The sequence below is a fragment of the Gossypium hirsutum genome, chromosome A10, assembly GCF_007990345.1.
Source record: "Gossypium hirsutum isolate 1008001.06 chromosome A10, Gossypium_hirsutum_v2.1, whole genome shotgun sequence".
Lineage (NCBI taxonomy): Eukaryota > Viridiplantae > Streptophyta > Magnoliopsida > Malvales > Malvaceae > Gossypium > Gossypium hirsutum.
Genome location: NC_053433.1, coordinates 843,712 through 986,980, shown reverse-complemented (window position 1 = coordinate 986,980; position 143,269 = coordinate 843,712). Strand labels below are relative to the sequence as shown.

Genomic DNA, 143,269 nt, shown 5'->3' with positions numbered 1-143,269 from the left:
TTACGAGGAAAACAGGGATGAAGATGGTTTTCTTTACATGACTTACAGTGGAGAAAACACATTTGGTTCCCCTTTACTTTTAGCTTGATTCAATGCAATGCAGAAAGAAGCTTATGTATATATAGCTAAAAGAAAAGGTGTAAATTCTATATGGTGTTTGCTTGAGTAAATGCTTTGCCCTTTACGATGACAGTTATTTTAACTGTCTGAACTTGGAACCTTTGTTTTTCTGTAAATTTAATGTCTGAAACTAACTTTATCACTGATTCCTAATGGTATTTCTATGCTTTTAGTTAAGATATTTTGATTAGTGGAAAATGATGAATCAAGAAATAACATTGTAGCTCAAATTTGAAGATATGATTCTTGAATGAATTGCAAGAGGTTATAAGGTGAGAAGACAAATCAATGGTTATATTAGTTTTAATTCGATTTAGTTATAAAAGGTTAACAATTTGTATTCGAATTGATTTTAATTCATTTTCATTCAAATTTGTTTGAAATGATTGAAATTTGAAATGATTCACTTGAAGAATCGAGTTAAAAGTTTAGACTTTAAATGATTCTACTCAAAGTTTTTGTTGGGATTCCTTACACTCATCTATATACTTAAACGATTGTTATGTGAGAGTTTTAATTTTGATTATTCTAATTTTTGATCTGTTTATACTTTATTAATTTGATAATTATTTGAAAAAGACATCAACTAAACCCTAAAATAACGAACAGCTTAATAATGAAGATCATAGTTAGTCAAAACAATGAACTCTGCTGAATTTTTAACTTTGACCCTTTCTTCCTCTTTTGCTTGTTGGACACTCATGAAAAAAACACCACAGCCTTTGTTTCCAAGAAGGCACCTGAAAGCTACTTCAACAGTCCAGGATCCATGCATCATTTTATATCCACTTTTCCTCTCTCCTTCCTAACCGCCACCCAACACCCTGCTTATATAAGACACCACCAACAATATCATATCCAACAACACAGCAAAATAAAAAACACTGCTCAGTAAACCCTAATCTTTTTTCAATGGCTTTCTTTTCAACCAGTTTCTTCACTTGTTTCTTCTCTGGTTCTAATAAGCTAGCTTCCCAAGGAGAAGACACTCAACCATCATCATCGACCATTATTAAAGCAGGTAGTGATGCTAAACTGAAGGAAGGCAAGGCTAAGAACAACCCTCCTATTCCCTATCGGATCAAAACTTTCCCTGTTATGAAAGCTGTTGGTTGAAGTAGTATAAGTTGGAATCCCTACTTTAAACGCTCATGTCCCGAGACAGATTGGTCTCAAGTCCGATGTTGGAGTTGAAACATATGCTTACATGCATGTCAGCTTCTTTAAGAGCACGTTTTCTCTGTATTTAATCAACTCTTTGTTTTTTATTTTGAGAATTGTATTAATTTGTTTTCATCTTCGACAAGGTTAATAATGTTTGTTCAGGAAATCTACTGTTAGAGTTTAGTGAGTTTAGTGTATTCTTTTGTAAGAAATTTCATTATTATTGATATTTGGAAAAATTATTTTTATCACTCAAATGTGTCGCTATATTTTTTCATTAAGAACGTGTGTTAAGTGCAAATTATAACTTTAGTTAAACCAATGAATATTCGGTTCAATCAATCGTTAATTAGTTACTGATTTAATCGAATCAAATTAACTTTACTTAATTTATTCAATTAAATTAATCATCAAATGAAATGATTCAATTGAAAAAGTATAAAGATTAAGAATCAGGGTGAAGTTAGAAAATTTTTCTGGAGGCGGCATTATGTTATATATTTTGATGAGAGCTAAATACGATTTCACCATTATATTGATTTATATTTTCAAAATTTTTTGAGAGACTAAATCAAGATTTTATTATTTTGGGGAGCTAAACTATAATTTTATCGTGAATTAATTTATAAATTTATAAAATTTACAGGGTCTAAAACAAAAATTTTCAATTTTGGGTGGCCAATGTCCGACCCCTCCCTTTGCCCTGCTAAGAATGAAATTTCAAAATTCAAAAAATATAGATATTAATAATGGTGTAATTAGAAAACACGGATAAAATCTACAAACATATTATATGACTAATAGTAGAGTTTAACCATTTAACTGTTACGGTTTGGGTTAGGATTTAAATTTCAAAATTCAAAAAAGTATAAGGATTAAAATTGACCAAATTAAACTACAATGACTAAATTCACGACTTATGCAGAGTATATTGACCAATAAAAAAATTATCATTTTATTAACACAAGAAAATCAAAACAAAGTAAGATAGCCCTAATGCCATGGACCACGAATCAAAGGACACAGAACATCCAATAAAGCTTAACGATTAAATGGAGCTCAATCGACTCATTTGAACTGGTTCGATTTGTAAAATATATAGAGAAACCTATCTATTTGAAGCGTTGGTGGTCTAATGGAACACTAAATTAGTAAAACTAGAGTTACCATGGTGAATATTGTAAATCCTACAGGATAATATTATATAGAGTTTAAATCGCTTAAGACTCTTATCTTATAAATAGACTTTAGTTTTGATCGTTGATGTAATTTAGACAGTATTGTTAGATTTAGGGGAGTTCAACTTTAAATCGAGGCGTTCTCCCTCATTTGTAAACATTTCATTCAAAGTTCTTATGGCTTTTTTGGTTCTTTCGTTACTTTTCCACTTTGATTTTGCTTCCGCTTTATTTTGATGACTTGAAGAATTTTTTTTGTGAATTCTTACTTTCGAAAGTTAAGTTAACTTCTGCATATTTGAAGCTAAGTTTCTAGCTAAAATTGCGGAGTTTACAAGATTTAAATTTTAGTCGCGTGACACTAAACACAACACAACACAAAACAAATTTTTTAACTTACCCCTCCAAAATTTTATAATTTTATATATGTACACGTCATTGAATTTGAAATGGTTTACATAAGCTGCTAACTTAATTACGAAGATGATAATAGTCAACTATGAGCACTGTGTTGAAATTTCAACTTAACCTTTTCTTTTTCATGCTTGTTCACCACGCATGAAACACCACACACCTTCCTCGAAGACACCAAGAACAACCTGAAAGCTACAACATCAGTCCAGGTTCCACGCATGTCCTTTCCTCTCTAACAACCCAACAGCCTGCTTATATAAAGCGACCAGACCACCAACAAACAACTACTAGTACTTTGTCTCTTGCAAAAGAATCAGTCCTCAAAGTTGTGCAAGCTAACCCTAATTTTTTCATGGCTCTCTTGATTAGTTTATTCAGTTGTTTCTCTGGTTCTCAACTACAGAAGGTTTCACCGTCGTCGATCAAAGCTAACACTGCTAGTAATGCTAAATTGAAGGAAAGCAAAGCTAAGAAAAGCCCACCAATTCCGATGAGTTACTTCCCTATTGGATCGAATTTTTCTCGTTTGTGAATATCAGCTTTTCCAAGGGCACCTTTATCCTATACTCTATGAACCCCCCCCCCCCGCTTTTTATGTCTATTTATTGATTTTTGATTTTTTTCCATTAATAAGCAATTTGTGTTATAATTTGTGTTACTGCCAAGTTATCTTGAAAATAATTGAAATTTCTAAGAAATTGAGATAATTCGTAAAATGAAATTATAATCAATATAATTTTCAAGTTATGTTTATAATTTCTAAGAAATTTCTCATAATTCTTTTAGTTTAATTCTAAATCTATTTATATAAAATATTTAAATAATAAATTTCAATATAATTAAAATGAAATTATAATTAATATTTCAAAAATAAAACAGCCCAAAAGCTTATAAACTCAAGCAGCAAAAACAAAAGGGTAAAAGGCCCAGCTTGCTCTAATATTGTTGTTGGAAAAATCTAAAAAATCTTTGTATTAATTAGAAATTTCACAAAATTTGAAAGGAATATACAGTAATTTTTGCCTTTTTTTTTATTGGGCAAGGCTTTTTCTTGCTATTAACTCTATCTTTTTCGGTTCTTATATATTGGATCGAATGGTAAAGAGTTTGATTCCCTTTTAAATAAAGTCTCTAATTTACGTTTTGTGAATAAAGAAAACAACATCCTAAAGCTTTCTCTCGTTTAAAGATCTAATTTTGTTCGATTCACAATTTAGCCAGAATACAATATGACTATTGAATACCAACAAATTTCAGACAAAATATAATAATTTTCATTGAACTCAAGAGATTTCATTTGAACCAGCAATGTCTGATGATCAAGAAAAATAGAAAAACTAAAAAGTTATCTGAATCGAAGTGTTTGGACTATCTATGTAATATCAGTTAAAAATTTATATTTTTCAAATTGAATTGGATTCTATTTTTTATTTGATTTATAATTAATTTTAATTTTTATGATGTAAAAATAAATGTGTTATATATAACACTGTGAAAATAAGTTTAAAACACTGTATCAAAATATTTTTCAAACACTATATAAGTCATTGATTGTTTTTTTTTATTTGTTTAATATCTTTTATTGATTTTGAAACTTTATCCAAAAATATAAAACAAAAGTTATTTTATTTAAATAAGTTTTTTATATAAATAATATAAAATTATTAGTTAATTACGAATGTGGGTTGGGAGAATATTATTTATAAAAATGAGTTATTTTTAACAGTACTTGTCAATGCTGCCTGACACATTAGAGGCACCACCCTCCCTTTTCATGCAATCATGGCTCAATCATGTGATTTAAAAAAAAAAGAATTTTTTTGTATCGCTACTGTCAAGCGGCACTGGTATGTATTTATCCAAAATGCCAATAAAAATATAGGTATACCGGTGAAAAAAAATAAAATAAAAAATTATTTTTTAATGGTGTTGTTAGGGTGTCAGGTGACACCGGTTAAATAAAAAAAAGTCAGAAAAAAGAAAAAGCTAGGACAAAAAAAAATTTAATGAGTGCCACCGGCATGTTAGGTTGCACCACTGATAAATTTTAAAAAGTTCTTTTAAATGAGTATCGCCGGTGTGTCAGACGTAAGGGTGTTCAAATAGTTAACTGAATTAGTATTAACTGAATTAACCGAACTTTTTAATTCTTTAACTGTTAACTGAACCGAAATTTTTGCAAAAAAATTAATCAAACCGAAATATTTCAATTAATCAATCGATTAACCGAAAATTTTAAGGATGCTATCTATTTTTCTAGTTAATTGAACTATTTTATCTAACAATTATCACTCGTGGTGGCGTATTCCTTTATAAATTAGGTTTTCCAGTAAAACTCTGTTATATTTTTCCAATTGAACTCTTTTAAAAAAATTTGTATACGAGTTTTGAGTTTTATTGTTCTAAGAGTATTTTCTCCTGTACTCTTCATTGATTTACGGAATACTGAAAATTTTTTTATCATGGTATTTCAGTAAATATTTGTGTGACAATTTTTTTTTCATATACGTAACATCCCCAAAAGTACACGTCATTTAATTTGAAATGGTTTACATTGGCTACTAACTTAATTACAAAGATGATAATAGTCAACTATGAGCACTGTGTTGAAATTTCAACTTAACCCTTTCTTTTTCATGCTTGTTACCATGCATGAAACGCCACATACCTTCTTAGTCCTTTCTTCGAACACACCAAAAACAACCTGAAAGCTACAACATCAGTCCAGGTTCCATGCATGTCCTTTCCTCTCTTACAACCCAACAGCCTGCTTATATAAAGAGACCAGACCACCAAGAATATCATGTTCCAACAAACAACTACTACTACTCGGCTCTTGCAAAAGAATCAGTCCTCAAAGTTGTGCAAGCTAACCCTAATTTTTTCATGGCTCTCTTGATCAGTTTCTTCAGTTGTTTCTCTGGTTCTCAAGTAGAGGAGGGTTCACCGTCGTCGATCAAAGCTAACACTGCTAGTAAGGCTAAATTGAAGGAAAGCAAAGCTAAGAAAAGCCCACCAATTCCGATGAGTTACTTCCCTATTGGATCGAATTTTTCCCGTTTGTGAATGTATCTGGTTTTAACATATGCTTTGTGTTGTTGACCTTTGCATTTGCAAGCCAGTCAGCTTCTTCAAGGGCACGTTTATCCTATATTCTATGAATCCCCCCTTTTTATGTTTATTTATTGATTCTTTTTCATTTATTATGGAATTTGGTTGTTGTCAAGTTATGCTGAAAATATTTGAAATTTCTAAGAAATTGAGATAATTCGTAAAAGTGAAAGAATCTTTTTTGGGTAAGGCTTTTTCGTGCTATTAACTTTATCTTCTTCTTTACTTATTTATTGGATCGGATGATAAGGAGTTTGATTTCTTTTAAGTAAAGTATCTAGTGCACGTCTTGTAAATAGAGAAAACAACATCTTAAAGCTTTCCCTTATTTAAAGATCTAATTTTGCTCGATTCCCAATTTAATCAAAATATAATGGTTTCCATTGAATTCAATAGATTTGATTTGAATCAACAATCTCTGATGATCAAGAAAAATTAAGAAACCAAAAACTTATTCGAATCAAAATGTTTGGACCGTCTATGAAATATAAGTTAAAATATTATGGTTTTTCAAATTGAATTGGATTCTATTTTTTGTTTGATTTATAATTAATTTTATTTTTTATTATGTAAAAATAAATATTTTATATTTAAAACTGTGAAAATAACTTCAAAACACTATATCAAAATATTTTTCGAACATAATATTATTTAAGCCATTGGTTGATTGGTTTTTTATTTGCTTAATATTTTAATTGATTTTGAAAATTTATGAAATAATGTTCAAAAACATAAAACAAAACTCATTTTATTAAAATCAGTGGACTTTTTTTATATAAATATATTAATTAATTATGAAAATGGGTTGGAGGAAAATTTACTTACAAAAATTAGTTTTTTTTAATAGTACCTGCTGATACTACCTAACACATCGGTGGCACCACCTTCACTTTTCAGGCAATCGTGGCTTAATCATGTTGTAATAACTCGAATTTTAGTGTTACTGAAACAGTGTATTTTAGGGTCTCTGTTTTTGAAAAATGGATTCGTAAATATTTTTAATAAAAATATTTACGAAGTAAAATGAGTGGTTAATTAAAGTTTAATTAAGTAAATTTAGCTTAATTAAGAGTAATTAGGAAAAATGACTAAATTGAATAAAAGATGAAAGTTGAATTGTAGATTAAAAGAAAATGAAGAGGACCAAAATGGCAATTATGCCATTTTTCCTAAGTGAGGCGGCATAAACCTAAAAATCTGAGATTTTTATGTGTTAAAATATATATTAAATTATTATTTATTATAGTTTTATATTTAATTATTATTGTTATTGTTATTATTATTTAAATTGATATTATATTATAAAATGAATAAAAGTAAGACAAGTGTGTGGTAAAAAAATTTATGTGTACCAATGATATACATACACTTGTAATAGACATATATGTTTGCTTATTATATAAGTATATTATATATTATTATTAAAAGTAAAGTAAATAAAAAAGGAAATAAAGGAAAGAAACAGAGTGAAAAGAAACAGAATGTGGAAACGAAACAGAGAAGAAACAGGGGAGAAAGAAAGAAAGAAAAAGAAAAAGAAAAATTTAGGGTTTCAAGGTTCATAGTTAATTTGGTAAGTCAATTTAGCCCATTTTCTTGTAAATTTTGAGTTTATGGAATCCTAGAGATGAATACTACTTGATTTAAGTGAAAATTTTGAAAGTTGTTAGATTTTTAGATATTATTCTTTTTGAATAAAAAGATGAATTAAGGGCTAAATTGATAGAAATTCAAGTTAGAAATGAAATAAGGATTAAATTGTAAAGTGGTTCATAAGTTTTATGCTTTAAGGACTAAATTGAAAGAATTTCGAAATTATGGTTTTATGATGAAAAATAGATAATTATGTCTAAGTTTGGTTAAAAATTGAATAGAAATGAAGTATGAATTGAGATAGAAAAAGTAAGTGAATCTAGTTAAGATTAAATTGAAATTAAAATAGAAATTGAATAAAAATTGTATTAATTAGATATAAATTAGTAGTGAATTAACGAATATGAATTGTTTTAATTCCCGTAGCTAATGTTGTCTCGAGAAGTTTCGGCTAAGTAAGGAAATAGCAAAGTCGACGAGGAAAAGCTTGGAAAAGCTCAGAAAATTCGGTTTGTATTTCTATAATCCGAACTCAGTCATTATTTGTTATATTTATATACATATGACAATTGTTAGTGTTAAAATTATGATGTTTTACAATTGAAATGGATTGATTTTGGTATGTGATGAATTTATCAAATTTATATTGATTGAAATCATTTTGATTGAATTTATATTGATTGAAATTATAATATATATATATATGATCTATGTAAAAATTTGAATATTGAATGAATGTTATATTGAAAAATTATATTGATTGGAAATATGAGGGAATTGATATGAATATATGAGATTTGTGATAATTGAATATTTGATATTGAAAAGTGAATTGAGTTGTATTTGATTATGAATTAATGTGAATAATTGAAATATATTTGTTGAATTGAATGAAAATGTATGAAATTGTGAAAATGTGTGAAAATACGTGATTATTAGAATGGTATATTGATGAAAGATTTATTAAATTGAAAAAGTGAATCAAATATCCTATTAACAGTATCGGACCAGATTGGATACAAATGGCATGCCATTGGGTTTGTGATGTGATGAGGAGATTTGTAGTTCGGCCGAGAAGATGTTTCTGTTATTATATACTTCGGTTTATCTGAAGAGGCATTTAATGCCTTATGGGTGTGTTTGGGAGGATATGATATACTGGTGTGTTATGGAGGATTTATAATATTCCGGGTGTGTTTGGGTTGGATATTCTGGTGTGTTTGGGAGGAATCCGCGTATCTATCAGAGTCCGAGTCTTGTTAATAGGGGTAAATAAGTGAAAAGATAAGTCGAGTGAATTTGATTGATTGAGCTATTGGAATGAAATGAGAAATTGAATTGAGAATTGAAATTGAGATATGAGATTGAAAACATGAACCAAAAGGTTCATGAAATGAGTGAAGTTCAAATGGATGATGATTGATGTTAGAATGAATTAAAATGGTATATTGTTAAGAAGTAAAGTGTGAAAACAAGTGAATTGTGAATATATTGTATATAATTTATACGGTAAGTAAATGAAAAGAATTGAACAAATATGTTATTGTGTTTGTTATATGACTTGTATAGAATTTTTATGGTAAGTAAATGAATTTTATCTATAAAACAAATAAATGAATACTTATAATTGTTATTGTGATTTTAAGTTTAATTTTTGTATTATTAAGTGTTCGGATTATGGAAATACCACTGAGTATACCATACTCAGCATACGGTTTGTTTCCGTACGCAGGTTTAGTAAAGATAGAACGTTGAATCAGCATCCCAGTTCGATCCCGAATTCATTAAGGTAAAGTGTGTTAATTATTGGTAATGGCATGTACCTAGGATGTCTTATGTGTGTGTCATTTTGAAATTGTAAATGTAAGGATGAAATGATATTGTATGGATTTAGTGAATAATAGTGGTGAATGAATAAATATGGCCTTGGCAGTTTTGGGTTACTGCAGTAGTGTAACTTTTAAAATTCACCATAAATTTTGGAAATTGAATTAAGGGCTGAATAAAATATGAGATTAAAGCCTGATGAGCCTAGTTTCATATAGAGGAAACGGTGCATGAAATTGGATTTTATGTTATGAGATATTTAAATTGTTGTGAGACAGAGTCTGAATGACTTCGAGATCCTCTGTTCTGATTTTAGAAAATCATTAGAAATTATACAAAAATAATTATGAGTTTTAATTTATATAGTTAAAATATTTATCGAGTCTATTTTCAAGAGGGATAGACAGGAACATCATCCGAGTCCTGAATTATGAGATAAATAATTTTTAGTGAAGAGACGTCAGAACTGTTGGACAGCGAAACAGGGGAAACTTTTAGAAATAAACTGTACTAATTGGCTAAACTAAAAATTATGAAAATTTTATGGTAGAAAGGTATATAAGTCTAGTTTTAAGGAAAATTAACGGAACTTAATTTGGAGTTTCATAGCTCCAGATAGAAATATTTTAGTGAATATTGCTCAAGAAGACAGTTTTGAAATGAACATAAGAAAGTAATGGAATTGTGTGTAATTATTTTGTAAACTCCGGTAATGCTCCATAACCCTCTTCCGGAATGGTTTAGGGTTAGGGGTGTTACACATGTGCTTTTTAAAAAAAAAATTTAGTGCTACCATTATGTCAGGTGACATTGGTATATATTTTTCTAAAATAACAGTGAAAATACAAGTATACTAGTGAAAACTTTTTTTAATGGTGTCGCCAGTGTATCAAGCAGCACCGGTGAAATTAAAAAAAAAGAAAAAGAAACTAAGACAAAAAAATATTTTTTAATAAGTGTCGCCAATGTGTCTGATGGCATCACTAATAAATTTAAAAAATATTTTTTAGTGGGTGTTGTTGATGTGTCAAGCGCACCAATACAATTTAAACAAAAAAGGAAACCAAGAAAAAAATTAATCTATTAGTGGTGCTGCCGACATGTTAGGCAACACCAGCGATCCCGTGACGCTATGAGGTGACATCGCCCACTATATACACCCCCTCTTAGGCCAAAAATCTGTTTTTGGTGAAATTTTGGGTTTCTGGTGAAGTTTTTTTGTTTTCTATTGAAAAGAAAAAAGAATTGTGCTTTATACTGCAAAAATCAAGTTCGAGTTTATAAGGTTAATTTGTAATTATATTTTTTTAGTAGGATCTAATATTTTTTAAATAAAAGTTAATTTTTTTTATTTGTTATTTATTTACAGATTTAGTATCAAATATAAATAACTAATTGTAAGGCCCAAATTTTGCCCGGCCCGTTACAACACAAAAAACAAAAAATAATATTAAACCAAAAAATGTCCACAGTCCATTTACAAGCTTTGACCCAAAACCCAAAAAACAAACCCAGTTACATGACCCCATCAGCCCAAAACCAATAACTAAACCATGACCCAAGCCCCAATTTTAACTTAACCCAAATTTACAAGGCCCGATAGGCCCATAATATTAAACCAAGACAAACCCTAAGTCACCCCCCTTCTCCTGCGCCGCAACAGCAACCGGACAGCAGCTCCATGCCTCCGTACGCCCCGTACGCCAGCGCACACCCATACCTGCAGGCAAACAAACAGAGCAGCAGCGAATAGAAACAAAAATATATTGTATATTTTCGATTTATTTTTCTCTCTTTTTTCGGCTATAAAAGCCAAGCTTTTAATTGTTGTAAAGGTTACGAATAGAGGCAATATACAAAAAAAAGCAATCAAAAGCATTCGAATAGAAAAATATTAAAAAGGTGACCTTTTTAGTTCTTCTTCTTCCCCGATTCGGTGATCTTTCTTTCTTGGTTTCTTGCTTTTCTATTTGATGTATAAAAGAAACAACGAAAAAAGGCTTACCTCCGTTTTTGGTTCCCTCGAATCCTCGCTCACTTCATCGCGGTCGGAGTTTTGGGGAGGGGATTCAGAGGCTTCTGAAAGATCCTTTGGACTCACGGTCGGACGGAGCCGGATTAGGCCTTTTGTATGATGACCGTGGATCAAGTATGAAGGTCGGACGGCAGGCGAAAGGACCTAGAGTTCGGCCGAATGAATAGGAGGCTAGGCTTTAGATTTTTTTTTTTTATCGTTTTGATCTGCCTTTGAATGGTATACAACTAGTTTTAGGGTTTTCTTTAACCTGACTTTGTCAAAATCGAAACGGGCCGTTTGGTAGAAAAGGGATCCGCGCGTTGACCCATTTAGAGGCCCGGATCCGCGCCTTTTCACCTTGAAAGGTTAATTTGCGCGCATGGTCCCTTTCTTTGTGGAGCTGTTCGATTGAACCTGGTTTTGATCTCTTTGCTTTTTTTAAAATTTCCCAAGAATTCGCGCATTGCTTCAATTCGGTCCACGCCTAAGCGCCACATTTCGGGACTAGGGACATTTGCGTTTTTAGTCCCTGTTTGTTTGAGTGCATTTGATTATGGTCATTAATTCTGTTTTAATAATTAGATTTATTTATAAATTATTCTTTTGGGTTTCATGTTTATTTCAATTGATTACTTTCTATCCCAGCTTATGTTTTATTTTTAAAATTAATTTGTTATTCATCTTTTAATATATTATCTCGAATTGTTTTATTAATTTTGCATGCTTCTAATTTATCATTTTATACTTTCATTTATTTATAAATGTATATATATATATATATATTTAGTTTTCTTTTACATATATATTTCTACGTTTAAAGACTAGATTTATATTAAATTTTCTTTAAGTACACATTTTCGATTTCATATTATATTTTCTCTTAAATCTTTATGTATATAATTCATTTCTCAAGAACACATATTATTATACATATATATATATTTAGAACCTTTCACGTTTTACATATTATTTAAATCGTCTTTCACTATATGTACGTATTTAAGTTCTAGCCATTTTTCCATATTAATTTAAAATTTGTCCTATCCTTCACTTTTAAATTGTTTTACTAATCTAAGGTTTTCATATATTATTTATTTTAGATACTACTTGTTTTGTGTTGTTACATATTTTCCATTTTAAACTTGATATATCCTTAAAATCATTTTATCATTCATTTAAAAATTTTAATATATTTTTATATATACATATTCATATTTTATCCTCATATTCGGTCCCTTTTTATATATAATTTATAACGAAGTTAATTTAACCCTAGATACATTATCAAAAGTACGCATTCTTTACAAATAACTACTTTTAAATCTATTTATACATATATATGTTTTTTTATAAACACATCGCATGCATTTCTAAAGATTATATTTTATAATATATATATTTTTATTTCTTGAATATCCTATACACTATTTAAATTTTCATATAAACACTTTCTACCCTTTGTATATTCCTCGATTTTAAAAATACTCGTTCTATAATACGTTTTCTATTAATTGCATTTATATATTTAGTTTATCTTTATAAATGGTTTCTAATTGATCAATTCGCCAATGCATATATCATGTTCATCATTATTTTTGTCTTATACCATAGTCTCTTTTAATTACCGTTTTATGTCTTGTATTAATTATATCATGTTAGGCTTTGTATATTATTACGGCATACTATCGTGTGTATTGTTTTGTTTTATTTTTTTTGTAATGTATTGTTATATTATTCATTCATTATTTTGTATTGTTATATTAGTAATTCTCCGTGCATTATTGAAATTGGGTTATACTTTGAGATTAATCATATTTAATTATGTATTTTGTTAGCCGATTAAATAAAATATATTATCTTCATTCATCCATCATTGTATTTTATATATACATATCACCCTATGCTTTTATTTTTGCCTTTGGTTTCCGAAACATCATTTTATAAGTTCTAACTCTTTAAAAATAATTATTCCTTTTTTCAAGTCAAATTAATGTGTTTTAAGCTAGTTTCACAATTTCCTTTAAAACGAAGGCGATATTTGATACTTGGTAATTCGTGGAATCGTGCCCTAACATGTTGGGTTGCAATTCCTCGTTTGCTCAAAGTAATCGAAGGTCCCTTTAGAATTTCACCCACGGTTATTAAAAATCCCTTAAACGAAGGAGATTTGCGATATTTGGCAATTCACGGAATCGTGCCCTAATGTGCTGAGTTGCAATTTCTCGTTTGCTTAAAATAATCAAATATCCCTTCAAAATTTCACTCGTGTCTTCTAAAAATCTGTTAAAACGAAGGCAATATTCGGTGTTCGACAATTTGGGAATCCTGCCCTATCGTGCTGGGTTGTGACTTCTTGTTTGCTCAAAACAATCGAATATTCCTTTAGGTTTTCACTCATGTTTGTTAAAAACCTTTCAAAACGAGGGATGCTCGATGTTTGGCAATTCGGGGAATCGTGCCCTATCGTGCTGGGTTGCAATTTCCTGTTGCTTCCAAATAATCGAACATCCCCTTTGGAATTTCCCTCATGTTTCTTAAAAACTCTAAAAAAAAAATAAGGCAATGCTCGATGTTTAGAAATTCGAAGAACTGTGCCCTACTGTGCTGGGTTTTGATTTTCTCGTTGAACTAAATAATTGGGCACCCTTTTGCGGTTTTCAACATAAAAATTTTGGAAGTCAAAATTCATCACGTTTTCAAGGGCTTAAAGGATCATGTCCTATCGTGCTGGATGTGGTGCTATATTCCTCTTAGGCAAGAGAATTTTGGTGACCAATTCTGATTATTCAAATGTTATCAAAAGAGAATCACATTTCAAAAAACATTTTTTTAATTTTAGACATAAGGACAATATTTAATCGATTTGGTACCAATTTTGGGCGTAATGAGGGTGCTAATCCTTCCTCATACGTAACCGACTCCCGAGCCCGTTTTCTCATATTTTCGTAGACCAGAATCGTTATTTTAGTAAACCAAAAATGTTTTATTAAAATAACCAAATTCTTAGGTGACCCGATCACAACAAAACAAAAGGATCAGTGGCGACTCCATATTTCTGTTTTTCAAAAGTCGATTCCCCTTTTTTATAAAATTATAAAATTTTTAAATCGAATGATGGTTTCGACACTAATTTTTCGTATACATTTATTTCGAGAGAGTAATTTCACAAACAACTATTGGTTGTATATTTGAATCTCGCTAGCAAATAGGAATGAAGTTTAATAAGAATATAAAAGTCGATGATATGAAACAAAAAATTAGTGCAAAAATTGCTCGAGGTTGTGAGAGTAGGATGTCAAGACTATTTTACAAATTTCCAGTTTCATCAAATTCATAGAATTATACCGAGATGAAACTTGTAGATGATAAAGACGTAGAGACAATGTCACAATTTATTGCTTGACTGGGAATGTGAATGTTGAATTAGTTGAGTTGTTTGCTGAGTTAGCGGATGTGAAACCCGTTCAACATGTCACTCCATCAAGTCAACAATATGGAATTCAAGACTCATAGATGAAGGTTTCGAGAGCGTCTATACACGGGTTCCGAAAATCCACACCATTAAAAAATAATTTCTTTTTTTTTCACTGAATACCCGCATTTTGGAATTTATAGTTTAAAAATTTTGAAAAAAATTCCATCAATATACCCGTATTTTCACCTATATTTTCACGTGTATTCTAAAAGAATATATAATTTAAAAATAAAATTAAAAAAATTGTCAAATCTAAATACTAAATAAATGTTATTTTATCTCAACTTAGGTAAAAAAACTGGAAATCAAATTAAAGTATGATAAATAAGCGGAAAAAGTGGGAATTTATGCGTTTTTGAGGCAGCCATGTGCCGACTGTTGGGACTTGCTTGGAACAATCCATTCGCACACGCGGAATTTAAATGGTGGCCGCTGATATAGCATTCGATCTTCGAAGGTCAAACGATGGGTCGTATTATTGGCTCACTACTTTGACCAAATAAATTAACGGCTTAAGGCTTGCTTTTTCATCCATGTGTACATGTAGTCAATGTCCAACCGCGGACCACGTCTAGACTGGGGAATTAATTAAGACCAAAGGTGTATGCCTTGCCGACAATTTGAGTAGTCAATGTTGCCAATTTCATATTTTAGGATAAAAGTAAGATTTTTATTTAAAAAATAAATGGGTTAGTTCTGAATACAAAATAAATTAATTTTTTTATTAAAAATTTTAATTATTTTTCTGCTTAAAATTGATATGACTAATAGAATAATCAGATACTTACACGTGACGTGTCAGGTATGACTTATACTAATGTAAAGACTAAGTTTTAAATAGTAAAAATAGATACAACTAATGTATAATATTGAGATTAGTATTATGGATTGTGATTAATATGTTTTTTTATTTAAATTTGTATTAAAAGTAATTTAAGAACAACATTCACTTTATAAGTTTCTAACTTGGAATTAATAATAATAATAATAATAATAATTCCTTAATAAAGCTCATAATTAGTGAGGAATGAGGACATGTTAGATTTGCTTAGCCTTCAAGCCTTGCTGTTAACCTTTATTCAGTTACTTTTTCTTTTTCTAAATTGAAACAAATAAAGAGAGAAGAAAGCTAAAAAGCTCATAAAGTTTTATATATATAAATAAAGTAAAAGTAAAGGGTTAATTCCATGAAAGATCCTCAAGTTATTATTTGGATTTAAAATAATCTCTAAATGTCAGAACATTTTGATTTTGTCATGAAAGTATTATCATATCAATCTGATTCTGCTACCGGCCTAATGGCTAGTTTATACATTAATTGTCAACTCAAATCTGATGTGAAATATATTTAAGAAATATAAATTAATTTTTAAATACGTTTATATTTATTGCATGGATAATATAAATTTTAACCGACATTTAGCAACCAATTTAACTATTAGAGTGACGGAAAGATTTGATTAATAAAATAATAATTTAAAGAATTAATTAAAAAATTTTAAAATTTATCTATAAATTCAAAAATGTTTAAGGTTGTTTATCCTAAAATAAAAAAGATAAAACCCATCTCTCTAGTTCCTCTTAATTTTGATATTAAGCAAATAGATCCCTCTAAAAAGATTGAAACAATTTAGTCATTGTCAAATCTACTATTTTCTATCAATTGTACATAATGTTGATTACTATAATAACAAATTTAGCCATCAATGTTTATATATTTCGTGTAAATGTTGACATGATATGTATAAATATTAAGGTTAAATTTGTTAAATCAGAATAAAATGGGCGAAATGTGTAAATATTATGAGTTAAATTTGTTTAATCAGGACAAAATTGACAGAATGTGTAAATTTTAAGGCAAAATTTATTATTATACTTATAAAACTATGAGCATTTTACGAAAAAGATTAAAATTACGATTAATTGTCTTAGTTGCTCACTTTCAAAATTAACAAGAATTAAATTGTTTTAATTTTTTGATATAGACTGATTTGCTTAATATCAAAATTAAGAGGGACTAAAGAAGTCTTTTTACCAAGAGAAAAAAGAAGAAGAAAGAAATCAAATAAACTAAAAATTAAGGGACTTTTTAGAAAAATAACTAAAATACTTAAAGATCAAACTCGACGTTACGACCAAAGATTCAACTCCTTTTTATTTCATTGCCTTGCTTCTTCTTCTTCTTCTTTAAGTTCTCAAGCTCACACTGGTTCCATACAAATTCACAATATTTAACTTTCAAACCATTCAATTAAGCAAAAAAGCAAAGAATTTGACCTTTTTTTCTTTTAATTTTGACCCTTTTTCTCTGGATTCGTAAAAAAAAAGGGAATTTTAAAGATGTTTCAGTTATTGTTCTTGGTGATATTCTCCGAGATGGCGGTGATCATGGTATTGTCGTTCAAAACACCGCTAAGGAAGCTGACGCTAATGGTTTTGGATCGGGTGAAACGGGGACGGGGACCGTTGATGGTGAAGACAGTGGCGGCAACGATAGCGGTAGTGATGATATCGAGCGTTTACAGCATGATGATGATCCAGAAGCGATGGATCGATGATGGATCGGCTAATCCGACGGAACAGATCCTTATGGTCAAACACCTTCTCGAAGCTACTCTAATGGGTAAATTAGTCCTTTTCTTCAAAATTTTCGAATCTAAGCTGCTTTTTTCATTGCTGGATTTTTATTTTTATTTTTCACTTTTGTGCGGGAAATTAATTTGAGATTCAAAATTCATGTAGAATCTATTATTAGTGGTAGATTACGGCAGAGTGAAAAAAATTATGCGATAATTATTTTTAAAAGAATTATATAAAAAATAAAATATTAAAAATTATGATCTACGATGCTCATAGTAATAATTTTTTATAAAAATAATGAAAAATGAGTTTTTAATAATTCTGCTACTGAGTTAGGTTTTTGACTAATGGGTGACAGTAACTTAATCTCACAATTAAGGGAAAAGTATAGGTTATTATTAGGGAATCTATAATTTTTGGGGTTTGAATTTGTAATTAGGTCCAATATAATATTTATATTATTTTTTATTTTAATATCTAAATTTGATAATTAGATTCATTTTGATCTTTAAATTTAGAGCTTGTCAAGATTAGTTGATATTACTAGTATTATTGGAACATGATTGGATTACTTCGTAGCCACACCAGTTGGACCACAAACCGGTTGGTCCAAATAAATGGGTTAAACCAATTGAACTGAAAACGGCTCGAAATCAGTAAAAATCGAAAACTGAGTAAGGAACAGTAGTTGAATATGTTGAGCTAGTTTAATAATTTTTTAATAAAAAAATTAATTGATTGACTAATTATTATTGGTTTAGTAGATAAATCGATCAAACTGCTTGAATCAGAAACTAGTGGTCTAATTGGCTTAACCACTAGTTCGGTTATTAGAACATTGTATGTGACACTCTAAGATTGTACCACGTTATTATTTGAAATTTTATATAATTAAAAAAGAAGAAGAAATAACCCTCTTAAATCTTATTAATATTACTTTTTTCAACACCTCAAATTCAAGTTGTTTATGCTATGGGTGGCTAGATTGATGGAATGATCTGATTAATATGATACTGTTACTAATACTTTTAGATTCAATTAGAACATTTTAAAGTTTAGGGTCTAGTTTAGAATATGAGTGAGAGTTCAGGGATGTTGTGTATATATATTTTGGCGATTAGGGACGTTGTAATTGTGATCTTAAGTGTTGGCAAGTATGTTGGTTCCTACTGCACCATTAACTTCTATTTTCATTGTTGGATACCTTATTGCAGGGGGAGTACTATTCCTAGCACTGATGATAGACAGATTGCACCATTATATCCGAGAACTTCGGATTCGAAGGAAGAGCATGGAAGCTATCAAGAAACAGGGTCCTGAGGATGGAAAGTCGGGTGGCTCCGACAAAGTTAAGGCCTTGGAGGGAGAAGTAACTATCCTGCAGGCAAAATTGAAGCAGCTAGAATCCGATCTCGAAACAAAGACAAAAGAAATGGATGCTGCAGAAGCTAATGCAGTTGCTTTAAGGAAACAGTCCGAAGGTTTTCTTCTCGAGTATGATCGGTTACTCGAGGAGAACCAAAACCTTCGGAACCAATTGGAATCTTTGGAACAGAGTCCGTCGCGTTCGGGGAATAAGAAGAATACTTGAGGAAAATGAGGACCTATGGTAAATTTTCTTTTTTTAAGTTTCATTATCATTTTTAATATAGTTATGCAATGGATTTGTGGGTTGCAGCAGTTTAGTTTATATGATTCATGTATGAGTTTTCAAGTTTTTTAAGTGTGGACAGAAAAAAAATACAAAGAGAAAGAGAAAAAAAAAAGTTAGAGAAATTAAGCCTCTTTGTGTATTTTTTTGGGTTGATGTGTATGATTTAAGTAGGAATTAAAATGTTGAATGGATAGTTTTTTTACTTGACATATTGATAAACATTAGTTTTAAGTTTTGGGTTTCATTTAATAAGTGAAAATTAAAATATCCGAAATATCACTTTATTGTTAAATTAATGATGTGGGTAATGATGTGGATTTGAACGCGCTGGAATACATCATCTTTTTATTTATGGAGGTGGGGAGGGGCTATGAGTATTCTTAAGCATTGTATTAAAAAGAGTAGATATGATTAAATTACTTTTTAAGGCTTGAACTTTGTAACTACTTACATATTATGGCATGAATTTTTTTATTTAAGTTAATCTCTAAATTTAGTAATTGTTTCAACATTAGAGTTTGGATATTTTTTGTCCAATTTAGTTCTAATATTTCCTTGGAAAATTTTAAAGTTCAAGTCTTAATATGAGAATAATTGACAAATTCAAGGATTAATTTGGACAAAAAAAAAGTTCAAGCTTCAATGTAAGATTAATTGCCTAGTTCATGTTTCAATATGAGAACAATTATCAAGTTTAGAGTCTAACTTGAATAAAAAAAGTTCAGGCTTTGATATGAGAATTGTTGTCAAGTTCAAGCTCTAAACAATGATTTAGCCCTTAAATAATTGGATTATTGGAAAAAGGATTAAATCACATTTTAGGGTTTAAACTTGGTAATTTTTCTTACATTGTGACTTGAACTTTTTCTAGTACTTGACAATTGTTTTCAAAACTTGAACTTTTTTTGTCCAAATTAATCTTTAAATCTTAATTTGAAAATAATTATTTAAGTTCAAAAATTAACTTAAAAAAAAATTCAAACTCCAAATTGAAAACATTTTTGTAACCAAATTCAAACACTAAATTATGATTTAAAACTCGGAAAAACTCAGAAATGGATAAATTTGTTCCAGCTATCAACCTCTCAGAGTTGGTAGACATTAATTAAACCTACAATTTACAAAGGCTACATTCTACAATACTTGTAATAAAAACAGAGCCTTAACACGGTTTCTACACATAATTTACTTTGAAATGAGACTGCCTGCAAGCCTGTAAATAGCAATCACAACAATAAATGTTTCAAACCTTCTTTCCTACTATCTTTAAAGATGCTGCTCATCGGTTCCAACTTCGAATATGCAAATTAAATGTTCCAAACTGTCAAAAATTAATGTTACTCTCAACTCCTCAATTTCGATATTGAGTATCGAAAGTGAACAATTAAGAATAATTTATCGTAGTATCTATTTCTTTTATCAATTTCTTTTACTTTTGATTAGTATAAATAGTTCTCATTGTTTATATATTTATCAATTATATCCTAATTTTTAAAAACTATATAAATTAAACCATATATTTATTTATTCTATCAATTTGTTCCTAATTTTAAATTTCTTAATATTAGATAATAGTTAAATTTGTTGATTCTTTTTTTTAGAATCAAGACCAAAATGAAAGAATTTGTAAATATTGAAGGTTAAATCTATTCTTATACCAGTTAAAAGTAGGATAAATTGACGGAAAAATAAATATTGTGATTAGTTATCTTTAATTGCTTATTTTAGAAATTGATAAGCACTAAACTATTTCATTTTTTTAGAGGGACCAATTTACTTAATATTAAAATTGAGAGGGACTCTAGAGATATTTTTACCAAAATTAATCGCCAACTACTAAGCATTAAGATCAAAATCAACTTAACTATACTCACAAATTAAAAGTTCCATCTTCGGATATTCATAGATCTCATCATTCTTAACCGCGTCATCAACCACACACAAATAGATCTCATCATTCTTAACCGCGTCATCAACCACACACAAATGAACGCACTCTACATAATGAGAATATCAATAACCGATTGATCTACGTAAAATTAATCGGTATCCTTTCATGTTTAAGGATGTGGGTTTGGATCCATAAAGTTGTATTTTGAATGTGACAAAACTTTGAAGGACTTATGAATCAATAAATATGAATTTAGAATCCCAATAACTACAAGTGGTAAAATTTCATTAAAAGTATATCTATCATTACAGTAATTCAATTTCGTACATAAGATAAAAGTCACATATTTGCATGCCATGAATGAACTTGTTTTACACCTACTCTCAAAATTATTACTAGTTTTTTGCCCACTAATCTCTAAGTCTAAGCCATAATCGTCATTCATGTGAGGTTCATCCACATTATTACTGCTAACCCACGCTTCTTCTTCTAAATTACCATTACTTCTAACAGTTACCCAATTTTCATCACAATCCCAATTAGGCATTTTCAAAGAGAAAACCAGATCGTCTTCAACCAATAGCTGAATCCTTTTCATCAAACACTTGCTGGGAAAACATGGTTTCTTAGAAAGAATCTGATTTGTATCAATTTCTTCCATTGAATCCCATAATTGTCGATTCAATATGCTGGTGGGTGTCTCAGATTGAGACCCATCTCTTCCATTTACTGCAAATTTCGATTCATTCACGAACTCATGAGCTAGAAGTTGAATTACAGACCATCTTTCAAAAGGGTTTCTTTTTAAACACTTGGTTAAGAAATCCTTTGCTTGCTTCGAAATATTATTGGGTATTTCAGGCAGATCAGATGAGAATCCGATTCGGTATAAGGCCGATAATGGGTCATCGACGTCAGGCCATGGGGCTTTTCCGGTGACCATCTCGATAACCGTACACCCAAGCGCCCATATGTCAGCTGGGAACCCTTGTTGTTCCCCACGCGCCACCTCCGGTGCCATGTAAAGAGGCGTACCGGAAACTGACGACGACACTCCATTAACTCGCTTAGCACAACCCAAGTCGGCGATTTTCACACCATCATCGTCAGTGACCAAAATATTCCGGCCCTTGATATCACAATGCACAATCCCATTACCGTGAAGAAACCGGAGACCCAATAAAATCCCGCGAGTGTAAGATCGGACCGTCGCCTCGTCCAGGCCACCACCGTGCTTTTCAATCGCATCCACGACGGTGCCCTTCGGCGCGTATTCCATGAAAAGATTATACAAAACCTTACCATTTTCCGATGAAACATCGCACCCTTTATAAGCTACGACATGGGGACAGCTTAATGTAGACAGAATCCTCTGTTCGCTTTTAAGAGATTCAGCTCGGTAAAGCTCAGAGGACTTAACGGCAAATACATCACCCGAGTAGTTATCAGTAGCGACGAAGACGACGGCGGTGGAGCCACGTCCAATTGTTCTGCCACGTGTCCAGTCCATTTTATAAAAAAAAAAGAAAAAGAAAAAAAAGAAGAAGCTTGAATCTTTGTGAGTTGAATGGTGTGAGTATTTATATGCAAAATCTTTGTGGGTTTAGTTAGGTAAAGGTTTTAGCTTTAATCGCAATAAGAAAAAAAGGTAATTTTTTCCATGGCCAATGGGCGGCCGCCTTTCTCTTCATGTTGTACCGACAATGATCCACGTGGCAAAAGGAGAAGCTTTGGCCGACTGGACGGCGGATTTGCTTACAATGCTTAGCTTATAGCCAGTTAAGCAATGAATCATGTAGCGGCACGTGGTAGGTGAGTTGGCAGAATGGCCTGTAGTTAAAAGTTGGTCTTTGGTGCAAATACAATGGCCACCTCAAGATGTTGGCCCTTGCTTATAGTAGTTACCTACTTTTAGGGTTAATTTCACTAATAGTTCAAGGAATATTGTTCAAATTTAAGATTAGTCCTAAATTTGAAAAATGTTCCAATTAAGTTCTTAAAATCTTAATATTGTACCAATCACGTTCTTCTATTAACTTAATTGTCAATTTAAATGGAACATATTTATAGCACAAAGATTGCATGGACAATTAGAATTTGATGTTTTTTGACTCGTCAGATTTAAGGTATTTATGCAATATATATATTTACAATTTGAGTTACGTGGCTTTAATATGCTTTAAGTCAAATTTGAATTGTCATTTAATAGTTAAGCGAATGATTAGGCTAATAGAATGACCTAATTGATACGATAATAATCCATTAAGAACTCAACTTGAATGCTATAAAATTTAGGATTAATTTAAAATATAGATCATAGTTCGAAGATGTCAATGCAAATAACCCATTACTTGTATTTTATCTAACCTAACCTAATCTAATCCGTACTACAATGGTGGACTATATAAAGTTGTTTACTTAGATGCTTAATTAAAAATGATAAAAATATGTAGACTACTTTAAGAGAAAGTAAACGCTTCCTTATCAATGGTTCATGAATCAAGATATTTTTTATTTTTGCAAGAAATTTAAAAGTATAGTATAAATCACAATTAATACATGATTAATTAGAACTAGAATCAGTTTGATTCAAAGTACAATAAATTAAGAACAGTAACATATTTAAATTAGATATATCTGAACAAAACCTACATACGATTAGACTTAAACTTGAATGCTTAATACTTTAATATCTTAATTTTTTGTCAATACTATCAAAACCCTTACTAGTCATTTTAAATAAATTAAAAATTATGAAGATAGAGAAGATGTTCGGATTGGCAAGGGCCTTGGGTACTCTCCATATAAATTTTATAAAATTATAAGTTGAAATATGTTGAAATTATAATTTCACCTTAAAAATTTATAAAATTTAGTTTGATTTTTCTTAAAAGATAACATAATGATGAATAGCTCTCGAGAAAAATATAACTTAATTTTAACCTCAAAAAAGAATTTCTGATTTCATCCTCAACATTATTACAATCCATTCTAGAAATGGTTAAATGTTTGAACAATGTTCATATACTCAAACAATTGGGTAGTTCTCAAAAAAAAAAAAACACTAAATGCTAATACCCAACACCTAACAACCTAATGACATGGCACTTTGCACCCATGGTAGCTAAATTATTAGATGCGGTGGGTTAGTTGGTTTTATATCTTTCGGATTGTGGGTGAAGTTTTACAAGAGAACCCCAATGCCAAAAAAAGTGAAGGCTTTATTGTGAAAGAAGGCAAAAGGATTGGTGGGGTTGGCATTTAGTTGAGAGAAGGCAAGGCAGTGACCTAATAAAGCTAACCCAACTCATATTCTCCAACCCACCCTTCTTCATTCATAATCCAAATTTTATTTGTTCGGTTACCATCTTTAAATTCTAATTGCTTTAGACTTGTAGACGTGTGAATTGGAGTTAGTTGGGTTAATTTCAAATCAAGTTTATCTAAATTAGGTCGATTCTGAGTTTAACTCATTTCATTCATCTTTAAAAATTTCAAACGTATTTGAAATTATTTTTCTGAATAAATTATTTTTAAATTAAGTTTATTTAGAACAAGTTAATTATGCTCTCAAAAGCATATTGTTTTAGAACGCGACCATATCATACTCTATAAATTTATCAATCTTGAATTCAGATAAAATGGATCTAACTTATTGACTTTTTTTTGTAATAAGATCCACTAGCGTGGGTGCCTTTGTTGGCACCTCAAACGAAGTCCTTTTCAAGTGAAATTCCCAGCTAGAGTGTTGTTTTCTGCATCGTTGGTTACCTTTCGGTTTTTGTCTACATCCGAAGCATTATTGTTTTACTGGCACGTTTTTATTGAACGTGCCAATAATATTTCAAACATACTTGCTCGTTAAGTGTTAGAGAAAGTTTTGCCCATATCTTAATCCAAAATAAACTCATATTAAAGTGTATATGCATCAATTATAATATGCTTAAAGTATAAGCATTGTAACAATAATCCAAAAGTAAGAACTATTTTTAATATTTTAGCTTGACATGTCATTCTATGATTTTTATAATCAAACACGTAGATATAAAGCTTATGAACAAACACGTAGACATATATCTTAAAGGAAAAGCTTATAAATAAATACACGTAGGCATATATCTTAAAGGAAAAGCTTATAAATAAACACGTAGATATCCTAGAAGAAACTACATAGTTACAATGTTCTTTCTAAAAATGTTCTTTCTAAAAAGGCAAAAAGAAAAATCTTTAACTAAAAGTAATATCAACTAAAAACCACTAAAACATATTTACTTTTTCACAGTTTAAAATAAAATAAAAAATACCAAAATTTTTTGTTAGTCACTAAGTTGTTAAACTCATTACTGTGCATCAATCTAAAATTCTCCATCCTACATATTCTACATTTAACTTTTTTTTTTATGAAATTTAATTTTTTAATAAAGCAATTTTAAACCGTCAAACCTCTAGTCAAACTATGTTGTTACATCTAAAGCATATTTTACTAACTGTACAGTACTTTGAAGCTCATCAAAAGAATTTAACAACCTAACCCAAGACTTAAACAGAAACTTATACAAAATTTCAGTAACATTATAATTTCTCAAAATTAAATAATTAAAATAAAAACTTAAAAGTATCAATAAGTGTCAATATAATTTAACCATTAAAGTTAAATAATTACTAGTAATTTAATAACCTTCAATATAATTTACCCAAACAAACCTAAAATAACATACATCCATAATGACCTAAACCCGAATTTGAAACTCAAATCTAAAATAAACCAAAACTTAAATCCAACTTAATTGAAAATATGTTGAATCTAATATAATTCGAATAAATTAATCCGAAATAGGATAACGATTCGAATCTAAAACATGACCAAACCTAAAATGGATCCAAACCTCAAACTAAGTTCAGAAATTCTAAAATATGTATTAATTAACCCACCAAAAATATAACCAGAGGCATTAAGTTTTGCTTCCTCTGCCCCTACCTTGAAGATTGTTCTACGCACTATAAAATGATTAATTAAAAGGCAATAATGAAGAAGAAATAGGTATGGAAACTGATTAATAAGTATCTTTGATCACTGATTATAAAACAAAGTAGCAAATCCAACTTTCAGCCATGGTTAAACATAATAGAGCAACGACGGAAATATTTACAAGCAACACAACACTATCTTTACGTAATGGAGGCTGAGAGAGCTAGTGACTCCATGTTTCCAACCATCTTTATATAAAGTTATACCTAACACAGTAATGGGTGTATATTTGAAGAAAACTGTCACCCCATTCCATGATAAGGTATTTTTATGCCGCCTCGGCAAAGCCAACTCTCTCTTTACCGAAATCGAACACGGTGTGGTAGCGGCCCATGAAAACATCTCCCAAAATCCTGCATCAAATAAAACGTGAACAATTTGGACTAATGTTAAGGAGGATCGAATTAAGTCGAACAAAATCATAATTTGACCATTAGAAAAATTACCAGAGGGGTCCACGAGGAGGAGGAACATCCAAAGCAGTAAAGCCACTGATGCACTGAGCTTGAGGACCTTCACCCACCTTGAGAATATACTGATTGCACCAATAGAGATATAATTAACATCAGTAGGACAAGTTTTCAACTATTGATATAGTACAAACACAAAATGAGGATCGGTTTTACCTCTTCAGGGGAAAGGTCGAAAACTTCGTCACCAATAGTGAAGGAAACAGTTGGCATGGACGATAGACTTCCACATTCAACAGCAGATTCTCCCATCGGACTCGGCATACGGTCACATAGCTGCATAAGTATCAAATTGAAGAAAGAATCAGACATTGGAAGGAATGCACTCACGAATTATTCAGCAAGCATAGAGTCTATTAGGTTACCTGATTGACGTAGTTCAATATGATGTCTTGAGTCTGATTCTGCTTTAATTGGTTCTGCATCCAAACAACAGCCATCTCACAAGCAGGGCACATAGCATTGCCTTGAACTCCGGATGATTTGCCGTTGCCCTCTTCCACCACACTCTCAATGCCCGTGCTATACAAACACATTTGAGCACACCATTAGTTTACCGCTTAAACAAGGTAGCAATACGGTATTAAAGCACAAATGAACAGATAAAGAACTTCAGGGTCTGACCTAACGCCATGAGCTCCATCAAAAGTGCACAATCCAATTTGGGAGCAGATTTTCTGTGGTTGTGTCTGTTGGGAAGTTTACAACAAAAGGATACAAATTAATTGCAACTTTATATTAAAATTAACATTCTGAGTAAAACTAGAATTCACCTCAGCTAAAAGTAGATCGATGATGGTTTGCCCGTACTGTTGAACCACTGCCTTGCACTCCTGACTAACTACTCCAGTGGCACCAATTGCATGGTTTATCATGGTTATCACAGTCTGCACCAAGACAAATAAACGGTTGGGAATCATATCAATAACCAGGTTAACAAGTAAAATAAACAGCAGGAGCTTGATCAGCAGTATGAAAGACTTCCCCTAGTCGATAACATTTATCTTTACACAACATTATTCTATTGCAAAAATAATTTGAAGCCCAGGAAAAAATGACTTGAAACCACCTTGTTTTAATCTGTTAAACAAGAGACTGATCAAAAGATCCAACAATGAAGCATTATGGCTTACCGTTGGTCCTGCGAGCAAAGAAGTTCCAGAATCTGCAATTGCCGCACAGCCGCCAGCACAAAATCCTGAATAACATATGCCCAGGTAAAAATTAGAAAATTTAATGCCAAGAAATGTTGTTGATTGAAAGAAAGTAACTAATGAGCTTCAGGTATTCCTTTATCCCACTTGGCATTGGAAGAAATATACCAGTTGGTTTGTCACCAATAAGAACATCACCCATATCAAACTGTCAAAAAGAAGAGATAATTAAGAAATATGAAAAAGACAACTAAGTACAGATCATTCATCTGCACGTAATAATTTAAGTTTAAAAGGTTAACCTGCCAATATCCCTTTTGTGTTACAGGGACATATGTGTGTTTTCCTTTGTAATGGTCTGGATCAACCCCACCAAACACAATTTCACCACCCACTTCTTCCCCTACGTTCCGGTTAAGCCAAAATGAAAATACTGGTTCCTTGATAAGACCCTGTTTGAGCATGTTGTACCTGTAAAACAAACAAGTGTTCCCAGATAAGCACATACCATTAAGAGAAATCTTAAATAGCCAATAAAATTAGAAAAGAAAAATACCACACTGGGACAGCTTTCCCAACTGAAATCTCCTTAAACCCAAGTCCTAAAATCCCATCAAACTTGGCCGCCAAAAATATAAGACCTGGCTCCTTAGTAGTCTCAATAAATTCCTGATAAAGAAAACAATTACCAGGTTAGCTTTCATGTGCAGATGAAATAGAAGAAGATTAGCTGCACTAACCTGATCTTCCACAACCAAGTTACCAACTTGGACATTGTCATAACTAAAGAAACCAGAAATAGCTCCAGTGCCATACTGAATAGATGCAGGTTTCCCTGCACCAAATATGAAAATACGACTATATTATTTTAGCATCAAGGAGAATAGACGAGCATAATTCAATTTATCAAGTGAGCCTACAAGAAAACTGTAGCAAGAACGTAGTGCAATTTCATTAATACTAGGCCAGAAAAACATGCATAATGTCGTGAGTTGTAGGAACCATCTTCTTACTGAAGTCAAACCTACCAGGAATAGACCAACCAAAGAAACAACCATACATTACACAGCAATTATGATCGACCTAGGTGCATGTACTTAAAGAATATCAGATATCATTACTTTGAAAATAATTATTTCACACATCACCACTCAAATTAATAAAATCAGGAACTTGATATTGTTCGTATGCCCTTAAAATCAAGAAGAACAAGTTTCTAAAACAATTATGAGTGCCGTAAAAAGAGAAGACATACCATTCTTCTTATATGTTTTTGACTCACTTGCCTTGTACTTGGAATGGAAGTAGCATGCAACCTACACCAAAATGAAAGAACATAAATCCTTTGCCCTGAAACATGTCTGCTTCCCCAATTATCAAGGCAAATAGTTTTTTTCCTATACTTCATAGTAAACTTAAATGCAGGGGCTCACCGAAAAATAACACTTAGATGATGGCACCCACAAATTTGAGCTGCCAGTGTCAAATATCACAGTGAACTTTTGTGGTGGAGTTCCTACACCAATCTCACCGTAGTACTGAGCATCCATGTAGTTCTTCAAGGCAACAATATCTGTGTCCTCATGGTCTCCGTGATTATTATGGAGGCCATACTTTTCTTGCATAGATGCTATGAGAGCCTGTTGATCCTCGGACTCAAGCCGGGAAGCAAGTCGGTTGTTTGGATCAAATTTCTTCTTTTTCAGCCCAATTCTAACCAACCCATCGTCGGATGCAGTCATGACAGAAAACAAAATAGACAAGACGAACAATGACAGCACAACCACGTTCATAGACATTCCCATATTAACCTATATAGCCCCATTGAACAATCAGTTGTTAGATAACAAACAGAAAGGCAAAGAATTAGGTATATCACTTATCCACTTATGCACGATGAAGAAACGCTAATATCAACACCCATCTGCCATAACTTCGAACCTGGCAAGTTATAAATTCCAAAAATCCTATAAAAACATCAAAACATCTTAAACATTTTATTGTTTTCAGCTTATATAGTTTCCTGCATACAAAAATTTTAAAATATATATATCTTTTCAATTTTAACCTGCCATATAGCTTGTTAGCACTAAGAAGAAACAAAGTTCAACAACTATATATTTCTTCGAAATTCATACTATATCCTCATCCTCAAGCTAGTTACAACTAAGAAGAAACAAAGTTCAATAACAATATATTTCTTCAAACTCCATACTAGATCCTAATCCTCACGTCAGCTCAACCAATTTGATTCCTCATTTACCGTCAAACAAATAACTAGCTAGTGAAAACAAGTCATCATTTACAGGTTATAGTCACTGAAACTCCATTCAAGCCTTGATTCAACATGATCAACAACAGAAAAAAAAAGTCTCTAGCTAAATTAAACTACAAAGAAGCATGCATCGATAACAAGCAGAGCATCATCTAACAAGATCAAAACCGAGCAACAAAATATCAGCATAAAATACACCAAAAAAGATTTTAAAAAATACGAAAAATTAAAAAGAAAATAAAAATTAAAAAGAAAATGGAGGACCAAGAAAGAACAATGCTCACCGCTTTAGACGAAAACAAACAAGGGAAAGGTAAAGTATGGTGATGTGAGAAAATTAAAAAAAAGAGGAAACAAATATATAGAGAGAATCCCAAGAATGAAACAGAAAGGCACCTTAAAGCTACCTGTCAAATTCCTAGACCCGGTGGGGTCCGACTCAGCAAACCCGATATTTAAGCTAATGATTCTATTGCTCAATCTGAGCCGTTGATCTTTATCGAGGGCTGTCGTTTTAACGGTTAAGATAAACATGGAAGGATAACAAGGCACACGATTTATCTCGTTTCTCGGACCATCTTACTATAACGAGTAAAAGTTAAACAGCTTAAGGCTAAGGGCAATGGTTCCATGCTTTTGATTGTTGGTGTTTTTGAATATCAATGCCTTTAATCTTTGTGAATTGATGGCGATGATGAAGAGATGGACGGTTGTGATGCTTAAATTAATGGAATTTAATTAAGAGGTTAAAACTGAAACGACTACGTGGCTGTAAAAGCCATACTTTTTGGACTCTAATAAGATTTGTTAACATTAACGCACTACTGTTAGTCGTTAAAACGGCGGCGTTTTTCTGTTTTCGGAGTTATGGATTTTGAGCCCTAAGACATAGTGGCTTGGGATATTAAGAGCCCAAAAGGTTTTGAGATTGGACCTTCACAGCCTAGCCTCATTTGGGCTTTTTTTTACCGTAATTTTTGTCTCCTAAATTTGACTGTTAAATTCACTTTACTATATAAATCTTTTTTTTATCCATGTTAGTCTTTGAAATCGAAAACATTTGTTAATTTATCCTTAAACTTAAATTTTATTAATGTGTGATGAAAGCTTAACATATACATACAATTGAGAAAAGCTTATGCAAAATAATGTCAGGAGATGATGTGGTAGAATTTTAGAGTTTTACGTCATCAAACCTTAACAAAATCTAGATTCATGAGCTAAATTGAGAAAAGCTACTAAATTATAAGACTTACATGAATAAAACAAATTTAAATACTAAAATAGACTTAGTCGCCAAGTTTAATAGTCAAGAAGTACATTAACTCTTATTTTTAACCTAATTATTCTCTAAAGTTGTTAAATATCCCTTTCTCCTTTTAGGGGATTTTTCAAATAATATTTCTTAAACCATATCTATATGACTATTTGGTTATATTTGTTGATACAAAGTTTTGAGTAATGGAGGAGGGTGGAGATTCACAAGGTAATGCTAAAAGCTTCAGGATAGTTGGAGGAAGCTTGGATGAGTGGTGTAAGTTAAGGTATTAATATGGTAGAGTAATCATGATCGACGGTGGAGATAAGTTAATCTTTTTATGGGGTTAATACATAAATCTAACTTATGAGAGGTTACTCGAAAAACTCTCAATAGGTGATTGACAAGCACCTACATGCTCATACATAAAAAGCTTTGTTGTCTAAAGGGGATTAGCTAGTTTGGTCCAATGATTACGCCTTTGTTTGGTAGGTTGGTGGACATGTTGCATTTTTTTTTTATAATTATTTGGTGAAGAGATTGTTTCGAGTGAGATGCTTAAATTTGATTTCTTCTTTCTTTCGAGACAAATAGACAAAGCCTTGGAGGTTTGGGGTTTTCTTACCTTGTTAAGTAAGGTCAAGGTTCATTTAATTTGCGTTTCAACCATGTAAAGTTGACAATTGATGTATTCACAATTTATTGTGAAAGAACTCTTTTTCCTTCTCCATTTATGTATATGTACGGATTACACCTATTAATAGATTAGATTATTCTTCCACACTTAAAAATTCGTTTGAAATTTGAAAAAGTTTAAGTAAAATTATTAGGCTAAAAAATGGGATTAGGTAAAAAGACTAAGTCCATTTAAATCATGGGTTGAGCTCAAACTTAAACACTCAATACCCGAACTTGATCCGACCAATTTTTTTTTAAGTTTGTAATACCTTTTATTATGTTATTTTTTATATTATGTAATTTATAATGCACAAAAATTAAATCTGTAGTAGAATTATGTAAGCATTAAAAAATATTAAGATGAATATATATAATTTTAATAAATAAATAAAATATAAATTTATTAAATATTAAATTAAAACAATATAAATATATTTTAAAAATAATATGGGTAGTTTTAAGGTGGACTTTGGTTTACTATTTATAAATTATAAGCGGACTTGAACAAAATTTTATACTCATATATAAAGTCGGGTTAAGCTTGACAAACATATTAATATAATGTTTAGGCCTAACTTAACTCATTAACACTTTTAGTATTGATGTTGTCAACGTATTAATACTTCATTAAGCACCCTTAAAAGCAAATATAAACAATTAAAACTTTTAACAAATAATCAAATTTGTTAATGAATTGTATCACATAACACACTTGTATGACTTTATTTTATTTTTAATTATGATAATGTATTATAATATGATTCACTAGTAATTTTGTATAAAGCTATACATGCAACAAATATAATTATGTGGTTGAGTGGTGGGAAGAAATGATAATAGATTTTTTATTGAAATATTTGGGCAGTATTTAAATTTTAAAATTATTATTATTACGAGAGTTTTATCTAAATAATATCACGATACAAAATATAATTATGTTCCGAATGTGAAAACGAATGAAGACACTATGTTTATACCTGGAAAAAGAGAACTTTTGGGAAGTCACATGGACAAGAGGTGACGGGTGATGGGGTTCAAAAAGCCGTGAACATGAATTACTTTGTCGGGAAGAAAATACTCGTTTGACAATGGAGAACCGTTTGGGGGGGGGGGAAGAAATTCAAAGAGAAGGAACAAAGTTTACGTTTTGGAAAAAAGAAAAGGTAAATTATTTTCAATGTCATTAAATTATTATTAAGTTTACGTTTTGATTATTTAACTTTAAAAAGTTATAAAATAATTATTGAAGTATTCGAAAGTTTTCATTTAAGTCATTAAACTATTTGAAAGTTTTTATTTAAGACATTGGGTTAATTTCTTTAAAAACAAAAGGTTCGACTAGTGGAGCTTCAAGTAATGATTAAATGATCGGTATAGTGGATCAATACTCATCGACGAAAAGAAGAACATACCTTATATCCAAGTTGATCTGATAATTAGTGTCAGAAATTGAAGAAGAAAGTTATTGTAGAGGAGAGGGAATGAGAGCTTCCAATTGGTGCAGGTAGTGTAAATAGAGAAGGTCCTACAACAATGATTTTAATAGCCCCAATGACCAGTTTGTAACTTTTTAAAGTTGAGTGATCAAGACATAAATTTACTAATAGTTTAGTGATATTAAGTATAATTTACCCCAAAGAAAAAGAAGTGAATGTGGCAGACCAACCCCGTAGCATCAGTATGCGAAAGGCATCGTATGTTACCTCAACAAATTGAGTACTTTGTGGTGGAAATTTCTTGCACATGGTCCCCTCTTCACTTAGTCAATTTTGTCTAACGAAAAGACTAGTGCCGTTGTTTTTGTTTGACCCTTCTATCTCTCCGCCATGACCAAGCTAACCTCTCTTCCAAATTTCAACTTTGTCTTTAAGGGTACTAACACGTGGCCAATCAAAGAAGACCAAAATATTCATCTATATGACTTTATTACTAAATTGACCCCTAAAATATATCTCAATTACCATTTTGATCCTTAAAGTTCTTTTATCAAAACGTGACCCATTGCACATTCTTATTAGATGTTGTATTTTTTTGTATGTGTAAAACGAGAGAAAATCGATAGTTTAAATATTATTTTTCTTAGTAAAAATAGCTTTAAGAACCAACCCATAAATTGGGATAAAATTTAAGGACTAATATACTAATAACACCTATATATGATATTGTCATTGTGTTTTTAGAGAGATCAACGCCTTTGCTTAACCGATACCGCTAAAATGTGTAACAAAAGAAGTATCGATTACTAAAACACATAATTCAAATCATTGTAGTTTTCTATTGATTTGATGGGCAGTCGAGCTAAACAAGATGCACGTGAAGGAAAAATGAGCGATTCAAGCTCAACCACATATTTTATTTTGGATGGTTGTATTTTGCTAAACTTTTGGAATAAACCCATTAGTATAATTATAATTTAATTTATAAATTAGTACTTTAATTTTAAAATTTAAATTGAATTCTTAAAATATCGATATAACAGTAATTAATTTTTTTATCAATTTAATTGTTAGTTTAGACGTTAAATGTCGATTCAGATGATTTAACATGTAAAATCCCATACTGTTTACGCAGTAGGTATATACGTATTTGTAATTTAACCCACACATGCTCTAAATATATGCTACGTTGTATTTGAACTGACATTTAATATCTAAGTTAATTGTAAGATTGATTGACTGACCTGGTTGATACGGTACTAATATTTTAAGGACTCAAATGGGACAATTTAAATTTTAGAGGCCATTTAAAATCCAAGTCATAACTTAGAGATATCTAATGCAATTAACCCTAACTTTATTGGCTTTAAGATAATATAGTTTTCTGTCAGTGGTTAAGGCTCCATTTGGACGAGTGTTTAGTTTTCTTTTTATCTCATTCTACAGTATCGTTATCGTATTTAATTTTATTACTACCACTATTTTTACACTAACTGTTAGTAAACACACCGTCCATCTAAAGGACCCTAAAATATAAAAAAATTATCCATGTAAATACCAATTTTAAGGGAAACATCCTTGTCAAATACATTAATAATGCAAATAACTTAATTAATTTATAGTCAATTCAAGATAATGAAAGTGATTGATGTTTAGTGCAATATGTAGGCAAAGTTTTTAGTCTTCACTAGTTTTTGTTTTTTGTACTCTTTTGGTTCAACTTTATAATTATATATTTTATGTTACTCTCCATGTAACTATCAAATTTATTACTATTTGCTCCATCAAAAGAAATTATTACTAATTGAAATGTCGAACAATAGTTATCATGCACATGCATATCCTTAATCTAATCCATTTAGTATGGTCCTCGAAATTCGAGATTTTAATTGAGTTTTTAAAATAATAATATTGTATCAATAAAATCTTTTTATTAATCTAGTTGTTAGTTTGGTTCAAACTCGGATTTGACACAGAATATATTTAGAATTAGTATATCGAAATTTGAAGATGTGTGTTATTATTATTATGCTAACTTGAATTTAATGTGTTAAACAAAACAAAAGATAAAAGTTAAAGCTAAAAATTACATTTTGTTTTTCTCTATTTTTTAACACGTTAAACTCAAACTTTTTAGCTTAAATTTTGATCGACATATTTTAATGCTTCACGATTGATCTAGTCTAGTATTTAATGTTCAAGCAAACGACTAAACTACTAGAAGAAGTTAATTAATACAATATTACTATTTTAATTACTTCGATTAAAATATTTTGAAATGTGTGAACCAATTGTAAAATTGTTATAATTTGAGAACCTCTGACAGAATTAACCTAGAAAACAACACTTCAAACTTTGCCTACTTATGTTCAAATTAGCCGACGCACCTAATCCATTTATTGTGGATAACAAAATATATCCTCTCTATATATTATTGTATTATATGTCTATAACGATTGCAAAATAATAAGAACATAAATTTTATATAAAAAAAATTTATTGGAAAAAATTACGGGTAACAGATGAGATATTTATTAATATTGAAAAACAATGTCTAATAGAAAAAGTATAGTTTTGTATGGATTCAACTTGTGCGGCATGGTCCTTCGTCCCATCGATCCCCAGTTTGCCTCTCTATTTTATTTCTTTAACAAGTACGTTAAATCTTGAACATTTCAAATCGAATCAAACGAGATTCAGATCACATAACTCTATATATATATATGTCTTTCTCCTTAAATTATAATTCAATCGGCCCACTAATTGAAATTTATCCATTTTAATTGTGTGTTAGATTTAAAAATAGTTGAAAGAAAATTGGACAGATTTATTAATATAGTCCACTAAATTGTATACGCCCATCTGCTAATGCTATCACAAAATTATTGTTAAAAGTATAGGTACAATTATAAGTAACATATATTTAAATGTAATATTTAAAATTAATACGAAATCAAACGAGAATAATATTATATGTGAATAAATTTAAATCGGAATAAATTTAAAGATAATTCACATATGTTTTACACGATGTAAAAATTGAATCTAGATCATCAAAATCTCGGAGGCTTGATCCTTGTCATCAATACCAAAACTTTGTTGAGTTCTGTTTTTAATATATATTGTAGGATAAATTATTCAGTTAATCACTCTAAATATGAGTCGTTTTTATTTTGGTCGCCTCAAAAAGAATTTTGTTAATTTGATCGTCCAAAATAGAAATTGATTAAACCGATCACTCTATCATTAATTGGTAACGGAAGACTAATGCTGTATTTGCATGTTAATCATTCTAAAATTAAAGTAAACTGTTCGCCAATCATTTTAAATAAGGGTCGTTTCTATTTTGGTCACCCCAAATTTTTTTTGTACAAATGTATTGTTAATCTTCTATTATTACCATTTAATGACAGAATGACTAATTTAATTTTTTTTAAGTGATCAAATTAACAAAACAAATTAAAATAATAAAATTAGAAAGAAACTATAATTAAAGTGATTAACGATATAATTTACTTATAATATAGTTTTAATCATGGTTGTACACTAGTACTCTACAACCTATTACCTAACCACGACACCAAATTTTCCACGTCAAGTACGTGAGCCACGTGGGTACCTTCTCATGGTCAATGTAAATCACAGTCAACTTATCTCATTTTTTCTCTAATGTTGATTTTTGTTTTAATGTTTGGCTTGAAATTTTGGATTTTGATTATAAAATATAAATCACATACATAACATAGCTTTTTTAGGTAGCTATATATGACATAGTTAGGTGTGAAGTATTAAGGTTTGTTGACATTTGAGGATGCTTTTTTTTAAATCGAATCGGACGAGTAATTTGAATTGGATTGGTCAATTCTAGTTAAAGTATCAGTTTGACGAATAGTATTAATATGATCAAATCGAGAATTAGTGCGAGTCGGTTGAATTGATTGAATTAAAAAATTTAAAATATTTTCTTTTTTTTTTGAACTTTTAATAATTTTTTATCATATGGTAAACTGGTGACTTAATCCACATTTATAACCTTGTCAATTAATAATTACACTAATTAAAGTACTCCCATTATGTAGCTAATTGATATGTTTCTTATTACCCATTCTTAGTTCATATGTAATTTGATACGGGAACTTTTGAGTGTATGCAATTTTATATATATAATTTTAATTTCATCCAATTCTCACAAGCAATTAACACGGTTACCAATATAACATCGTTTTATGTTTATATATTTCATACAAAAATAATTGTATTTATCAAATATAAAAATAAATTAATGTAATTATTTCTTTAAATACGTATAATTGAATTAAAATTAAAGTTTTATATGTACATTTGAACTACAATCAAAGTTTTATGTCTATAATTACACAAAATCGAATTTTATATACCAAATTACACATTAAATCGAAGTTCAAATATAATTTTGATATTTATCTCCGATTTTTTTAAAACTTATTTTATGAGGTGATCAATCACAAAGTTGATTTGGAAATTGTAGAGAGACCAAAAGAAGATAAATTATATTAACTAATTGATGAGCTTATATGAATATATTTTGCAATTTAAGTTGCACTACTTGTAGTTTAAGTTGTAATTTAAAATTTAATAAACTATAAAATCACCTAAATAAAAAATTTTCCCTTTTAGAGAAGATCAGAATCCCTTCCAGCCTCGCTAGATGCGCCACCGGTAAAAAAAGTACTTTTGATGGGGAAATAGAGTGATGATATTTTAACATTATACTATTTTATAATTTTATAATTTTTAAAAAAATTTAAAAATAATTTTATCATTTTAGGGAGACTAATATTCTACCTACTCTTTTGCATTTGCCCCTAAAATGATCAAGGCCATTGATAGATGAAATACTCTTGATGATTTCACAATGCTTTTCTTTTACGCAATGTTTGTTTTTACTTATAATTCCTCCTTAATTCTTAAATTAAAAGAAAGTGGACATAAATACCTCTGAACTCACATCTTTTTTATTATTGTAATAACAACTATGCCAATCAATTGACACGTTGTTGTTAATATTTGTTTCATGTGTCATTACCATGTACTCATGTTACAAAATTAGAGCCCATTGTTATCTTTTGTTTTATGCTCTTAAATTATTAAAAAAACAGTAAATTATATTAATAGTCACTCAATTATGCTTTTTTTAACCACTCAAGCATAGAAAGTTATAAAATAGTCATTTAACTATTTAATATTGTCTTTTTTGGTCACCCAACTATCTTAGGTACTGTTAGCTTTTTTCTATTTTTACTTTAGCTTGCAAGTGACTAAAAAAGACAAAATTAAATAGTTAAATGATTATTTTATAATTTTTCATAGTTAAACAATAAAAAAAACATAGTTTGATGACCTCTATTGGAATTTACCCTAAAAATTATTTTTAAACACTAAACCAACCCCTAAACGAGCCAGCATGATGTGGGATTAAAGTATAGCTAATTAGCTAGCTTTACCTTATTAATTATATCATAACCTTGTTATCAGATTCAATGCACTCTATATTTTGGGTTGGACCTTAATGCAAAATCCATTAATTAATTATTTTTCTTGGAATATACTCTCTTTTTTTATTACGAACTAAATTGTACTAGGAAAAATTGTGAGATATTTTTCTATAATATTTTCTCAGAATACATAGCTTCTTCTTCTATGGGGTGAGAGAAAAAAGGATGATGATTTCACAATGAGAGATATGGACACTACTTTCTTTTTTTCTCTATTTGCATAATTTATGTTATTAATTGCATCTGATATAATTAAATTTTGAATCGATTCAGATTTTAAATTATATCAAATTTCACAATATTTTAATCAGATCATTAAAGTACTAGTATTTTATTAATTTTTTTATTTTCCGTTAGTTTAAACTATTAACTTAAGCTTGAATGTTAGTTCGAAAAATCATGTGGAGTATATTGAAAATACATAATCAAAATTTTAATGCATTTTTTTTTGGTTCAATCAGGAGTTATTATTAAAGTGATGCATCTGTAATTATTACAGGAATATTTTCAATTTGATTCACAGTAATATTTCACAGATACATTTTAGTGACTGTTGGGGTAAAAGTACTATGAAGGCCTCTATACCAGGAGTAGGATTGAGTTTTACCCACTTCACTTAAAACATAGACAAATTAGTTCGTGTACATTAGCTCAAAGAGCAAAGTGCTCTTTTCTGTTAAAAATCTCATTCATTTTTACTATTAAAAATTGACAAAGTTGACAGAGTAATCAGACAATTACACATGACATGTTATGTATACCTCATCTTAACATACAAAAATCAATTTTTAACGGAATGACCAGTTAGTTTTTTAATCAATCTAACATTTTAAAACTAATTTACCTATTTTTTAAATATAATATTTTTGTTTCAAAGTTACATGCATGCATCTAGAATATCATTATTACGTAAACCATCCATACGTTAATCATAAATTGACCTAAAAATTTGTGGGTCTGTCCCTTATAATAATCGTCAAAAATAGTTGGTAGGTTTTCACTGTATTTTTCTTTCCTCCCCGCACGTCTGCTACGCCAATTTTTTCTTCGAAGGATTCACCAAATATGGCTGCCATTACTTTGACTAATTAGAATTCGAACATTGCATTGAAGTTATTGTAAGAAAAAAAAAACATGAAATAAAAATTCAATATTTCTCTCAACTAGGAGACGCAGCTTTTGACTATGTATGTATGAAAGAATAATGTGGATACCCAAATGGTTGAAGTAACCTATTAAATATTTTGTGTCTATAGCCCACGTTTTTAATTAATCTCTTACAATGAACAAGACATATTACTGTTCTTCTTTTTGCTTTAGTTTTATTGAACAATCCCGTTATAGGTTGTGATTATATCTGCTCTTTTTGACATAATGTTTAGAACTACCTATAACTCCTTCTTAACTCATAAATAAGAGGATAATGCGTTTCAGCGCACTTGAACTCACTTCCTTCTGTATTGGCAACAATGCATATGTCAATCGAGCTAACACTCAATCGGTTTTTTTTGTTTAATTTATTGATAGCTTTTGAAATTAATATTTTTCTTTATAGGGAATACTAATCATACTATGATGTCCCTTTTTTCTCCTTAATTTTATTGCTTTTTGGGCGTCATATGTTTGAAACTTTGAATGATATTTGTAATTTCTCTAAAAATATGAACATGTAAATTTGAATGATACTAGAAAGAAATATATTTGGTATACTACAGTTAAATTTTTAGACTCTACAAGGAAGGTTAACAAATGTCCTATAGGAGTATACTAAATTAATATTTAAAAAATAAACATGTGGCAATTTTGTAAGGTTGCTTGAGGAATAAAAAAATACATTACCAATGTACCAAGTACTAATCCTATTACAAATATATTTACATTTATAAATGGTAAGTACCATGAAAGCCCCTATACTAGCATGTTGCCCCCTTTACTAGAAAAAAAAAAGGGTAAACTAATCATTTGTGTTAAGAATTTCATCATTTCTATTACTAAGACCCACACAACGCAATCGCGCATGGTGGGACTTGAGCGTGGGTACTCAAGAAAGATATTCAAGGAGATGTATAGAGTCCCTTGGTTCATATAGTAAAATTATATTTTGATCCTTGAAAAATAATAATTCAATCTAAGCCCTCCTAACATGAAAATTTTTTTTACTTTATTCCTTTAAAAAATTATTATTTTATCTCAACCCGGTAGCACAAAATTATCAACTTTACCCTTTTTCACATTAAATTCAAGTATTACTATCCAAATCCAATACTTCTATCTGCTAACTTAGTAATTTGAAAACAAACAAAAGGTAGAGTTGAATGTAATTATCTAAATCCTAATATGTTATTTTCAAAAATAAAAATAAATTCGAATAATAAATATTCAAAGCTAATATCCTCTCAGAAAGTAAAATAAATTCGAATAATAAATATGTAATGATAAATATCGATATATGCTCAAATTTCAATATAATATTACAAAAAGTGTTTAAAACATGAGTTTTATTTTATTTTATTTTTCATAAACAGGAGATGTAAAATTTTAAATTTACAATCAAAAAGCCAAAAAAAAAAGTTAGAATTTAGATATATAATAATAATATTTTAAGGTACGGAAACCAATACCAAAGAAAAAGGGGTTTACAATAAGTCTTTGGGTCCAATCAAAATGTCAAAATTTATGCCGACATCCCCTTTTTTTGTAATTTTTCCATTCTTTTGACGTCCACGTTTTGTTTGAAAGAAGAAGCCTCGGGGAAGTCACGGTAAAGAAAGGAAGCTAAAGCAAAAATATGTTGTGGAAAACAATTCAATTTAGTCATCAACTTTTGGCTCTTCATTCAACATCTATCTTGTTTTTTTTCTTTGTTCCAAAAGGAATCATAAATAAGACATTAAAGGTGAAGGACCAAAAAGAAAAGTGAAATAAAGGTTGTCACTAGATGTTGAAAAAAACCCATATCTACAATTTTTAAAAGTTGAGAAAGTCATGTGTATGGTTTTTGGATGGATTCATCAATAATTACAGTAGGGTTTTTAAAGTAAATTTCACAGAACTAGTAACTTAATGGAATCATGGTATAATTATGATTTTAGTCCCTCTAATTTGTGATTTATTTTAATTTGATATTGCTGAGAAGAGGTTGACTCCTTAGGGGTTTAATGTGTTAATATTGTCTTCTACGAGAGTCACAGTCACTCACCTAGGAAATATCATCGATGCCCTATAACATATATGACACTTATGGGCAGGAACCCGACCACTTGTTTCTACAAGGATATAACATTTCGAGGACTTTTCTCGAAGGAATTAGAAATCCCTTAATAGATATAAATTTTTTTTTTACTTTTATAATGTTATTAGTAGGTCTAAAATGGTAATACTGTTAATTGCTGTCGTTAAAGTAATAACATGAGTTTATTTTAACGGCAGTAATTGACAGTGTTGTCAATTTAGACCTATTAATAATATTATAAAAAAAACTACAAATTATGTTAAATTAGAGAAGCTAAATTTAAAATTTTAGCATAGTAGGAGGACTAAAATCAAAAGTAAACCTAGAAAAACATATATCCTTTAAGATATATATATAATTTAATTAGAAAAAAGATGTTTGTGATATTTTAATCTGGTAAGTCCAACTTTTTGAAACATAAGTAAATCAAGAGCATGCACCTAATCTTTCTTTCTTTCTTTTTTTTTTTTTGAATAGAATGCACCTAATCTCCATGCAATGTATATATTTGATGCTGCAGCCATCACTTTGTTCTTTTTCTCATTCCCCCCTTTTTTATGTTCTTATGTGTCTACATTATAAATATACTTTAGTTGAAATAGTAAGATTAAAACCAGAGGGGAATTCAGAAGGTTGGTAGGGCCCTTACTCTTCTTAAAATAAAAAATTATTGTTTTGGCTTTTTAAAAAATATTAAAATTTTAAATTAGTAAAGGTAAAATTATATTTTAACTCTCTAAAATTACGAAAATTTAATTTAATCCTTTAAAAATTATAAAGATATAGATTATTAAAAATATTTTCTGGCTTTGTCCCTGATTAAAACGTTTTTGGATAAATTTATAGTATATATTTTTAGATTTTATGTAAATTTAAAACTTATAGTATATTTGTTATTTTATAAAATGATTAGTATTTAATAATTTCTTAATCGAGTGAGACCCAATTAATAAGTGACTCTCGTATATACTACGTAAAGTGATAAAAGATCTGTATGATTATATTTAAGTTTTCAATTGATTACCAATTTCGAGTTTGATGATTACTTATTATTGATCTAAATGTATATAAAATTATTAAATATAATTTCCTGGAAGTAAAGAGAATGTTTGAAAGAAATTACCATTTGTTGTTCATCATGAAAACTGAAAAGAGTAATCATGGAAGAAGATAAGATCATAAAAACAAAAAATTTGATTGGTTGAAGTAAGAATTAATTTTTAAAAAAAAATAAAATTAGAAGTCAAGATATGATTTAAACGATAATGACCTTTGCTTGGGCTTTCAGAATGACTTTGAATTTTGAAGTTGACAAATTTAATTCTGCCAGCTTGTCATATATATCCTCTACCACAAATAAATAAACCTAATTTAATTGTCAAGAAAATTGAAAAATAATAATAATTTGCCCCAAGTATTATGAATTAAATATAATTTATTATATGAATAATTATTATTTGATTATAATCGTGATTTTTTTTTCAATTTTACAAACAAAAGTAAAAAAAAATCATCAATTATTTATAATCAATATTTTGAAAAATAAACAAATAATTCTACTGGATGATTTATAAATAAATTATTTTATAGGCACTTCCTATTACATTATTTTTCTTTTCAATTATTTAATGACATTTCACTAAAATTTTTATGTTATTAATACATCATTTAGGTAATTTTTTTTACTTTGAATCTTGCAGTGTTCGAGTTTGGGTTTGATGTTAGGAGTTTGGGGTTTAAGATTCAATGTTCATGGGTCATGGTGAAAAATATTAAAATTATGTGTTAAAAATTATTAAATAATTAGAAAAAGACCGTAAATAATGCGTTGAAAAGGATTAAATAAAAAGGGTTAAATTACATCATCCAACTACATAAAGTCATGTAATTTATTCAAACATTCTGATTATAGACTTTTTCAGTTTTGATTGAATATTATATATATATAAATTGTTTAAAAGGGGTTATCTTCCAGTTATAGTTTACACTTAAGTAATAATATAATAACGAATATTCCTTTTATAAAAATAAAATAAAAATAAAGTCTAAGCAAATCACTCGGTCCCACCCGGTAAACAGTCAATAGAGAACGGATCTGAAACGTGGGAGCGGGATGCTACATGGGACCAAGGAGAGACTAAGACACTGGCCCACCCGGTCACCAGTCATATAAGAGAGCCGGGCCGTCAAATTCGTTGACTTGGCTTGGATCCTTTTTTAAAAAAATCACGTGGAACGCGCCGCACCCTTCGGGCCGGTGGATATTTCATTTTTCTTTCTTTCGTTATTTTTTGTTCTTTTTTTCTTTTTCTTTATGTTTTCTTTCTTTGAATCTTAAAGAATGAGTCAAACTTGGTTGACGAAATGTAGACGAAACCTTTTTTTTTTCTTTTTTTTTTCTAAACCTTCCAACAATTCCATTCTTTCAAACACGTCCCTTCCCAATCCGAATTCAAATATAATTTGAACTAAGTCACTTAATTAGTATACTTTACTCTATAATGTTATATATATAGTTAATAAACTATATTATTAAATTAAAATTAAATAAATTTTATTATGAGTCAAAAAGTACTGGGGATTTTTAACAAAGGCCGAGGTCTTATGTCTTAGAGTACAAATTTTGAGTCATTTTTAATTACTTGTTTCATTTATTCCAAATTTAAGTTATTTCTAATTTGAGTTAGTTTTAGGTTTAATATAATATTTGGGTTTAAATTATTAAATTTTTAAAATGAAATTGAATCAATTTAGATTAAAATTTAAATCGGTCAGATCCAAATTTAAGGTTAACATCAGACACTCACACGTTTACACTACTAGTTAATTTAGATGGTCCAAAAATGGTAATAAGGCATAGAAAAAGAGATTTTAGTCGATTTAGTAATTATCAAGTCGATTTCAAGCTAACAATTGAGTAAAAACCAAGCTCTAAAACACACTATTCCAACAATTCGCTAGCTTAATTGACTTTTTTATTTTTAATATATATTTTATATTATAAATTTATTTGTTACTTTTACCATATAGTAAGATCTTAAGTATGAACAAATTTAACCGAGCTCGAATTCAAACACAAATACAAAAATCGATAAATAATCTTAATCGAGTAATCAAATTAAGCTTGAGTTGGCTACTATTTAGATTCTACTCAACTCGACTACACCTAGTGTAGTCAATTCCGCGCTGATTCAAATTGTTCCGATCGGTGCGCACCGTTCCAATAATAAATCTAATGCAACTACGTCCGTTTTCCACACCGATTAAAACTTTGGCCCGATTCCGATCACACTAGCTAGAACATTATGGACTGATTGGTGCATGAATAATATTAAAAAATATATAAAATATCCAATTTTTACCACTCTAGTAATAAAACAAATAAAAACTTTCACCATAACATTATGCATTGGTTCCTGCATTAATATTTTATATTTAAAACTTATTTAATATCATTCATCTTATATTTGTAAATAGATTAAAATGTGTTAAACGTCTCTAATTATTCGTAAATTTTGAATTTAGTCATTCTATGTTTTAGATTTTAAAAATACGGGTTCAACTGTTAACATTGTTAAAATTATTTTGTTAATTCAAGTTCATTAGAACGTTACATTTTTTATTTCATACTTATCAAATGAGTATTCTTTTTAATTTTAAAATATCGTTTTAACAAATTTAATAAAAAATTTTAATAGCATTAATAACTTTTAAAATAAAAAAATTAAATTCTAAAAAATAAAAAATATATGAACTAAATTCCAAACATGTAAAAGGATAGCTTGCTAATAGTTTTCACAAGGGAAAAGGAAATGAAACAAAAAGGGTCAAATTGCCAGCTGGAAACTGACGCACCATCTGACGCAAAAAACAATATCAACGACAATAAATAAATAAATCTCATTAATTTCTTTATAAAAAAACAAAAGAAGAAAGAAGAAAATCCAAAATTGTAAACGACTGGTAAAACATAAAAAAAAAAACTAGTGAAAGATCTGGTCTTCGTTTCCAATTCCAAACCCTTTTTATAGCCGACCCCATTGCACCGTTCCAAAACTTCACAGATTTTCACAAACTTTTTTTGCTGATTTTTGCTCTCTTTTTCTTTAATCCCAACTCTTTTTTTTTTCTTTTTACATTTATGGGCAAAGGATGGGGTCTTACCCTTGATTCCGATCCTGTTACTAGTAATTTATTCACAAACAAATCCAATTCCACCACCAACGTCGCCGGCGGTTCTTTTCTCGGGTTAAAGCAACACCACCACCACCGAGACATGTTTCAGTTCCCTGTTAGTCTTGCTGGGTCGAGAGATGACGACCGCCGTGGAACTTCAGCTTCTTCTTCGCCGTCTGATGATACCAAGCTTCCCGTCGATGAGGTTGATTTTTTCTCCGATAAGAAAGTTAGGGTCGTTGATGATGTCAAAAAGGAGAGTATAGAAGCTCCGGCGTCTGATTTGGATGTAAATGTAAGTTCGGTTCGGTTTTTTTTTGAATCGTTTTTTTTTGTTTAAATTATCTTATATTTAATTTCATTGAATTTATAGACTGGATTGTTGCTTCTCACTGCCGGAAGTGATCAATCAACTGTTGATGACGGTGTTTCATCGGATATGGAAGATAAACGAGCTAAAAATGAAGTAAGAAAAATTTTGGTTTAATTTAAACCCAAGTCTCTGTACCCTTTAAATTACTTATATTCAATCCCTCTAAACTTATTTATTCATTTATTTATCAGCTGGCTCAATTACAAGATGAATTGAAACGTATGAATGCTGAGAACCAGAAGCTTAAAGACATGCTCAGCCATGTAAGTAACAATTACAGTGCTCTCCATATGCACCTGGTCACCTTAATGCAACAACAACAACAACCCCCACAAAGGAACCGAGAAACACAAGCTATCCAAGAATCCAAACCCGAAGAGGCGACGCCGTTACAGATTTTGGATCTACGCCGTCCCTCGGCTGCCGCAGCAGAAGCGGCGGAGACGATATCTCATTCGTCGTCGGAAGAAAGGACACGTTCTGGGACACCTCCGAGTAACGTGGAGAAGAGGGTGAATAGAGAAGAAAGCCCGGAATCTGAGAGTTGGGGACCAAATTGTAAAGTTCAAAAACTGAATTCTGGGAAACCAGTTGATCAATCCACTGAAGCAACCATGAGGAAAGCTCGTGTTTCAGTTCGAGCTCGATCGGAAGCTCCAATGGTATGTATATATCAGTACATGTTATAAGTTTTAATCACCTTTTAGATGTGAAATTATCGGATTGTTGTGGGAATTAATTGATTGTTAATTTGGTGTATAGATTACTGATGGATGTCAATGGAGAAAATATGGTCAAAAGATGGCGAAAGGAAACCCATGTCCTCGAGCTTATTACCGGTGCACCATGGCCGTCGGTTGTCCGGTCCGGAAACAAGTATGTTTCAATATCTTTTAGCTTTTTGGTTTAATTCACCATAAGTCCCTAACCTATTGCCTATATTCTGAATTAGTCCTTAAGCTTCAAATATTTTAAGATGGTCCCTCAAATATCGATCGGTTGCTTTTGTCAGATTAGTAACACGTATTCCTACCATATGATTAGCTTTTAGTTCATGCAATAAGTGCACATGTGATGTTTTAAATATGCTTTAGATAATATTTGAACTTACATTTGATGTCCAAGTTAATAGAATGACCTGATTAATACGAGATATTAAAATTTTGAGAATATTTTGAAGTTAAGGACCAATTCAACATTTTGGGAATAGTTTAGGGACTTTTAGTGAATTAACCTTTTTTTATCTTATCTTTATTTCAAGTCCATAAACTAATGTATTTACGTTGATTCACAGGTTCAACGTTGTGCGGATGATAGAACAATATTGATAACAACTTACGAGGGCAACCACAACCACCCACTTCCACCGGCTGCCATGGCAATGGCATCGACAACGGCAGCAGCTGCTAGCATGTTGCTTTCCGGTTCAATGCCGAGTGCCGATGGAATCATGAACCCTAACTTACTAGCCAGGGCAATCCTTCCTTGCTCCTCAAGTATGGCAACTATTTCAGCTTCTGCCCCATTCCCAACCGTGACATTGGACCTTACACACTCGCCGAACCCTCTGCAATTCCAACGGCCACCGCCGCCGCCGACACAGTTCCAAGTCCCATTTCCCGGCCAACCGACGCCGGTTTCCTCCCCTCAATTGCCTCAGGTTTTTGGCCAGCCATTGTACAATAATAATCAGTCCAAATTCTCAGGCTTGCAGTTATCCCAAGAAATGGGGTCTTCCCAATTAGGCCACCACCAACAAAAACAACAACACCAAGCTCCGCCACAACAGCCTCCGACGCTAGCCGACACAGTCAGTGCCGCAACCGCCGCAATCACAAACGACCCCAACTTCACTGCCGCCCTCGCGGCTGCCATCTCCTCCATCATCAGCGGCGGAACTCACCCGAACAGCAGCAACAACAACAACAATAGGCAATAATTAAAAAATGATGATCAGTAGATTAATGACATGTTCATATTTTTTTCTTTTTTTGTACTTTTGTTGTGGGGAAGTAGAAAAGCTTAGAAACACACAAAGCAAACTTCATTCATTTTTTTTAAACAAAATGTTGTTCCATTTTAAATAATTCCGTTCAATTTTCAAGTACACAATACCCTATCCGTCAATCCATTTTGTTTCTTTCCTTCAAAACACACAGTATAAGGACCTTATATGATATTTAACCTTTTTTTACGCATCACAAAGATACAACATATGATAATTCCAACGAAAAAAGGGATAATTATTTTTTTCTCGACTGCGTGGAATATTCGGGTATATAATAATCAAAGTCAAGTTAATACAGCTACTACCCTTTGACACGTAACTTTTTTTTTTTTTTGTATTTCAAGAGACAGTAGTAGACTTTTAGTAGGAGACTTCCAGGTAACTACGTGTGCATTGAATAAAATGTAAAGAAAAATGGATGTGATGAGATAATATAAATTGTATAATAAGAATAATTATTTGATATATTAATAGTAGTGTTCGTTTTGTAGCTCATCTGTTTTTTTATGTGCTCATCACTTGTCTTTGTTTGCCCATATCCATAGGAAAATATTTAAAGACATGTGTAACTTTTAGTGGGATAATTTATTTTAGTGAATGTCATTCACATCAATAGACTGTCTTTTATATATATATATACACACAGGAAGATGAGCAAATAGAAAAACAAACACTCAGCAAATGAATTGGAATTAAAATATTGTTATGTCAGTATTTTAATTTTGCTTGTAGGAATAAAAAACTTTGATATTAGTATATTAAATTTCTTATTTATTATATGTATATGTATATATATACACAAGTGTGTGTGTTTAGGTCAATTTGATTCAATGAAGTAGAAGAAGAAGGTAGTTTCGTGGATTGTGGAGAGGTGTAATTATAATAATGGACAACTCGGATACGTTTTGTTTGACTTTCCGTGCAATCCACTTGATTGACATCATGGTTCTGATCATGGGTGGATGTTTTCGGTTTAATTATGAGTTTAGTCCTTTTATTGTGTTGAAATTAGGGGTTTCATTTTTTTCCCTTTAATTCATACTTTTATAACCTTTTTGGTTGTCATCGTTGACGTTAGGGGTTGTTGGTAAAAGGAGCGGGGCCTATTTTAATTTTTCTGGAAATTTTTATTATTTTCTTGAAAATTTTAATAAAATTCTCCCAAAAATTTTCAACATTTCGTTGATTCCCTAAAATTTAATTTTAAAATTCACCATTAATTAAAGTGATGAAATTATTTTTTTCCCATGTCTTACACAATCAAAGCTTTTTGAAATTCAATCAACCGTATTCTACCAGACCTTAAGTTCTTGAGTTCGAGTCTCAGCTTGAATAAATTATGTGTGAACATTATTCAGATTTATTCTTATTTGAAACACACCACATATGAGTCTTTTCTAAAACTATTCTAGTCTAGGTAAGTTATATATGTCTTATATTTGCTTTGTAATACGTAAATTTTCTTCACCACGATGGTAACTAATAATATTATCAATTTAGACTTGTTCATAACATTATAAAAGTACACGGGCCAGATCATGTAAAATTAAAAATAATGGACGCAAATCCTCAGTTTCAACATAATAGAGGGAGTAAAACTAGAATTAGACCAAACAATTTTTTTCCTATAAAGTACTAAAGTTCCCAACGTGAAGCGTTGTGGGTGGCACCGTACCTCATGCAGCCGTACAAAAATAATATCATCATCCTTCCGCTATTTATCACGCCCCACGTTCTTCCATGTGAACCCTCCCCCTACTCCCTATAGGAACTTCTATGTACGGATCTATCTATGCAGCTAGTTTAAGGGATAATATAAATTTGGCCCTTGAATTTATCTATTTATACCTAGTTTGTCCTTTTTTATTTTTTTTGGATCTAGTTGGTCCTTGAACTTGTATTCCGTCAATCAAATTGGTACATTTTGATTTTATTATTTTGTTTTCATTTATGATTCAATTTCTATTCATTTCATTCAAGTTACATTATAGATTATAGAAGTTTGATTTACCCCTCTAATTTTTTTTTTCATTTTGGCAATTTATACTTCTATATTATTGAATTTGAATGTGGCTCAAAATCTGAAAAATTCATGGGAGGGGTTATTTTTGGATATGGAATGGATAGATTTAAGAAAAAAGAGAATTAAGGATACCCACTAGAAAAAGTAATCTTGGTTGTGCTACGTAGCAATCTCTCATAACGTCGTGTGGCAAACATAAATAATTTTTAATTTTTAGATTTTTAATTTATGTTTGCCATGTTAGTACAAACTAACAGTATTAATATGTAGAGGGACCAACTAGGTACAAATGGATAAGTTCAGGGGCCAAATTATATATTATCCCTTCATTTAAAAAAATTACACAAGTAGTTACCTAATTATTAGTAAATTTATTTTGGTCACTTAAGCATGAAAAGTAACAAAATAATCACTCAACTATTTAATTTTGTCTTTTTTGGTCACCAATTGGCTAACGGTGACAACTTTTAAAATTGACATAATAGCAACTTTAACTCTCAACATTTAAAAATTAAGTCAATTTAGTATTAATTCTTAAAAAAAAATTAACCTTCAACATTAAGACATTGTGTAATTTGTTTATTTTATTTTTATTTTTGCAGTTTTGCTTGTCTTTGTTATCAATTTATAACTTTTCATAGTTAGGTGACCAAAAAAAATTACTAATAGTTAGGTGACTGCTAGTGTAGTTTACAAAAAAAAAATCATGGTGGAATTTTGTTATAAGCATAAGCAACTTCCTTTCTGTTTTTCAAAAATATTAATTAAGTTCTCTTAAAATTTAAAAATTATCATTAATCTCATAAAATTTTTAAAAATTTTAATTAGAACCTAAATTTAAAAAAAAATCATTAAAATTTTAAATTTTTTAAAAATTTTAATTAAGTCCCCAACTTAATCCCAATATCCATAATTAATATAGTGAGACTTGAATTTGAAATTTCAAAATTCCGAAAATCTTAATCTTATCATTAAACCAAAATCTCAGTCACATAAACCAAACCAACAATGTTGAAAGTTGAATAAAGTACATGGTATTAGGTTGTGAAGTGGTAATGGAGATGGAGAAGGAGATGATTAGCAATTAAAATTGATGATTGTGGTCACATGAAGTCTGTTCTTTTGGTCTTGTTTTTCAAACTTTGTAATAAAAGTTTGCATATTGTGTGCATGCATTTAGGTATTGTAGGCTTCAACTTTCAAAGGGTGTTTTAAAACTTTAATGATAAAAAAAAAAAGAAAAAAAAAGCAGCTGTCACATGGTATGGTATAATTTCAATGGGGTTGAGTGCTAAGATAGAAAACTTTTCTATGGTTTTGGTCATCAAATTCTCCTCTCTTTGTCCTGTGTAAAATATTTTCCACCGCCATTGTTTTCTCTACGAATGCATTGTAAATAATAAAATTAAATTAATTACGAAATATAAATATTTATAATTTTTAAAATATAAAACACATGTATCATCTTAATTTTATTTATAATCTACATACGTAGATGATTTCTTTACTTTTCCTTTTAAGATATAATTGTTTCCTGAAAATAATAAATATAATTTATATATTTAATCCCTAAACCCTGTTCTAAGATTAGCATATATCTTTTACCCGTAGGTTCGTCTGCATGGTGGTGCGAACTATGCATGTCACAGATTGAGACCTAATCAGGTAATTAGGTAGCGAGTCAGTAATAGAGAGTACCATTACAATTTGTCCCCCACCTAGTTCAAGGAAGAGTTATAAAGTGACTATTCTAAAAATTTGGCTTCGCGAGGTGGGGGATTTCTGAGAAAGAAACTTACCGCTACCCAATTAACAGATTGGGTCCCAACCTATGGCCTGCGTAGTTCGCATCTTAAGTTCGCACGTGAGGTGTTCGCATCATTTCATGAGCTCACATGGGGTGGGTTCGCACCACCATGCAGGCGAATCCACTCATAGAAAACATATGTTAATCCTGGAATAGGGTACGTGAATTTTTATTTATGAGATGATATTATATGATTTTAGAAGTATATCAAATACAAAACTTTTTAAAGTATATCAAATACAAATCATATTAATTATAGAGTTCTATTATTTTTGGTTTAATGAGAAATTTGAGGTTTTTGAAAATTTAAGTACGGATCTTGTCATATATTTACGTTTCAACATATTTCGATCTTAACTAAATATATTTCAAATATTAATTTTATTGTGTTAAAAGAGTTAAGAAAGGATGAAGATACCTTCCAAAGTAAGTCATGAATTGTTAATTAGTCAATTTTTTTATACATTTTGTGAATTATCTTTAAATTTGTTGAGGGAAGTCGAATCTTTCGAGAAAATTTTTCGAAGTGTCGTTTATCTAGCAGTTGATATTATCTCAACAATCAGGATTTTTTTCTCCAGCTTTCGTAAAGAGTCGTGTATGGTTCACGAAAAGGGGCATATTGATTAGTGGAGTTACGATATTCTACAATAGCTCACGAGAGAGATGTTAGCCTTGATTGGTGGTTTGAATTCCCCAACATGCATTCTCTATAATTAATATTACGCACAATACTAATACCTCTCCCATGAGCTATTGCAGATTGTATCTCTACCAACTGAGGCGCTACCCTCTATGAACGCACACGAGTCTCACAAAATTTTGGTATAGAGACAATACCCTCGATTATTGGAAGCAGTGTTAAATGCCCGACAAACAAAACTTCGAAAATTTATCTAGAGAGATTGCATCCATCAACAAAACTTATCACACCCTTAATTAATTATCCAAGATTATACACCTAAATCCACTTAAATCCGTAATAATGTCCAAGGAGAAGGAAAAAATGGGCACATCACCATTTCATTTGAGAGAGGGCCCATTTCTAAAGGTGAGAGTTATATATATCTCTTGCAAAGTTGCAATATTAGAAGTGTCATTAGGCCCAATTTTAGCTCATAAGGTCCTAAATATGAAGATGGAGTTCAGCCCAAATTTTTAGAATTGTCGAACTAGTGGTCGCCAATAAGGCTAGAGATAATGCTTATTTAGCTTAATTACAATACAAATTTGTTTTAAGTTGCTTTTAATTAATTATATTAGGATAGTCCAACCATGTTTTCGTGTTAAATTAATTATTTGTTTGTGTCAAATTATTTATAATTTTATAACATTTTGATCGAAAAGCTAACAATATTAATTATTTAGACTAATTAATAACATTATATAAATATAAAGATAAAATTATATTAGAAATTAAAGTATAAAGAGTAAATCTCAAATTTAGACATATTAGAGAGGCTAAAACTGAAATTTAACCATTCTTATAAAATGTATAAGAAAATGGAAAAGAAAGTGAGCATAGTAAATAGCTGCAATTAGACCCCTTAATCAAGAATATACACCCAAGCTCGAAAGTCCTTTCGGTTGGGCTTGGGGGAGTTTAGGCGAAAATATTAGATATAAAAAATGAGGATGGGCAAAAAAATTAGGTCTGATTAAAATAAAGATTGAGTTCGAGCTCAAACATTCAAGTCTTCTTGAGTTCAACTCGGCCTTACCCTTTTTTAAAGTTTATAACTTATTATATTACATTTTTTTATATATTATATTAACACATAAAAATAAAATCAACGGTAATATATAATACTATAATGTAAACATTTTAAAAATTATTAAATTACTTATATATAAAATTTTAATAAATGAAAAAATATAAAATCATTAAATATTAAATTAAAATATAATAAAAGCACAAAAGCAAAGCATATGTCAGGGAATATCAAAAGAAAAAGGTGAATGACAATAAAACAAACAACATTTGACAGATTGTTTCTAACATTCAAGACATCACTTTTTATTTTTTTTAAAATTTTATCTGATGATCTTAATTGCTTTTTAAGACAACACGAAATCCCAACCATGGAACTTGTCTCAATTTAATTTCCACCATGACTATGATGGATCCTCTCATCGTCTTCACCTACAAATCACAACATAAATTTTCTTCATTTCTTTGTGTATGTCTCCTAATGATTATTACCTTCATTGAAGCTCAATCAAATCTTTGTAGGACAAGTTGTGGTAACATTCCTATAAACTACCCTCTCGGGATCGATGATGGTTGCGGCAGCCCGTATTATCGCCACATACTCGATTGTTCTGAACTTGGTAAGCTCGAACTCCGTACTCCCTCTGGTAGATACCCTGTACACAGCATTAGTTACTCCGACCCTCATGTTCTCGTTGCCGATCCGTATATGTGGAATTGTCAAGACGGGGACAACTTTCGCCCGACTAGGCCTTTTAGCCTCGACACGAGCACACGTTTCTCTTTGTCCCCTCAAAATGACTACCTTTTCTTCAACTGTAGTGAAGATTATGTGATCGTGGAACCGAAGCCTATCTTTTGCGAGAGGTTCCCGGACCGGTGCGATTCATCGTGTGATAGTGCTAGTTACCTTTGTAGGCACTTACCTGAATGTGCCACGGCGCTCGATCGAAGCTCGTGCTGTTCTTACTACCCTAAAGCAACAGAGTCCTTAAGATTAATGTTGAAATATTGTGCTTCATATACTAGTGTGTATTGGAGGACTATAGGTACAAGTACAACTACAGATTCTCCTACCAGCCAAGTTCCCGAATACGGGATTCGGGTCGATTTTGACATTCCAGTAACTACACATTGCCTTCAATGTCAAGATCCATCCAAGGGAGCTGGAACATGTGGATTTGATACACAAACACAAAATTTCTTGTGCCTATGTAAGAAGGGAAACGTTACATCCTATTGTAAAGGTATGTCTTATAGATAATAATGTACATTCTCGGATTCATATAAGCCTAATACTAGTTCTATCTGTTGTGTAGATCTTGACATTTCAGAGCATCGTAAAGCCAGTGTTATTGCAGGTGAAAATTTTGATTATATCAACATTTCTGATGATGGACATGCATATCTTAAATCAAAAGATTAAACCAAGCCTTTTTTATCGTTTCAGGGGCCGTGATGGGGGTTTCAGCTGCCGGAGCCGTAGGAATTGGGGTCGGGATTTGGTTCGTCAAGAAATTGAGAGCTAAAGCACCTATAACATGTGGGGTTCAAAGTAATGAAAATAGGCTTTTTTGAACAAAAGTGTGTGTTTATGTGAGCAAAGTGAAAGCAAATGGCTACTTCTGTTCTTTTTAGTCTTCATTTTGTAGCTGTGATTTTGATGCCATATGTTTCTTAAAAAAAGTTTAAATATGCCAACATTCTCTTTACTCTTCTGCATTGAGCTTTAATTTTAAGACATTGAGTCCCTACATTTTTTTTATTTAAAAATCTTGATCATTCAGTCAATCCCGCAGTAGAATTCACAATGTGACTGTTATAAAAAGGTAAAATAGCTCACTTAGCCCTTAGCATTTATAATATTTTATCAAGTTGGTCCTTACTCTTTAAAAGTAAGTAAATAATTATAAATAAAAAATAAAAAATTATTTAAAGAGAATTTTTAATTTTTTTAAATTTTCACAGTTTTTGTTGTAAATAACAAAAAAATTAAATTTTAAAATTTTTTTATATTTTTTTATAGAGTAAAAACCAAATTGACAAAAAAGGGATAAATTTTTTTTTTCTTTTTTATAACAACCACATCATCCATCCTATGGGAAAAATTGACGGAGGAAGTAAGATTTTTAAATAAAAAAGTATAAGGACTAAATTTTAAGTTTTAGGAAAGTACAATGACCCTGGGCATATTTTAACCTGAAAAAGCTCATAACTTTCTTTATTTGGTTCTTTTAACTGAACAACAACGTCTGCCAATGGTAAAAACCGGACCGTAAGTCGAACAAATCAGCACGGTTTCCCGACAAGACAACGTAAAGGACCGGCGTTTGATGTTAAAACTGGGACCATGTATCCTGGAGCAACAGTGAACGATTGAGCTCGAGTATAGAGAGGAGCAGCGCTACCATAGCCGGATGGTACAAAATATGCACCATTTATAAACACATCCTTTGACGATTGCATTTCCAGTTTTGCCAATTTGTTGCTTCTCTTTTCGTAACTTGCTTGGAACTGCGATTATCGGGCGCTACGAAGTAGTTTCCTTCGCTGAAAATGGTTGGATTTGCACTGCCACCGATGGCGTACATCTTCCACTCGTCGTATTTGTTGTTAGCAACATGTGCATAGCCTATCCTGACCCTGTCACGGCCCGAAAATATGTAAACATGAGATCGATTTATCGCGGTTACGGTTAGAGACTAATACGCCCGTTAGCCTGTTTCGTTTACCTCGGCATCCTCTCGATAAGTCCCTCACCGAAATGGTTAAAAACTAATGTAATTTTCATGACTTTGTCTGCAATGAACTTGTCGTTGTGTCCTAATAACATTACCTGCAACACGTTAGAACATAATTAATTGGCTAAAAGTACAATAAAACGATACCATATAATGAAATATTAGTAAAAAGACCTCTTCAATTTCTCTTAATTTCGATATTGAGCAAATTGATCTCTTTCTAAAAAATCAGAGTAATTTAATCTTTATCAATTTCAAAATTAAACAATTAAAGATAAATAATTACGCGTTAATATTTTTTCATCAAATTTATATAAATTTAATTGGTACGATAATAACCTTAGCTCTCATAAGTTACACATTCTATCAATTTGATTATGATTTAACAAATTTATCCCGTACTATTTTTGTAAATATGTAAACGTTAAGGCTACATTTGTTAATTTTTTAATAATCAAGACCAAATTAATAAAATATGTAAATATCAAAGGCTCAATTTGTTATTATACCAATCAAAATTATGCACAATTGACGAAAGACATTAATACCATAATTAATTATACTTAATTGCTTACTTTTAAAATTGGCAGGAATTAAGTTACTCCAATTTTTTTGATAGAGACCAATTTATTCAATTTTTTTTAATTGAGAGGGACTGAAGAGGTCTTTTTACCTGAAATATTCATAAGCTTTAATGCTCGACTTTATCGTGTTGAGTGAAATAGTTATTAGAGATCGTGACGCCAGTTGAAGCATGAATCACATCAATAAGACCATCTTTAGCCCGTGCGAGATAACAATGATCGATCCAAATGTTTGAAGACGCGAAAACGCTGATTGCATCCCCATCAGACCCTCCGCGCATCCCTGCATGTGTCGGGGAACTCCTAACCTGACCGGCCATCCCAGGTTTACAATCATGAATGCTAATACCATGTATTATAACATTGGTAACACCTTGAATTGTTATGCAAGGTCCATATGCAATCTCAACTTTAGCCCCTCTACCATCAATGGTTTTAAAACTATTCACTATCAATTCGTTTTTCAGTTTGATGACCATATCTCGAGCAAAAACGATCCAAAGAGGAACGGATTGAATAACACCATAACGAAGCGTGCCGGGTTTAGGGTTGACGGGATCATCATAAGGGCTCGTAACTACGTAAATCGCTCCGTATTTCCCTCCTAGAGTTGCTTTACCGTAGCCGACCACACAGTTGGCCAAGGCTTTGCGATTGACGGCCCAATCGGACTTGGTTCGCCAGCAGGAGTCTATTACATTCATGGGTTTCTTAGGGACATTGTATGCAAGTAGTTTAGAGGTGTAATAACCTGCTAGTGAATGAGCAAAATTTGAGAAAATAAATGAAAGCAATACAAGACATGAAAGGGAAGCCATGGCTTAATTTTGTTCGTAAATTTGGCCACACAATTGAATCTTATAGAAGAGTTGAGTACTGAGTAGGTGGCAAACACGATCTAATGACTATATATATATTACTTAAGCTTTGTTTGGTAAGATATTATTCATTACCATACAAACATGGTTGCACGAGCCTAGGCTCGTTGACATTTTTGCATAGTCAATGATGATAAAATTTTCTTTTGATTAGTTTCTAGAATTAGGAAAGCATTAGCAAAAATTCTATGTTTTTATTGATGTGAAACATCCTACAAATCAGTTCTGGGATTTTTTAAAATATTTTTAGAAAAAATTGTGAAGTATTATTTGTTTAGAGTTAGTAGACTACTAAACACGTTGTCTTGTTGGATACTTGAATAAGTGAATTGTCAAAGGAACATAAAAATTTGCAGTTGATGGTGTTTGAACACGTACCTTAAATGAGGTATGAGTACACGTATAAAACCACTTGGATTAATTCCATGCTCTCCCATTGACCTATAAACTATATAGGTTAGGGATTCGAGCCTTCTCATCTCTAAGCTCTATAGTTTGTCATAACCCCGTCTATTCAGGTACACGATAAGGCATGCTGACTCCTTGTGGTCTCTTCAAGTGTGATAGAGTTTGGAGACAAAGTTCTCACCAAAGATAATATTGGACTAGCCCAAGTGGTGGTATACTTGGACTCGTGTTTCATTTTAGGCATGGGTTTAAATCTCATTAATTGTAAACTTTTTAATTTATTTGATAATTCATTTATTCAAGCACTCTTATTTTGTGAATCTATCATCACTTTAGGGACGGTAGAGTCAAGAGACAATTTTAACTAGAGACAATATCGGACATGTTGAAGAATTTACCAATTTTGGGTTGATGGCACTTAACAGGCTTCTTTCGAAGAAGTTGAAACCTCAACAATCTTCTTTGGGCATTGCTAAAGAACTAATACACTCTCAAGGTTTTGTCCTCACCTCTAAACAGTCTAAGCACTTCTTAGGCTGTTGTAGAGCACCTCATAGTTCATTTGCCATCAATAACGCATTTAACTATATAATTCCCAAAGCAAATCATTATGGCCACTTTTTTTATAAAAATAACCTAAAAATCTAATTAATTATTAAAATGACTCACTTTTTTAATTAAACACAAAAATGACTTAAAATCTACTGTAAAAGTTGGTGGAGCCAAAGAGTTTGGCTCCACCAACATGCCACGTCAGCAATCAAGAAAAAGAAATTAATTTTTTAGTGAAACCATGTAGAATAGCATAACCTGTATAAATACTGGCCATTTTACATGGCTTCACCAAAAAATTAATTTTTTTCTGATTGCTGACGTGGCATGATGATGGTGTCAAACTCTGTAGCTCCATCAACTTTTATTGTAAATTTTAAGTGATTTTTGTGTTTAATTAAAAAATAAATCATATTAATAATTAATTAAATTTTTTAAGTTATTTTTATAAAAAAATCTATTATGGCTCGAATGGCTGACTTTCTCGAAAGAAGTCTATAAAATATAACCTATCAAACATAACCTCAAACAAGTCTTTTGATATTGTCTCATACGAGGAGTTTCAAGTGTGTGCCTAAGCCACCTAAAACAATCTAATATTTGCATTTGGTGAAATTTGCTCATGTTGTCTATCTTTCAAGAAAAGTCTTCAAAATATTCATCTAAAGTTGACAAAACCCTCGACTCATCTAAAGATGAGTTTGAATGGGCGGTGCGTTTAGTTGCGATTAGTGTAAAAATAGGGTGGTAGTGAAATTAGATACTGTAGCGATACTATAGCGTGAGATAAAAAGTAAACTAAACATACTGCACCGCATTTAATCGCCTATCCAAACCCACCCTAATATTGTCCCACTCTATTAAGCCTCTCTAAATAGAACCAGACACTCGAACTTCACAAAATTGAGAGAGAACTACAACTCAACATGGGTGAAATTAAAATTTTTTTCTTCGAAGAAATTAAGCTATATATCCTTAAAAGAAATAAAATTTATAATTTATAATAATTAATATTTTTATAATTTTTAAAAGATTAAATCAATCTTTGCCACTACAAGCAAGACCGAGGAGAATAAAAAATGTTGTAGGGTTCACGGACTTTATATACGCCTCCCGAAAGACTCGGCCATAAAAAAACTCAACAATTTCAACTATAATTTAAAAATTTTAAATTAAAAAAAAAGTAGAAAGATTTAAAATCTTAAAATTTACCAGATTGTCGACATATTTCGGGCTTTTTGGATCAAGCAAGTGCTCAATCGTGCAAGAAACCATGATTTGCAGATCACGAGGAGACGTCAAAGGAAACCAACCCCTCCACCCAACGCCGCCGTGTCTCTCAAGAGGCGCATGGCGGCTCCTCGACACCACTCTGTACGCCGTTCATTCACAATAAAAGACACCGTTGATAATTCAAATAAAGCAAACATGGTAAAAATCGGTGAGCGAGACAAAGAATTGGGAAGAAATATTAGTGCAGTAGGTCGCGGCGTTAAATTTAATTTAATATTTATACATACATTTCTATAATTATTTGAATTTGAATTCAATTCTAAATTTAGTTCTAATAGTAGTTTAGTCAATTACTAATTCAAACAGGGATATTCTTGTGGAGATTTTAAAAGAAAAGGGCAATATTGTCATTTCATTAATATTCTTTTGGGAACCCTAACTAATTATTAACCGATAAATAGAGGCCTCCAAGTGTACACCTCTATTGGTTTTTTATGTGGGAAGGATTAGATCTCTCAATGGAAGGGAATATGAAGAGGTTTTAGGGAAGCTGTTATAAGGCAAGTTCTCTTCATCTGATTTCTCTGTTAGAAGATTTAATTTGTATGATTTAGAATTGTACAATTTCTTTTTTGAATTTACAAAGAAAAAGTAAGATATACCTCATGTTGTGGGGGGAATTTTAAAGGTATTATTTGTTTTTGGTTGTTTGTGATGAACACTTTGTTTGAATGCTAATGGAGTAGGTTTTAATATTTTAGATTTTAGGTTTAGATCTACAATGAAATTTTGTCCATCCATTTATTTTGTTTATTGATTGATTGTTGATTGGGTTTGCTTATTACTTTGAATGCATAATAAATTCTTAGTATCAATAGGATTTATCTTTGCATTTTACCCATCACTCATAATTCTTTTGAAGAACATCAAAAATTATTTTAAACTTTTTTTATTTATGATTTAAATATATGAAACTAATTTTTTTAATAATTTACATGTCTTTGATTGAAAATGAAAAACACATTAACTAATTTAAATGGTTAACAATGATATTAGGTAGTTGAATCTTTTGCTTGCTATTATTTGTTTCTATATTTGGCTATACATATATATACATATATTCATGTTTTGTTGTTGTCTTTTTTTTTTTAATAATTTTGTTTTAATTATTTTTTTAAAACAGAGGTTGGACATCTTTATTTAAGCAATACGACAACATTTTACGAATGAAAATAAATAAATAAATAAAAGTATAGATTTCAGACGCAGTTAAGCTTGTCGATTGCAGACGATGGCAAAAGCATCTGGCAGTAAACAACCCAATGGTAAGCACCTTGACTGTGACTTTTACTACATTTATAATTTATAGTTAGTTCTATTCTTTACTAACCTTGACTTATGTATTAGGACATTTTGAAAAAAATAATACTTCTGTTAAATGCAGCATAACTTTTTTTTTAATAGTCTAATTATAAGTTCTGATCATATCTGCTCTTTTTGAATATAATGTTTAGAATTACCCATAGTCCTGCATCAGTGCTCTCGAACTCACGTCTCCTACATTGATAACAATGCTCATACTAATCGAACTTAGACTCAACCTGCAAATGTAGCATAACTAAGGTATAAAATATTTTGTTTGTGATTGCTCATCTTAATAGATTTAGCTATTAGTGAATTCATATTTCATTTCGTATTTTTTAGTGTCAAGCATATTCTTACCATGTTTTGAAATTGCACGAATTCTTATTGTGTTTATTTTTTTTTTTTTTTGTTATGTTTTGTGTAATCGTTTCATGTTGACAATATATTATCAGGTCTACGAAGAATATATAAGAGATGGAATAGTAAAAATGATTAGTATCTATTGTAAGCAAGTACAGCTATGTGCTCCAAAAGTTGCATACAAAAAGGTCAAGTTAGACCCCGGGGAAAAATAAATAAATTCCCATCACGGATGGTCTCTAACAATTCCAAATGAAGTTGCATACAAAAAGGTCAAGCTATACCCCGGGGAAAAGTAAAGAAATTCCCAGCCCGGATATCTCTGACAATTGTCCGAGCGAATACAAAAAGGTCAGTTCCACGGTTGCAGTTGGAGAAGCGTGCTTCAGTTTGGAGTTGATATCAGTTCAGATAATTCTTTAACAGCTCGTTCTACTGCATAAATAATCATTTTCCTTATCTGTTTACACGAAATCGTTTGCAAGTAAGGTTTTGAAGGAAATAAATAAGTCAAAACATCAACGAAAGGATGTGCCTACCTCAAGTTTGTCTTCTCTGGCTCTATGGTTCTTGGGTAGTTGCCTGAACTCCTCTGTTAAACGGAGGCATTCCTGGATATTCTCTGGAGAAACGAAGTCCAAGGCGACTTTGGTGCATGACTGGAAAACATTGCTATGAGAGACCATAAACATGTGTTGCACAACATGGAACGATTATGTATGTATTAATTAAATACCTTCAGGTTTCTAACTTGGTGTGGACATCCAGCCGGAATAAAAACAGCCTCTCCGAGATTTTGCTCAAACGTCCACGGTTCAACTCCTAGGAATCACGTACACACTTGCATGAGGAAAAAGATGAAAAAACACGGTATAGGCAAAGTTTTTACATTAGATATCAATATGTCATTCTTTGTACTAACCATATTCCTCCTTTAGTCTCCTTTTGTGCTCCGCAGTTAGGTAAAATGATTGGTCATGAATCGGATGGATTACCTGATCATAAACGCAACCATCAAGAACGTTGAGTGACTACCACTTAAAGGAGTGTTTCGTTCAATGCAGATGGCCAAAGGGTTTAGCATTATTACGATTTAAAAAACTTCTTTTGAGAAGTACCCAGCAGTAAGCTTGTCGATTTAATTCTAAAAGTGCTCCCCCATGGCTTACCTTTTCAACTGGGGAGCAGTAGGTATGCCTGAATTCTGTGTAGTGCTCTCTCAAATAAGCTTCTAGTTTAGGGACATCCTCCCTCCTAAAAATATCCCACAGTGCACCACCTGTCTCCTTTCTGCTGGTCAAGGGTTCCGGAATTGAAGCTCCTCTAAGCTCACCACTGGAAACATATATTATATTATCACCCCAATTGGTGGCTTCCGATTCATCGACGCCTTCTTTAAGTCGCTCTCTTTCCAAACGTTCCTTTTCATCCTGTGCCTTGTGTTTCATTTTCAACTTCTCCATTGCGGCAAGCTGCTCATCGCTTAAGGCTACCTCTGAAGTATGTGTCAAAATGTTTACCTTCACCAATTGATAATTAAAGACAAAAGGTTAGTAGATGTTGTAATAAAGTAGCAGCATGAGATAGAAAACCAATGGGTAAATTAAAGTAGAGATCACTCAGTTATGGTTTTCCTTTTTTCTTTGGTAACTAAATTAGGAAAAGTTACAAAATTATCACTTAACTGTTCAGTTGTCTTTTTTTTTTAATCACTAGCTAGTTAAAGTAACAACAAAAACATCAAAAAATCAGTTGATAAAAAAACAAAATTGAATAGTAAAGTGATTATTTTGTAATTTTTTATAATTGAGAGAGAAAAAAGAAATTTATTAGTTGTTGGGTGAACTAATGTATTACACCTAAAACCAATACAGTCAGTCTCAACATGTTGCACCCTCGTATTACACGACATCGTTGTATATGTAGTAAGTATAATAATCTAGGCTACAAGAATTTTCGGCGAATTAAGGCGTACCGCATCTGATAGATCACAGTGAAGCTTTGTAACAGAGTCCCCTCTTCCAAGCTCTTCAGCAACCCCATAAGCAATATATGTTTTTGGGCCCAAGTCTGGTTTCAGAACACATTGTGGTAACTTAACAGCAAGGTTAAGGATACCAGACCTAGGATCACAGTATTCTTGAAATGGCAACATGCTTATGAACTCGTCGCAATGCCGAGGCAAGAGATCTTCAAACTTATCAGATGGTGGCCAGTCTTTTAACTTTAGCATCTCTGGCCATAAGTTATTATACGCTCTCCCTTCTGTGTAGCCTTTGAAAAATTGTTGAGTATTGATCTCCACCTCACAGCCAGCTAGACAATCAATAGCCTTAACTTCAGGCATCTCCAACTTTTCACATAAAGCACGCCACATTACCATCGGTTCCCAGCTTAAACCGGATGAATTTGCAAGAGTATTCTTAACTATAACCGGTTCACCTTTAGCCCATCGGGTTTGAAAGTGACGAAAGCCTTCGTCAAGATTATCATTTGAAGTTGAAGAATATAAGCCATTGTCAATATGTCCTTCTCCAGAAGTATTATCCCCATTTAATGTCTTTTGAAGCCATTGTCTAATTCTGCAGTTGCTTAATATTTCCCATGCCTTCGTGTCCAAATTTGAAATCCACCCCATTGGTAGGATACGTTTAAGCTCCAATCTGCAATCACCGCAACCGCCTATTTCCTTTGGAGGACAAGTAATACTTCCATCATTACTGGCTTCCCACTGAATTGAGGGCCTGGGCTGTTTCTCAACTTTTTCTTGAAGATAAGATTCTGGTAAAGGGTCTTCACCATGCATATAATCCCAACCTCTGTCCCTGTATCCATAAGCAACATCATCGCGGATAGAAAGGATTCCTTCCCGAATTTCTTTACAACAATTAAGACAGAGTTCATATGAACATTTAGGGCAGCTACGATGAAGGTCGAAGATTGAAGTTGCACAGTGGTCACTGTTCCAATATGAGAAAGACGGTCAATGATAACTTGTGGATAACAGATATAATCACATGATAAATTGTATGCCTATGTAGAGAGGAAATGCTTACCAATAGACACGTTCATCGGCATAACAAAGAGTCTGTTGTATTTCAACGTCAGAAGGTAGTAATCCTATATAAAGAACCATTTGTCAGGAACTATTTGAAACTTCACATGCATGAAAAGTTCAAAAAAATAATAGAAAAAAAAAGTACCTTGTATGTTAGCGTCAACCTCTGTCTCTTGCTTTTGCATTATGCAAATTTGTTTCATGAAGGGAAGCATTGACTCAATCAAGTGTTGCAAATGCTTAATCTTTTCCTCATCTGTTATGTCTGTCTTTGATGTCTGTAGAATAGACAAAAAGAAAATTATTTGGTGAAAGTTCCATTGATTTTTCATGGTCCCATGCTAGAGAAAAAATTTGTCATTGTTATCTTGGTTAATACATGTTTATCATATTAATTAATAGATAGTTTATCTAAAAGAATAAACCTTAATCCAGTACATAATTCAATTTCCAGTCACTTAAGGAGAAAAGCAGACCTTAATTAATCCACTGGATTGTAAACAGATACTGCAGTTGCAATTCCCGCAACAAAATGGGCATTGCTTTGCAATTTCTTCTATTGGTATATTCGGATACCTATAATAACCATAGCAGAAAAGAAAAATGAGCAAGACTTCAAGATTATTAATAATAGAAGTTCAAGATCATCATGTTGAAAATGTTACCATTGTCTTATACAAACGGTGCAATACACTTTCTCTTTACATTTCAAGCATGGAACAACAGCTTTTCTTCCAGTCATGCACTGATGACACTTGAAATTTTTTCTCTTGTCCTGATTAAAGCAAGATCCCTCGATTTCCTGTGAAGCAACAAATATGAAATAGAATAATCTCCATTTGAAGGATAACAAAAAGAATAAACAAAACGAAGAGGATATATCAGTTGCAGAACTAAAAATAAATTCAATACCGTAACATTTTTCTTTGTGCTTCTATCATTGCCGCTTCTTTCAGTCATTGCACTGTCCAAATTTCTGCCTTTGCTCCGCCCTTTAATGTTTATAGAAAGATCACAGTTTTTCTTCTTAGTCTCACAAGGACTTCTTTTGGTTGTCGCACTGTCCAGATTTCTACGTTTGCTCCGTGCTTTAATGTTCATAAAAAGAGCGCAGTTTTCCTTCTTAGTCTCCTGCTGGCTTCTTTCAGTCATAGCACTGTCCAGATTCGCTTTAATGTTCATAGAAAGATAGCAATTTTCCTTTTTAGTCTCCTGAGGGCTTCTTTCGATCATTGCATCCTTCTTAGTCTCCCAAGGGCTTCTTTCATTCATAGCACTGTCCAAATTCCTGTGCTTGCTCTGCGCTTTAATGTTCACAAAAAGATCACAGTTTTCCTTCTTAGTCTCCTGAGGGCTACTTTCAGTCATTGCATCCTCCTCACTCTCCTGAGGGCTTCTTTCTGTCATCGCACCAACCAAGTTTCTGCCTTTGCTCCGCACTTTAACGTTCATAAAACGATCGCAGTTTTCCTTCTTAGTCTCTTCAGAGCTTCTTTCACTCATTGCATCCTTCTTATTCTCCTGAGGGATTCTTTCGGTCATCTTACTGTCCAAATTTCTACGTTTGCTCCGCTTTTTAATGTTCATAAACACGGTAGCCTCCTCATCCCATTCATCTAACACATCTTCCTCCACAGAAGTAGTCATCTTGTCTATTCCAATCCGATGCCTCTTAGGAACTTTCTCATCGTCTAAAAATTCAATCTCTTTCCTTAGCTTTCTTTTCTTTGACGGATTCTTGTTTCTGCTTCCGGTCAAAAACTGTCCTGCACTGCCCTTCCTTTTCTTTCTGCCAGCATTCCTTTTCCTTGTAACATGCCATGAAAAGCCTACCTGCATACCATGACCAGTACGATTGTTCGACGGTTCTCCCTTGGCAACCATGTCCGCCATTCTCACTGCAAAGATTATACAAATATTCATGCTTTGTAACAACTAATGCTAATCAAACGTTAAAAAATTGTGATTTTTCATATTTTCTAGTAATCACCTTGTACAAAAAAAAATCTAAAATCCTCGTTAGTATTATATAAGCAAGCAACAAACTCAACAAACTTTAGTCATGGATCCAGTGTGATTATCAAAGCCAAAGCTCATACATTATCTAAAGATTAAATTCATAACAAAAAAAAAAACGCTCAAATCAATCAATGATCCTTCGAAATAAAACAAAATCCGAAACCAAAACCACCTACATTTACTCAGATTAACTAAACCTAATTATATTCATTAAAAAAGAAAATATTAACATACAAAAATCTAATGAAAATTCGATTATCAAGAAATTCGTTCATTCACCGCGGCGAAATCTTATCGAGGCGGCAAAGCATTACAAAGAAGAACAAAAATTTTAAAGCAAATAATAAAAAAGATAACACCAAAGCAAAGCATAATTGAGGTTTCTTAAAACGAAAATAAACACACAAAAAAAAATCATACAAGAGTTGAAGAGTCTGAGACCGACCTGATAAAAGAAAAAACAAGTACCGATTATTGAGATTTAAACAATGGTTGATTATAAGGCGTAGAATTGATAGTTTTTCCCTTATTTATTTAGTTTTACAGATGTAAATAAATATGATGAATCTCTTGATTCTCTTCGAAGATAACGAGAGAACGAGAGAAATTGGAATTGCCAGAGAAGAAACGGGGGACTAGCTTCAGCGACTAGTATTTCAAATCTGTTTCCGTGTAGGTTTATGTAGCGGCTGCTTATATATACTATTAATTTTTTTAATAAATATATTATTATTATAATTTAATTAGGAGTGTTTTTTTTATATATTTATATATAAAATTAATAAAAATAATCTATGATAAGATTTAAACTTAAAATTATCATTCATAATCTTTAAAATTTTTTATATGCAATTTTAATAAATATATTTTACATAATCTTTTACTTACATCAGTTATAAATTATACTAACAATTATGCAACTACTAATGTAATTTACGGTTTAATATATCGTTTTAATGGATGAGGTTCCGAGACAAGACCACAGCAAATTCAGTTAGAGTTCTTGTTTATTTTGTTTTGTTTTGGGATAATATAATTTTTGACATTTAAATTTTGCAATTAAGTTCACTTTAGGGCTTATATTTTTTTTTTCACTGTGACGCTTGTACTTATTTTGATCATTGTAAAATATGAAAGTGTGATGATGAGACATTTTAAGATTGTATAATTTCATTACTTGAAAATTAAAAAAAAATTGTATAAATTTTCAAGTGATGATGTGGTAAAGCTTAAGAGTATCGCATTTAATATTTTCATAATTGAACCAATGGTTGAACAGATCTAACCACCAGTTCGATAGGTTTAACTGACAAATGAACAATATTTAAATAATTAGTAAAAATTCATAATAGATTTATTAAACTAGTTCACCCTGTTTAATTGTTGATTTTTGTCTCAATTTTTTATTTTTACTAATTTCAAACAGTTTCCAAATCAATCAATTCAACCCATTTGTTTAGACCGTTATATCGATCAGTCCACGATTCATTTGATTCGATCTTGTTCCGGTAACACTAATCACATTATCAAATCCCGATAGAATCCAAATTCATGGATCAAAATGAATCTAGTTGTCAAAATCAATGTCCCGTTATATTTATATAGAATACGTATATACAAAGAATTCTATTACATGAAAGTTAATATATGTATAATTTTTATGGAAATTGTTGTTGTTGCAATAATTTAAAACATCATGGTTTAAATAACCTTAAGCGTTTAATATCTTCAATATTAAGGGTCGAATATTTTATCTAATTTAGATATTGATCTTAAAAGATTAGGTATCAATATAAATACAAAGTCATTATACCATTCATTTTGAAGTTAAAGTTAGTACGGATTCGAGCCATTTAATTTGTCGGTCGATTTTTCAGATTAGATCATTTTAGATTCTGATTATTTTGAGTTTTACTTATTTTAAGTTTTGATTATTTCGGGTTTAAGTCATTTAATTTATCAATTGATTTTCTGAGCCAAATCATTCCATGCTCAAGTAATTTGGGATTACATGCTCGAGTCATTTTAAGTACAAATTATTTTAAAAATAAATATCAAAACTATATATGAATTTCGATCCAATGTGCAATTTAATACATACTTTAATTTTGAGCGATTCTATACACGAAATCTTGATTTGATTTAATTTTCATAAATCAGTAACAACATTACCGTTACCATTTTATGTTGATATATCGCATGCGCAAACAATTATATTAATCCGGTATGAAAATAAATATATGTATTCATTTCTTTAAATATGCACAATTGAATCAAAATCAAAGTTCCATGTGTATATATAAATCACAATTCAAGCTTCATATGTATAATTGCACCAAATTAAAGTTCATGTATAAATTTGATATTTATTCCTATGATATAATTTAATTCATATAGAATCGTTTCGATGGGCCATGTTGTTGCAGAGCTCTTTTATTAAGGGTGTTCAAATTTTGGTTAAAACCGAATTAATCAGTCGAACAGATCTAATTCGGTTAATCGGTCGATTAACCGATCTAATGCAGTTAGAGGTCGGTTAATGATTTTTTAAAAGTTCGGTTACCGAATAATTCGGTTCAAAATCATGTAATTAATTGAATTAACTGAACTTAATAATTAATAATTAATAATTAATAATACAAATTATATGTAGTTTTAATTCGATCAAATATCGGTTAATATGTTTGATGCAATTAACTCGATTTTAACATTTTGAGTAGAAATTAAATATTATGAGTTTAGAAACATTTTAATTTCATTTTTATTATTTTTTATGTTAAATTAAATTAAAATTCGAATCACACCACTTCATGCATATTAACTTATTGGGTTTAATAAAACAAATCAAAAGCAATCCTCAAACAAATATTCACTCTATAATCCTCATACAAACTCTATTTTAACAATGTAGTCCCCAAGACCATTTCTCTTGGCTATCCTCTTCTCACTATTTTGTTCATTTAATTTACAGCTTCATGATGTTGCAAATATACAGTATAAACGACAATATCAAGCAACACACATCGGTACCTAACTTGCACGCTCCGGATGTTCGGGAACCACCTCTGGCGGCAACGATGGTGAAGATGCACCGCTAATTCTGCTAGGTGCTGGAGTGCTTCTTCGAGATTGACGTTTCGTGGGTACTAAAACACTCTCGTTTTCAGACTTGAAATCAAATTCGTCCTCTTCATCTTCCTCTTTGAAAACCGGATGGATGTATGCGTTCTGAAGATACGGTTTTAAGTTGAGGTTTGGTTCCCTTGCACGTTCCAAGGTATCTTTCATCATTGCTTCCTGAACAAGGAAATAAAGGGTTAATTTCAATAAACGTCCTCTACCTGTTGCCTAGATTATAAATTGGTCTATAAATTTCAAAACTTTTGAATTGAATCCTCAAAGTATTGTAACAAACCTGAATTTAAAGAGAGAATTTTATCGGTGTTAACAATTGGAAACAAACGTACGAAGAATATGAAGACTAAGCATATTTTAACCATCAAATATCTCAAAACACAGAAGAAATCATCAAGGCATCAACCAACCTGTAAAGGATATGGGATAATAGCAGGTTCGTGTAATCTTTGTAAATTAAAAATTTAGCCCCACTACTTATATTTTTAGAAATTTAGTCCTTCTAATCTTCATACACTTGGTAGCCACATAACAAAAAAAGAAAGAAACAGCATTGTAATAAACTTGAATTTATGGAAGAATCTTAATGATGTTAACAATTGATCTTGTATTTTTAAAACCGAAAAGTAAAAGTAGAGAGACTAAATCTCTTAAAATAGAAATAGAGGGACTAAATTTAAAATCTACCAAGAATAGCTTTAAGCATATTTTAACAATTGAATATCTCGAGACACAGAAGAAACCATCACTACTAAATCTAATATGCAAAGAAAAAGAAAAGACAACTAACCTGTAAAGGATATCGAACAAACGCAGGTTCATAACGGGCTTTGCAGAACGTGTAAAACCATATTGTGAGGACGACGAGAGCAATGAGAAACGGTGTGGACTGAGCAGCTTTCTTTGAAGTTAATAATCCAATAAGGGCGACTTGTGAGATAAGCAATGCAATTATTATGCGTCCGTGGACGTCGGGCCAAAATGCCGCGGCACTCTCATACTCTTGATTGTAAACATTAATTATCTACATTTTCAAGGAAAAAGAAAAGGAAATCAAACAAACTTAAACAAAATGATTCGTTTTACCGTTTCCCAATTATTACCTGATGACGGAAGACGACGTAAGCTAGCCCGAAGAAGATTACAATGAAAGGAAGTAAAGCAGGTGTCACGGCAGCATAAACGAGGCCAAGTAGAAAATAGAGTTGTATTTGAGGTTCTCCAGTGTTGAAGCCCAAGCTCCCGGGATCCATTGCCTCCTCTCGATCCTTTTCAGTTTTCACCAAGAAAAAGTTTTTCAGGTGGTAAATTATAAGCGGTTTTAGCATCAAAATCTCTCCGGCTATTCCTGCCCATCCATCAACCATGATATAAGTAATGAAAAACGTTGCTCTCAATGGTACAGCTACACCAATTGTTCTCGGAATTCTGTAACAAATGATCGAAAATTAAAGAAAAATACAGAAATCCGACTTTCGAAATGGTAGAAACAATTGTAAACTTAGAAATCTCCCAAATGATTGCATCACTTAAAGCAAGGTAAATTTCTGATTTTGATCCCTCTACTATAGTTGAATTTGGAATTTAGTTCATGTGCTTGCATAATTTGGTCCCTCTACTTTATAACATCATTAGTAAGTCCAAATTAAAGCACAGGGAATAAATCCTATATTTGAGCATAGCAAACGAATCGAAATCATAGTTTGACCCTTAAAGGAATACGTACTCATTTGCCGATTGCTTAATGAATGTGTTTAGTTGCTCGAGTGCACTACCGGCAACAATGCTGCCAAGGAAAACATTCACTAAATTGAAAAGATAGTATCGAGTTGCTGCTCTCCGCTCTAAAGACGATTTTGACGTGAATCCTTCAAACTTGGCCATAATCATCAATATAGTCGGCAGAAAAATAAGAAAGAGCTTCAATGCAAGACCGGGTAGAATACCTTGGATAACCGACTTAATAAATTTCCTGCCAAGGGAGCAAAACTGATGGTTATTGTAATGAATTCTGATTAATTACTCAAGGTTTCAATATTATAAAGTAACTCACATATCGATTATGGGCTTCAAAAAGGGTGCTACTTTCTCGAGTCCCTCGATGCTAGCCAAAGCTTGTACGGATGCGATAGGGATGATGAAAAAGAAAGTCAAGAAAAAGAATGCTACAGCCATGATCAACCTCCTAATTGCCAACGAGACGTAAGGAATCGGTAGGTTCGGCCAATAGACATCACATGGCTCGGGTGCCCATTCTGTTAACCATGAAGTTGGGTCTCGGGATTGTTGTGTTTGAGCACAAACAGCTGCTCCCCATCGTGATTTAAACGAAACAAACGCAGCCGGCATTATTGCTTTTGGATCTTTGTTTACCCTTTCTCTCTCTTCAGCTATCTGAATATGAAAAGTTGTGACTCACATCATCACACGTTGAAAGAAAATAAAACAGAGTACAAATACATAATGAGCATGCAAGTTGAAAAAGAAATACTTACTTCCTTAGATAACTTCTTGATTTCAGCTTCATGATGCTCAATTGCATCAACTTTTTGACCGCAAAGCCCGAGGAAACCAGTCTGATAAAAAGAGATAATAAGATGCTTATGAAGAAATACGAAACATAAAGTAAAAACGGACCAGATGATGGACCGTAGCACGTTACCTTCATAATAGGCCGTTGTGCATTATTTCTTGAGTATTTCAGCTGGTAATAATCAAGCCAATTTTGCTTTTTTTTCCTCTGTTTCACCAACTTAGCAAGTTTGTTTGCATTGCATACTACCTACATGTATTTTCAAAAAGGGCTAAACCGTAAACCGAATTCTACGGTAATCTTTTAACCGAGTAAAACAAATGCAAAAGGAACTCACCTGATTTGTAAGATAAGTGTCTGGGTGATTGACCAAGAAAAAATGCTCCACGGTCTCACTAACAGATTCATCGGGATCTGGTGGTACGTTCCGAACAAGCACCTACAACAATCGAATTCCACGAAGAAGCATTTACACTAAACCGAAATATACGATTCATTGTAGCCAATACTCTTAAGAACTTCACAATAAAAGAAAATCAATCTTTCTGTCAAAATTTCATCCATTTTTGCAATTCAAAACTACTCTATACATCAGCATGAGGTACAATAGCATGCTACGTATCACTGTTTAATTATTCTTTCAGTCATGCCAGTTTTTAAGGGTACAAATGGAAGAAACTTTTAAGAGAAAAGACCAGTTTGCTCTATGATATAACGAATAAGAACTAATTTGCCCATTTCTTGAGTAGAGGGAGTAAAATGCAATCCAACTCCACAGGGGCATTCATAGTACTTTTACCAAACTACACTAACGTCAATGTTCAAGTGAATGTTCACTTACCGTAAATTGATCCGGCCTACGTTTTTCTGATGCAAGAAAGTGCAACCTCATAGATGCGACCATCTCATACTCCTTTAGCAACACAAAGCAAGTCCAAAACGTAAAAGCATAAGCCATAACAATATGGGTCCAAAACCTACAACATAAGACTACGTATTATTCCACCGTATAACATCTATCAGAATAACAGATTTAACACAAATGTAATTAGCAAATGATATCAAGATCTCCGACCTATCTGATTCGAGTGGAATATTCGAAATCGAGAGCTTATCAATATTACTTGAAGTTACATTCTTCAACTGCAATTCCAATGTTTTATTCGTGTAATTAACTGGTACTAGAACCGCCCACGCCACAATAGTGATAGGGACAAAAATCTTTAACCTGCATACAAAATATCAAGAATATACGAAACTTGACCGGCAAGGAACCAAAAAAGGCCCCAACATTAACGAACACCGTAAAATGCAGCATACCCTATCAAGTAAATGCGCAAATAAACAGCCGAATCCAACCCAGCATGATCGATAAGCTCGAGTTCGGGCATTTTCAATGCTTCAGGCATCCAATTCAAGAACTTCAAGTAAGATCGAAAATCCAAGTTAACGAATTTCCTCACGAACGCGCCGGAACTAGCCGGACTGGTTCGTAAACCCTTAAGATACCATTTCGGAAAATAAACCCGGTCGTTGAACGGTTGAAGCCGTAATACAGCGAAAGCTATAAAGAACACAAATGCACTAAGCAGATTAAAAGCTGCTGCAACCCCTATATCACCTAATGTCGCCATTTACATAAAAAGAAAAAACCTCCCCTGCAAAAGAAAAAAAAACCATAATCAAACAATTAAACTCCTCTAAGGTTGTAAGATTCTAGCTAAAACGTAAAAACCAAACAGCTAAATCATGTCTTAAAAGCAAAAACACATAGCAAAATCGCCTCTCCTTTTTTTTTCCCAAAGTTTCAGCTATTTTCTAAACCACAAAAAAAACCCAGATTCAATCAAGTGGAATAAAAATCCTTACTTTTTTTTTTTGAGACTCTTCAAGTGAAAGAAAAAGGAACAATTTTTATACTGTTCTAAAAAAAACCATAGACAAAGAAAGTACCTTTTTTTTTCTAATTTTCTTGTTGGTTTGGTTGTTGAAGATCATAAATTGAATTAGTGGGTGTTTGGATCGCTTTAGAAATCAAACAAAGCAAGAACATTCCTCCATTACTTAGCTAGGGAAAGTGAAACACACGCAATTGTAAACAATTACAGAAAATCCAGCTTCTTCCATAACAGGGAATGGATAAAAAAGCAAAAATAAAGGCTAGAAACAGTAATTTAAAAGAAACCAAAGGGTATTTTATAACAATTTAGTGGGATTTATTTTTCCCTACAAAGATTTTGACTTGGCTTAAAACAGATATAATGGTGGTGGTGAGTGGTTACTGCAGTGTTAGTTTTTTCTTTGGGTTGTCATTATTTGAGGGATCCTTTCTTTCTTTCTTTCTTTTTCATGTCCCTGTTCTAAATTGACCGATTTGTCTTTTTTTTCCTTTCTGTTCTTACTAATTAGTGAAATTATGTCAATTTTTATATAAAATCCCTGTATTATGTGTTCTTTTTCGATTTTAGTCTTTTTATTATAATTTTCATTTTTAATCCTATTTTTTTAGTTTTGAGGTTAATTTTTTACTGTTAATTTTTTAAATAATATAGGAATAAAGAAATATTCAGACTTTGAATTTGATATTTTTTTTGGTCCATTTTAATTTTAGAATTTAGTAATTTTTCTCAATATCGTGGCACTATAAGATTATGCTATGCAATTTTTTGAAAATTGAATATTTTGTTTTTATCTTTTAGATTTTATATATATATTTAAAATTTTCAAGTATTTTAAAGAAATCTAAGTTTAAGAATTAAATTGAGAAAAGTTATCAAATATTAAAAAATGCCAATGAAAAAAACTTAAGGACCAAATTAAAAAAAACTATCGAATTCAAAAATTAAATGTTGTATTATCTCAATAATTTAATGTAATATGCTTTTCTAAGCCTGTAATGATGTGATATATACACTTTGATTTATAAAAAGAAAACAAAATATGAAAAATAGTATATCGTTACTCTATAAAAAATATAAAATATGATATAATAAATGTCGATAATAACAATAAAATAATTGTAAAATAATAAGAAAAGAAAAACAAGAATACAGATTTTATGTGAAAATTATTTTGAAAAAAAAACTACTAGTAGAAGAGAAAAAATTCACTAATGTTAAAAAAAATGATATAAGAAGAATTTCGATTATATATATATTTAAGGGTTAAAACTTGTTCTAATCAAAATCAAATAGTAAAAGTATAATTCTATATAGATTCTCGCCCAAATAATTGGATTCGAGTCACACAAACTCTAACAACATATGTATACCACTAGTTTAAAACATCTCAAATTACTCGACAGAATTAACGAAAAAAAATGAATTTAGAAACAAACGTTTTAAAAAGTGAAGGGTTAGGAATAATTAAATTATTGTGTAAGGACTAAATGTATAAAAATTACATGATACAAGGATGTTTTATAAAATTTGAGGAATAAATTGATTGGGAGGAGAAAAAGGTTGCCTTAACTGTCGGTAAGCTACCACGTGGGTGTTGCTACTGTTACTGTATTTTGTAGATGGGCATTCTGTTAAGAGTCGCGGCGGAGGAAAGTGAGAAAACCGACCGATCAAATTAAAGAGACAGATGATGGAGAAAGCGTGTGAGTTGTTCGGAGAGTTGGATCGGGATTGGTGATGTGGTGGCGTGCATATGACGTAAGCTGACGTGGCTATCATAAGAGAGGACAACAAGGATTGAATTTATGGGTACAAACAGTATACTAAAAAGGGTTAATTCGTTAGACAGTCTCAAATTACGGGTAAATTTTTAAATTGGTCCTTAAAATTCAAACGTTTCAATTAAATTCTCAAATTAAAGTATCGTTTCGATCAGGTTGTTATTTTCAGTCTAACCGTAAAATTTGATGTTAAAACTGACATTTAATATCAAATTTGATAGATAAATTACCAAAAGTACCTAATTGGAATGATGTTTTAATTTAAGGATTCAATTGAATGTTTCCAAATTTAAGACATAATTTTGGGGTGTTTAACCCAATTAACCCTACTAAAAATAGTGCAGGTTTAGGAATTGGGCCATCTACAAAGTTGTATAAAGAGTTGACACGTGCATTCTAAGTAACCGTCCATTTATCTTATCTCCTTTTGCTTGCATATTGAAATCATTATCTGAACAGAAAAGAAAATATACGAAGAAACGTGAAGAGAGACTTACTAGAATTCGAATATTCAATTTGGGTCCCAAATTTTAATTAAAATTAAATTTTGATTTAATTATATTTGATTTGCAAAAGTCACAGATTTAAATCATAGCGAAGGCCGAGTATTATACAAGTAAAATCCGTATAAAAGTTTACTTTCTCTATTTTATATTAATTAAAATAAGATGTTTTAATCCTATTGCATTACTTATATTTGACTTTAACTAGAATAAAATTTTTAAGCCTATAAATAGACTTAAACGTATTTCATATTGCATTATTCGAATTCGATATAGTAAATTTTTTTTTCTACTCGTGTTTTTTCTCAAAAGCATTTTCACGTAAAATTTTTACACATATAATTCAAAATAATCGAACTTAATTCAAAAAATCCAAATCTCAAACCCAAATAACGATTAGATGTTTATAATTTCTATAAAATTTAAATACAAAAAAATGCTTTAAAATCTAAATTCATTTACCATATCCAAGCATTAATTAATTAATTTTTGTTCGGATATTCGAATCTAATAAATATCATGATTTAATAATTGGAGATAGAAAGTAGATATTCAAATATTAATATCCAAGATCTCTATGGATAATAATTAAAATATCTAAATATGAATTCGAATTAGCAAAACGAGAATTAGTGTACCTAATAAATTAAATAAATGTTAAACTATAAACCCTAAACCTTAAATTTAGTTCTTATTTTTTTTAGTTAAATTATACCTAATCTTTTAAATCGTTCAATTTAATTCTTATTTGTTGACATGACAGATATGATAAATACTGTCATGCAAACATGAAATACATGTAAATTATTACGTTAGTTGTGATGTCAAAATTGATAAAAAATTAATATTTTAATAAACATTTTCGTTAAAAAATAATTTTACTCTTAAATATTTTAATTTTAGAAATTACTATTTTCATTAATAAAAAACTACATAATTAAACTCAAACAAAGGTAGAAATGGATGTATCACAATCAATACATTGCATTATTGTAATAATATCTGGCAACTATACATAGAGATGGACTTTGCAATTTGTGATGCCCACCTACTTTCTTTTCTCCCAACTTTTATTCTTTTTCCTTTTTTGTTGAATTTATTTTTCAAAGGCAAAAAGAAAGGGCTTACATTAAATTTCAAAGGTCAAAATATTTAATAAGTCCTTATAATTTTACAAAATTAGAATTTAGTCTCTATACTTTCGTTTAAGGAAATTTAGTCGTTCCACTTTTCAAATCTCAAAATTCAGGTCAAAAATTGCTAATACAGTCAACTTTTTTATCGTGTAATATCATGTTAGCTTGTTATTTTCATATATTACTCACTAAAAACCCAGTTATTTGATAAACAATTGTTAGTAACGTCAAGATTGAAATTCCAAATTTCAAAAAAATATAGAGATTTAGAATTATCTAGTTGGAGAATATGAACTAAATCAATAATTCTATGTATAGTACAGGACTAGTAATTCAATTTAACCAAATAGATTCAATGCTACTGTTTAAGTTAGGACTAAAATTTAAAATTTTGGAAAATAAATGAACCAAAATTGACCAATTTGAAAACTATATAGCCTAAATAGAATTATTTAAAAAAAACATGTTTTTTTTATTTTATTTTATTTAAGACTATATTATCCACTTGAAAGACTTGGCTTCTTCTTTGAAACAAAACCAACATCATAATATGTTGAAAATGGACGTCCTATTATTTTATATTCGTAATGATTTGATTTGAAATTAAAAAGGATATCAATTCAAAACAGTTAAAACTTAAAATTTGACCAAAAAAATTAGCTAAACATAAAATTAATTCAAATTTAATCTAAAGAATTTAATTTAATGATGAATTGGGTGCTACAATTTATAATTTATATATACATTTGGTTCACATATAATAATTTATTAATGTCGATTGAGTTTTAGTTTAATTAGCATGAGAATGTACGTTCAAATGCGCTGAAACGCATTATTCTCTTATTTATGGAGTAGGGAGGAGCTATAAGAAGTTTTAGACATTTTGTTAAAAAGAACAAATATGATCAAAATCTATAATAAGATTATTAAAAAAACATTATTAAGGTTTAATTCAACAAGCCCATCATGTTTTTTTCCAAAGAGATTGTAAATTTGTTTATGATATTTTGAAATTTAAAAAAAAATACACTCATTTAGTAGTAATGTAACTAAAAAAATTGATGTCATAATCAACCTGAATTTAACAAAATTATTTTACCATTATTAAAATTGGACTTGAATTTTAAAATGTAAATAATAAAGGACTAAATTCTAAATTTATAAAGAATAGGAGAACTGTTCCTTTGTTTTAGCTCAATTATGAAGTAGTAGTTCTTAGTGGGGAAGATAATGGTCAAATATATAATGCCAAAAAAAAAAATCATTCTGTGGTGTAAAGTGTAAACAACAATAATTATATCTTTTTTGCTTTGTTGTTTCTCATCATCACCAACTTAACCCTAAAATATTTCTTGGGAAATACTTAACACAGAATAAAAGGAACTTGGTGAAAGAAACTGTACATAGCCTGTTAAAATTTAAAGTATTCACAGCCTATTCATTGATTAACCCCTTTAATGACTCTGGCTAAGCTACCTTCCCGACATGAGGTCCATTAGAGCTTTATTTTCGTATAACGAGCCAACATCCCAATCATCGGTTGAAGACGACAGTGTCATAAGTGCGACGACAGTAGTTCTCATGCTCGGTCTCAGCTGAGGATTTTCTTGCGTACAAGCCTTGGCGAGACGTGCCATCTGCAACCGTAAAAACAGCTTGTTAGCATAGTCTGTACTGTTATTGGTTATGGTTCGGAATTAGAATTCACCTTGAAGACGGCATCAAAAGAGTAGTTATCGCCGAGTCTGGGGTCAACTAGTTTTTGCAGATCTTGTCTTGGATCGGGTTGGTTTAGAACATCTTCGAACTGCGGATATAAAACCAGATTTCGTTGAAATGACGAGTAGTGACTAAATAGGGATAAGATAAAGTCGATTAAATACCAATGCGACGAGTCCCATTGATTCAGTTACTTCTTCGTTCGTCTTGACGACAGCTTCCCTGGCGGATATCAGTTCGTAGAGAACAACTCCAAAAGCATACACATCAACCTTAGGGGAAACCTCACCATATTGAGCATATCTTCATACAATGCCACATTTGAGGCAAATTAGTTACTTGTTCAACAAGCAAGAAAGCCGAAAAATTATATATGCATATTCTTACTCTGGTGGCATGTATCCGAAAGTACCAACGAGACGTGTTTGCAACGAAGTGTTTCCGTATTCAGTTAGTTTCGTCAACCCAAAATCAGCCACCTGTTCATACACCCGTTAACTTCGGTTTATACTAGTTCTTGGTATGTTATATAGAAAATATTCGACAACCTTAGCTCGAAAGTTCTTGTCGATTAAAATATTTGCCGATTTTATATCACGATGAATGTAGAGAGGGACAGTATGTTCATGGATGTATTCGAGTCCTCTGGCCGAGTCTAAACCGATTTGCACCCTTGCTAACCATGGCAACGGATCTCTATCTGCAAAAATGAAAACCATGTTATATCTCACTGAGCACAGATCACTCGTAAATATAGTACTTGTTTCTCACCTTGCCAGCGTAAATGTTGGCTTAAATTACCGTTCTCGATGAACTCGTAGACTAAGAATAAGGAACCTTCGACACAATATCCAATTAAACGAACCTGCACGAAATTTTAATATACCGTCACGTAAACGCTAACGATTGAGATTGATTCGAGATCGGTTGAAATTATCATTACCAGGTTCAAATGATGAACATGTGTTAAAACCTTTAGTTCAGCAAGGAATTCCCTTGATGCTTGCATATCCATTTTCTTGATTGCAGCTTTCTGCATATAATAGGACCGAAAAAAATGGATTCATTTCGAGTTTGGGGTACACTTCATTAGCTTGTTTAAACATCGAGCAAGAGCTTAGGACAGGGTACCTCGCCTCGTAATTCAGCGAGGTAAACGGAACCGAAGCCTCCTTGTCCGATCTTATTATCAATGTTGAAGTTATCGGTTGCTTTGGCAAGCTCTTCGTATGAGAACTCAACGGATTTGTCCACTGTGATACCGGTGAGGCCCGGAGAAGTGACGAGAGCGGTCGTTTCTGAATTATTCTTCAGGGTACCTCCGGAACCTAAATACACAATACCATTGCATACATAGAATTTAACCTCAATAGTTACAATTTACATTACAATAACCATTACAAGACAGAAAAATTCACCGTGTCCGAGTTGAATGTAGTGGTCCGGTGATGCTTCTGGGTGTAACGAAGCTTTGACGACTTTCTTTCTTCTGTAAATGCCTGCATGTACGAAAAATCCTAACAGTAAAGCGCCGGTGACTCCAGCAATAGATATGCCAGCGATAACTTTACTCGAGATCCCTGGTTCAAATCCCACAACATCAAGTACCATTTGAGCATTGAAGATATATATGAGTATATATGTAATGATTGATCCTACCAGTTGTGCTGCAATGAAGAAAAAAGAAAAAGAACAATGATAGAATCATTAGTTAAACTGAATAAAAATGGGCATTTAACAAATTAGTCCAAGGATGTAAGAAAAAATGGTTAATATCTATTACCTGATCTTTAATGGTGGGAAATTTCCAGTTTGGTCTGCATAGGAGAAAAGTTAATTATTTAAAAAAAACCAAATAAAATTATCATTAAAAAATAATTAAAATTATATATAATTATTCTATTGTGATTAAAAAATATAAAAAAATTAAATATTGTAGCATATCCGATTGAGTTAGAGTTAAGTATAGTTTTGATTTTTCAAGTTAGATTCTAGGCAAATAAATTAATATTTAACTTTGGGTTGAGGTCATGTTATGTTGGGGTGTATCAAACTGGGGTCTAGACAGGCAAACAACCATCCAGCCTCACCTTGCCTGGTTGCTATCTTTATTCCAAAATACTGTTTTCTCTATTCACCATGGGAGGAGGCACATTGGTGACATTTAGAAAAAGAAAATTGTACTTTATATTTTTTAAAAGACGAGAGTTGAGGTTAACGTAACAGACAGATGGTTGAAACTAAGATCTAGTGGTTCTGTTGAAATAGATTCAGGCAATACTGCTGCAGAAGGGATCTTGACGGACAACCATGAAAATTGGATCATTGGTTTTTATAGACAGCTAGGGAAATGCTCAATACTGGATGGTCTATCACTGACTTAGAAAAATTAAAGAAATGAAGTATTGATACAAACAGATAATTTGGAGAAGACATCAACACCCTATCCAAATTCTGAATTCAACACTCTCAAAATCAACGATAATCAGACGTATTCATCATCTCCTTAAGAATATTAAAAAATGGGCACTCAAATACATCCATAGAGAAGAAAACGCAGAAACAGATCGAATGGCTAAAATAGCCTTTAATAGGAAAGAAAAGTTACATGAGTTCATAGCTAATTCCTTTGATATAGCTTAATTGTAATTTTTCTTTTCTTTCAAAAAAAAAAAAGATAAAAGTTATTGATGAAATTTTCTGGAAAAAAAATTATTTTACATGAAAATAATTCAATCTTTTCCCCATTGAAATCCACTAATATCTATAAAATTAAGATACTGAGTTTTCTTGTGACAGATTAAAATTTTTATATAAAATTTAATTTTTTTATTGATTGAATAATTTTGAGATACTAATTTTATATGAGATCCCTAACATCTTGATTGAATAATAATTTTTAAAGGTTAATCAATATAAATCTTTAAAGAAATTAGGAATGATTGTGTTTATAATCTTGAATTTCTTGAATATTGATTAGAAATTCAGTATTTTTATTTAGAAATTGTTATTGCCAAATGATTATTGTGAACCTTGCGCCTAAAAATTTATATATTGCATTCTCGTAATACCAAAAATTACTTAATTTTTTTTTTTGAAAAAAAATTACAAGTTGTATGATAGTTTCATAAAAACTTTCGTGTTTAAAACTTAAATTTATTTGTCCTAATGTTTAATATCAATAAAAAATATTTTAAAAGAAAGTTCACTAATGAAATCAATGTGGAAAAAAAAGTCAAAAGAATTAAGTTTAGACTATAAAACTTTACAATCAGTCTAGATTTGTTTCTCTCAAAAAATTGTGTAATAATCTTACATCCATCTGTATTATACATTAATTTATATAATTTTTATAAACATTTTATTTTATTTTTAAAAAAATTAAATCCTACCATCCAAATTTCCTAACTCCACCTGTAGTTTATATATATATATATATAAAAGCAGTTGAATTGAAACTTGGGTAGTACATTTGTTTTCCAGTCAACTTCCAAATGGAAACTCTCATATAGGCATTATCTTCCAACAAGTGCGCGCCTACACTCCACCGAAGGTAGAAGGAGAAAGTGTCAAAACTTTGATTAAACTCATACCGTGTTGACTAAAATATAAGAAAAAGTTGAGCACTGAATGAATTTGGACCTCTTTTTAACATCTACCCTTTCCTATATATTGCTGCAGCTGTCGTCACATGTTTTTGTCCCATCCTTTGACATAAAATGTCCCCATTCTAACTTTCATCTTTCTATATTATACTTATATAATGCATCTACTTTAATTTAATATGATTTAATATTTTCATTATAATTAATGTTGATATTATATCTTACTCTAAATCAGTAATACTGTTGAAAAAATTTAAGTAGTCAAGCATTTAAAAAAATAATAATTTGTTGATGGAGTCTTAGGTTAATTGGTATGACTTTTGTTGTCCGTATAAGAGGTTATAGATTCAAGTGCGCTTAATCACATTATCCTCCCATTTAGGAGTTAAAGAGAAGGTTATAAATAATTTTAAGTATTATGTCAAACAGTACAAATATGATTACAACCTATAATAAAACTATTCAAATAATAATAATCCAAATTATGAGACTGTGCTAGGGATTTCAAAATTTTGAAAAAAAAATAATATGAACCAACTAATGGAATTTTTAAACAGTAATTTGAATTGGTCCCACGAAACACCTTGACTTCTTCTTTTTGGTCTTTCCATGTTTGAAAAAAATTAAGCGTATAATTTCTTTTTTGTTTAATGTTGATTATGTGTAAATTTTTTTTTTTACAGATTGAATTTTAGTTTGATTGACATCGGTATTATTGTTAGTGTAAAAGGACGTGAATTTGAGTGCGTTGAAGCACATTATCTTCCCATTTAAGGATTGAGAAGGGATTATGAGTAGTTCTAGGCATTGCATCAAAAAGAGCATATATGATAAGAACTGATAATAAAATTAATGTTAAAAAAATTATTTCCCATGTAAGCATCTAATGATAATTAAACTATTAATTTTGTATTATTTTATCTAAAATATGATGCTATGAACACATTTTTATTGAAGGTAGTATACTTTTTACGCAAAATAAGACAATTGATGCAGTAAAAGTATCATGAAAGTTAGATTGCATTTTATCTCTATATAAAAAAAACAAAGTAGTCTCTATATATTAGACAAAAGAATAAATTAATCTTTTTTGTTAAAAATTTTATCTATTTGTACTATTAGAAATTAGTGTGGTCGATGAAATGTGTACCTCATACTGAGTAAAGCGATCAGTTTTTAACAATAAAAATAAAAAAATTAAATAAAAGAATTAATTCGCTATTTGATTTAACATACATAAACTAATTGACTCATTTTTATAGTAAATATGGTAAAATGCAATCTGGTTTCTAGTATGGAGGCTTCTATGATTCTTTTACGGAAAAAATTGATAGTTTAAACTATACTTTTGCTTTAGTACTTAAATGAAAAGACAGTATAATTTAGGCGCCAGTTTTGTAATTAAGTATCATTCAACTGTAATAACGTCAGTTTAAAAAGTAGTACTAATCACTAACCTTTTGCCGGCACAAACACGAGTCCAGTTCCAGCACTAAAATTAACCGCCGGATTATACCTCCGAATCAGCTCCGCCGCCACGTTCACCTCCGCCGCAATGACCTCCAAATCCTCACCGGGTCGAATAGGGTACGTCGCGAACAACCCATAATCTCTCGAAACCCATCGATCACCGCACGAACAATTCACCGTAACATTAATAACTTCATCGTCAGGTATCCTGGTGGGATCATAAACATTAACCCTTCGTACCCAATCCTCCGTCGTCAAATTCGCATAAGCGTTGCTAGCAATCCTATCATACGTATCCCCAGACTGCGTCAAATAACCAAAAGTATGACCCAAAAAATCCCCGTTCAAACAGTCGCACGAAAACGGAACGTGGATCCGGGTCCCGGTATCGATTTTATCCGGATTCGAAACGGTGGGATTGTACGGAAGGATATCGGAGATTGGTTTGTTGAAGAGGGTACTGATGTAAGTGAGGTTGGATCCTTCCCATACGTAATACGAAGCGAAAGCGAGGCTGCATCCGGTTTTGCAGTTGGCTTGGACATGGATGAATAAATAGAGAAGGGTATGAAAAAAGAGTGGGAAGATCGGTGGAGGCGGTGACGATTTCATTGGTGAGAATGTGATCATTTTGAAGGGGGGGGGGTAGAGATTATTGAAAAATTGGGTGGGAAATGCCAAAAAGAGGGTAATGTAAATTTGTTGGTAATGGTGTTTTGGTATCTTCAAAATTTGAAGATCGGACAAGGGAATTAAGTATGGGAAGGTTTGTCTTGTGCTTTCACTTGTGATTCCTTTGAATTATTGACGCAAAATGTTTTTTTCTTACTATGACATCAACATCATAAATGACTCACAAGAATTTCTGATTTTGATAGCGATCCTTACTTATTAATTATAATTCGAGATTTTAATTATAATACGTTATTTTAAGTTATTCAAATCTCTCACAAAATTTTTTTTATTTTGATAGCGAGCCCCATTTATTAATTATAATTTGAGATTTTAATTATAACACGTTATTTTAAGTGATTCAAATGAGACTTACTTATTAATTGTCATGCTAAACTTCAATTATCACATTTCATTTAATGTAACTTAGACGAAACTCGTTTACTAATTATCACGTCAAGTTTCAACTATCATATCCCATCCAAGGTAATGTACGACACATCATAATACCACTTCTACTTAAATTTATAAACTCAGATCACTTAATTACTTACCTCAAACCCACTAATAATAACTTAACACATAACACCTCGAGACAATGAAATTTACATATATATATATATATAAATGGTCTACAACCTAAGGGAGAGGCGACACAACCACTTCCTTCTCTCTCTCATTAACTCCAATCTCTCTTTTTTTCTATCAGAATCACCCTATAAATGTGATTTTACGTCTTATTCTAAACAAAATAAATTGCCCATTATTATCTTTAACAATTTGAGTCATAAATTTGGATCATTTAAATTTGAGACTCGTGTATTTTAAATCAAGTTATTATTGTTCGTATTATTTCAACTTTAAATTATTTTATATGGAACAGAATTAATCGTATACAAATTTGAGGTTTAAATTAAAATGAATAAATATTTCTTTTTTCATTTCTTTTCTCTATAATTTAAGTCAAGTTTGAAAAGTAAAACCCAATAAGAGACTGGTTCACCTAAGTTGCTAACATATTGGTTTTCTAATTTTACAATCAAGGCCCATCACTATCCTTTAATATTATTTATTGTTTTAAATTTTAAATTTAATTTTTTTAATTTAATTTAATATAATATTGTTTCTCTACTTTTATAATATTATTAAACGATAATTTTAGTAGCTGCGATTAAAATGATTATGTAATTTTTTTTCACTTAGTCTCACAAATTATGATCACCTGAAAATTTAATTAACTATGTGCAATTAATAATAAATTATACATTGAACCCCAAGTTGTGACCTATTGATGGACGTTCACATTGAATGTTATTCTTATTTTTACTTTATGTTTCTTTATTATTTGAATATTCAAGAATTAAAACCATCTCAGTGCTCCTTTTCGTCTTGCATAAATTGAAAAAACAATTAAGATAAGTACGAAAATGAAAGTTTTTATGAATACGAGTACGCAAATACATTGAAATTCATTGTCCATGGATAAGAAAACCATTTCAACATCAAAAACACCAAAAACTAGAGCAAACATATAATAACGGAAACTCGTTCTCAATACAATGAAATGACTAGAATCGAAAGCTTTTTCCATCTTTATGATTTTCCATTTTTGATTCATGGTTTATACTCAGTAAACCATTCATTTTAATAGCCACTCTATTCTATATAGAAATTAATTAGATAAACTCACTCTATTAAATAAATAAATTATATACTGAATATCAAGTTATGACTTATTGATCGAATGTTCATTTTTCTTAGAATAAGATTGGGTTTGAATCGCAATTGTATCAAATAAATTATATATTAACCAAAGGCTTAAGGTTTTTTTTTTTTGTATAACTACAATTGTTCTCATCTGTTTTACAATCTGAGGCTAATTATGTTCAGATTAGTTGATATTCAATTAAACCCCTCCCATAATAATTAATATTTGAATTTGGGCTTAAAAAAGCTAGCAGTGTTATAAATTTGAACATATTGATGATATTGTAAAGGGTATGCGACACCCAAGATCACTAAATTATTTAAAACTTTACATTTTGGTCACTCAATTTTAAAATGTTATAAAATGGTCATTAAATTATTTTAAAGTTTTTATTTAAGTCACTTGGTTGTTAAGTTTTTTTTTTAATCTGGGTAGTTAGCTCTAAGCAACAATTCAATGAGTAATACAGTGGATCAATACCCATTAATGAGTATAAGAATAGACCTTAGATCCAAATCGATCTAACGGTTAGTGTTAGAGATCAAAGAAGAAAGCTATTTGTATTTTGGTTCGTAGATAAAAATTAAACTGTAGAAAAAAAGGGAAGAAGATGTTTCGATTAGTGCAAGCTGTGCAATTAGAAAAAGCCATACATTAGCGATTTTAATAGCCCGATGACTTAAATGAAAACTTTTGAATAATTTAATTATCATTTTGTAACTATGTGAAGTTGAGTAGCCAAAACGTAAAGTTACTAATAGTTTAGTAACATTGGATATAGTTTACCCTATTATAACAATAGGAAGCCACATTATGCCAAATCCTAAAGGGGTTAAATCCAAATTTTCAGTACAAACGAAGGGCTAAAACTAGAAATAAACCCTTGGAATTTCCACCTGTAAGGGTGGTCCACACTGGTCTATAACAAGTGTACATTCCACATGTTGGCCAGTAGATTTTTTTTTGCAGTGATATTTCAGTCCATAACAGAGCTTTGAGGCTTATAACTTTATCCAAAATCGAAGAAGCCCTCTCTAATCAAAATCATTCATTTCTTGATACAAACATCAATGGAGAGCCTTGCCGTGAACATTGTTCCATTCCCTCACCCTTCTTTTCTCAATTCTAAATTACCAATAAATAGAGAAAAGGGTTTTTTCCATTGTTGGCCATGCAAACAAAGAAGCAGCAGCTCCAGCCCCCACAATCCCACACGTTTAAACTGTCACAAAATGTTTGTTCCTGGTATGTAATTATAACCCTTCCTCTTTCATCATCCATGGCTTGTTCTCATTGAATCAAAACACAATGAAAGAGAAAAGTGTTTTTTTTTTAATTGCAGGGTTTGGAGAAGCATCACCAGAGGCCAAAGCAGCTAAAAACCTCCATAATTTCTTTAATTATATAGCTGTTAAGATTGTCAGTGCTCAGCTTGAGGTACCCTCTACTGGTTCATATTTCTCTTCATTAATCATGGTTCGATTTCATGATACTGTTAAAACCTTGTTGTTAAACAATTTAATGTGTTTATTTGATGGGAGGCAGAGCTATAACCCTGAAGCTTACGAGGAGTTGATGGAGTTTTTGGATACTCACTCGTTGAATGATGGGGATGAGTTTTGCGCTAGCTTGATGAGGGAATCTTCTAGGCATAAAGCTCTAGGTATGTACCTTAAATTAATTAATGCTCAATCTCTTTTAGGTTAAATTTCAATTTCAATCCCTCTATTGTACTCAAATTAGAGACTCAGTACATATATTTTGATTTGACATAATTTATGTTCTACTTCTATAACATTATTAGTTACTCCAACTAATCAACACAATCAACTATTGTGATTAAAATGCCACCAGCACAATAATCCATGCCTGCATGATGAAGTAAAATGGCATGTCATTTAAGAAAATAATCGATATTAATATTTTAAGTAAAATAGTTAAATCGTAAATTATTTGGATTAAGTAATGATATTATAAAAGTAGAAGACTGAATTGGATTATATCAAACTAAAGTATAGAGATTAAAAGGATCAAAACCATAATTTCACCATTCTTTTTATTGATTTGTTCAATTCAATATTTAATAAATTTCATTGGAATCCCCATTTGGCACCACATCCGCCTCACGACAGCCCTACGCATCCTAGAGGTCAGTAGCTCAGATATTTTCTGCAAAATATTTTTTCTTCTACATTTTTCTGCTAAAAATTGATCGACTAAAGCTTGTTTTATATAATTTATATATACATATATATATATAGGTTCGATCTGCATATTGCAAACGTGACTTCGAGTGGGACAACTTGAAGCGCTTAGCTTTCAAGGTCAGAGAAACCATTTCCCTTAGCTAATCCTCAAGATTGTATGTATTAGTGTGTGCGTGCGTGCATGTGTGCATGTGTGCATGTGTGCATGTGTGCATGCATGCATACACATGTATATATATTCATGGTGTAAGCCTTAGATGTTATTCTAATGGATTCTTATTCATAAAAGTTGTGTATTTTTCTTGGTCTGTTGTGCAGATGGTAGATGAATCCAATACAAAACTCATGAGGGAATATGTTTTAGAAACCAGTCCTGCCACTGAAAATGAAACCGGCAAGTGATCCGATGCTCGACTTGAGCTTGCCGATAAGATATCAGATAGGTCATATAACTGACGGGATTATTCCGGGGTACCCAGTACTGGTGTATCAAAATCTGTAGTACATACAGTGTATAAAAAAGAAGTAATATATAGAAGCATTATATTGAAAGTTAGGAACAATATCTAAGAATGTTTTTCATGGAACAAGATATTGCATTGCTAAGGCAAATACACAGGCAGCAACATCAAAGTATCTTTGAATATTGAGAAATCAAAAGTATATAACAAGTTTGTAAGTCGTAAATCGTACTTGAATTATCTTCCATTGATCATCATAAGCTGCCCTTGGATTCGTTTTCCAATGCCAGCTGAAACCATAGCAATTGCAAAATCAAGTATGGCAAAGGAAACACATCAAACCAATAAAGCAATCTTTAACAAATCAAGGATTATCCATGCATGGTAAAAGTACCATGGAAGCCGTTGTATTAGGAATCAAATTGCATTTTGCCTCTTCTACTAAAAAAATGGACAAAAGAATCCTTGTACGCTATATAAAAGAGTAAATTGGTTCTTCTATTAAAAACCAATTGTTGTACATTAGTATAAGGTATACATGGCACATCATGTGCAACTATTTGGTTATTCCACTAGTTACACCAGTTTTTAACTGTAGAAATGGATAGAAAATGTTACAGAAAGTATCAGTTTACATTTAATCTAACGTATAGGGACTAATTTGTCCATTTTTTGAATAAATAGGGCAAAATGTAATCTAACTCCTAATAAAGGAGCCTCCAAGGTACTTTTATCTTCCATGCATAGCAAAAGTTCATATTGTTGAATGCACTATTTAAAGTACCTGAATGTAACGTTTCACATCATAGGAAGAGTGGATATGTCCTTTGCTGAAATATGACTGAGCATATTCCTCAATATTCTCGGGCCTGAAAGTCATTATTTAATATAATTATTATCGTTTTAAATAAATTATAGAGGTTTGTTATTTAGTTGTGACAGAAAAAATTACCTGTAGACATAGTTCACCATGATACCTGCACTTTGTTTTAAGCCTTTTTCCGATTGGTCAGCCATCCAGTTTATTCTTTGAACCATCTGTTCCATATTTGAAGTGATTAAAACAAGAGTGGAAATCGGTACTTAAAACGAGAGTACATGAATGTGCAAGCAAGCGAGAGATAAAGAGAGAGAAGAGCATGCATCTTCGAAAAACATTCTGTTGGTTACCCTTGTCGATCCATTAGTGCAGCACTTAATTGATAAATTAACGTAGACTCTTTTAACCAATTCTGAAGGTATAGAGGGGAATCTTGAAACTAATCAATATGTTTTGCAAAAAGGACTTTGTTGATAGATGATTGCAATCTCGTTACGTACCGCTCCGTTCTGCAAATGGAAGTTTGCAACAGAATCTAGAGCTTTTCCTCTCTTTTTCTCTTGAAGAAGGTACCTAAATTCGAGAAATTAGAGTCAAACTGATTTTATCCAAAGGAACATAAGCTCCATATGTTAAGTACAGAACCAAATAATCTGACTCTATACAGTTCAATGAGTTTCTATTCTTCTGTTCCTCGTAGCACAAGAATGAAAGAAATTAAAGATAAAGCTACTTGGTTGATAATAACAGACAGAAATTTCGATGGAGAGAATATACCTGGCACATAGTCGCATTAGAGGCAGTTTTAATGCTGAAAGCAATTTATCTGAATTACTCCACTCATGAGTTGTCGGCGTTAGCAAGTTCAACATTATTTCCATGCCACTTTTTCCGGAAGCAAGATCCCTGTAACAGATAACGGCAATATGCAGACTCTGTAAATCACATTTCAAGAGCACAATAAGGGTTAGGAAATACAGAATAATGATTCATCAAACAGACTTGAGCATCCATATTCCATGTGCTTTGTTATCACTCAGTCGACTTTAAGAATCACAATGGTCTCAAATTGGGAAATTAATATTATGAATCGGCTTCTACTAAAAACCATATTCCAGATGGCATGAAAAATGTTCTAGAAACCATTCAACTTCAGAAAATCCAAAAGTCCGATTGAGATCACGTACACAGACACACAAAATGGAGCTTACCCCGATGAGTCTATTAGTGCTCTTTCTTCTTCTGGTTCAAGTATATTCTCATAAAAAGTTAATCTGGATCTATCAGCAGATGAGCGTGATATGTCCTCGGCTTTGGCAAGTTTCAATTGAGATGCCAACTTGGAAAGAAGCCATTGCATGAATCCTGGGATAGGGCTAAGCGTAGCAAACACCTTCGTGGTAAGTGGAAAAGAAGTGTCAGTGAGCATCATCTCAAGCAAAACTTAAGTTGTGCAAACCCAGTGCACAGATCTCAAGGAATGTGTAAGAAAACCAGTCGAGGGAATGTCCTGTACAATGCCAAGTATATAATTGAAAATCTATAGAAATATCTACATATTGGTCCCACTGCAAGACAACGAACAAGGACCGAATACTAGCTCATAGTGCAGATTGCGAACAGTAAGAGGATTCTAACTGAACATGCAACACTAATCTTGCAGCTTTGTTTGATTAAGAAATCTGATCAAAGAAAAGTACTTACAGAAATGTGTGGCATATCTATTTTCACCAACGTTATAACACGTTTGATAAGAAACTTTCCTAGGTTGATTCCGGCCAAGCCAGGCTGGGAAAGATAAGAAAGGCAATCAGGTTCAAGGAAACGAAGTTTGCTACAAAAAGTCCATTTACATAAACCATATAACTAGCCGCTATGATATCTTTCTTTATGTTCCATATGGTTAATATCTTTTACAAATAAAAAAGAGGGGAGAAAATCGTTATACCTGAGTTGATGATATCGAGTAAAATAATGCACAAGTTGCCTCACTTTCAGCAATTGGAGGATTATCCCACAAAACTTCCTATAAATCACAAGAATATTTCAAACAAGAAGACAACAAAAAAAGTTTGGTAGTTGGTACAGTTAAAGGAAATTCACCTGTATTGTCTCTGCTATATTCTTCAAAAGTGCAACTTCAATAAAAATAAGAGGTTCACCTGAAATACGGAACACTTAGATAGAGAGAGAGAGAGACTGAATAGGACAGATGAAATTGCAGGTAGTATCATACTTAACAATCCCACTCCCCCTAAGGAGTAAAAGGAACTACTTACGAGGTATGGCTGAATGAAAATATCCGAAACAACGACGACCAACTCCCAGTCTTCTCTTAAGATCAATAAGATTACTGATTGGATGCACTGCCTGGACAATATTTGATTATTAGACAATAAAGGGCTGGATAACAAAAAAAATCTAAAATATGAGCAAGCAAGAAGGAGAATAGAAACAAACTTCATAAAATACTATTTTCTCTAGCAAAGAAGCAGGATCATCCCATGTAATCTGATGGAGCTCTAAAGCAGCAGGACTAAGCCAAGTTGTAAGCTTCTCCTTCAGATAAGAATCCAATGCTCGCAATGAAGCAATATTTCCTTCTCTGAAAAAAAATTAGTTCATATTATACATTTGAATTAATTTTATTTCAATATTTTAACAATTTAATGTATAACTGAGATCTAAATCTGCAACAAGCCATCAACAATAACTGTGAACAATATAAAGAAATTTTTTAACAATTCAGCTCTTCTCTTTCAAAGAATTCCAATGCCAAAAGCCATTTCTTGTTCGTTATTTTTTATGACTTTGCATAATAACTTAGAAGTGAAAAACACCACACGAGTATCTGACATTATCTAACACGCTTTTCAACTGAATAAAACGAAAGTACTAGTATGATGATTAAATCAAAGATAAATAAGGTGAAATCTCATAAAACGGATTATAACCTTACGTGAGAATGGATAATATATCAGCCCGGATGATGGTCAAAAACTTCAGCCCTTCAGGGTGCGTGTTAAGTCTCTCAAATAGAGTTTCATATACTGGTTTAAGGGAATGTCTCAAATTTCTCTCTATGCGATAGAAAGTTGAAAGAAAGCCTTCATCTTCAACTCCTCCTGATTGAGCTTCACTCCCTGAAACAACAAAACTCTGCACCACTCAATCCCACTAACCACAAAAACAAGAATCCAAAAAAGGTTAAACAGCAGCAACAGTAAGCTCATCACCAGGTGGCTGAAGTCCGAGATATTGTTTTATGAGCTCACGAACTTGTGCCCTGTTGAGATCATACTCTTTGGCAAGTGTGAGCAATAATTTCCTACGGTTCTCAAAAGAAAGGCTACAATAACCCTGCATTATACCACATTTTACAACATTATCAAGCACAACGTAAACACAGGAAGTCAAATTAATCAGTAATCACTTGTTACAGATAATTTACCTCCAAAAACTCATTAAGTACAGAATCACCAACTTCAGTTTTATTCATTGATATCACGGAGTGCATTGATTCTCGTACAACCTCAAATGATCTTGTTAACAAAAAACACTTCCCATAGTTTAAAATTCAAGAATTGTATTCCAAATTGTGAAAAACATCAATACCATAAATAATAAACCTTTGATGATTGAGCTTTTCTTTTCCATGTTCCATGGCATGATGCTCCCCATTTTCACTGGACCGGTTTCCATGAGAATTTGACAGAATTTGATTCAACTCATTCTGCGGTTAATTAATAATTCAAACTAAATTCATGATTAGTCACACGATTCAACCAAGGAGTAGGTTAATTAATAGCATTTGATTTCTTAGTGAATTTGATACGATTTGATTAACTTCATTCCGTCGTAAAATGCATAATTCAAAACTAAATCAACGAAAATCATTAAATTCGTGATTAATCAAAAACAAGTCAACTAAAAAGCACAATGAATCAAACAATAAAAAAAAATCCTAATTTTGACTTCACGCTGCAATAAATTTTGAATTCATAATTAGTCAAACGATTCAACCAACAGAGTAGGTTATTTAATATCATTTGATTACCTACAGATTTTTGATTAACCTCATTCCGTCGTAAAATTAAAAATTCAAAACTAAATCAATAAAATTCATTAATTTCGCTTTTAATCAAAACCAATTCAACTAACAGAGCACAATGAATCAAACAATAAAAATCCTAATTTTGCAACAAAAAAAACACTTACGGAAATGGGAGAAAGGGCGAAGTTGGTGAGATGATTAGGTCTCATTCTAGCTCGCATCAAAATGGCCAATGCTTTCTTATTCATTTCTATTGAATATAAATATATATAAATAATCCGACAAAATCGCCAATGTTTGATGTTCAAACATTGTTTTCGTTGAACCGACGATGAGTCTTATCGACCAGAACAGGCACTGAGAAAGCGAAAAAGAATGAAACAGAAAAGAAGTCATAAAACGACAGCGTTTGTGGTATCGTAAGGACTAAATTAGTAATAAAGAAATCTATTTGGTCCTAGAAGGTAAAAGAAAGGAGGCGGTAAACAAATAAAACAAAAAAAAAGTGAGATGAAATGGTCAATTTTTGACCAATTTAATTTAATCTAATTTTGAATTTTTAATTATGATTTAAATAATATGTGCCATTCCAAATATAATAATATGTTTATAGCATAATATTTTAGAAATAACAAAATTTAACTTAACTTAACGAATTTGGTAGTTAGCGTTTTATCGGGACAAAAATTTCAAAAGTCAAAAAAGTGTAAGAATTAGAATGACCTAAAACAAAAGTTTACTTATTCTTCATCAACCACGTGTGAAGCTTTTGGCTAATATAAATAAAAAGATAGATAACCACTATGAGACATTATAAATTGTAGATACGAGTCATTCAATTTTATTGAATAAGTTTTTAAGTCACTTCATTTCAACTCATTTTGAAGTTTTAGTTAAATAAGCTCCATTTTATTTTATTTTTTTACTTTTTACGACAAAATCATAGAATATTTATCCGGATATTATACATTTAGAGGATTGATACTCACACACATAGTAGGAATATCCCCACACGCACACATTATATAGAAAGGGAGTTGCATAAATAAAGGTTTACCACTTGCTCCCCTAATAGCTCGAACTTGAATGAATTCTATGGGTAAATAATTCTTGATTATCAAGCTAAACATATGAGTTTAAAATATATAAATTTTGTTGATATCATAATTCACATTTCACATTAAATATATATTTATGGTTAAATTCTACTAGTCTTTGCATTTTACGAAAGTTATGGATTTAGTCCCTATTCTTTTCAAATTTTAAATTTTCAGTCTTCATCAAAATGGTAACTGTTAAATTCATTTATTATTTCCAAAATCTGATGCGGTAAATAGATTATCATTTGTGTAATGACATATCAACTTGTTATCTACATATATTACTCACTAAAAATTCAAGTAATGGATTAACGATTGACATATGCGTAGACTAAAATCTCCAAATTTGAAAAGTATAGGGATTTCGATTGACTCAATTGAAGACTATGAATGAAATTTACAAATGTATGCATAATGCAACACTAATAATTAAATTTAACCGAATAGATTTAAATGTTACTATTTGGTTCAGGATTGAAATTTCAAAATTTGAAAAGTACATAAACTAAAATTGATCAAATAGAAAAGTACAATGACTAAATTTGATCAAATTAAAATATAAGGATTAAATCTACAACATTAACAAAGCACAAGGACTAATAACAAAATTTAACCTATATTTATTAAAGTCCACTTCGATAAAAATATCATGGAAGCCTCTATACTATGAGCCAAATTGCATTTTGCCCCCTTTACTCAAAAAAATGAGCAAACTGGTTTTTTACGTTAAAAATTGCATCCAATTGTACTGTTAAAAACTAAAGTGGTTGACGGAATAACCCAACAATAATACATGATGTGTCATATTTATCTCATGCTATCATACAGAATATAATTTTTTGCAATAAAAATGGGTTAAAATTTTAATTTACTTTTTTATTTAAACGACTAATTTACATGATTTGATTTGGGGGATGATGTTGGAATAATTAGAGTTAATGGTTAGGTTATGGGTTGGATCGTTAGGATTTGGGTCACATGGGTTCTAGATTTGCTCGGTGTACTGAATCTATTATCAATCGCATTGATGGGCTGGGTCCTATATCTATCACAAAACTGGGGCTCGATGGCTAGCTCTGCCTCTGCTGGTGAGCTTAAGCCTTTTTATACTTTAAATTTCCATAATCCATGTTCCCATATCTTACATTTTGATGGTCGGGCCGACAGTAACAAAAATTTATACCTGTTCTATAGATTAGGGTTTGATTTACTCCGAAAAGTAAATTTAAAATTTTATTTAAATTTAAATTTAAAGTTTAACTCGCCTGTATTAATTTTTTATATTATTTTTATATAAAAATAATATATTAAATATACTAAAATATTAAAATAAATATTTTTCAATAAATTAAAAATTATATTTATATTTAAATAATATTAAAATAGGTGCAACTAAACAAATAAATATTTTTAAAATAGTAACAAAATTAACAATAAAATAAAGTTATAAAAATATTCAAACAATAACAAAAATATAATAACAATATAATAGTAAAATAACAACAAAAAAGTATCAAAACAAAAAGTAATTTTTTTTGGACAAATTCGGGTTAGACAAACCCGAACAAAAAAATTTTACTCGAAATAAATGGACATTATTATTTTTATCCAATCTTATTTTTCTAAACTTATATTTTTATCAAAATCTTATCACATTTCAAACAAATGTTTGGGCCACATTACCATTATTTTTTTTTCCTCAAATGCAATCATAAAAAATAAGAAATAAAAGAAAAAGTTCATTTTCATTATCACAAAAGTAAAGTTTTATTTTTTTACCGTTTGAGTTTGGTGAGATTTGGAGTCGTTGAACCTAACCGTTAAGAACCTTCTTTTATTACAAGCTTTTTGCTTTTGCGTTTGCTTTGCTTTGCTTGCTAGCCTAATAAAGTTTACTCCTTTTTATTAGGGATAAATATTAAATTCATGCATCAATTTTGTTCCAATTTATAGTTTAATACGTGAGTTTTAATTTGGTGTAATTTATATACATTAAATTTGAATTATGGTTTATATGTATACATAAAATTTTGATTTTGATTTAATTTTTCACATTTATTTTTATATTAGATTGATATAATTATTTGTGTATAGAATATAATAGCGTAAAATAGTGCTAATTCGATAGTGTTGCTAATGATTTTTGAAAATTGAATCATATCAAAATTTCATAGGTAATCACACAAACCCAAAGTTCATGTATAAATATCGCACGTTAAGCCAAAACTTATGTATGATTTTAATGTTTATCCCTTTTTACAATTATACAATAGTATATATCTCAATGCCTATTGAGTCAAGAAGTTTAATGCCTCTCAATGGAAAAAAAATGCATCATTAAACGTTTATTCTCTAAATAGGCATTTGACTTAACTTTAAATTTAATCAAATTTTAATATAATTATAGGATACTGAAAAATTTTGCAATATATATATGTAAGTATGTGCGCGCCATATCATGTCAACTTGTTGAATTGATTGATTGAAATTTTCACTTTGGTCGCAAAGAAAAATATTGAAACTTTGAAGTTATATTAATACAAAGTGACATATTGGTATATTTATACACATGCGTCGAGAGCATGAGTGAATCAAAGATAAGTAAGGGTTTTGGTCCCCTTTAAATGAAAAATTTATTCTATTAAATGGTTAAATTAAATCTTAATTTAATATAAAATTATACTTTGATTTTTAAAAAATAAAGAATGTAACAGTCTAATTTTTAGTGGTATCAGAAATAGATATTTGAGATCACCAAATCCGACGGGTGAGTTAAAAATTTAATAAATTAATACCTATAAGTCAAATGCGAATATAAAAGCATTTTTGAATTGGTGAATTTGGTGATTTAAAAGAATTAATTAGGTAAATTGGGTCGAGAATGAGGTATCGAGACCTCGACTTCATAAATCGAGCCATAAAAATTTTTAGAAATATTTATGGAGTGTTGGTGAGGTAGTATTAAAATTTAGTCAGAAAATTTTGACGTTTGGGTGGTTAATTAAATAAAAAGGACTAAATTGAAAAGGGTGTAAAAGTTGCTAGAAGGATTAAATAGCTCAATTGTCAAATGAGAAAGGACCTAAACTGAAAATAGTCCTAAAGGAGATATTTTGGGCGGCAATAGCTGAGAAAAATCAGGAAATGGATGAAATAAGGGCAAATTTGGAAAATTGCCAAAATTGGCTAAATAAAAATGGGACTAAATTGGAATATCTAGAATTCTCTTCATTTTCTCTTCATATTCATCAGCTGAAAAACAGCCATGGAGGAGGGTTCAAGCTGGTTTTCATACTCTAGCTTCATGTAAGTTAAATTCTTGCTTTCTCCTTGAAATTTTTATGTTTTTGTGACTTTTACAACTAGGTCCACTTGTTAAATTCATTAGTTTTTGATTCTATGAAAGAAATTGAAAGTTTCTATGAATATGTGCTGGAAGTATATGATTATTTGGCATGGAATTAGAGCTTTAAATTATTTATATGCTGATTTTATTGAAATAATTGAATAGAAAGTGAATGTTTGGGACCTAATTGTAAAAGAGTTTGAATTTAGAGTTTGATATGGAAATTCTGAATTTCAATAGTTATGAAATAACTTATAATGTCTAAAAAAAGTATTAATTGAGAAAATTATCTTAATTGAGGGGTTAATTTAGCAAGGACTGAATTGTATGAATTGTGAAATTTGGGGCAAAATGGAAATCAACATTTTGCACTAAAACTGTTTTAGACAGCAGCAGTAGTCTAACTTTGAAAAATCACCAAAAATTATAGAAATTTAATTAGAGGATAATAATATATGAAATTAAAGCTTATTGAGTCTAGTTTCTTATAAAAGAAATTATGTAAGCAATGAAATTGTAAATCATGAGATACAATAACTTTTGTGAGACAATGTCAGAATGATTTCGAGTTCCCCTGTTCTGACTTTGGAAAATCATCAAAAATTGGATAAAAATAATTAGGGGCTTAAATTTATATGTTTAGAATCCTAAATGAGTCTATTTTCAAGGGAAACAAACGAGGACATCATTCGAATCCTGTACAAGAAGATAATTAATTTTTAGTGAAGAAGGGTCGGAACTGTCAGGCAGCAGAACAGGGGAGACTTTAATGAATAAACTGTATTAATTGGCCTGACCAAAAATTATGAAATTTTTATGGTAAGAAGGTATATGAGTCTAGTTTCAGGGAAAATTATAGTATATTAATTTTGAGTTCTGTAGCTCAAGATAAAAATAATTTAGTGACTATGACACAGATGGACAGCTTGAATATTCACATAAGTAGATAGTGAAAATTATGGATAATGTTACCTACAAGTGTGTTGTTTATACTAAGGATGTGGAATGAAGAGGAGGAGGAGGAAAAATATGTATGAATATTCGGCTAGCATGGCTAATTTGTATATTTTTTGCTCAAGGACTAAATTGAATAAAAGTAAAACTTTATGGGTAATTTTGTAAAAATATCGAAAATGACTAAATTGAAGGGAATGAATTGTTTTATTATCTAATTTAATAAATTGAATGAAATTATCAATTTAAAATTGGGTGAAATTTGGGAATATGGTAAATTACCAATATGCCCCTAAATCTTGGTATTTCTGCAATTTAGTCAGGTAGGTTCGTATATCCTGTATGAGCATGTAAATATGAAAATTTAAGTATTGTATCGTATTTTATATGATATTTTGAATTGAATATATGAAAAGAATGTTACATGAAACATGAAAATGAATACTAAATAATATAAATTAATTGAAATTATTCTGAAAATCTCGGTAATGCCTCGTATCCTATCCCGGTCTTAGGTACGGGTATGGGGTATTACAAAGAAATTACATTCAATCCCTTAAAAACGATAAAATCTGTTTTGATTTCTCAAACATTTATCTCAATTCCTATCCTCTCTAAAGAAAACTTATAAATTCATCCTAGCTTAAGATCCCATATCTCACAAGTTGAACCTTTTGACTAAAATATCACCATGCAAATAATCTGATTTAATTATAAAAATAATAATTTGATTTTCACTTAACTCAAATTTGTTTTACTTTAAACCCTAAACTTAAATCCAATCCAAATATAAAAATAACCCAAACCCTAAACTCTCAATAAATTAAAAATAAAATAAAATAAAAAATTAACCCAAACTTGAAATTCATTCTACCCAAAATTGGTCCAAGTTATATTCATTGCAGATAGTTTATTCTTTGAATCAACCATGCATTATAATATAATATTTTCTTATTATATTACAATTTCCAATAACCAGCTTTTTATGATATGGCCGTCATGTGGTCTATTACTGTTATTTTACTTATAGTTGAAGAAAATGACAAAAACAAAGTGGATATCACTCACATATACACGAATATAATCAATGGAGAATCCATAAATATGATTTAAGAAAATAGGAACAAAGTTAGAAATAATTTTGAAGGATGGAAATTAAATTATATATATTTTTATTATAATAAAAATATAATTTTATTATTTTAATAGTTTATATATTTATAATTTTAAAATTATTAAATTTTTATCGTTTTGAAAGTTTAAAATATAATTTTATAATTTATGAAAATTTTTCATTTTAAATAAACGCACTACATCCACCCTGGATATAGAAATATAATTTGACAAATGTTTTGATTCTTTGCAAATAATTTACTCATAAATCTAAAACATTACTATAATAAAATATTATGTTTCAACCCTTTTACCTATGCATGGAAATTTTACTATTAAAACAATTCGTAAATTTGAAACAAAAGTAAGGTTTATTTATGTTAATTTTTAGGTCACTTGTTATGTCTTGTAGGAAAATTAGAGTGCAATCAATAATTTATTTTTGTTTAAAGTGACTAAAATAATATTGTTTTTGCATGTTACGTTGTCTTGTCGCTCTTGTTAAGACTAATAAATAAAAAATAATACATTCAAATACTAAATTAAGCAATAATTAATCTTAAAGCAAATTGGTGATTTATTATTATTATTATTATTATTATTATGTGATGAAAGAATTGAAAAACATCGTTCAACAAATGAATTTTTTTAGGATTTAAATTATGACTCGGATTTTAAATTAATTTTTAAAATTTAAAATGTTTTAATTGAGTTTTTAAAGTAATAATATCTTTTTAATTAAATTATTTCTTTAGTTTAGCTGTTAGCATAAGGGAAGCATATTTAAAATAAATGGATTAATATTCACGAGAATTAAGTGAGATAGTAAGAGTTTTTCTAATTTTAATTAATGGTTGAGAGTTCGATCTTTATCTTAATCATGTATTAAATGAGATAATAAGAGTCATTGACTCGTTTCAATAGATACCTTGAAAAACTAAAAAGAAAATACATGAATTAAATTATAAACTCATTCATGTTTATTACATGGTTAATTTAGAAATAGCATAAATAATCGGGCTAGGATATCCTTAACCCCCTAAAATTTTTGAGAATTTATCATTAAGTCCCTCAAAATTTTAAAAAATATCATCAAACCTTTTAAAATTTTTATTAGGTCCCTAATATTTAAATCCTAGACTTCTGAAAAACTTTAATTAAACCTTTAAAACTTAATTCCAAATCTACCATTGAAAATAGCCCTTCTAAACTTTACTGACACTATATATATTTTTAAAACATGTTAGATTCAAAATATTTATGCGATAAGTACACATGTTTATAATCTGATTTACATTTAACGCCTAAATTGACTTTTAGATTGATAGAAAGGCCTAATTATCGTAAGTGCTTTTAATTCTCAATTAAAATATTTTAAAGTTTTATTTCATTAAAAAATTATTAAAATTAAAAAAAAAAAACTCAATTTAAACAAAAAAAAATCAATACTCAACCAATTCTGGAATGAACCGGTGCAATGATTATATATATTTTCATCTCATGGAAGTAAATAAATTGATTAGACATGAGAGGTGCAACGATGGACGCTTGCCAGCAAGCCTGCCATTGCCAGCCAAAGCAAAATTTGCAATATTACAAAACAAGACAATATGGTTTACTATATTTATCGTTATCCAGCGGCTTCTATGACCAATCTACTCTTTCCTTAATTTTTCTCCTTAGATTTTGGTTTGGATTTTCTTGTCTCCTTTAAAAAAATAATTGCAATAGTATGGTTTATGAATTATGGTGGGTCTTTACATCTTGTCAACCTTCTTTCATATATTTTTGTAATAAGGACAGGGACTTCTTTAAATTTTTTAGATAAATATACCCTTTTAATTCTACCCCTAATAAAATTTAAAAGTATTGTTTTTATCTTATTATGTTTCGAATTCCCATTTTTTTGCTTAATTAAATTATTATTTATTTAACGAATTTCAATGTTTTTCATGTGAATAAAAAGGTCAATTTCTAATTTTGGTCCTTCTAATATGCTTGAATTTGAATTCTCATTTATATACTTTAATTTAACATATATTAACCATCCATTTTCATAATGTCATAATTTGGATAGGCCTAATTAAAGGATATAAATTTAAATTTAAGCATAGGAGATGGACCACATTATAATTTAACCGAATAAAAAACCCTTAAAAAGTGTAAGAACTTTTGAGTATAAAGTAGTCAGTTTTGTTTTGGCTAAGCCTACGCTCCCACATCCTCTAATAGACATAAGATTTCACTTTTTGTTCTCCCGTACTAATTGAGCCATATAATTTGTTTATATTATAAGCTCCATTCTCTATAGATCATCCATAATTGTTATATGAAAGATTAAGCTTTTCTATTGTCTTTGTCTCATATGGTAAAATAAAATTTATAAAATTTTAAATTTATATAGTAAAATTGTATTTTATGATAAAATTTTAATTTAATTTTTTTTAAATAATAATATAAATTATTAAAATGATAAAATTATATTTTAGTTTTCTTGAAAATATATAATTTAATTTCGATCCCAAAAAACTTTTAACTATGCCCTTATTCACATTCTTATTTACCAATGGTACATAAATTTATATGTATTGTTATACTATACGTTAATAATAGTAGTAGGAATGATCGTAAAGCAATAAGAAAAAAAAAAAGAACACACAGATTTTACGTAAAAATCTTTATCGGGAAATATCACCGGGAGAAGAGGAGAAATTCACTAATGTTGAAAAACCACAATACAAAAGGTTTTTGACTACGCACATTTTACGGGTTTAAACAACCTTGTTATAATCAATGTCTAATAGAAGTATAGTTCTATACGAATTCAACTTGTGCGACATGGCTCGGCCCTCGATCCTTCATCCCATGAATTCTCTATTTTACCCCTCTATTTTATTTCTTTAATATAAGTGAGTTACATCACAAACTTTTTAAACTAGATTAACCAGTATCCGAGCCACACCACTCTAATAAACATAAATAGAAAGATTTTTTTTTAAAGCAATATATGAAGATTCTAGTAATAAAAATGCAAGTGTGTTTGTTAGTTACAAATGTATAATATAATAGACATACATACAATCAACTTTCCCAATTGAGTGTGGTAGGGCTCCATCTCTCTTAAAATAAATTTTATTTATTTATGTATTTTATAATCAATAAAATTTAAAATTATAATAATAAAATTATATTTTTACAACAAAAATATAAAAGTTTAATTTAATTATTTTAAAATTATAAACATGTAAATTATTAAAATGATAAAATTATATTTTCACAATCATAAAAAATTATATAAATTTATTTTAACTTTTCAAAATTTTTCTGATTTCGTCTCTGTACTAATTATTAATATATATAAAAATAATATTATAATATGATATGATTAAAAATTAATTTATGGATCTCGTGAATAAGTTGAGTAACAAAATGGCGTGCTCATTGACTAGGATCTTTCCTTATTACATTTCATTTTTTTTAATGGTTGAAGGAATCTAAGACAGATCACGGGCAAAGTCACACATGTTGGTTTCTCACTTCTCAATATTAAACCAATAATAATAATATATTATTATTAATTCGATTTTATAATAATTTTTGATTACTTTTAAATATAGATAAATAATAAAATTATAAATGTTATGAAGTCTTTTTATTACGATAAATTTTAATTTTAATTAATGTATTTTTAATTTTTCATAGTTTGATGCTATTATTTTTGTAATGTTATTGGTTAGTTTGATTTGTTAATATTATTAATTGTGTTAAAATTAGACTAATAATTAATATTATAAAAATAAAAAAAATCAAATTATATCGAATTAAAATATGGATTTAAATATTAAATTTTAGTGTAGTAAGAAGATCAAAATTAGAATTTTATTTATTTTTTAGCTTTTCAAGACCTCTAATTGTAATTCATTAGTAATTGTTAAAATGTGAAATTATTAAAATGTCTTTATTTTAAAGAGTGATTAATATTATTATAATGATATTTTAGTATTTTCATACTTTTAGATAATCTTCTAATAAAACAACTGAAAAACGTCATTTGAGAATCGAATACAATATCAATAAATTCATGTGAATATCTCTTACCACTCCACCTATAATAATTTTAAAAAAAATAATTTTATAAATATATTTTCTAATATAAAATATTTTCATTCACCCATGTTGCAGTATGATGAAATCTAGTGTTAATCAAGATTTTGTTAATAATTATCTCATGAACATGATTTAAATTTATTTTGAAGGTAAAATCATAATGCATTAAATATTGCAAAAAGAATAAAAGTGGAAGGAAAATGACAAACAAATCCAAGCCAATAAGCTTACCCCGTATATATTGTCTTTAAGTCCCTAAGTTCTACGATACACAAGAGAAACACTATTAGAAGAAATAGTAGATTTTTATTAATAATACATCAAATATTCTCGTGTAAATATATGAATACAAAGATTTTCTTTGTAAAAATTCTATAAATAGTAAAATCTTCACATTAGCCACGCCAATTTTTAGCACTAAATATGATTAAACTCTTTGATCCAATGTACATAATTTGATTTGTCTATTTTTTGAGTAAATAAAGTAAAATATAACATAACTCTTAATATAATGACCTTCATAATACTTTTACCAAAAAATTACAACTTTTTTTTAAACAATTCTATTATAAATCCTGATTATATTTGTGTTTTTTTTAACACAATACATAAAATTATCTATAACTCTTCTCCAACTCATAAATAAGAAGATAGTGTACTTCAGTGCATCCAAACACACGTCATTCTTTATTATTAATAATACTCAGTAAAAAAAATACGACTTTTTTGTTCGGTAAGACCGTGAGGGACAGTGACATATAATTTGTAAAAAACTAATAAATAGGTGGGTTCCTTATGTAAAATTGGATTTTCATAATTTAAAGCTAAAAAAAAAAGTAGTGGATCCAAAAAGCTTCCAAATTTATAAAAAAGGGGAAAAGCTTTGTGTTTTCCCATGAAAAAACAACTGGACATTTTAGTCGTTTTCATAAATTCCTCTAATGGGAATCTGATTGGTCACTCAATCAGGACCCTGACTCAGTGAGTCATACCCTCTTTTAGGAGGGTGGGCCTTTATTTGCATGGGTCCCTGCACCGACTTTGGACCATCACTATCCACATTTCTATATCACGCACTCACAGTGAATTGGGCAAATTAGCGGTAAAATTAACCTATTGTATTAATATTCAGATTATATTTTATATCTTTACTAAAAAATTAATTAATCTATGTACATTAGATAAAAAAATTAGTTATTTTATTAAAATTTTTATCTATTTTTAGTATTAAAAATTAGTTTATATATGTTAACATGAGGTACACACGACACACTACATGTAATTGTCTGGTTATTCGGTTAGGCATAAGATGAAATTTTTAACAAAAAAAGATCAATTTGCTCTCTGAAAACACGTATAGGGACTAATTTGTTCATTTTTTGAGTAAATAGGGTAAAATGTAATTTGGCTCTTAATATAGGGACCTTCATGATACTTTTACCATAATTAAGGTTTTTTTTATATATATGATTGCTTTGAGTTTTAAATTTTTTGAATTAATTTGATTTAGATTGGTTTTAGTTTAGGGTTAATTCGAGTTGCTTTTGGATTTTTTAGTCATATTATTACGTATTTCGATCATTTTAAGATTTAGAGTTATTTTGAAGACTAGCTTTAAGTTTTTTTTAGTGAGTCATGGCTTCGATCATTTTAAGGTTTAGAGTTATTTTAAAGACTAGTTTTAAGTTTTTTTCAGTGAGTCATAGCATGTTTGAACCATTTGAGTTCTAATCAATTTTAAGGATGGACTCGAGAAATTTGTATTAGATGCTGTTGAGACAAAACTAGAACCTTTCGAGGAACCAAAGCTAAAAAATTTTGTTTTAAAATGATCCAAATTGAATAAATAATTATTTGGATGATGAAAAACGTAAATTTTCATTAGATCAAAGCTAAAAAAGGATTAACATTGAACTCTAAAATTTTAAGCGGGACTACAAGGGGAATTATACCATTTAACTTTGGCATTTTACATATTGATCTTTCTTTTTCTCATCAATGTTCAATTTTCTCATGCTACACCTATGACCTACCAGCCATTGAAAGGAAGGTGTCACATTGAGCATATGACATTTTTGGTAAGTTTCATATTTTTAATTTTGTGAGTAGGGACATTTTATTGCTTTAAGAATAGACTCCTGATAAAATGTGAATTGTGTCCTTTACAGTTAAAAATTAATTATCGTAAGTTAAAATGAGGTACATGTAAAATGTCAAGTGTTACTATCTGATTATTCCGTCAATTACGCCAAATTTTAATAATATAACATGATGGAATTTTTAACAAAAATGACCAATTTAATCTTTAATCTAACATACAAAGATTAATTTACTAATTTTTAGTAGAAGGAACAAAATACAATTTAACTTCTAATATAATGATCTCTATAGTATTTTTGCCGAATTTAAAATAATATAGCAAATCAATCTAGACAATGATGAGCAATAACTCTCAAAATTGCATCTCAATTTTGACTTAATATTTAATATTAAATGTGATATTTGATTTTTAATTAAAGTAATTAAGCATATTTGGAAAAAAAATTATTATTTTTATTTTAGGTTAATTTAATTATTGGTAAAAGTACTTCATATATCCTTTTATTATAGGGATTGAATCAAATTAATCTCTCTATTGTTAAGTGAATTAAATAAAAATTAAATTTCAACAATGTCAACATTTACTGTCATTAAAAAATAATTTGTTGTTTAACAGAGTTGATAATTTGAAAAAAAATTATGGTTTTGTAAATAATTCTTTTTGTTTGGAGTTGAATTTTAAATAAAAATAATATTTTTATGCTATTTGTTAAACAGTAAATTGTTAATTCTATTACAATTTAGTTTTATTTAATTTTTTTAAATAGTACAGAGATTAAATTGATCAATTTTACACTTTACATGTACTTTCATCTATAATTATTTGTACAAGTAAAATGTAAATATAAAATGATGTAAGGTTAATAATAATATTAATAATTATAAAAATTAAAATTAAATTAAAAATTCATATATATATAATTATATATCAAAAACTTGAAAGGGACAGTTGTGAGAATTTGAGAAAGTGTCATACCTTGCTTGCATTGCCTGCTCGGAACCAAAATTTTCTATATTTATTCATTGAATTTTGGTTTCATTTCGTTCTTAGTCCATGGACTCTTTGTACCTTTTCAATTTAGTATCTTCCTTTTAATTTCTCGATTTTAGCCTTGATCTAAAGATTAAAGATTAAATTTCGTTAAATCAGGATTTATTTTATGCACTAATGGATATGAGTTCATACACCATCAACGAATCATATTACGACACATCATCTTTAAACCAATGCAAAATTTAAAAAATATTTATTATATTTTTAACAAGTGGCATCTTGTGATTTGTTGAGTACGGTTTATACATAATTAATACATTAAATACAAATTTGTCAAATTATCCACGTCAACAATTTTAAATTATTAAAATACCAAAATATTCAATTTTAATCAATTAAACTTTAATTGATCAAATTCTCGGAATCAAAAAATAAAATAATCAAATTTCAAAATTCTAAAAAATCTAGGGGTCGGAGGAAAATAAACCATTTTTTTTAACTAATATTGAATTTTCATTAAGTTACGTGTTTGATAAAGGTTAAAATTTTCAAGAAAAAAGAGGGTAGAATATGATAAATTAGTAAATAACTACTTATTAAAAAAACACATTTTTGAAATAAATTATCACAATATTCAAATTATTTTATTCAAATTTAAATTATCCAAAAATATTATATTAATAGAATTAAAATTATAAAATAAATGAATTTTATAAATAAAAAATTTACCCATTATCAATAACATTACATTATTGAATTATCATAAATAATAAAATAATATTAATTAATGATTATAATTTTTTATTTCACAATATATTATTATTATAATATTTAATTTTACCACGATTATTTTTAAATTAAGCCAGATAAACGCATCACCTATCAAAATACCTTAAAATTTTAAAAAAATTTATTTCAATTTTCGCCGACACAAATAAAGCATAACACTCATTCTCACATTATAATATACATATAAAAGGACTAACACTCTCTCTTCATTACTACTCCCAAGCTTCGAATCGATATATTTTCTTTTCACCTTTTTTTTTTCCTCCTTTAATGGCGATGTCCCCAACCACTGAACCTCCCAACAACTACAGCTTCTTCTTCTTCACATTCACTTCATCTTCATCCTTCTTCTTCACCTTTGCTTGCTCCTCCATGGTTATTTATCACATGTTACACCTCACCTGATCTTTCACCTCTCTAAACACTGCTCAAAATCAACTGTAAAGTGTAAACTACTATCACTAGTATTACTACTAAAAGACGACCACTTTCTCCACACCCCAAAGAGAGAAATGAAGCTACCGATAATGGGTTTTATTAACAAAGCTTTTTCTCTTCCCATGACTCATTTGTTTCTTACTGAGTTAATCTTAGTCGGTTTGGTGATCTCTGTTTTCATTCCAGCTCAATGTTTCACTGATTCTACCGATGGTAATTTTTTCTTTTAGATTTTTGGGTTTCTTTTTTTGGCATTGGCTTCATTGATTTGTTGTATGATCTTTTGAAAATGTGAGGAAAAGAAGGGAGAAAATGAATATTTTGCTTTGATTTTGTGATATTGTTATTTTTGGGGAATATGTGATACTTTTTATAGTATACAATAGCAAAAGAAAGCTACAAATTCTGGGTTTTAGTTATATTTGGTTATGGTGAGGTGACATTTTATCATATAGATGGAAGATTTAATTCAATATAATCTGTATTTGATTTATGATTTTGGAACATGGGATTTTGTTATTAAGCTGTTTACTTATTTGTTTGCAGTTCAAGCTCTTCAGGTTTTATACACTTCATTGAACAGTCCTACCGAGTTAACAAATTGGAATAGTGATGGTAATGATCCATGTGAAGAATCATGGAAAGGTGTTGCCTGTGAAGGCTCAGCTGTTGTTTCCATGTATGAAAGTACATATTTTTAGAATGTATCTATTCGGTTTTTTGGAATTTTGTACCTTCTTGATCAGTTTTGGTTCATTAATTGGTGTTGTTATTTGTTTAACAGTGACGTTTCTGGATTAGGACTTTCTGGAACTATGGGATACTTGCTCAATGATCTCATGTCCTTGAAAACACTGTAAGATGGTCTCATTGCTTGAGTTTTCAATATATGGAGAAGGTTTCTCTTTTATTAATCATCTAACTAGTTAATTTACCTTTTTTTTCTTTGTATTATGTTAGTGATTTGAGTAACAACAACATTCATGACATGATTCCGTATCAGTTGCCACCGAATCTTACGAGCCTGTAATGTCTCTGATTCGTTTTGTTTCTATCATTATAATGAGTTCATTTTGAGCTAAATGTTAAAATGGTTTATTTGTTATATGATTCAGGAATGTTGCAGGTAATAACTTAAGTGGGAGTCTTCCTTATTCCATTTCCACTATGGTTACTCTTACTTACCTGTAAGTTATATATCTCACAGTCGAGTGGCAAATCGAATTTCCTCTCGTTTTCCTAATCCTAAATCCTCATGTTATAGGAACGTAAGCCATAATTCACTTTCCCCTTCAGTTGGAGATGTTTTTGCTAATCTTACCGACCTCGGGACCTTGTAAGAGAACTCAATCTTTTGTATTATTATAATCTATTGGTTTTGTTCTATGTATAATACCTTAATAACATTAAACCATATTATTATAGGTACTCGTAGTTTGTTTCCATGCTGAATAAGATTCGGTTTCCTTGTTAATATGCAGGGATATTTCCTTCAACAATTTTAGTGGGGATCTACCTGTTTCATTTAGCTCATTGACCACTCTTTCGGCGCTGTAAGTGTTGCTTCATTAAGAGCTAAAACAAAAGGAAAAATGGGTTTCAGATATTTATAAAGCGTGACCGAGTTCTATTGATGAACTTGTGGCAGGTATATGCAGAACAATCAATTTTCCGGTTCTCTTAATGTTCTCTCGGGTTTACCTTTGAACACTCTGTAAGTTTAACTTTTCTCGTGTACTGCTGTCTGGTCTACATGTTCTCTTGTATGTTCTTATGTATCCTAGATTCTGAAACAGAAATGTTGCCAACAACAATTTAAGTGGATGGATTCCTCAAGAGCTTTTTTCACTCCCGACTTTTATGTAAGTCTCAATGTATATCATTGCTGCCAATATAAATTTTTCGATATTTATGCAAATGTTTGACTTTGCTATAAAAAATACGAAACAGATATGATGGGAATTCCTTTGCCAATGGACCTGCTCCTCTGCCACTACCATATAGTCCACCTCCACCTGGTAGATCTCGTCATAAACATAAAACTCGACCAGGAACTCATAAATCCCTCGATTCCGATGCTCAATCTTCAGATTCAGATAAGGGACCATCGGCTGGACAAATTGTAGGCATTGTTCTTGGTTCTTTGTTGCTACTTGTCCTTGTACTACTTGCTGTTGTTTTCTGTATTCATAAAAATAAAAGGAAGGTGAGCGGTGCAAGAGCTTCAAAGGGAAGTTTTTCAGCTGGCTTCAATGATGGTATGTTAGTGAAATTGTTATATTTTAAATATTGCTTGAACCCGTGAAACCGAATGTTGCTTTGCATTGAGTGTACTAATGATGCTGGACGTGTATTATGCTTCGTTTTTACAGGACATACCGAGATGCAAGAGCAGAGAGTGAAAAGTGTTGCTGCCGTTATAGATTTGAAACCCCCACCAGCAGAAAAGGTGACAACAGTCGATAGGATTTCCAAAAATGGATCTCTAAACAGAATGAAGTCACCGATCACCGCTACATCATATACCGTCGCAGCTTTACAAACAGCAACAAATAGTTTCAGTCAAGAATACCTTATTGGCGAAGGTTCACTCGGTCGTGTTTACAAGGCCGAGTTTCCAAACGGAAAGGTAGCTTCATTTTTTAAACAACACATCGTTTTTCACTGTGATAACTAATGATTCTTTACGTTGTTTGATCTTAGGCAATGGCTATTAAAAAAATAGACAATGCTGCATTATCATTACAAGAGGAAGACAATTTTCTAGAAGCTATCTCCAATATGTCACGTTTGAGACATCCTAATATAGTTACATTGGCCGGATACTGTGCCGAGCATGGACAGCGTCTTTTGGTATATGAATATGTAGGCAACGGTAGCCTTCATGATATGCTGCACTTTTCCGATGACGGTGGCAAGACATTAAGCTGGAATGCACGTGTCAGAGTGGCACTCGGCACTGCTCGGGCTTTAGAGTATGTTATATGTGTACGATTGTTTTCAGTCTCTCTATCCCTCATCTGTTTTTGACGAACCATTGTTTCAGGTACTTGCATGAAGTGTGCTTGCCTTCAGTTGTACATAGAAATTTCAAGTCGGCAAACATTTTACTTGACGATGAACTCAATCCGCACTTGTCCGACTGTGGCTTAGCTGCTCTTAATCCAAATACCGAGCGGCAGGTTTCAACACAGGTGGTTGGTTCATTTGGTTATAGTGCTCCCGAGTTTGCATTGTCGGGAATATATACCGTAAAGAGTGATGTGTATAGCTTCGGGGTGGTGATGTTGGAGCTGCTAACTGGTCGGAAACCACTAGACAGGTACAACCCATTGCCTAGCTAATGCTCTTTTATATATTGCCATTGTTACACTACTAAAAATTTCGTTACATTGTGCTAGTTCAAGGGTGAGATCAGAACAGTCACTTGTCCGATGGGCCACTCCACAACTACACGATATCGATGCCCTTGCAAAAATGGTTGATCCTACACTCAATGGCATGTATCCTGCAAAATCTCTGTCGCGTTTTGCCGACATCATTGCTCTATGTGTTCAGGTAAAGGAACTTACTAGTGTACATAAAGTATCAAGTGAAGAACACGATCATACGACATACTATTGACTTTTTTATTTTGTTTGTTTTATTGCAGCCGGAACCCGAGTTTCGACCTCCCATGTCTGAGGTCGTGCAAGCGTTAGTGAGGTTAGTACAAAGGGCAAGTGTTGTGAAACGGCGACCAAGCGATGAATCGGGATTCGGGTATAAGACTCCAGATCATGAGGCAGGGGACTTTTCATTCTAAGGTCTGGGAAAACCATCAATCCCGTAAATCGAAAGAGAAATCAAGTTTATGTAATTATATGTCTCATACATTGACACTTTTTTTAAAAAGTTTATTATAGTGTTTACAGTGCAAATATATAGGTGTATTATTGGACAACCTGATGCACATTCATGTTTTTTGCATCATAGTAATAAAATAATAATTTTCTGTAGTTTTCAAGCAAGTACGTGACATTTCCCATGTTACACGAGTTGGTCTTTGTTTCTCATGTTCAATCACCTTGTCTTTGGCTCTATTCGACTAGAATTTGCCACACAAGTTGCGTGAATGGAATATGGACATTGAGAAAGAAGTATGACAGAAAAGGACAATGTTCGTTGATGAACAGAGAGAAAAACTCGTTGTGTCAGCCCACTTGCGTCCTTTTTATGTTTAATGCTCAAGGACTTCCTTTTAATCGCTTGCCTTTTGTTCATTAGATAAATGTCATAATCAGTTCTTGGTAATAAATTTACGCATTAAAATTTAATGCGGGTTACATTTTATTTCTCTTATTTAGAAAATGAATAAATTAGTTATTATATCTCAAATTAAAGAGTAAATTAATTTGATTAAAGATTATTAATTTATACAGTTAAAAACTAATTTATATACATCAAAATGATATACATATGACATATTATGCTTAACAGTCTATTATTCTGTAAGTCATATTAGTTATTAAAAATAAAAATATTTATTTAATCCAACATATAAAAACTAATTTAAATATTTTTTAAATAATAATATAAAATATAATCTAACTCTTAATACAAGAACCTCTACAATATTTTTTCTTTCCTATTTATTTTGAAAATACATGAAACTAAGTGAAAGTGCCATAAAATCCGAATAATAAAAGTCGAATTGCATTTGCTATTATTAAAAAAATAAATAAATTTAATCCTTACTATTAAAGAACAAATTAATTATTCTACTAAAAATTTTATTTATTTTTATTATTAAATGATGACATATTACTCTCTTATTGAAAATAACATTTATTAAAATAACATTTATTTCTTTTTATTAAAAATTTCATCTATTTTAGTTAAATTAGTTCATCCAAATTAACATAAAATACATGTCATTGTCTAATTACTATCTACAACATCAACACTTGCATAAAAATAAATTGAATTTTTAACAAAAAATTAAGAAGCAAAAACTAATTTACCCAATTTTATATATAGAGAGCAAAATATAATCCAACTACTCCAAGGACCTCAATGGCAATTTTACCAAAAAAAAACTGCCGTTGCAGAGTATTCACATGTTGTTGTTTGATAGCAACTGATATTATTTTAAAACCATGTGTAATAACAATTATTAGAAGAAAACACAAAAACTAACAATGATCTCCATATCCTAGATCAAACTACATAAAAAAGTGGCAATACTATAGCCTCAAAAGTTGCTTACAACATGTACATGCATATAAATAACATGGCATAAATATGAATAGGTCTGCATATAAAATGCAATTTTTAAAATTTCCTTCCCATATATAATTCATCTTTTAGAGATATGTAGGGTTAAGATCCATTGGAAATGCATTGCCTAAAACATTATCCATAAAATAGTGTGGATTATGTGTACCATCCATTACCACAAACTGCATATCTTCAGATGGTTTCCAATGCCTTTTCCTTTGGTTAATGAACCAGTTGTTGATTTGTTTCTGATCCAAACCGGTTGATTCCGCCAGGGCAAGCTTTTGCGACTCCTGCGGATCGAGTTTCGGTCATTTTAAGTTGATGATATAAGCTGTTGATGGCACTATTAAGTTGTCGAACGTCATACTTACCGAAGGATAGGGCCATTTGTAATGTCTAGTCCACCAATCCAATAATTGTTGCCTGGCTTCCTTAGGTAGCTTACCTTTCTTCCTTTTCTTCATAAACTCTTGCTTTAAGCTGCCTAAATATCCGCTGTATCTCTGTAAAAGTTTATCTTTAAGTTCTCGATCTTCCGCGAGGGGATCGATGAAACTTTTGTTGTTTACATCAGTTTCTTCTTCAGATGATCCATTCCTTTCAAAAGTTTCAGTACCATAAGCTGAAATGCATAATAAAATTAGTAAAGCTTCTCACATGAACATGTAGATATGGTAAAAGTACGATGGAGACCCTTATACTAAAAGATATGGTAAAAGTACCATGGAGACCTTTATACTAAAAGTTTGATTACATTTCGCTCCATTACTCAAAAAATTGATAAATTCTTTTTACTATTTGATTTAATGTACAGAGAGTAATTTTTCCATTTTTTGAGGAGGAGCAAAATACAATCTCTTGGTAAAAGGGTCTACTTCAATTAAACCTTCCATTAACTAAAAAAGTTCATATTCATATGAGGATCTCCTCATATGATACAACATTAACAGCAACTATGGCCTCACTAAGTTAAGAACAACATCAATATGGAAGAGTACATTGGAGAAACATTAGTATTATAGCTTAAGCTCATATATATATATATAACTTTTGTAGCTAACATGAAGAGAGCACCCTGTTTGATATATAAACCAATCATAAAGTAGCAAGGGCTAAATAATGTAAGTTGAAGTCTGAATGAAGCGTGAACATGAGCGGCAAGAAACAAAAAGAACTGCAAATGTCTACAATAGAGATGCTAGTGTATGTATTACTACTAACAAGTAACTCAAAGCCAAGCAGCGACAATAAAATAAAAATAAAAATAAAAATAAAAAAAACATTCAAACACATATAATCTGCTAATGAGTTTCACTCCTCATGGCAACTGTAACGGACAGATGATCAAATGCTTTGAGAAGCATCACAAAGAGGTGTATATATATTCTATTTTATAGGTACATATTACAAATTGGTGGGAAGGATGACAAGAATAGGGTTGAAACCCAGGGGTTTGGTATGCCATCAAGGAACTTAACCACCACTTATTTATGCTGTTGGTGGCATATATGCTCTTACCAGCATCAGCCTTTATCCTATGAACCTTTACAACTTTGCAAGACCCTTGTCACAAATTTAAGTAGGTAAGAACAATTTTTGGTTTTAACTGAAAAGGCTTACCCTTTCGATTTTTTTGATTTCGGTTTAATCGGGTAAAACTGATTGGTCGGTTTTGATCTTGATTTAATTAGTTTATTCAATTAATTATTGGTTTTCACGGACTTTCATTATATTATTTTAAATATAATAAATATATATTGATATAAACCAAACCTAATAACCCTAAATCTAACTCTAACTCAAAGTCAGTTAATCGAAAAATCGACCAAATCAAAATCAATTTGATTTGATCATTTTTTAAATTAAAATTGGTCCGATCAATTTTCTCATGTTAAAATAAAACCCGACTGATTGAACCAACTAAATTTAGGGTTCTAATTCACATATATAATATATCCCTTACAAATACTAACTTTTCACTATATTAACCCTAGTTTGATCAAACCCTAATTTCTTACGAATTTTGTTCAATCTCAAATTTAAAAAAAACAAAAACTTGAGCAGTGCCCTAGGAACAATCTCCTCTAAACCATTTACAATATTTTGTTATCATCACTGCAGCTAAACATGTCCAAAGAAACCCAGATATGCATATGGTAGAGAGTTTTTAACTTTGGAGGAGTATTATCACCAGAATTTGAAGATGAGACCGTGAGGGCTTTGAATTGACACTCGATCCTTTGGAGGAAAACCATGGCTTCCTTGAATGGTTTAGACAGCTCTTGTTCATATTTAATCAGCATCTCACAGTAAGCTTCCATGAACTGATCAAGTGCTGGATCTTCACCTATGTAACTGGTGCCACTAGTACCCCCCACGGTGGCAGCAGTCGCGCATGCTTCTTCCAATCTCGCCACCACTTCGGTCGGTGCTCCAACCTGCAGATTTTTTTATTACAAAAAACTAAATGATACATGACAAGAAACAAAGGTTATAAACATGTTTTGGTTCTTTTTTTAGGTTTCACCTTTTGACAATTGACATAAGCGGCCAACAGACGGTGATAATGAGGGTGAGACATGATCTTGGCTTTCATAGAAGAAGAAGAGCTGCCATCATCATCATTATTATTGTTCTCCATGAAATAACACCCTGTATTGTTGAGGATCATAGAGGGTGAACCACTGGTGCTATTATGGTTCGGGTCTTGATTGTTGGTGGGAGGTAAAGGAAGAAATAAAGGATTATTCGAGTCCATATGATGATGATGGGAAGACATGGATGGCATCATAGACACATGACATGGTCCATTACAAGTATTATTGTTGTGTCCAAAAGCCAACATGCAAGAAGTGCTATTGGAACCACCTTCCATTATCTCTTTCTCTTTCTCTCTCACTGTCTTATCTTTTCCTAGTTGTTCTTCACTTAGGGTACTAAACCATATCTCTAAAATTCTCCACGAGATTTATGCTACAAAACCCAGCCAACTGTGAAACGTGGGTGATTTATATTTCTAGTCATTTTTGCACCATGAAACACAAGATAGCAGTGTTTTTGAAGTTCAATGTTGACAGTGCCGTAGGGATATATATGCTAAAGCTTTTACCTTCCCGATGAAGGAAAAAAAAACCTCTCACCTTCTTTTGCTGCAGTTACTGCCAGTGATGGCTGCCATTACTGGCAAAGTATTAAAGAAAAAGAAGAGAGGGGATTTTATTTTTGTTGTTTTAGAAAAAGAAAGGAACGATCAAATCAAGGGGAAGAAGAGCAAACAAATCCGAATATATATCTGTACGTACTGTGCTGATCTTTAGTTTTCGTTCATACACTGGGTTTTAGGGTTTATCATTATCAATCGGTCCACTCATTCAACTTTAGCATTTATGTTATGTTACTTCAAGGTTCAAACCCTACTACCCGTTTACCTCACATATCATAATTTTAGAATGTGTGTTATTTGCGAAATTTATGGTAATGTTTTTATTATAGTTAACTCATTTTTTATTAAGTAACGTTAGAAATTGAAAAAATTATACCACTAGTATGAAATATACTAGATTGATTATTGAATACGTTAATGTTCTCTTGTTGAATTGACTATAAATTGATCATTGAATACGTTAATTTTCTCTTGATGAATTAATAAAAGGTAAACTTATATTTTTCGATACAAATTATAAATTATATGATCAACTGTAAATTAATATTTTTTTATTTTAATTGTTAATTTAAAATAATCTCACGATATTCTATTATAATGAGATCTTTGACTTCAATTTTTATATGGCTGATAGAAATTATATATTTGTTGATACTAATGACAAGGCTAGACTTGAAAATGATTTACTTAATAAATGGAGTCCTACAAAGAGATTTGCAAGATCGTGAAGAAGTTGTTGGTGAGAGAATTAATTAAGGGTCTTAATTTTTTTATTTAACGTTACAGTATTTAATTTTAGTGTTATTATTTTTTATATTAACTATAAATAAATTATAAATAAATGCATTAATTTATCCAAAAAAATTCTAAATGTAAGAAGTGGATGGTGTTTGTATGATCGGTATATAAAATCCCCTCTCTCATTTGGTGAGATTTTGGGGCAAATTTAGGGGTTGACAGGGTTTCGATTCTTTCTAAAATATAAAATTGTTATTTAGGCTATTGAGATTTTTTACAAATTTTAAATTAGTAAAGATAAAATTATACTTTAATATCTTAAAATTATAAAAATTTAATTTAATTTTTTAAAAATTATAAAAATATAAACTATAAAAAATTAAAATTTTATCCGAATTACAGTGAGATGATATATCGCTGAAAGAGTGCGAGTCCGTCACATGGGTGCTTAAAGAGTTATTAGGGTCTTGACTTCGTTGGCTTCTTTGTCTAGGTTGTAAAGTGACCACATGCGGCTGCACGTGCAGGGCGTGCAGGAAGTATTGATTTTTGGTGAAGTATATTTTAGTGAGGTGTAGGCAATGTTAGTTTATTTTTTTATTATAATATATGACTAAAACTTATGTAACCACCGACTAGGTCGGACCGAAATAAAATTTTAAGATTTAATTTGATTTAAAATCTAAATTTAAAATTTTGTTTAAATTTAATTTTAAAAAATTTAAAATTTGAATATCATTTTATATAAAATTAAATTTAAAAAATATAAATATTAAATATATTAAAAATATTAAAATAAATATTTTTGAATAAATTTAAAATAATTACTAAATTTAAATTTAATATAAAAATAATTATCAAATTTAAAAGTCAAATAATAATTTTTTTACTGGATTTTAATAATATTTGTATATATGCAAATATTTACTCCTAACTTGTAAAATGATTAAACAAAAAACCAGAATTTTGTTCATGGTTGGGTAACAGGCGAGATAAGTGAGTTGATGTAAAAGCATTTTCAGCAAGTAAAGTGAAGAATAAGGGATTGATGAACAAAATGGACAAAATTCAATTACCTATTTACACTCATTGTTAGTCACAGTCATAGCATCTAATCCGCAATTATTTAACCTAGAAAGAAGTGAAGGACTTCAACTGTAAAAAAAAAAAAAGCTGGTAAAGCTAGTGGGACACTTCGAATATATAATCTCTCTCTAACATTAAAGGCTCTGAGTACTTTCTCACTCTAGGTCTGGCTGTAAACTATGAGTGTGTGTTAGGGATTAGGACACCATAGGATACGGCTTCAATCAAGTTACAACAAATTGTCTCCCTATGATAAAAATCCCACCAAACCTAATTATTTTCTAACACTACCACTTTCTGTCACTGCTTGCTTAGTTATGTTCTGCAATGGCTGCCTTGCATTAGTTTTAACCTCGAAAATAATCGTGGTTAAGCTGGAATGGTACTTTCACCAGTAGGATATGCTTGAATGGTTCATTCGATAGTTTTTATTATTATTATCATAAATCCTTCAATAAAGATTAAAAAGTGAATTAGTTATTTTTAAATTAATTAATTTTTATCGTTAAAAATTTGTTTGATTTATAGAATAATTATATAGTTACACGTACAGTGTCACTTGTAATTTATTTTGATATAAATAAATTAATTTTTAATAATAAAAATAAAAATATTTTTTAATAAAATAATTAATTTACTATTTAATCTAATGTATATAGATTAAATTTTTTTTACTAAAAGAGATAAATAATATGTTGTTCCAATAGGGTCGGAAGCGTGTAAATTATTGTACTAAAAAATCGCACAAAGTTCAATTCCCAGGGAAGAGAGATGGATCACATGGATCTCTTAAATACCAAGTCTTTCCTTAGACAGAATATCCCTTCTATAGTAATTTAATAGCACAATTAAATACTACTATTATACCCTCAAATATTGAAAGAAAAATAGGACAAGAAAGAACACAAGAGTTTTAACGAGGTTCGGTAAATTATACCTACGTCCTCGGGCACTAACACCAGATGATAACTTTACTATCTTCAAAGTATTACAAACAAATAGAATTCCTTAAGAATTCTCAAATGGGAGAAAAAGAAAACTAAGAGAGAAAGATTGGTTGGGATGAATTGAAATGAGAAATGAGAAGGCCTATTTATAGTTGAGGTTCAAGGACCAAAAAAAAAAATTTATCCCTTGCCACTTTTCCAAAGTTGGTGGTTGTCATTATTGATTGTCTCCCCATTAATGTTAATGGCAACCATTATTAATTGTCTTCCATTAATGTTAACAATCTCCACCTTGAAGATTTGATTAGGATAATCACATCTTCACACACTTCCTTCAACTCTCCAAATTCGATAAAGCTATCTTTTGTAGTGCCTACAAATGCGCTCTCGAGCGCCATTCACCTGAAGGTGCTCAAATTCTCAAGATGTTAATCAAGTTCAAACAATGATTAAACTTGATTGTTGTTACCACCTTGGTCATCATATCTGCGGGATTATCGGCTGTCGGAATCTTCTGAAGTAGAATTTTTCCTTTTTCAAAGACTTCCCGCACAAAGTGATATCTTACGTCGATATGCTTGGTTCTTGAATGATAGACTTGATTTTTCGCTAAATGAATAGCGCTCTGACTGTCACAATATAAACTTATGTGACTTTGAACAACTCCTAAGTCTTTCAACAATCCATTAAGCCAAATAGCTTCCTTAACAGCTTCTGTAACTGCCATATATTCTGCCTCTGTAGTAGACACAGCTACTGTAGACTGTAAGGTAGACTTCCAACTCACTGGGGCTTTCGCAAGAGTAAACAGATACCCCGTAGTTGAACGACGTTTATCTAAATCACCAGCAAAGTCGGAATCAACATATCCAACTACAAACTGACCAAGTGCTTCATGCTGTTCAAAAATTAAACCAACATCTACGGTTTTTCGAAGATACCGTAGAATCCATTTCATAGCTTGCCAATGTCCTTTTCCAGGATCATGCATATACCTGCTCACAACTCCAACAGTTTGTGAAATGTCAGGCCTCGTACACACCATCGCATACATCAAACTCCCAACTGCATTAGCATATGGGACTTTCGCCATATATTCTCTTTCATATTCAGTCTTCGGAGATAATTGAGCACTAAGTTTCAAATGAGAAGCAAGTGGGGTACTTACATGTTTTGTGTTTTCATTTACACCAAAACATTGTAATACCTTTTTCAGATATTGCTTCTGATTTAAACAGAGCTTGCCTCTCGGTCTATCTCTACTTATTTCCATGCCGAGAATCTTCTTGGCCTCACCTAGATCTTTCATCTCGAACTCTTGATTCAACTGAGCCTTTAGCTTATTTATCTCATTTTGGCTCTTCGAAGCGATTAACATATCATCAACATACAAGAGTAGATAAATGAAAGATCCGTCATGCAGCTTCTGCAAATATACACAATTGTCATATTTGCTTCTTGTGTACTTCTGCCTTCTCATAAAGTTATCAAATCGCTTGTACCACTGCCTCGGGATTGCTTCAATCCATATAGCGATTTGTTAAGCTTACAAACCCAATTTCTACCACCAGCATCTGTGTATCCTTCTGGCTGAGTCATATGGATCTCCTCTTCTAACTAACCATGTAAGAAAGCCGTCTTAACATCAAGTTGAGCTAGCTCCAAATTCAACTGTGCTACCAAGGCCAACAAAATTCTAATGGAGGAATGCTTCACAACAGGGGAAAATACATCATTGTAGTCAATTCCCTCCTTCTGAGCGTAGCCTTTAGCTACCAATCTTACCTTGTAGCAAATATCCTTCTTGCTAGGAGATCCATCTTTCTTTGCGAATACCCACTTGCATCCGATTGCCCTTTTACCTTTCGGTAATTGCGCCAACTCCCAAGTATTGTTCTTCCGGAGAGACTGCATTTCTTCATCCATGGCGCTTTTCCATTTATCACTTTCTAAGCTTTGCATTGCTTCTTGATAAGTGATAGGAATATCATCAACAACGGAATGGCGTAGGCCACCATATCAGTAAATCGAGTAGGTTTACGAATTTCTCTCCGTGGCCTTACAACTGCAACTGGTTCTGGTGTACTTAGTGGTTCTTGGGTCAGAACCTCTTCAACCTCTAATTCCTCCATTGTGGCTGGAGAATTAGACTTATTAACTGGGCAAATCCCCATCTGCTCAAACTCCACCTGTTTTGGAGTACACTCCACCTGCTGTAGAGTATTGCTCGTCTGAATATCTTTATCTGCTACCTTTTTCAATGTGGCAGATTCATCAAAGGTAACATCTCTGCTACAGATCATTTTCTTTGTGCTTAAGCACCAAAGACGAAATCCCTTCACTCCAGAAGTGATTCCCATAAAGAGAGCTTTCTTTGCCCTCGGATCTAACTTTGACTCTTTCACATGGTAATATGCAGTGGATCCAAACACATGTAAGGGATCATAATCTGTAGCCGGTTTTCCAGACCATATCTCCATAGGAGTTTTTCTTTCTAATGTAGATGATGGCAAACGATTAACAATATGGCCAGCGTATGTCACAGCCTCAGCCCAAAATTGCTTGCCCAACCCAGCATTGGACAACATACATTGAACTTTCTCCAGCAATGTTCGATTCATACGCTCTGCCAATCCATTCTGCTGTGGTGTATCCCTAACTGTGAAGTGTCGAACAATACCATACTCTTGGCACACATCGAAGAACGGATCACTTTTATATTCCCCTCCATTGTCCGTCCTAAGCCGCTTGATTTTCTTGCCAGTCTGGTTTTCGATCATAGTTTTCCATTTAAGAAAAACTCTAAGCACTTCATCCTTAGTTCTCATGGTATACACCCAAACTCTTCTGGAAAAGTCATCAACAAAAGTAACAAAGTAGTGTTTTCCTCCCAATGAAGGTGTCTTGGAAGGCCCCTCACACATCTGAGTGAACATATTCCAAAATACCTTTTGTATTATGGATAGCAGTACCGAATTTCACTCTCTTTTGCTTTCTCAGAACACAATGCTCGCAAAATTTTAATTTGCAAGCCTTTGCACCTTTCAACAATCCTTGCTTTGCCAGAATTTGCAAGGATTTTTCGCTGGCATGTCCCAACTTCATATGCCACAACTGTATTGAGTCCAATTCTTTGTTGCCGGAAGCTGCAGCGACTGCTCCAATAACTGTACTACCTTGGTAGTAATACAAGTTATTTTTCCTGATGCCCTTCAATATCACAAGTGCGCCAGATGTCACTTTCAAAACCCCATATCTCATAGTAACAACTGAACCATTGGATTCCAGGGCTCCCAATGAGATGAGATTTTTCTTCAAACTGGGCACGTACCGAACATCAGTCAGAACTCTGGTTGATCCATCTTTATTCTTTAATTGGATTGAACCTATCCCAATAGTTTTACAGGCATTGTCATTGCCCATATAAACAACTCCTCCATTTAGTTCTACTAAATCAGAGAACCACTCCCGGTTAGGGGACATATGATAGGTACAACCCAAATCCAATATCCACTCATCTGAATGGAACGACGATGATGATGCAACCAGTGATAGTTCAGAGTCACTGGTATCATGCTTTGCAACACAAGCATCTACAGCAGCTTTTCCCTTATTCTTCAGTTTTGGACAATTTTTCTTCCAGTGGCCTTTCTCATGACAAAAAGCACATTCATCTTTCCCGAGTCTGGACTTTGACTTTGATCTCCCCTTTTGAGTTTTCTTCCGAGTGTAAGAACGACCTCGGACTACTAAAGCTTCTGTATCTCTGATTGAGTTTTTCTGTTTGTCATTCTTTCTCTGTTCATAACTGTATAAGGCCGCACAGACTTCGCTCAGAGATATATCACTCCTGCCATGAAGTAGAGTAGTTTCTAGGAACTCAAACTCCTCAGGAAGTGACCCCAACAGCATCAAAGCCAAATCTTCATCTTTGAATGTCTCATCCATATTCAGCAAATCAGTGACTAACTAATTAAATTTGGTGATGTGATCATTCATTGTGGTACTTGGGGCGTATGTGAAGCGAAACAGTCTTTTCTTCAAGTGGAGCTTATTTTGACTGTTTTTCTTCAAAAAAATTTCTTCAAGTGCCACCCACAACTTATTTGCAGAAGTCTCCTTTGAAAAAGTATACCTCTGCTCTCGAGAAAGGCATGATCGAATTGTGCCACATGCCAACCGATTGATCGCCTTCCAATCTTTCTCCTGTACATCATCTGGTTTCTCTTCATCAATGGCAATGTCTAGACCCTGCTGAAAAAGGGCATCTAGAACCTCACTTTGCCACATACCAAAATGGCCCGTGCCATCAAAGATCTCCATTGCCAATCTTGCATTTGCAATTGTCGGTCTTGTCCACATGGACGATGTTGAAGCTCCTACACCGACCGTTTTCTCCATAATCTTTCAATATACCTAAGGAAATCTTTTCTGATGTGGAAGATCAGTTTAAACTGCAACCACAGAGCATACTACGATTAACCTTCGGCTCTGATACCACTTGTTGTTCCAATAGGGTCGGAAGCGTGTAAATTATTGTACTAAAAAATCACACAAAGTTCAATTCCCAGGGAAGAGAGGTGGATCACATTGATCTCTTAAATACCAAGTCTTTCCTTAGACAGAATATCCCTTCTATAGTAATTTAATAGCACAATTAAATACTACTATTATACCCTCAAATATTGAAAGAAAAATAGGACAAGAAAGAACACAAGAGTTTTAACGAGGTTCAGTAAATTATACCTACGTCCTCGGGCACTAACACCAGATGATAACTTTACTATCTTCAAAGTATTACAAACAAATAGAATTCCTTAAGAATTCTCAAATGGGAGAAAAAGAAAACTAAGAGAGAAAGATTGGTTGTGATGAATTGAAATGAGAAATGAGAAGGCCTATTTATAGTTGAGGTTCAAGGACCAAACAATAAATAGCCCATTATCTCAAGGACCAAAAAAAAAATTATCCCTTGCCACTTTTCCAAAGTTGATGGTTGTCATTATTGATTGTCTCCCATTAATGTTAATGGCAACCATTATTAATTGTCTTCCATTAATGTTAACACAATAATCCGACTCTTAATCTAATCCACTCCGTGATATTGTTTGTTTAATTAGTTAATATATAAGCATGCAGGTGTATTGTTCAAATTAAGAACGAAATCATAGAAAGATCAAACTTTGGGTGCAAAGCTGTTTATGTGTATATATATGCTATGCTCCTTTCATCTTGGCATGAAGTTGGCGCAGAGTGTATTGATTTTCTGGACTAGACTATGTTGTTGATGTTAGGGTTTATGCCATCAATCATTAGACATGTTGATATTGTTTTTTAGCGTTTAGGGTTAAAAGCAACAAACTCGTCTGTATTATATATATGGTATGGGAATCCATCACAAAAGAGCAAAGGGAAAAGGTTAAAAGAGAGACGTCACTGGTTGTTTGATGTAGTGAGAAGCCAAGGTGGTGGTGGTGGTGATGGTGAACTGGCGGGAGATTATGGCGGGACAGGCAATGTAAGGCTAATCCATTCAAGCAACTAAAGCTTTTTTTTCTTGTTCACTTTACGTCATTTCCATCAACAGTTGCATGATAAGAAATTGTGATTAAAATTTTTAAAAGAAAGTGAACAAGGAATAAACAGCTGCTGCTACCTGGAATGGTGGTGAGAGGAGGTTCTGTAAATGAAGTTTTCAAGTAATTTGAAACACAGATACATAAAATCATATTGGAGTATATATATATTTGACCATCACTTCCTCCTTCAACCATTTTTATTGATTATTGTAATTATCTTTTAAGTCTGGGTAATTAATGCTATTATATTATCATTAAATTATAAGGTTAAGTGAGATAATAACAAAATCTAATTACGGACAATTAATTACTAAATTAGTTATAATAATAACTTAAAATATTTCAAAAAAATATTATCATTATAAAGATAGCCTCTCTTTTTTCTTCATATCTATCAAATCACTTTTATTTTATTTTTGTTATAATGTCAGTATCATCATCTAACACGTATTAAAATTATTAAATATTTTTGTGTAAGTGTACTTTAAAAGAGTTAAATTCTTTATTTATATAAAACAGTTATTGTTTATGAATGTGACGTTATAAGTAAATTTTATGTACGTCAATGCATACCATACTTTAATATTAATACGTGTTTTTATGTTGGGTTCGTTTGCATGTTGGTGTAAATCTATATTGTATAAGCTTATGAAAGAACGCGAACACTTCACGTACGAAATTAAAGTACGAACCATGTAAACTATGAGTCGGGACCCAGTCAAATAACCAACGAGTATCATAACAAAACTATAGATAATGAAGCAACCTTTTAACTATACAAATTAAATTAAAAAATCAGATATTATTAGATTATATTAAAAGGTAAAATAAAAAAGAGAAATTAAGATAGTAAGTTCCCACTTTTTATCAGCACACTTTTCTTAGCACATGGTGGCAAATGCCTTAAAAGAAGAGGATTAAGGGTTCAAAGTTAAAACCCCAATTTGAAGTATTAAAGTGGAATGATTAAGCTTTGAGTTTGTACTTTATTTGATTGCCTTTTTTTCCCTTTCTAGTAACTAAAGGAGGTTGGTGAATTAATTAGTATTAATTAATAGTATGTACTTACTTAATTTGAATATTTGGACTTGGACTGATTTTATTATTTAATATTTGACTTTGTTAAAATTTAAATTTCAATAATCAATTGGGGTAATTTATATATGTGCATATTATTTCTCAATCAACATACTTAATTTTAACTTACTAATATAATAAAAAAATTTCATCTTACCTCATCATCAGGATATCTAGTAAGATCGATCACTTGATTAAAATAGACAGGTTCACTTAAAGGTTCACCCAATTAAGAACATTTATATTCACAATCACGTGAGACATTATAAAATTATGTTAAATTTTATTTAAGATAAATACTTCCATCACATCTAATAAAGGCTTTAACGTAAAGAAACTAAATTTACTAATGTACTTTCTCTCCAAATGAATATAAGTCGGCAATTACAATAAATGCGATACTATAATATATCTTCAATCAACATCAAAGCAACCATAATAACCACAAAATAAGATAATAAATGAGACATGATTTTTACATAGAAAACATGTTTAAAGTAAAGAGTACAAACCAAAAGACTTTAGTAAAAAAATATTCCAAGTCCTCGCTGTAATATTTCAATATAAAGTCACCAGTATATACTTTCAACAAGGCTAATAACAAGTAATCTCGGATAAACAAAAGAGTAAATACACCCTAAATTTCCTAGTTTTTTAGAGTCGCCAAAACTTTTTTTCATGACTGAAACTCTACACAAACACCATTAAACTCTTCTGATAATTCTTCTAAAAAATTTCCCTAACGACTGTCGACTCTCGTGCGAATACCTTATATACTTTTTCCACCAAGTCTCTAGTCTTAGCTAATAAAACAAGTGGAGAAAAGGTTATATCGACAAGTAGTGGTTTTAAAGGCCCACATCGGAATCACCTTATTATCCACATAATTATATAATAAAGAAAGGAACTTAACATCAAATCAACGTTATTATAAAAAAAATATATGTACAATTGGTTGATTTTAAACAGTCTTTTCTTTTTGGTACTTGATTTTAAACGGTTTGTTTGTTATATGTTAATGGAGATAAAAAAGGACCGTTTGGGTTTTGAAATAAAGTCGAGAAAGTGTTGAATAGTTAAATTGTATTTTTTTTTATTTAAAAAATAAATAAGTATATTTTTATTTGTTAGATTAAAAAATAAATTAATTATTTTTATAATTTTATTTATTAACGTAATTGACAAAATAATTAAATAACTACATGTGACATGTTCATACAACACTTATTTTAAATAGAGTTCAATATTTTATTCAAATCTATTTTTTAAACGTAACATTTAAGTGAACCCTCAAATTTAAACGGCTCAACGCTTAAATAAAATTAACCGCTTTAAAGCTCCTTTTTAATTTTCCCCCATACCCTAGTTTCCCTTCCGATATGCTGCTTATTAGGTTCAAACCTGTTAATTTGGCACCATTCCGACAGGCACGCACTATTCTAGACAATCAACTTGCTTCACCAATTTGTTCCACTCAATTCCAGTCATGTCAATCAAAACATTATCTACTGATTTGTATAATCGGGTATGATAATAAAATAAAAATAAAAAAGGAAATGCAACGTATAATCGGTTCTTAGACCATCAATATCCATGTATTATTAATTTAATCCTTAAAAAACCTCAAAATAATAATAAGAATAATAATAATAATCTTCAACAAAATTATGTTTAAAAAATGTAAAATGTCTCTCATTCATGCTCAGCTAATGTGAAAGCAGAAATTTTAAATCAATAATTCTAAGCTGGAGCACCAAGTTCAAGGAGAAGAGTGTGGCTAACAGCATTCGAAGATGGTCCAACAAATTGAATGGGACCTGTAACCAAAAATTCATCAAAAACATTAAAGTGAATGTGACTAAGTAACTTGAATCAATTTAGCCGCTATACCATTAAAAATAAATTCATAACCTACCAGGACTAATGTAGCAGTTCTTAAGTGCCCAATCCTCCCTCACCGAAGCAAATTTCTTGAATGGAGCACCTGTATGATTTTTTACAAGAAAATAAATTAACTGTTGCCTCTGTTTCAATTTGGTCCAACAAAAGAACCCAGTAGCATAATGAACAAAAACAACAAAAATTATATTGTTACCTTCAAGCTCTACCATTGCCTTCTTGATAACAGGCTTGAATTTACCTGCAAACACATTTCAATAGTTCGGGTTACGGTACAATTATATTGGTTGAAGTTTACTTGGTGTTTAAGTTTATTTAATAAAGGTCATAAATTGTAGAGAATAAAGTTTCTTAATGATCAAGTAATAGTATCTATAAATATAGAGTATGTGATCTCTGTATAGAAGATGGGTTTTGTAGGGATGTGAGAAGGAATTGGTAAAACACCGGGATAACGAGATATAGTGTATTCCTGGAAAGCAAAAATTTTGGGTTTGTTTCAGAGCTCCTCGGATTTAGTGGATTTTCCTCTCATTCGTGGATTAGGCCATCGGGCAACTATGCTTTAAATATTATCTCTTGTGAGCATAATTTATACCATATTGATCTCGTGTTCATTATGTTTTCCATTTACAGTTTCCGAACACTTCACTAGCGGTAAAGGCACTATAGAGGTCCATATACTAGGAGTTATATTGCATTTTGCCTTCTTCTATTAAAAAAATAAGCAAATTAATTCATATATGTTAGTTCAAATAGTATATTGGTCATTTCTGTTAAAAGTTTCATCTATTTGTACGGTTATCAACTGACGTGGTTGACGGAATAATTAAACAATAATACATGGCATGCCATGTGTATATTATGATGACATACAATGTCCAATTTTGAACGGTAAAAATGCTGAAATTTTTAACTAAAGGATCCATTAACGATGTAAGAGCAGTCCCTCCGACCGTCCATTCTTCAACCGGGGCTCCCAAGTTTCCCACCTGCAAACATTACAAACGTAGAAAATCAAAATACTTGGTTCACAAGTTTAAAAACACAATTGAATAACGATATCAACGCAGAAGGACAATAGTTAAGAAGCGGAAACGAACCGATGATATCAACCCAGTTTTTCCACTGTGGAGGAGAGCTGCGGCGCCGTAGCCCAAAGCATAGCAATAGGAGGCATCAAAGTTAGTTGGCAAACCACATCTTCCTTCATATCTGCATATATATAATAATCATATAAGGAAAAATACTCTCTATGGCAAGGTTTGAACTTACTTATGATGCCATTAGCATTATGTACCAAAAAAAGTGTGATTGTCCTTTAAAATGGCCCTTATAAGATCCTTCTTGCTTCCTCTTCTCCAATTCTGTTTCAACCATTTGAATCAACATTTTCTCCGTTTCGATTTTAGCGACCTAACAGTAACAAAAAACAGACCAAAAAAACGTTGAAAACCCAACAAATAATACTTCAGCAAACAAAGATCGGTTGAGGAACATCGTAATACCTGAACGTTTCCATGAGGATCTCTTTCGAGCATCAATTGTTCTTGAATTGCTTGAGGTAAGAACTCGAAAAGCTTTAGAGATTGGTTGGTAAGTTTCTTTTTCCATACCCCATCTTCATCGACAACATCATGTGCCAGAATCTCGTTTAGTTCGGCGATAAGCTGCTGGACCTGGAAGCACGTAAAAGCAGATAAATATCAGGATGATGAAACCATTATGACAATAGGCCAGCTGAAGACCGAAAGTACCTCGGGAATAAAGTCAATAAGACCTTCGGGTATGAGAATAACACCATAGTTGTAACCGAGTTCAGCACGTTTGCAAATGACATCGACCATGTAGTCCGTAACATTTTTAAGCGTCTGCTTCTTGGCAGCAACCTGCGAAAAGATATACTCCAATGAAATGAATCAAACTTATTCTCGACAAGCAGTGGAAGATGGTGGAAAAAACGATACCTCTTCTCCGATAATGGTAATGTTAGGGTGAGTCTGCAAAGCACTCTCCAAAGTAATGTGCGAAGCTGCACGTCCCATGAGCCGCACAACTACAAAAACAATAAACAGGCGTTTAGTGGCGTAAGTGAACAGACACACAAGTATGAACCGTTTTTCAAAAGGTTCGTGAAATTTGTACGTTTGAAGCACTTACAGTGATAATATTTTCCAGTCGACCGTGCATCAATCATGACGTTGCCAATCATTTCTGCATATATCTATACAAAGGTAACCAGACATTAGTACGTAATGTGAAAGCAAATATAACCTTACCTTGCAGGCAGTATCAAATCCGAAACTTGTTGGAACCTCTTTGCATTTCAAATCACCGTCGATCGTTTTTGGGCACCCAATCACTCGAGTTTTCAAGTTTTTACCCCTAAAGGCAAAGAAGGTATAAGGTATATGTTACACCAGCGAAGAGATCAGGATCGAGGTATATGTACCTGAAGTTTTCAGCAAGGAGGCAAGCGTTCGTGTTCGAGTCGTCCCCACCAATAACCACAAGCCCGTCCAAGTCGAGCTTCACTGCTGTTTCTTCAGCTTGCTTAAACTGAAAGTTACACCCGCTTTACTCAGACATCATTACTTGATAACAAAAAACTCGAATAACTTATAGGAATCATGGAAAGGCTCTTACCTGCTCGGGAGTTTCAATCTTGTCTCTCCCACTACAGATCATATCAAAGCCACCCTGGTTAATATAAATAAAGAAACACAATCAGTTGTGATCTTTGCTTTAGCAGACATGTTGTATATGTACATACATGAAAGCATAAGACAACATAGGACTAACATTGGTAATAACATGAACTTGTTATTTTTAGCCATGTTTGATAATTTAAAAATTTTTAGCTTTGAATATATATATAATCTTTTTATCTTTTAAATATACATAAATAATATTTTTTAAATCAAAATTTAAATCCGATCTAATTTGATTTAACCAATGAATCAACATATGTTCAGTCTTTGCTAAGTTCGATCGGTTAAAACGGTTTTTCAATTTTTATAACCGAATCCATCATGTATAAACTAAGAAAAGATACCTGATTTCTGTAAGGGTAAATATAATCAGCATTCAATTCAATGTATTTGCATTTCATGATCCCAGCAGGGCCTCCTCTAAATCCATACAAAATGCTACCTTTGGCGCGATCTTGCAAGTAATCTGTCGTTCAAAACGGCGGCGTTTGACTTCCATTATCACAAATAGCAATAATACTTCAAAAAACACAAGCAATGAAAAGTGAAATTGAAAGGAAAAAAAGTACTAACCGAAAATTCCAGAAATCACATTGTGACCTCCAGGTGCCTGTCCTCCAGACAAAACGACGCCGATCTTCAACTTCAGATCGGATCGGAGAGAATCCACTTCGTTCGGCACCAACATTGCCGACGGTTGTCCGAATAGATTCGGAAACAGCTTCGCAATCTCATCTGTTAACATTAATGGGAGACAACATTAATGGCAAACAATACAAAGTGGTGCAAGTTTAGCACCCTAAAGTTGACTTTGAAAAAGTGGCATGGGATAATTTTTTTTTGGTCCTTGAGATAATGGGCTATTTATTGTTTGGTCCTTGAACCTCAACTATAAATAGGCCTTCTCATTTCTCATTTCAATCATCCCAACCAATCTTTCTCTCTTAGTTTTCTCTCTTCTCCCATTTGAGAATTCTTAAGGAATTCTATTTGTTTGTAATATTTTGGAGATAGTAAAGTTATCATCTGGTGTTAGTGCCCGAGGACGTAGGTATAATTTACCGAACCTCGTTAAAACTCTTGTGTTCTTTCTTGTCCTATTTTTCTTTCAATATTTGAGGGTATAATAGTAGTATTTAATTGTGCTATTAAATTACTATAGAAGGGATATTCTGTCTAAGGAAAGACTTGGTATTTAAGAGATCCAAGTGATCCACCTCTCTTTCCTGGGAATTGAACTTTGTGTGATTTTTTAGTACAATAATTTACACGCTTCCGACCCTATTGGAGCAACAAGTGGTATCAGAGCCGAAGGTTAATCGTAGTATGCTCTGTGGTTGCAGTTTAAACTGATCTTCCACACCAGAAAAGATTTCCTTAGGTATATTGAAAGATTATGGAGAAAACGGTCGGTGTAGGAGCTTTAACATCGTCCATGTGGACAAGACCGACAATTGCAAATGCAAGATTGGCCGTGGAGATCTTTGATGGCACGGGCCATTTTGGTATGTGGCAAAGTGAGGTTCTAGATGCCCTTTTTCAGCAGGGTCTAGACATTGCCATTGATGAAGAGAAACCAGATGATGTACAGGAGAAAGATTGGAAGGCGATCAATCGGTTGACATGTGGCACAATTCGATCATGCCTTTCTCGAGAGCAGAGGTATGCTTTTTCGAAGGAGACTTCTGCAAATAAGTTGTGGGTGGCACTTGAAGAAAAATTTTTGAAGAAAAACAGTCAAAATAAGCTCCACTTGAAGAAAAGACTGTTTCGCTTCACATACGTCCCAAGTACCACAATGAATGATCACATCACCAAATTTAATCAGTTAGTCACTGATTTGCTGAATATGGATGAGACATTCAAAGATGAAGATTTGGCTTTGATGCTGTTGGGGTCACTTCCTGAGGAGTTTGAGTTCCTAGAAACTACTCTACTTCATGACAGGAGTGATATATCTCTGAGCGAAGTCTGTGCGGCCTTATACAGTTATGAACAGAGAAAGAAGGACAAACAGAAAAACTCAATCAGAGATACAGAAGCTTTAGTAGTCCGAGGTCGTTCATACACTCGAAAAAAAACTCAAAAGGGGAGATCAAAGTCAAAGTCCAGACTCGGGAAAGATGAATGTGCTTTTTGTCATGAGAAAAGGCCATTGGAAGAAAAATTGTCCAAAGCTGAAGAATAAGAGAAAAGCTGCTGTAGATGCTTGTGTTGCTAAGCATGATACTAGTGACTCTGAACTATCACTGGTTGCATCATCATCGTCGTTCCATTCAGATGAGTGGATATTGGATTCAGGTTGTACCTATCATATGTCCCCTAACCGGGAGTGGTTCTCTGATTTAGTAGAACTAAATGGAGGAGTTGTTTATATGGGCAATGACAATGCCTGTAAAACTATTGGGATAGGTTTAATCCAATTAAAGAATCAAGATGGATCAACCAGAGTTCTGACTGATGTTCGGTACGTGCCCAGTTTGAAGAAAAATCTCATCTCATTGGGAGCCTTGGAATCCAATGGTTCAGTTGTTACTATGAGAGATGGGATTTTGAAAGTGACATCTGGCGCACTTGTGATATTGAAGGGCATCAGGAAAAATAACTTGTATTACTACCAATGTAGTACAGTTATTGGAGCAGTCGCTACAGCTTCCGGTAACAAAGAATTGGACTCAATGCAGTTGTGGCATATGAAGTTGGGACATGCCAGCGAAAAATCCTTGCAAATTCTGGCAAAGCAAGGATTGTTGAAAGGTGCAAAGGCTTACAAATTAAAATTTTGCGAGCATTGTGTTCTGAGAAAGCAAAAGAGAGTGAAATTCGGTACTGCTATCCATAATACAAAAGGTATTTTGGAATATGTTCACTCAGATGTGTGGGGGCCTTCCAAGACACCTTCATTGGGAGGAAAACACTACTTTGTTACTTTTGTTGATGACTTTTCCAGAAGAGTTTGGGTGTATACCATGAGAACTAAGGATGAAGTGCTTAGAGTTTTTCTTAAATGGAAAACTATGATCGAAAACCAGACTGGCAAGAAAATCAAGCGGCTTAGGACGGACAATGGAGGGGAATATAAAAGTGATCCGTTCTTCGATGTGTGCCAAGAGTATGGTATTGTTCGACACTTCACAGTTAGGGATACACCATAGCAGAATGGATTGGCAGAGCGTATGAATCGAACATTGCTGGAGAAAGTTCGATGTATGTTGTCCAATGCTGGGTTGGGCAAGCAATTTTGGGCTGAGGCTGTGACATACACTGGCCATCTTGTTAATCGTTTGCCATCATCTGCATTAGAAAGAAAAACTCCTATGGAGGTATGGTCTGGAAAATCAGCTACAGATTATGATTCCTTACATGTGTTTGGAACCACTGCATATTACCATGTGAAGGAGTCAAAGTTAGATCCGAGGGCAAAGAAAGCTCTCTTTATGGGAATCACTTCTGGAGTGAAGGGATTTCGTCTTTGGTGCTTAAGCACAAAGAAAATGATCTGTAGCAGAGATGTTACCTTTGATGAATCTGCCACATTGAAAAAGGTAGCAGATAAAGATATTCAGACGAGCAATACTCCACAGCAGGTGGAGTGTACTCCAAAACAGGTGGAGTTTGAGCAGATAGGGATTTGCCCAGTTAATAAGTCTAATTCTCCAGCCACAATGGAGGAATTAGAGGTTGAAGAGGTTCTGACCCAAGAACCACTAAGTACACCAGAACCAGTTGCAGTTGCAAGGTCACGGAGAGAAATTCGTAAACCTGCTCGATTTACTGATATGGTGGCCTACGCCCTTCCCGTTGTTGATGATATTCCTATCATTTATCAAGAAGCAATGCAAAGCTTAGAAAGTGATAAATGGAAAAGCGCCATGGATGAAGAAATGCAGTCTCTCCGGAAGAACAATACTTGGAGTTGGCGCAATTACCGAAAGATAAAAGGGCAATCGGATGCAAGTGGGTATTCGCAAAGAAAGATGGATCTCCTAGCAAGAAGGATATTCGCTACAAGACAAGATTGGTAGCTAAAGGCTACGCTCAGAAGGAGGGAATTGACTACAATGATGTATTTTCCCCTGTTGTGAAGCATTCCTCCATTAGAATTTTGTTGGCCTTGGTAGCACAGTTGAATTTGGAGCTAGCTCAACTTGATGTTAAGACGGCTTTCTTGCATGGTGAGTTAGAAGAGGAGATCTATATGACTCAGCCCGGAGGATACACAGATGCTGGTGGTAGAAATTGGGTTTGTAAGCTGAACAAATCGCTATATGGATTGAAGCAATCCCCGAGGCAGTGGTACAAGCGATTTGATAGTTTTATGAGAAGGCAGAAGTACACAAGAAGCAAATATGACAATTGTGTATATTTGCAGAAGCTGCATGACGGATCTTTCATTTATCTACTCTTGTATGTTGATGATATGTTAATCGCTTCGAAGAGCCAAAATGAGATAGATAAGCTGAAGGCTCAGTTGAATCAAGAGTTCGAGATGAAAGATCTAGGTGAGGCCAAGAAGATTCTCGGCATGGAGATAAGTAGAGATAGACCGAGAGGCAAGCTCTGTTTAAATCAGAAGCAATATCTGAAAAAGGTATTACAGTGTTTTGGTGTAAATGAAAACACAAAACATGTAAGTACCCCACTTGCTTCTCATTTGAAACTTAGTGCTCAATTATCTCCGAAGACTGAAGATGAAAGAGAATATATGGCGAAAGTCCCATATGCTAATGCAGTTGGGAGTTTGATGTATGCGATGGTGTGTACGAGGCCTGACATTTCACAAGCTGTTGGAGTTGTGAGCAGGTATATGCATGATCCTGGAAAAGGACATTGGCAAGCTGTGAAATGGATTCTACAGTATCTTCGAAAAACCGTAGATGTTGGTTTAATTTTTGAACAGGATGAAGCACTTGGTCAGTTTGTAGTTGGATATGTTGATTCCGACTTTGCTGGTGATTTAGATAAACGTCGTTCAACTACGGGGTATCTGTTTACTCTTGCGAAAGCCCCAGTAAGTTGGAAGTCTACCTTACAGTCTACAGTAGCTGTGTCTACTACATAGGCAGAATATATAGCAGTTACAGAAGCTGTTAAGGAGGCTATTTGGCTTAATGGATTGTTGAAAGACTTAGGAGTTGTTCAAAGTCACATAAGTTTATATTGTGACAGTCAGAGCGCTATTCATTTAGCGAAAAATCAAGTCTATCATTCAAGAACCAAGCATATCGACGTAAGATATCACTTTGTGCGGGAAGTCTTTGAAAAAGGAAAAATTCTACTTCAGAAGATTCCGACAGCAGATAATCCCGCAGATATGATGACCAAGGTGGCAACAACAATCAAGTTTAATCATTGTTTGAACTTGATTAACATCCTGAGAATTTGAGCACCTTCAGGTGTATGGCGCTCGAGAGTGCATTTGTAGGCACTACAAAAGATAACTTTATCGAATTTGGGGAGTTGAAGGAAGTGTGTGAAGATGTGATTATCCTAATCAAATCTTCAAGGTGGAGATTGTTAACATTAATGGGAGACAACATTAATGGCAAACAATACAAAGTGGTGCAAGTTTAGCACCCTAAAGTTGACTTTGAAAAAGTGGCATGGGATAATTTTTTTTTGGTCCTTGAGATAATGGGCTATTTATTGTTTGGTCCTTGAACCTCAACTATAAATAGGCCTTCTCATTTCTCATTTCAATCATCCCAACCAATCTTTCTCTCTTAGTTTTCTCTCTTCTCCCATTTGAGAATTCTTAAGGAATTCTATTTGTTTGTAATATTTTGGAGATAGTAAAGTTATCATCTGGTGTTAGTGCCCGAGGACGTAGGTATAATTTACCGAACCTCGTTAAAACTCTTGTGTTCTTTCTTGTCCTATTTTCTTTCAATATTTGAGGGTATAATAGTAGTATTTAATTGTGCTATTAAATTACTATAGAAGGGATATTCTGTCTAAGGAAAGACTTGGTATTTAAGAGATCCAAGTGATCCACCTCTCTTTCCTGGGAATTGAACTTTGTGTGATTTTTTAGTACAATAATTTACACGCTTCCGACCCTATTGGAGCAACATCATCTGCCAAAAAATGAAAGCAAGGTTTCCAGTTCAGTGAAACTGAGCTAATGACTTCACCGTTACTTGCATTTTTCATGCAAGTAAACAAAAAAGAAGAAGAATGACGAACCAGGGTTGCCGGCGGCGGAGCTAGGAGGACCTTCGACGACTTTGAAAGGATTTCTAAGAACGGAAGGTAGAGGAAGAGCGTGGTCGATACGACTGTTCTGGACTTCACTGTAAACGGCGGCGAAACGTCCCAAAACCGGCCCTGTTTCAAAGGCTGCAGCGTTGCCGTTAGTATTCAATGAGGAATACATTGTTCTTTTTAGTTTATTTAGTTTGTGAGTTGATTGGTGGCGGCTTTGTGATTGGGAGCTTGGATCTGTGTAAGAACAATAAAAGTGGTTTTTATTACACTAATATTTATTTGCGTTGTTTACACTGTTGCATTCTCTGTGTGTCCTTTGCCATTTTCCAGTTAAGGAAACGGCGGTGTTTTGAGGGGATTTGAACGAGCGAAACGACAATGAAGAGCGCCGTTTCATTGTCTAGTAGGCAGTAGGTTTCTTTCGTGGTTGAAAAAACCGGAGTTGCTTCGGCTGAATTTGTTTGAATTGAGTGGTTTATTAAAATAATATAAACATATAAATCAAGAAAATTTTCAAAAATGAAAAAAATATGAAATTTTATTTTTCATAGGAAAAATGAATTAAAATATAGTAAATTTTTTCATTGATTTTTGTTATTTTTTTAATTATTCAATTTAATCCATTAATCACATTACGAAATAAATTAATTTTCAATTCAATCACCTAAACCAAATCTTTTTATCATAATTATTTAGATACATGTAAAAGGGAAGTTAAAGGAGTAGAGAGGAAGTTGGGTGGATGGGTGTTTGTCCCTTACCTAACCCTTGATTTTGGTTGGTGTTGGGGTTGGTGGTAGGAATTGGGAGCAAAAAAGCATTTTTTGATTGATATTACTTATTTTCTATATTATTAATTTTTCAAAAAAGTTATTTTTTTAAATAAAAATATTTATTTTATATAATACTTAGAGAATTACTTATAACTTTTTTTAACGTATAAATAAGATAATAATATATTTTAGTACACTCGAATTCAAAAATTCTTACATTAACAATAATATTAATGTAAATCGAAAAACTATTATCATAACAGTAATAATTCCTTTGATATAATAGTAATAATATGGGTATAACATATGGCTTTAACTAATTCAACCATATAGTGTTGTACCAAAATTTTAAAAAAAATAACCATAAAGTGTGGATAGGTAGGTTGAAATACCATTTTAATTTTAAGCTCTTAGCTTAAGAATAATACAAAAGCAATTTAAAGAATAGATGAGATGCTGCTTTCCTACTTATCTTTAAGACAAAATATCCCTCTTATTCTATTTAAAAAATAAACTATGTATGTTTTCAATTAGATTTCATCTCAAAATAAAAATTGGGCTCAAGAGAATACAAAACCCACTTGCTTATACTTATCTTGAAGATCAAAAAGCCTCAAATTAGAATTGAAAAAGTTTAATTTGGATTTTAAAAAATTCACCATCATGTTTGAATTGTTTCGAGTTCAATTTATTCTAAATTTCAATTCATTCAAAAATTTTAATTGAATTCTTATATCGAGGTTAAGTAATCTCTAAAAAGTTCGGTTATTTTAAGTTTAGATTATTTTTAACTTAATTTATTAACTTTTTACGATTAATTTGAATTGATTCAAACTTAATTAATTTGTATAATAATATATTCTAAAACAAGATAAAGAAAAAAAGTTGGAACAAAAGTGGATAGCATTAGCAAACATCAAAATATTGAGTTTCGTGCCTTTTTATGGGCGGTGCATTTATTATAATAATAACGATAAAATTAAATACTGTAGCGTGATTAAAAAAAAAACTAAACACATAACACTAAACAAAACTCCAGGCCTTCGGTAATCATTTTTAATCCTTAGAAATTCCGAATTGCCAGGCAAATTATTCCTAAGGAAATCAAATACGCTATCCGCTGCAGCAACGAAGTACTGGTAGTATAAAGGGAATTGAAACATTGCAAATACGCATATGGGAAGGAATGCAGCCGCATACGTTAACGTTGCAGTCCCCTTCTTCTCCAAATGAACTAGAAGTAAAATGGTGGCTGTGAAGGTCAGCATGGTGCTGGTGACCGATAAGAACAGAAAGATGAAACCAAGCGAGAGGTTCCGAGGCAGTCGGTGACGAAAATCTTCGAACTCGAGCGAAGAAGTGAGGATAAAGAGGAAGATCACCACTGAGGTCAAGGAGCTCGCTAGGCCGGCAACGTCCATCACGATGAAAAACGAGTAAAGAGGCTTTTCGAGGAGAATGGGATGACCATCTGCATCAATTGGCCCATGATACAAATATCATAACTTAATTAAGTATAGGGTGAATTACTATTTATTAATAAATTTATTTTTAATAAAAAATTATAAAATAATTATTTAATTATTTAAAAAAAATTGACACTAGTTGATTAATAGTGACAGATTTTAAAATTAACATAATAGCAACTTTAACCCTTGATATTTATAAATGGTTAAATCACTTTTTAAGACCTGAACTTAGCAACTTTCCTCACATTAATTGGCGCTTGGATTTTTTTATCCAAGTTAGGCATTGTATTTGACAATTATTCCCACGTTGGGGCTTGAACTCTTTTTGTCCAAGTTTAAAATTAACATAATAATAACTTTACCTCTCAAAATTTATAAATAGTTAAATCTCTTTTTATTTTATATTACTTTTTGAGCTATTTTGGGATAAGATAAATTTTTTATTTGTGTTATTTTTTATTCGAATCAGATCAGTTTAAATTGTTATGTTTTTATAATTAACTTGGACTGATTTGAATTTAAGTCAAATTTGATATAATCATAGTTAATTAGACTTATTGTGATTCATTCCATCTTGCAAACTTGATTATTTTTTTAAGGGAATCAGAATTGAATTATAGATTTTTGATAGATTAAAATATAATTTTATCATGTATTAATTTATGGATTGAAATATGCATTTGTACTTAACAAGACTTGAGATTTAATCATTGTATTTAAAAATTTTAAAAAATTAGATCTTCCTTTTAAAAAAAAAATCTAAATTCAATAATTAAATTTGCAAGTACTTTTTGTCTTAAGTCGTCAACTTGTAATTTTGATTAGGCTATTCTCATTAACAGAAAATAAACATGTTAAATTGAAATTTTTTGACAAAAACAACCAACGACCATAATGATTACACTAGGATTTTCAAATTAAAAAAAAAGTAAGAATATTGAATTTTTAACTCTTAAAATACAAGGGCCAAATATCAAATTCTATACAAGTTCAGGGACTAACAACATTTTAAAACCTAATTTATGATTTCAACTTTTCTAAAGGTTCTTGTTTGAGGAAACCAAAGTACAATTTTACATATAATAACTTTTAATTCAATTATTTTAAAGAGACTGAATTGTAATTTTTCCATTATATTTGCCTTTGGTCAAAAGAATTAGGGATTCATATTTGATGAATTAATAATATATATGTTGAGTATTTAAGAGTGTATCCTCTTCAGATGAGTTGAACTGGTTATTTATTTAATATAATTACTGTTTTTGGATGTAATATCGTAGATAGATTCCCATACATGTCGATCAATACGTACTGTATTCTAGAGTTAACACGTGTTTTCTAGATGTGGGATCTGTAACACCCCTACCCATATCCATTGCCGGAATAGGTACGAGGCATTACCGGAGTTTACTGAACATTTTCAGATAATTCTGAGTCATTTATTATTTATATTTTGAAAATAGTCATAACGTCTCTTTATTGGGCCCTCGAAGCCCCAAACATACATTAAGAACCAACCGGAATTAAATCGGGATCATAAAAAAAATTTCGCAAAATCTTAAATTTTATTTTCATCTAAGTACTTACAATTTCAATGCTTCTTATAATTAAACATGTTACCATTTAATCAATAGCTTGACCTTTGTCTAAGCGTCAAGCCACATCATTGTTAGTATACTTGCACATATTTCATATAAATTCAACATTGATATACTTATTTTCTCGACATGTCACACTTGAGTTTAATAATTGTCTTTACTTACATAATTTCCTTGTATCAACATATCAAATATAATCATATATGTACATGTCATGAAACATATCATTCTCTTACCGTTTCTTCATAAGCATATATCATTCATTTCATTATATCAATATTTCATGCTCCATCATTTCCATATATTTTATATATATTTATTCCGGTAATAGCTTATATCAAACTTAACATAAATTATATTCCATGTACTTATACTTATTTCGTTTATCTATCTTCATAATTATTTCATATAACCATTCGTCATTTGATACATATTACCTGAATATCAATTGTTCAACAGATGTCATAGCATCTCCCATCCACGGTCTTATTTATCTTTGACATGATGCCATAGTGTCTTTCAACTATGGTCTTACTCATTTTCTGTCATGTTGCCATGGTATCTTTCAACCATGGTCTTACACATTTCATATCAGGTTGCCATGGTATCTTTCAACCATGGTCTTACACATTTCATATCAGGCTGCCATGGTATCATTCAACCATGGTCTTACACATTTCATATCAGAGAGCACACTCCCATGAACCTCATCCTTACAGTGGGATTAC

At 31.4% G+C, this 143,269-nt stretch overlaps 13 protein-coding genes, 1 long non-coding RNA gene and 2 pseudogenes across 19 annotated transcripts in view; 6 read left to right on the top strand and 10 right to left on the bottom strand.

The window, feature by feature from the left end:
* Window positions 1–266, top strand: part of LOC121208537 (autophagy-related protein 8C) — a 2,575-nt gene extending 2,309 nt beyond the window's left edge. For both annotated transcript variants that reach the window (XM_041079462.1, XM_041079461.1), the window contains exon 6: window positions 1–266. This exon is cut by the window's left edge and continues 19 nt beyond it. In XM_041079462.1, coding sequence (XP_040935396.1) covers window positions 1–88 — 88 coding nt within the window. In that variant the 3' untranslated portion in view covers window positions 89–266.
* Window positions 267–10,834: 10,568 nt separating this feature from the next.
* On the bottom strand, window positions 10,835–12,063 carry LOC107924890 (uncharacterized). The gene is made up of 2 exons (XR_001691877.2): window positions 11,413–12,063; window positions 10,835–11,127 (listed from the first exon to the last, which is right to left on the bottom strand). It is a non-coding gene; the product is annotated as an uncharacterized lncRNA (long non-coding RNA).
* A 4,961-nt stretch (window positions 12,064–17,024) lies between these two features.
* Window positions 17,025–19,340, top strand: LOC107925263 (uncharacterized). The gene is made up of 2 exons (XM_016855910.2): window positions 17,025–17,522; window positions 18,694–19,340. The coding sequence occupies exons 1-2, from the start codon at window positions 17,240–17,242 to the stop codon at window positions 19,068–19,070; spliced, it is 660 nt and encodes a 219-aa protein (XP_016711399.1). The 5' UTR covers window positions 17,025–17,239; the 3' UTR covers window positions 19,071–19,340.
* Window positions 19,341–19,863: 523 nt separating this feature from the next.
* On the bottom strand, window positions 19,864–23,090 carry LOC107924893 (mitogen-activated protein kinase kinase kinase 18). Its single transcript, XM_016855464.2, has one exon. It carries the CDS (start codon window positions 22,532–22,534, stop codon window positions 21,194–21,196), a length of 1,341 nt encoding a protein of 446 aa, XP_016710953.1. The 5' UTR covers window positions 22,535–23,090; the 3' UTR covers window positions 19,864–21,193.
* Window positions 23,091–26,066: 2,976 nt separating this feature from the next.
* On the bottom strand, window positions 26,067–30,501 carry LOC107925242 (aspartic proteinase A1). 2 transcript variants are annotated; one of them, XM_041079460.1, is made up of 14 exons: window positions 30,349–30,501; window positions 29,111–29,488; window positions 28,933–28,993; window positions 28,418–28,512; window positions 28,234–28,346; window positions 27,980–28,148; window positions 27,846–27,885; window positions 27,657–27,721; window positions 27,297–27,410; window positions 27,148–27,212; window positions 26,889–27,045; window positions 26,680–26,799; window positions 26,500–26,588; window positions 26,067–26,406 (listed from the first exon to the last, which is right to left on the bottom strand). In XM_041079460.1, the coding sequence occupies exons 1-14, from the start codon at window positions 30,484–30,486 to the stop codon at window positions 26,322–26,324; spliced, it is 1,689 nt and encodes a 562-aa protein (XP_040935394.1). In that variant the 5' UTR covers window positions 30,487–30,501; the 3' UTR covers window positions 26,067–26,321. The 2 variants fall into 2 exon arrangements, with proteins under 2 accessions (XP_040935394.1, XP_016711375.2); XM_016855886.2 differs by having other exon boundaries at window positions 30,237–30,372.
* Window positions 30,502–46,015: 15,514 nt separating this feature from the next.
* LOC107925317 (probable WRKY transcription factor 31) lies at window positions 46,016–48,766 on the top strand. The gene is made up of 5 exons (XM_041079459.1): window positions 46,016–46,561; window positions 46,640–46,732; window positions 46,831–47,301; window positions 47,402–47,515; window positions 47,934–48,766. Exons 1-5 carry the CDS (start codon window positions 46,232–46,234, stop codon window positions 48,576–48,578), a joined length of 1,653 nt encoding a protein of 550 aa, XP_040935393.1. The 5' UTR covers window positions 46,016–46,231; the 3' UTR covers window positions 48,579–48,766.
* Window positions 48,767–54,481: 5,715 nt separating this feature from the next.
* LOC107925092 (uncharacterized) lies at window positions 54,482–55,900 on the top strand. Its single transcript, XM_016855659.2, has 3 exons — window positions 54,482–55,435; window positions 55,508–55,549; window positions 55,639–55,900. The coding sequence occupies exons 1-3, from the start codon at window positions 54,589–54,591 to the stop codon at window positions 55,764–55,766; spliced, it is 1,017 nt and encodes a 338-aa protein (XP_016711148.2). The 5' UTR covers window positions 54,482–54,588; the 3' UTR covers window positions 55,767–55,900.
* A 387-nt stretch (window positions 55,901–56,287) lies between these two features.
* On the bottom strand, window positions 56,288–61,111 carry LOC107925220 (probable pectate lyase 16; annotated as a pseudogene).
* Window positions 61,112–62,587: 1,476 nt separating this feature from the next.
* On the bottom strand, window positions 62,588–68,061 carry LOC107925048 (lysine-specific demethylase JMJ25). The gene is made up of 12 exons (XM_041079363.1): window positions 67,832–68,061; window positions 66,280–67,265; window positions 66,033–66,169; window positions 65,844–65,943; window positions 65,513–65,645; window positions 65,366–65,429; window positions 64,255–65,269; window positions 63,479–63,829; window positions 63,232–63,304; window positions 63,046–63,131; window positions 62,849–62,968; window positions 62,588–62,692 (listed from the first exon to the last, which is right to left on the bottom strand). Exons 2-12 carry the CDS (start codon window positions 67,258–67,260, stop codon window positions 62,588–62,590), a joined length of 3,165 nt encoding a protein of 1,054 aa, XP_040935297.1. The 5' UTR covers window positions 67,261–67,265; window positions 67,832–68,061.
* Window positions 68,062–70,197: 2,136 nt separating this feature from the next.
* LOC107925181 (calcium permeable stress-gated cation channel 1) lies at window positions 70,198–75,367 on the bottom strand. The gene is made up of 12 exons (XM_016855782.2): window positions 75,008–75,367; window positions 74,375–74,712; window positions 74,130–74,282; window positions 73,896–74,031; window positions 73,392–73,493; window positions 73,184–73,303; window positions 73,017–73,097; window positions 72,575–72,915; window positions 72,248–72,493; window positions 71,625–71,949; window positions 71,312–71,545; window positions 70,198–70,683 (listed from the first exon to the last, which is right to left on the bottom strand). Exons 2-12 carry the CDS (start codon window positions 74,686–74,688, stop codon window positions 70,417–70,419), a joined length of 2,319 nt encoding a protein of 772 aa, XP_016711271.1. The 5' UTR covers window positions 74,689–74,712; window positions 75,008–75,367; the 3' UTR covers window positions 70,198–70,416.
* A 4,251-nt stretch (window positions 75,368–79,618) lies between these two features.
* LOC107925049 (lysM domain receptor-like kinase 3) lies at window positions 79,619–85,960 on the bottom strand. Of its 2 annotated transcripts, none has more exons than XM_041079458.1 (12): window positions 85,157–85,960; window positions 81,878–81,911; window positions 81,754–81,761; window positions 81,513–81,593; window positions 81,226–81,422; window positions 81,038–81,127; window positions 80,866–80,959; window positions 80,643–80,794; window positions 80,482–80,573; window positions 80,259–80,397; window positions 80,084–80,182; window positions 79,619–80,012 (listed from the first exon to the last, which is right to left on the bottom strand). In XM_041079458.1, exons 1-12 carry the CDS (start codon window positions 85,797–85,799, stop codon window positions 79,848–79,850), a joined length of 1,794 nt encoding a protein of 597 aa, XP_040935392.1. In that variant the 5' UTR covers window positions 85,800–85,960; the 3' UTR covers window positions 79,619–79,847. The 2 variants fall into 2 exon arrangements, with proteins under 2 accessions (XP_040935392.1, XP_016711105.2); XM_016855616.2 differs by having other exon boundaries at window positions 81,513–81,674; window positions 85,157–85,958.
* A 2,530-nt stretch (window positions 85,961–88,490) lies between these two features.
* LOC107924904 (chaperonin-like RBCX protein 1, chloroplastic) lies at window positions 88,491–90,319 on the top strand. Its single transcript, XM_016855478.2, has 6 exons — window positions 88,491–88,794; window positions 88,892–88,986; window positions 89,095–89,212; window positions 89,682–89,698; window positions 89,811–89,873; window positions 90,075–90,319. The coding sequence occupies exons 1-6, from the start codon at window positions 88,620–88,622 to the stop codon at window positions 90,156–90,158; spliced, it is 552 nt and encodes a 183-aa protein (XP_016710967.1). The 5' UTR covers window positions 88,491–88,619; the 3' UTR covers window positions 90,159–90,319.
* Window positions 90,272–95,487, bottom strand: LOC107924903 (malonyl-CoA decarboxylase, mitochondrial). 2 transcript variants are annotated; one of them, XM_016855475.2, is made up of 16 exons: window positions 95,256–95,487; window positions 94,667–94,770; window positions 94,489–94,579; window positions 94,274–94,397; window positions 93,997–94,180; window positions 93,498–93,642; window positions 93,317–93,407; window positions 93,141–93,199; window positions 92,986–93,063; window positions 92,742–92,825; window positions 92,249–92,430; window positions 91,815–91,943; window positions 91,538–91,610; window positions 91,170–91,255; window positions 91,002–91,086; window positions 90,272–90,507 (listed from the first exon to the last, which is right to left on the bottom strand). In XM_016855475.2, exons 1-16 carry the CDS (start codon window positions 95,337–95,339, stop codon window positions 90,472–90,474), a joined length of 1,635 nt encoding a protein of 544 aa, XP_016710964.1. In that variant the 5' UTR covers window positions 95,340–95,487; the 3' UTR covers window positions 90,272–90,471. The 2 variants fall into 2 exon arrangements, with proteins under 2 accessions (XP_016710964.1, XP_016710966.1); XM_016855477.2 differs by having other exon boundaries at window positions 94,667–94,793; window positions 95,256–95,470.
* Window positions 95,488–109,803: 14,316 nt separating this feature from the next.
* Window positions 109,804–114,030, top strand: LOC107925304 (protein STRUBBELIG-RECEPTOR FAMILY 8). Of its 2 annotated transcripts, XM_016855959.2 has the most exons (15): window positions 109,804–110,245; window positions 110,579–110,711; window positions 110,817–110,888; window positions 110,993–111,058; window positions 111,148–111,219; window positions 111,297–111,368; window positions 111,514–111,585; window positions 111,681–111,746; window positions 111,829–111,894; window positions 111,983–112,290; window positions 112,405–112,661; window positions 112,736–113,007; window positions 113,079–113,354; window positions 113,434–113,590; window positions 113,685–114,030. In XM_016855959.2, the coding sequence occupies exons 1-15, from the start codon at window positions 110,107–110,109 to the stop codon at window positions 113,835–113,837; spliced, it is 2,181 nt and encodes a 726-aa protein (XP_016711448.1). In that variant the 5' UTR covers window positions 109,804–110,106; the 3' UTR covers window positions 113,838–114,030. The 2 variants fall into 2 exon arrangements, with proteins under 2 accessions (XP_016711448.1, XP_016711449.1); XM_016855960.2 differs by lacking the exon at window positions 109,804–110,245 and having other exon boundaries at window positions 110,594–110,719.
* A 1,172-nt stretch (window positions 114,031–115,202) lies between these two features.
* Window positions 115,203–118,603, bottom strand: LOC107924993 (homeobox protein SBH1). Its single transcript, XM_016855566.2, has 4 exons — window positions 117,822–118,603; window positions 117,486–117,732; window positions 115,666–115,916; window positions 115,203–115,584 (listed from the first exon to the last, which is right to left on the bottom strand). The coding sequence occupies exons 1-4, from the start codon at window positions 118,167–118,169 to the stop codon at window positions 115,378–115,380; spliced, it is 1,053 nt and encodes a 350-aa protein (XP_016711055.1). The 5' UTR covers window positions 118,170–118,603; the 3' UTR covers window positions 115,203–115,377.
* Window positions 118,604–129,441: 10,838 nt separating this feature from the next.
* On the bottom strand, window positions 129,442–139,009 carry LOC107924909 (pyrophosphate--fructose 6-phosphate 1-phosphotransferase subunit beta-like; annotated as a pseudogene).
* Between the last annotated feature and the right edge of the window lie 4,260 nt (window positions 139,010–143,269).

Excerpts from the sequence above, each read along its gene's own strand:
- LOC107925263 (XM_016855910.2), top strand. The coding sequence starts at position 17,240 with ATGTTTCAGTTATTGTTCTTGGTGATATTCTCCGAGATGGCGGTGATC. Across the intron at positions 17,523-18,693 it reads TCTCGAAGCTACTCTAATGG|GGGGAGTACTATTCCTAGCA; the intron begins GTAAATTAGTCC and ends ACCTTATTGCAG.
- LOC107924893 (XM_016855464.2), bottom strand. The coding sequence starts at position 22,534 with ATGGACTGGACACGTGGCAGAACAATTGGACGTGGCTCCACCGCCGTC.
- LOC107925242 (XM_041079460.1), bottom strand. The coding sequence starts at position 30,486 with ATGTTTATCTTAACCGTTAAAACGACAGCCCTCGATAAAGATCAACGG. Across the intron at positions 27,886-27,979 it reads CACAAAAGGGATATTGGCAG|TTTGATATGGGTGATGTTCT; the intron begins GTTAACCTTTTA and ends TCTTTTTGACAG. Across the intron at positions 27,046-27,147 it reads GATGGAGCTCATGGCGTTAG|CACGGGCATTGAGAGTGTGG; the intron begins GTCAGACCCTGA and ends GTGTTTGTATAG.
- LOC107925317 (XM_041079459.1), top strand. The coding sequence starts at position 46,232 with ATGGGCAAAGGATGGGGTCTTACCCTTGATTCCGATCCTGTTACTAGT. Across the intron at positions 46,562-46,639 it reads CGTCTGATTTGGATGTAAAT|ACTGGATTGTTGCTTCTCAC; the intron begins GTAAGTTCGGTT and ends TTGAATTTATAG. Across the intron at positions 46,733-46,830 it reads ATAAACGAGCTAAAAATGAA|CTGGCTCAATTACAAGATGA; the intron begins GTAAGAAAAATT and ends TTTATTTATCAG.
- LOC107925092 (XM_016855659.2), top strand. The coding sequence starts at position 54,589 with ATGACTATGATGGATCCTCTCATCGTCTTCACCTACAAATCACAACAT. Across the intron at positions 55,436-55,507 it reads CGTTACATCCTATTGTAAAG|ATCTTGACATTTCAGAGCAT; the intron begins GTATGTCTTATA and ends TCTGTTGTGTAG. Across the intron at positions 55,550-55,638 it reads TAAAGCCAGTGTTATTGCAG|GGGCCGTGATGGGGGTTTCA; the intron begins GTGAAAATTTTG and ends TTATCGTTTCAG.
- LOC107925048 (XM_041079363.1), bottom strand. The coding sequence starts at position 67,260 with ATGGCGGACATGGTTGCCAAGGGAGAACCGTCGAACAATCGTACTGGT. Across the intron at positions 66,170-66,279 it reads GCACAAAGAAAAATGTTACG|GAAATCGAGGGATCTTGCTT; the intron begins GTATTGAATTTA and ends GTTGCTTCACAG. Across the intron at positions 65,270-65,365 it reads GCCGATGAACGTGTCTATTG|TGACCACTGTGCAACTTCAA; the intron begins GTAAGCATTTCC and ends ATATTGGAACAG.
- LOC107925181 (XM_016855782.2), bottom strand. The coding sequence starts at position 74,688 with ATGGCGACATTAGGTGATATAGGGGTTGCAGCAGCTTTTAATCTGCTT. Across the intron at positions 74,032-74,129 it reads ATTCCACTCGAATCAGATAG|GTTTTGGACCCATATTGTTA; the intron begins GTCGGAGATCTT and ends CTTATGTTGTAG. Across the intron at positions 71,546-71,624 it reads ACGTCGTCTTCCGTCATCAG|ATAATTAATGTTTACAATCA; the intron begins GTAATAATTGGG and ends TTGAAAATGTAG.
- LOC107925049 (XM_016855616.2), bottom strand. The coding sequence starts at position 85,799 with ATGATCACATTCTCACCAATGAAATCGTCACCGCCTCCACCGATCTTC. Across the intron at positions 81,128-81,225 it reads TCGCTGAATTACGAGGCGAG|AAAGCTGCAATCAAGAAAAT; the intron begins GTACCCTGTCCT and ends TATTATATGCAG. Across the intron at positions 80,183-80,258 it reads CAATGGGACTCGTCGCATTG|TTCGAAGATGTTCTAAACCA; the intron begins GTATTTAATCGA and ends TTATATCCGCAG.
- LOC107924904 (XM_016855478.2), top strand. The coding sequence starts at position 88,620 with ATGGAGAGCCTTGCCGTGAACATTGTTCCATTCCCTCACCCTTCTTTT. Across the intron at positions 88,795-88,891 it reads TCACAAAATGTTTGTTCCTG|GGTTTGGAGAAGCATCACCA; the intron begins GTATGTAATTAT and ends TTTTAATTGCAG. Across the intron at positions 88,987-89,094 it reads TTGTCAGTGCTCAGCTTGAG|AGCTATAACCCTGAAGCTTA; the intron begins GTACCCTCTACT and ends GATGGGAGGCAG.
- LOC107924903 (XM_016855475.2), bottom strand. The coding sequence starts at position 95,339 with ATGAATAAGAAAGCATTGGCCATTTTGATGCGAGCTAGAATGAGACCT. Across the intron at positions 91,256-91,537 it reads TCCATTTGCAGAACGGAGCG|ATGGTTCAAAGAATAAACTG; the intron begins GTACGTAACGAG and ends AATATGGAACAG. Across the intron at positions 90,508-91,001 it reads ATGTGAAACGTTACATTCAG|CTGGCATTGGAAAACGAATC; the intron begins GTACTTTAAATA and ends CTATGGTTTCAG.
- LOC107925304 (XM_016855959.2), top strand. The coding sequence starts at position 110,107 with ATGAAGCTACCGATAATGGGTTTTATTAACAAAGCTTTTTCTCTTCCC. Across the intron at positions 111,220-111,296 it reads ATGGTTACTCTTACTTACCT|GAACGTAAGCCATAATTCAC; the intron begins GTAAGTTATATA and ends CTCATGTTATAG. Across the intron at positions 113,591-113,684 it reads TCATTGCTCTATGTGTTCAG|CCGGAACCCGAGTTTCGACC; the intron begins GTAAAGGAACTT and ends GTTTTATTGCAG.
- LOC107924993 (XM_016855566.2), bottom strand. The coding sequence starts at position 118,169 with ATGGAAGGTGGTTCCAATAGCACTTCTTGCATGTTGGCTTTTGGACAC. Across the intron at positions 117,733-117,821 it reads CTTATGTCAATTGTCAAAAG|GTTGGAGCACCGACCGAAGT; the intron begins GTGAAACCTAAA and ends AAAAATCTGCAG. Across the intron at positions 115,585-115,665 it reads ACAAATGGCCCTATCCTTCG|GAGTCGCAAAAGCTTGCCCT; the intron begins GTAAGTATGACG and ends CTCGATCCGCAG.